Below are 143,798 nucleotides of genomic sequence, written 5' to 3'. Positions count from 1 at the left end.
CGCATTCGGATAGTTTCACTCTCTTACCACGCTCTGCTCAAGGACTTTGGGGAAAGTTATGGTCATAAATAATTTAGCAATCTAAGACGTAAAAAGAGAAATAAAAGAGGGCCTTCAAATAATGGTAAAATTCTGCTTTTATTGTGTCATATTGTCATTGGTTATGTTAAACTGAAATGTGTAATATCTTGAAGAATTATCGTCATAGGGCTGCTGGGTACAGACTCACAGCATTTATTTATATTTTTTTAACATTTATTTTACCGGATAGTGTTAATGGAGCACCAACTCTCCTTTGCAATGGTAACCTGGGGGGATTCATTTGTTGAATAAACTGGGGGGGGTTATTAGATGGTCAGGTTGGAAGAGACTGATCCAGGATTTAGCCAGGAGATCAGGGGACCCATGTCATGGGATCTTTATTGACCACAGAGTCAGGACCTTGATTTAATGTCTCATCTGAAAGACAGATTTTTAAAAAGTATGTTTGCAATATAGAAGTGGCTTATTGTGTCGGCCTGCAAGATTAATAGAAACATCGGGATTATGATTCAGATCTTGATTCATTGGCATTTGATAACACAGTTAACACTGGTCTCCTCTGAGGCATGAAGCTGATATTCAGATTAACCCACACAAGCCTCGGAGACCCACTCAAATGTCTTAATTCTTCAAAATGTCACCCTGTAAATGCAGAACATTGGCAAGCAAACACAAGTAAATCTTGGATTTCACTTGTTAACCTTTAGAGACCACTTTGATTTCGAACCAGTGGGTATTGACAGTCATTTGCTGAGGAGGCAATTGGACCTTGAATTTTGATCTAATTCAATAGGCTGTTGTGTGCTGCATTTTATCATGGTGAACACACTTTTAATGAAACATTTTTACTTCAAGGAGTTAAAGCAGAAAACTGCCAGGAGATAACAAATTCAACATTCAATTAACCCAATTAATCAATAACCCAAAAGAAAGGCCAATTCAAAGAAGTGGTTTGGAAAGTAGGTATATGTCTTTAAAAAGAAAGGAATAACTTAGTTTCCAAACTGTCGGGGGAAAATCAAAGTAGGTTTGCAATGCTGTGGAATTCCTTAAATGATATTCAAAGTGAACTTTACTCTTTTAACACCTGCGCACCCCACAGACTCCCTGGCTTTTCCCCAGACTGCGGATCCATTTTCCAAGTGTGCCACACTACATGAATCACACAGCAGACTGTTGCCTTTTCAAAATGTTTTTGCATTCTACCTGAAAGCCCTGTCAGAGTTTCTGGATAGAGCTCTGCTTTTCTTTTATGAGAGACAAAAGACCTGAACCTTTTGATATTACCTTTATATGAAATAAGATAATGTATGATTGAATATATTGGTGGAAAATTCGCTAAACAAAAGGTAAGAGCTAGAAATTCCTGCTCTTTGCAACCCTCAGTGTGGTTCCATAAAATCAATTTGGTTTAGCCAATTCAATACTGTATTAAAGGTATAATTTGGATAATTTGGTATAACTTGTTTCTTATTTTAATTACTGAACTGTCCCTTCATACAGTACCTATGACCATTTCACTGGCTTTACATTGCTTGAATACAATTAATAGAAGAATAATTTACCACAGGTGTGTGGCTGAAATGCTGCATAAATGTATTGATTAAATTATGTGCATTATGAATGTGTGAGAAAAACATTATCGTTATTTCACCCAGCACTCTGTGAACTGAATAAGATCTGATGAATATTTAAATTATGGGAAAAAATGTGCTGTGAATGAAAATATTGAGCTGCTCCTACAATATTTCCATCTGCGGGGTAGGATCAGATAAAAACCTGAAGCTAACAGGGAATGAGCAAAATGAAGGAAACCGTGAGAGAAATACTGGCACTCATTTTGGGAACGCTCGGCATCGCTTCGATAATACTGGCAAATGAAACAGACTGTTGGAGGGTAAGGATTTTTTTTTTCTATAACTGCATTTAAACTGGAGCCTTAAAAATACGCTTCTAAAACTGGCATACAGACAGTAATTCCAGGACATTGCCTGTAGATGTTAGGACTAAAAAAATTCATTTCTTAAAGCACAGGAACTTCAAAAAAGAGACCTCTACTGTAAAAAACAAATTGTACCCACAATGGTTCATGCAGTGTCTAAGCTTGAACTTAATTATGAGTTTGATCACACTGAGCTCCCAGCACTGCTTTCTGTGGGGATATTGCTGACACACAAACAAGATATATTTACACATAGCACACACATATACACATATTACAAACATTCCATTGTGATGGCATTCTGCTGAATTACTGTTTTATTTTTGGAAGGTGCAGATGACGTTCCTGCTTGCAACCACAAGAATGCACTCTATTGATACCCAAAAAAACAAGAGAGACCAATACTGGATGACCTTAGACTTACTAATGAAAGTTCTGAGCAAAACAGGATAATGGATAAGAGTTACTACAACGAAACACATGGCTAGATTAGGTTTAGATAAGTTTTTCATACTGAAAAGTATTGATAGTAATTTCATATTTACAGATTGTCTTAAGTAAGTGATGTAGTAAATTGCTGATATGATGAATTAGCTCATATGAGGTACTGCTCAGAAGTTTAGGGAACCTTTTCATTTCCATGAAGATGTGAGTACAACTACTGATGCAGTTTGCATTACATTTTTTTCACTTACTAGGTGTTCTTATCCAGAGTGATGTACAAAGTAAAGATACAAGATGCTAGAGTGCACTGCACTCAATAAAACTTTGTTGCTTGACTTGTCCAGCCATTTCTTAATGCTATATTCAGGTAAGAGTGAGCCAAGAGACCAGCCAGCAGTTAACCTCTAATATCAGTAAATTACAGTTGGCCACAAAAATCCGGGCCTGAAATTTCACTATGGATTGACACAGAGTACAGTTTACAGAAGTGTACTTTTACAGTTAAAGGTAGAGTATTCAATAGTAAGCAGCACTGTGATAAAATGTTGAGTCTTTATCGGAAATGATGTAGATATTCGCTCATTTCTCAGGATTCCACTTTTTGTTCAGTATTCGGCTTAAGCTTTTCTGTTGGACTTGGTATTCGGCTAAAACCAGAAAGTGTTAATACCAAGCATCCCCAGAAAATGTCTTGAAGTTTCACAATGATTAAAATGCCTCTGAGCTTTATAGAGTATATGCATGTACACAGGTCACTTGTGTGACATTTCTGATTTTGGTTAAGTCAAGTGGCATAAACTTCATCCATCTATCCTGGTGGTGAATCTCTGCTGGAACCCGTGCTCTGCTGGTTTCACATTCCAGAGATCTCCTTGTGCCTCACCCCTGATGGTTTCGGTTCGATCTCGCCTTCGCCATTCAGCTGTCTTCGATTGGCAGTTTGTTTGTGCCCTCGCCTTAAATTGCAGTGATTTGTTTCACAATTTCTTCAGCATCAAGGCAGGAGACAAAGGCACACAGCAAAATAAAATGTTGTTCTGCCATCAATATGTTCTCTGTTGAGGTCGGAGAACTATAATTTCGACGCAGCAGGCGGTCTTATGTGCTTCTCCTCACATATTAAGTAAAACATCAAAGCCCACTGGGAAGTGACTCTTATAAGCCCACCCCCCTCCAGCACACAGGGCTTCAGTCTCATCTCTCTGTGGACTCCGGGGCATGTTTTTTTGTCAGTTAAGATCTTCAAATGCAATCAGGATTAAATTGTTATGACAGCCGGGTAAATTGGCACAGATGGTGTGTTTTTTTGTTGTTGCTGTTGTTGTCATTGTCGTCGTTTTTGTTCTTGCCTTTTCCTCATTGGCGGTTCCTTGCTGTCCGCAGCATGACGCCAAAGACCAGTTCTCCTCTGTGGGGCTGAGCTTTAGGTGTCGAGGACTGTGGAGCGAGTGTCTCCTCGACAACATGGCCCACATCTGGACCTGTGACATTCCCGTGTCCTACCTGGGAGACATACCTGGTGAGATGAATGTCTTTCCGCTCTCCAGAGATCACCACCAATCGCACAGCTTGTTTTCAGTTGGAAAAATCAGAACACAGAAGTTTGTGTGAAGCTGTAGAGTTGAATGGGAGAAAAAAAATGACATTAAGAAGATATTAATGAATACTTGGCATTAGGACCGTATGCAGCTGATGTATAGTAACTATTCCCTTTCAGTGGAGATTCACATCAGCAGTGTGGTGTAGTGATAAGGAGCAGGGCTCTTAACCCAAAGGTTGATTATGTACTGGGGCACTGCTGTTGTACCCTTGGGGGAGGTACTTAGCTCAGAATTGCTTAAATGCACATGAGTGTTTCAAACCTGAAAAGCCTCCACAACTATTAGTGTGTTTTCTTTCTGTCTGCCTCCTTCTCCCTACAGCTGGGATGGCAGCGACCAGAATTTTGATTGTGGTCTCCTGCGGTGTCTGTGTCTTGGCCGTCCTGATGCTGATTTTTGGGATGAAGTGCACAAAGCTGGTCGGCAACACCCGGGATCAGAAAGACAAGCTGATCCGGAGCTCTGGCGCCCTCTTCCTGTTTGGAGGTGAGGTTTTAGAGTCAGATGATGAAGCTGAAAAGATTGATGTATTGTTGCCATTCTCATTGTTCTGGCCAATCAAAACGTTATTCCATTTACCATTTTAATAATCTAGCTACTTAAGCTCAAACAGATGTCATGTGCAAACAGATATGTTTACCTTCTGTTGTCTTTCATAGGCATGACTGGCATAGGGGGACTGCTTTGGTATGGGACTGAGACATTTATCAAATACAGAGAAGAGGTAAGTATTGCAGTAATTGACTGACAATAAACTCAAATTCTATTGATTCTCCCACTTTGACTTCATAACTGAAACTATGTACTAACTAACTATGAAACTAACTATATAACATAACTATGAGGTATGAATTGGAAAAACCGGCATCAGTCCTGAGGTGTTAGGTCCTTTTACAGGTGGCCCTGGGGATTCCTGGGGTGACGTACGAGCTGGGATACTCTTATTGGTTGGCAGGTGGGGGTGTGGTCTGCATTCTGGCATCTGGATTGACTTCTCTCATGATCTCATGTCATGCTCAGATGAGTGTAAACCTCAGGGTAATTCAAGGATTATCAAGTACATGGAGCAGTCAACCTCACAGAGACATCCTAGCACACAGGATATCACATGAAAGGACATATATATAACCTTATCATGTTTTATATCATGTTTTGTTCTTAATACATGATTTTTCCCATGTATGCACTCCATTAAACATGAATTCGAATATGTCATGTGTGTTATGACATACTGAACCACACATTTGTATGATTTGTATCTCCAGCAATGCAGTTGTTCTCTAATGATATTGTTGTAATATTGAAAGCAATGTTGATGTTTTTCGAATGAAATGGTTTAGAATGATGTGCAATGCCTGTTACATCTATTATACTACAGGGCATCTGTAAGATACGTGGAAATGTTGCTCTTATGTTGTGTTTATGATCATATATTGAAAACTAATTGGTTGGTAGTTTATTAGTTTAGTTGGATTACTTTGGATTACTCTAATAAAATTCACATGTTTTTAATTTCAATTTAAAAAATGTACACTTTCTATGATCCTGTATGAGAATTACAGAATATCTTCTAGAGAATAACTTTGATTCAACTGTGTGGTGGATGGCAGCCTGCTCCTCTCCTCTGGTTGTTTGGTTCCTTTAAATTCATAGTATTGTGCTCTTGTATTAGTGTATGAGTAGCTGGAAAAAGAACTGAAGAGCCCCTTTTCCCCATATTGTTATTTTAGTTGTGTTTGAATATACCCTGGGTCCAGCCTCCTGTTGCACAGAGGCCTAGCTTTCTCCTTTTTCTTTATTTTGTACCTTCTCTGTCCAACCTGCCACCTATCCTTTGTCCTCGTAACATGTCTGAGGCTGGCAGTTACAGTGCTTGCTATTTCACATTCCCCACTGTCAATAAAAGAATTGTTTTTTACTTGAGCATTACAGAAACTTTGTTTACTTCTTTGTGGCTTAGTTTTTTTCTTTCTTCTTTCTTTACTCGGCTTGCTGGGTGGTCCTACGGATTACTGGAATTTGCCGGACTTGTGGACTGTAGCTCTTTTAGAGGATCCCCTCATGAAAAAAACAGAAAAATCTGGTTCCATTTTTATAATTTTAGCCATACCATTGAAGACTGGTATTAATTTTAAGACATATTTTTTTCACAATTATCATGTTTTGATATGCATGTCATTTGAAACAGTTGCCATTTTAATGAGACTCGGAGATGTGAAACTGTGTGTTACTTCAAAAATGACTATTTTTTTGAAGACTCAATATTTTGCAAATGAAACACATGGTGAGTTCATCTCAGATGACACAGCTGCTTGTTCAAAGTCTCTCTCTTATCCACTAGATGACACAGACATGCTTCATAGACATGAAACTAATTCTGGCAAGCAGTTGTTCATGATGGCAGAATTAGATGTTTAAAAGTGCACAATATTTGAAAAAGGGACAACAATCACACTGGAACACAACTGTTTCTTTTTGTTTGATGACCCAGGCAAACTGGACACGCCTTTCCATCAAAATTCAGCTGCTGGTATGTCAACATAAAATCAAGCAATGCTTATTAAAAAGTAACAAACATATACGTATGTACAAATTACTTTAGCAAATGATTTCATTGTTCTTACATTGGACGTAGCTAGCATAGTATGAGACATTATTACATTATTACAGAAACATGGGTGTCAATAAATATTCAGATACTTTAGCTCATAACTTCTCTATTTAACAGGAACATATAGGTGAACTAGGAATATTTATTCATCTTTTTACATATCAGCAAAAAACATGAACATGTACAAGGATATTACAGAGGTGGACGATTTTATGTTTTTGTCCCTTTATGTCCTATTCATAGAAAAATAACCCTTCAGCATTGTCAGGTGAAGGGATAATCTAATATCATCTACAGTAGCTGATATAGTATATCTTGCACATTTGACACAGTTAATTATACCAACAAGAGGTCCGTATGGCTCAACAGAGGTGAGATTTGTTACTAAACCAAGATTACTCAGGTAATATTTTGGTTGACTGACACAAAGTCCTTGAACAGCTGGACTAACACAGTGGTCAACTCATTTTTGAAAGATGGATACTTTTGTCCACCAGCAGAACAAAGGGCTACATTATAAACATGATGGTTGAGATTTATGTTGTTGGGGGAAAATAAATGAAAACAAAAATCCATGGCTTCACATGGAACTGTCCTTAACCCACCTATCTTCGAAGGATGGGTTAGCTGAAAGGCACGTCCCAGAAGTAACGAAAGCTTTGATAAAGAAAAAAAAAATGGAGACCTGGAACTTCTGTGTTTTCTCTGTTTGAATGACACAAAGGTTTTGATGTTGAAAGCCTTTTTTTGAGCTGGTGAAACAGTCCCCTTCCTTGGCAGGCTGGCCGGGTTCTTTATGAAGTCACAATCCCCTTCCTTGGCTGTCACGCACACTTCTCCCACGCCTGATCCCCCCCAACCCCCCCGCTTCACTGCTGTCCCGTCTTGTTCGACAGCGGGCTTTTCTACACCCTTGAATCCATAGCGTATTTCTTCCCCGCTGCCGTCCTGCCATACTGATATATGGACCTCTTGTAATGTGAGGATCTGGCATCTGTGGAAAAGAAGGAAACAGACAAGAAAACATGTTTTTTTTTTTTATTATTATTATTATTATTTCCTGACGTGCCTTCTTACCATTACATCCAAGAAATGCAAGACCTTATGTATAATTGGAGAGGGTAATCACCAAAGGTTCCTGCTGAGTATAAACTTATGACATGTTATTGATTACTCCTCCAATAAACTATGAGTATGAATGGCTTGGGATTTGTTGAAAACCAATACCTGTGTACAAGCCTTTACTTAATGCTTATCAAAGAACACAGACACCATAAGGCAATCAATTTGTGGCATATTTGCATTACATGCAAATGAGTTTCTCATGTGATAACCTCTGATTCAATCAGTGTGAAATCTGAAATACTAATTCCTTTTAACATATCCAAACCAGTCTCCACATTTCATGGTGAGTCAATCTGAAACTTGGCTTCCATTAACAGATTGTCTTGATTACATGCCAAATTTAAAGGACATCTTCTAATGAACCACTGGTAGGAATGGCCTGGAAAGTAATTTAAAACATATTTATGGAAGGCTTTCATAAAGTTGTGTGTGACAATTTTATACGAAAATTGTTTGAGCTAGAGCCATGCCATTCAGATAAATTATACGGTTGAGGGCAATCGTTCTGAAAATGGCAACCACAGGTCATATGACACATCACCGAATACCTGGCAGTGCTTAGGCTTCTTCAAATTTGCTTGCAACTTACACTGCAAGTTTGTGTGACTCAACACAAACAGCTCTACTCACCTCTAAAAATGTACAGACAGCAGGTTAGCACAATGGAGGTAAGAAAGCATCCGGTGGAACCAGCCATTCCTAGCCAGCAGGACCAGCCAAACTCGTAGTGCATTCCCAGATAGACATTCTTCAGAACAAGGGTTGCTCTCTCCACATACACATCCACGGCATACCACACAGAGCCAATCATTCCAGGAATCCCTAGACAGCATAGGGCAGAAGGGAACTGTTTATGGCTGCCCTGCTGAGTTCAGCTTGACCAGACAGTATTAATGGCATACAGATCTACAGGATATATAGGAAGGGAACTCTGCCTGGAGCTTTGACTGTAAGGGCGATGGTTAACCCACTCTCTGTTGGTATACAATTACTGAGACATTACTGAAAATTACTGAGAAATCATTTAGAAATGCATAAATTGTGATTTGTATTCCACATTATAAGCTGTTTAATACTATTATATTTTGATGCCACTTACTTGGCACATAAAAGTCTATTTATGGAGTTATTTTGTTCTAAAATTAATATGTGAATTTGCTTTCATTTATGTAGTTTTGTGTTGGCAGAAATGATAGCTTCATAATCATTATATTAAGGTACTTAAAAAATATATTTCTAAAATGCACAAGCATTAATTAGGACTCATAGCAACATATTAACATATGATGCTCAACAGATGTGATAACTATTTTTATGAAAGATCACAAAGAATATTTTGTCCTATAACTGCTAATGAATTTTTTACATAGTGGTTCTGATGGCAATATGGGTGTCTAAATCAAAGCTCACAGACATTTGTGTTCACAAAGTCTTCCTTGCCAATCAGCTGGTATTAGACCAATATGAACCGTACAGCATCAAATGGCCGACCCGCACATCCCTGACCTCACAGGGCCGCGGCCACCTCACCTCCCAGTCCGAATATGAATCCGGCAAAGTAGCATATCCTGATCTTGATGTGCGGCTCCTCCTTGAGCAGCTTGATGACATCCAAGCCCAGCACAAGGATGATGAGGGCGAAGCTGGCCAGGATGTCGGCCGTGATCATCAGGGCCCGGGTCAGCACGATCTTCACTGCAGGACCAGAGCACCGCCGTCAGACCACGCGCTCTCCCGCACCCTTCCTCTGGCCCTCGCCCACGTGCACCAGCACCAGCGATTCATGTGTAAAGTCACATGTGGGTCATGTGCTCTTGCTGCTATGCATTAACACCACATGTGCCCTTCTGCTGCTTCTGCTCGGTTTCATATCATTTATGTTTTAATGCATTATGCACTCTGTTCATTGACAATAAACATCTTAATCTGGGGTTACCCTTAGATGGCAGTGTGTCATAGTAGTGTGTAGTCACCTGAAGTTTGCTGGCTTAGTTATAAGGTGGTGCACAGCTGTGAGGCACCTAACCTGTTTTGGTTAATATCTAGCTATATGAGAGGATGACATGAAAGTCACTCTGGATAAAGGTGTTAGTCAAGCAAATAAATAAATAAGGTAAATCTAAGAAGAAAGGGGTCTTAATTCTCCAACCCTTGCCCCTGCTCACCCCAGTCTCTTGTTGCATCAGCTCAAGGCCTTAACTCAAAGACGAAGGGGGCCCAGGGTACTTCGCAACGGCTCCCCGCTGCTCTGATCTGAGGAATTCAATTAATGAGCGCAGGTCTGTGCCAGGCCGCTGGGGCAGAAAGAGCATTCTACCTTCTGCAATTACGGAGCGCCAGGAGGTAGGCACCGGAGTGGACGCACTAATTTAACCAAGGGAGAAAACAAGCCCCCGAAGGTCAGGGGGATCCAGGGAGCGCAAAGCCGCTGCTGATCGCCCCCCCATCCGATCAGCAGTCCGTGTGGAACGCAGTATTGCCTTTGCATGTTTGTGTGCACTGGCGGGAGGTCTCAGCGGTTTCCTCTCTGGCAACCAGCAGAACCTCTGGAATTGTTCCGTTTAATTGCAGCCAAATCAGGACTGGCTGACATTCGAGTGCACTGTCCTCGATTACATTTGTTTTTTGCAGTTTCTCAAAAATGTGTTTGTTGATGTGTGCTGATGTGATTGACTAAGATGCATTTATTTACTTTCCATGGTTGAAAAGTTTTATGGGGAGGTATAGCATACTGACTTCAGATAACAGTGTTCTTGGAGGATCCACCAGCAATGTGGTTTTTATAGAAAATTAGGAAATGACTGTAACCAGGCTACTATGAGAAGAAATGTGTTTACTACTGTAAATAAAGGAGCTAATTTATCCTTAACTAAGTCCCATAACAAATAGGAAATACATGATACTGAGGGAATATTGTATATTGCACAATATTAATAATATTAATATATAATCCAACTGAATTTTATCAAGTAGCCAGTCAAGGGCTGTGTTAGGCAGTGTTCAGATATCTGTGGCATGAAGCAGCCTGATGTTCAAGTACCAGGACACCAAGTTATCACAGGGCCCACCCCCTAACCTCTGCCTGATAATGATCAGTGCAGAGTGAGACAATGGGTCCTGTTTTTGGAATGAAATACATTCCTCAGCAAAGAAAAAACAATCCTTGATTGAATGCATCTTTCCAAGGTTCAGTTCATAAGTGAAATGCAACGAAAGGCAACCCTGGGTTTTTGATTAAATCCAATTGGCCACAAGGTGTTTGCTGAATATAACACTCTGTGTGAATGCAATAGGACAGAGGTTTTTAACGGGGTGAACTTACAAGTACCTCCAAGGGTATTTCAGGTCAAAGGGGTGTGGGGGGAAATTGGGGTCAAGGTACATAATAAAAGATGATGGCAGGTGGAAAAATCCATCGAGAGGTACTTGAATTAAGGCCTCAGGCTGAAAAAAGGATGCAGGTCCAAAGTGAGGCTGAATACATCTGCATGGAGTTAACCGCATGTGTGGAAAGGGGGCTGAGGGAGGACTTACGTGGGTGTTCTGCGAGGATAGTCTCGTACTGGTCGCAGGTTCGGATGCCATCCTGCGTGTTGGTGACGCACTCCCACCACAGACCCCGGCACTTCTGGCTCACCTGGAGAGACAGACCCCCAACAGTCTGGACACACGGGCTGAGCCAGCGAGCAGAGGTCCACCGCGGACCACAGCCGTGACACACAAGGACCGCCTCTGAGATCTGCCTAAGGAGGACTTCAGTGTTCCCCTTCCGGACGGGAACAGAGACGATCTATTATCCGGACAACGCTCTATTCATGGTGTCATCTTTTAAGCCGATGGGGTTAAAACTTAACAAAACATAACGTCACCCAGTGCTGACAGACAAAAGCTTGCATTGTGTGTTCGTGTCCTTTTCACTGGCTACCGTCTTATGATCTGCCACTGCCATCGGAAACAATCCATCCAGTGGAGCAACTTACATCTATTTGGATGTGCTGGAGTTAAGCAAAATACATGCTTATAATGCATCAAAATGTCTGTTTATGTGTTATCAAATTTGGCAATATTGCGAAGCTTCCATTAGTGTCAAAGTATATTTTTGTAAATTGACATTTTTTCAGTTGTACAGATCAACCAATGTTTTGCTAATTAATTCAGTGATAAAAAAAAAATTGTGGGTGGTCAGGTGTTAACGGAAATGTTCCAGTTTCGAAATATGGCAGTTTAGAATGCCAGATAAGGTATCAGGACTGGAACCCTGACAAAAGCTCACCTCCAGGTCGTCATCGGCATTAACCATCCAGCAGTCCGTCCACGTGGCCACAACCAGGAAGAGGGTGGACACCAGTGCCAGACAGAATGCCATTAACTGGAGAACCACAATCATTCTAAACTCTGGAGGACTCCAAAAAGAAAGGACTTTTTTTACTAAACATCAAATCACAAAGTCTCTGCAGGTCCAAAAAAGCTTTTACATGCTACAGTTTGAGCCAGAGAACTGTAATTTCCAATGTGAAACCCATTCACAGAGTTCGGTGTTCCACTGATGTTAAAATAGATCAAGATGGACCAAAAGTAATGGCCAAAAAACTTGAAATTCATGTTGAAGAAAAATCAATCAAAATTTAAGATGTGTTTTCTAAGCAGAATGAAAGGCATGCAGGTAAACGCAACACATAATAATATTCATTTTGATATACTGTCTGATAATGACTTATATTTTATACAAGATCTGCGATCTTTATAAATTGGTCATATGAGCAGAAAATGAGTTTAATTCAATCTGTGCTGAACGAATGCATCACTTGAAGGTGTCATGTGTTCACCTTAAGATCTACAGTCGTACAGCTGTAAGCAATATTAACATTTTTATGACAATTTAAGACACACTTTCATTTATATTTTTTCAAACAGTATCTCAAAGATGCTTCTGCATTTTCACAAATTAAATACAAATAAAAATTCACTGGTGAGTTTTTTTTCTGCTTCTGCTGTTCCAATGCTGCATTTCAAAATGTTTAAAATATTCCTACAGTTTTTAAAAGAAGTATACCGATTACAGTGGTTATGAGTACTGTAGCCGAAATGCATGCAGAAATCGGAGGAATCTCATTCCAAAAGAACATTGAGAAATTGTCAGGTACGTAACGGTATTCCACAAGAACACTTCAAAAGAAAAAGAAAGTTCAAAAGCTCAATTTGTTTTGGTTACTCTACAACACAATAGCATTTAGAAAACTAACAGAATTGTCACCCTAAAATTATGCAATTGGTTCTCTGCAATCAAGCTGTGTCTCTGTCTAATGTCAACAAAGTAATCCATTAATTGGAACAACAAGCGAAATTTTCCTGCACTGCCCTGAAAAAATTGTGTCAAACAGCAGCAGAGAGTTGAACTTCCCATAAAACTAGACCAAAACAAACCAAATCCATGGCTAAATTCCTCAAATCTCAACATGTACATTTCTCATTTCATCGGCCCTATGTTTCGTTATGCACAAAATTACGCTGTCCACACATTTTTTTAAACAATAATACAGAAGTACGTATTAAATAAAGTCTGATTTACCTCCACTTCGAGCAGGCAGGACTCATGTTTAGGGTCTACATGAAGGTATGCCGCTAGAAAAACTAACGATCTTGACCCCACGTGTGACGAGGGAGCTGTGAAACTGAAGCGATTTTTTTGGGGTGAGAAAAAAATCGGGACGGTTGAACAGGACTGAACCGGATCGATATGGGGTGGGCCTGTTTGGAAAGGGTGGGGGGCAGTTCTGAATAATGCAAGACACATATTAAACCCTCTTTCCTGACATTAAAATGAAATAACTCTTGTGTTTTTTTCCATAGTTATTTTGGGCCTGGCAGTGCGCACGGGGTGTGCTCTGAATGTCTATGAGGGGGCTCCTTTCAACCGCGATAATGGCATTAATGGGTTCAAAGGCACGATTATGAAGGTGAGCTTCAGGGGTTGTGTCCATGCTTGCTCAACCGTTGGCGCGCGATTGTTTCCCTTTATTGGGCATTTTCAAGAGCCGTAAAAATGAGAGGCTCCGTCACAGTTTATGTCTGGCTCTTTGGCTGGGGCCTCTCAGCTCAGTGCTTATGTGTTAACATTGAGATTTTGGCACCAGCCTTTTTGCCTGTGGACTGGCATGATGCAGAGTAGTAGTAGCTCCTGTTTCATTCAGGTTTGTTGGTAAACAGAAGGGTTTCAGCCATGATATAAGACCACGGCAAATGCCCATACTTTTTAAAACCCGACAACTATAAAAATATGTGGAGGGTTTTTTTTTATTATGGAATGAAAACCGGAAACGTTTAGCGTTTTAGGAATTTGGTGAAGGATTACAAAATAAAAGAGAGCGGTAAACAGAAAAGTGATGATTACCCAGGGGTCTGCCCTCTTTCATCGTTTCACTATAGAGCAGGCTGCAGTGTGGCATAGTGGAGTAAGGAGCAGAGCTTGAAATCTAAGGGCTGGTGGTTGTTCCCATGGGCAAGGTACTTAACCTGAATTGCCTCAGTAAATGTCCAGCTGTATATATGGAAAACATGTAAAAATTGTAAGCTGTGTATGTTTCTCTGAATAAGAACATTTGTTAAGCTAATGTGATGTTATGTAGAGCACTGCTTGTTGTAGTCATTTCACCCTATAGCCTGAAAGCATCTGGGCCCAATCTGACAAATGTAAATGAATATTTACTAGTATTATATTTTATTCTGTAGCCAAACAGAATTAGATGGTGGAAGCTGAAAAGCCCTCCCAGTTCCTCTAAGCCTGTTTTCCTGTCGTTGTAAATAAATTACCTGCTGCCCTTGCTGGGCTACAGGTTCCCCTCCACGCTTCCTTCCACTGCTCGTCTGTTTTTATCCTCTGGCAGGAAATGATGCCCTTGGCCCCCCGAGTTCATGCTAACAGCTCTTTTTAAACCCGCTGACCTGATGTGTCAACAATTTTTTTTTTCACCTTTTGTCATTACTGCTTGAGTTAAACAAACTTTATCAAACTTTCTCAAAGTTACTTATCTTTTCATAACTCTCTTCTCTTGGCCGGGAAATTCAAGAATACAGCAGAATTACTGAGCTGAAAAATAACAAGGTAATGTTTCCAAATACACGTTAATAAAAAGATCTCCTTTATCTTGCAAATTTAACATAAGATCTCGTATTCATTCATCTGATGTGATGTTCTGAAAATAATGTGCTACTTATGAAGCTGGTCTATGCACACAAAACTTGAAATACTATAAAATAGTCATGACTCTGTGTGTGCAGAAAGAAACCAGTATTGTTCCAACAGCATTTACAGTTCAAAGTCTCATTGAAAACCATACGACCACACAGTTTCTTTTCAGGTCTTTATTGGCAGATTTAAAAAAACACATACAAAATACAATAGCAATTTATACTGAATATATATCATGGAAAACATACATAGTAAACTAATTTTTCATTTTACACTTACTGGCTTTCTGGCTACATACCCCTGTGTGTAAATCAACTTGTGGATACAAACAGTGTGTATGTGAGTATGCGTGCACAAGCGTGTGTGTGTGTGTGTGTGTGTGTGTAGGTATGTGTATGAATGGCTGCTAGTGATATCATAGCTACAATTAAAGAACAGCACTTAAGGAAGAGACTATTCACTACGTTGTTAGTTATATTGCTATGTGACATTTTCATTTTAGTGGGTTAAAATGCCACAGTACATTATTCCAAATCATAAGAATTAACTTCTGGGGCCAAAAAGAGGGTTTACTTAAACAAACTCACAGGCATGCTACAGAAAAAAATAAGGCATGACCACCTCTTAGATATGTCTTAGATATGTTTGAGCTGAATAATTCAGACCATGCATACTACTACCATTTAGCTTTTCATGTTTGGTGGATGGCTAGACTAATGGGAGTTATTTCAGGTATATCACAAAGGAGAAAAATAAGTAGTAATAAAGTGCTTTGCAAAAGTAACTAAGCTAAGCAGTCAAGTGTGCCTGCTCAACAAACATTTCTGAGTGTCGAAATATCAGACCAATCAGGTTAGTCTGATTTTACTCTTATCCTGCTCAGCATTTTAAATCACTTCTGCCATTCTGCCCTGGGACTGAGATTAGCAGAAGGAAAGAAAACACATGGAGAAAACTTCAAACTGTGACCAGAATACTTACAGTAGAGTACTTTGCATTCCTGTGGTGTACCTCAAGTATTATACATTTTACAACTTCAAAAAAAAAAAAAAACAAATTGTTTGTGTATTTAATTAATCTCTTTCCACTGTTAATAATCTTATGATGATAGTCCCATTTCCCTAAGGTTACAACTGAATTATGTTTGATATTAAATATATGAAATACCAATCATCATATGACAGAAAAGCATAAGGTTCTCAGGCTTTTGTACCCAAGGATCACATTCTATGGGTGGTCTATCTCCTCAACCCCCTTGTGCTCTAACTTCTAGATCTTTCCATTCTCTAGTTCTTCAGGGGTGGAGTGACCTTGCGGTTAACATTCTTCCCCCAAGTCTCCAACTCCAACCCCAACTGCCTGAAAACACACCACTTTAAACAAGTGTGCTCCCAGTTCACCTGCTCTCTGCTATTTTAGAGTCTGCTATTTTTTCTTGACCACCTAAATACCATTTGACCAATATCCCATGTTAAAAAGTCTTTTTTTGGAGGGACAATTATTTCATTTAAACTTCACAGCAAGTATGATGTCATTGTTTACAGTGTGATTTGAACAGAATTGTCACATTTATGCATTTTTAAAGTTTTTTTTTTTTCCAAAAAAGATAATAGCATTGAGAATGTTAGCAGTATGAAACTACTTTTTTCTAATTACATTCAACAAACTGCCCATATAATGCATGACCTCCTTTTGTGAAGAGTTACTGGACATACAGTACTTCCCGATGTAGACAGTACATTTTCCAGAGTAAACATGGAAATCACAAGCATTCAGAAAACACATCTGCATATTGTCTTTGTAAGGGCCATGCTTTGTCCCAAACTTTTAAATAACAAATATAATCATTACTTTTTTGCTGCGACTGGAGGGAACATGCCTGGAAACTGCAGTGTCACTGACTTTCACTCACTGACTGATTGATTGGTTTCCGCCTGGCTCCCACAGTAGCAATGTTTTACCAGTAGAGGGCGAAAAAGGACAGCCAGGTAGCAGCAGATGTTGGACAGTGCCTCATCAGTTCTTGTTTCTGCTACTTATATGAGATCTGCTTCTGTGGGAAGGAATGAAAATGCTACCAAAGTCGCAGAAAAAAATGTCCTCTTGCTATTCAAAGTTAAGGACAAATCACTTCATTGTGCAGTTTGTTGGGCCCTTATAAAATTCCATTCATTTGTTCATTCAAATCTGGCTTGTCTCACATCCGTCTACCTGCTCCTGCTACAAGCACATGATCAACCTCTCGCATTTCACGTTGTGCAGCAATAATTTCAGGAATTTTGTGGTTGAAGTTTTTACCCACTAAACTTAAATGCAAGAGCTTTAGCAAATGAGCATTTTAAATTTAATGCATCCACAAGATTCAGACAGGTCCATGATGAATAGAAAAATATTGTGATGTGCATCAATGTAATATTTCATATTGAAATGTCATGTCCTTGAAATTATGTGCCTGTGTGATTATTATACATTTGTTAATAATTTCTCATGGGTTAGAACATTAACTAAAAGACATATAATGGATAGAATGTCTACAGAAGTGATCTTGATAGCTTAAGTGAATACAGATATGATATAATCAGTATCCTGTCAAATAAAATAATATTAATAGCATTTTCATTCTACTGCATTTTATTCTGTTCTGGCATTAATTACATTTTAAATGTTAAACATACTTTTGTAGCTTATGTCACTGAAAGGGTGGTCAGAAAGTAATATTACAATGGTATCGCTGCAATGTACAGTACAGCTGTATGACAGAAGCTAACATTTATTGATAAGCATATATAAGACATGTATATTTGGTAAATATGTTTTATTGCAAGAATACAATCCATTTAGGTTGGTTCTGAAGGCATGTTTATTATATTTTTATTTTCCTTTTTTTGTCTAGAGAGAGTGTATTGTCTGTTGTGAAATCTAAACAGCACATGACCAACGGTGTTGACCACTCTCCCAAACTACAAGTACTGCTCCCCTTTGTCAGTTGGAGAACTTTTTACATTTGGTCTGCAATTTAGAAGAAAAGAAAAAAAACAGGTTTCAGTAAATACACAGTTATGTTTACGGAAAAAAATCATAAAACAACAAAACAAAACGTCTAAAAGGCATTCTCTGGAATTTCAGGTATTCCAGGACAACGAATGGGATCATAACATGAGACATAAAATCACAGATGATAAGAAGTGTAATGGCATAACAAGTACAACACAAGGTGTGGCCTGGTCAAAACCAAGCAGCCAATAAAAGTGTCTGTTCACACTGGTCTTATAAGAGTCCATATTCACACACAGGTCAGGGGAAGGGACAATCACAAGGAGGTAGGGGAGCCATGGTGTGAACTTAAACTTTAATATCAGATGCTGATAAGAAACAAATGTTTAGGGAGTGCAACATGTGCTATAGCGAAGTGATAAGGGTCCAAATTTTGGATCTAGGAAGGAACAAGGAAATGTAAATAGTGAGTGGAACTTGGACAATCTTCGATAAAAGGCAGGGGGTGGTCAGTCAGGGAAACTAGTTTCACTCAACAATTCAGCCCTGAATTAGAGAGAGAAGAGACAGTCAGAGAACAGCATTAGCAAAGAAGGGAAACACATCAATACTTTGATCTGATTGGGTCTTTTTTTTTATCAGAAGCAAACGGACAAAAGTGTTGTTGAGCAGTTCAGACAATGGAAAAAGGAAGACGGGCTAGAGGGAAGCATTAGTAGAGGATGATGTCATGCACAAAGGACTGATTGCATGTTATTGATTGATTCCAGTTATCTCCGTGATGCCAATCGGGAATCACAAACCCGGTTATATTGGTGTTATTTCTTTGCATATGTGATGCAGTGATGGAATCTAAACGATCAGTGAATCTCAGTACCACAGACTTTGAACCGCCACTCAGGAAATATTCACCCTCAGAAAAACGCTCTGTACTAATGGATGACCTTCACTGGTGGTTAAGATACACTTAATGATATTTTTAAAAAAGATTTGGGAGTGAGTTTTTTTTCATCCTTGTACTTTCAGGAGTGTTCTGCCTTTGTTTGTTTTGAATTAAGTCTTTAATATCAGATCACAAAGAATGAATGATTGTTTTACATTAGAAATTAAATAAATATGAACAGGTAATAGCTGAATTATTTTTTCCTAAGTCTATAAATAGCCATCCATAAGCTTTTTTAATTCACATGATTATTTATCAGCATTTATACCCACCTATTACTGACAGAAGAGTATAACATACATTGTTATGATGCATTCAATACTCTAATATTTGATGTCAAAGGTATGCAGTGTCTATGACTATTAATACATGATTATGAGGAGAATTTTGAGGACAAATTATGAATGTTAATGAAGGACAACTAAAATAGTGATATGCTTTTATGCAGTACCTACAGAAAAAATGCATTACATATGCATAAGCCCCATAGTGTAAAACTGAACTGGATATCTCTGGTTTGGGCAACAGGACTTGAGGAATCAGCAAAAGCTGGGTAGAGGTATCAAGCATGTCTGCTGTGCATTCTTATATTCCACATTTAAATTCAATGCCACTTTCAGAAATATGATTATTTTTTCAATAAAAGTGAAGATGTCCCAGTACAAATGTTCCATAACCACATTGTATCTCTATGCCATGTAGTTTAAACATACCGCTTAAAAATCAGACATCTTATACATTTATATGATTTATGATTACTGTACTATTCAACAACTGAAAACTCCACCGTATTCTTGAAATTGAGATGAAAGACATGAAATAGCAGCCTTAGGGATAACAGTGTTAGGTATGGCCATTAAAATGCTTTTAACTTTTGCTGTTTCCCTAAAATTAATTTTAAAAGACACTTTACAGTTGTTTCCTCTTGGTTATAGCATTTATTGACATTTATATGACTATTGCATTTTAAAAACAGGATTTACTTCCTCTATGGGTCCCACTTTCCAATAGGTAGTCTAATACCTGTGGGTTTACACTGAACACACATTGTGATTTGATTACTACAACAAAGGCAGTGCCAACACACTGTGTACACACATAGCTACATTGTACTAAAATACTTTAAACTGTTTAATGTATTTGTGACCTGTATAATTACACTTGTGGAACAACCACAATATGTATGCACACAGTACTGTCTCCTGTGGTACAGTGGTAAACACACAGGTATGAGGGCCACTTTATGTTGGTAGGACAGTTGCATGATTACAAGTATGTGTTCTGCGGAATGTTTCAAAGATTAAAATAATCGAACAGTTTGTACAGCATTTACTGAGTGCAGAATGCAGTGATTTTCTGATACTGTAAGACATGGTACTCATGTATGAAAAACTTTCTTTCATGGAAAATGTGTCACATGTATTTCCTCTTTTTTTCCCAATATTCTTATTTTCTGACCACTCAGAAGAAATGGTTTACCCTGCAACCCCAAATTAATCCACTCCAGTCTCAATCTCATCTACTATACCATACTGATGCTGTGCATTGTGCATTTGGTTTAGATTATAATATGGCAGTTATACATATTATGTATATGGAATAAGTGCGCAATAAAAAAAAACTAATGTGACAAAGACAAATTTCATGAGTACACATTACATGAGTATAGACATGCAATTTGGAATATGCCAAAATATAAATGATAAGCTTTGCTATGTACAGACATGTTTCTGTTTGTATGTTCATTTTGTGGAGGTCATTAGTATCATTGTCTTCTACATTGCATTTTTCATTTATTTCTACATTTTAATCTGTTATTGTATGTATGGCTACGCTTGTTGCGCTGTATCCATTGTTGATGGGTACCTACTCTCCACTGCCCCCCCTTATTGGCAGCTGCCTGACCCAAGCCATCACAAAGACATTACTACAAGCCTGGATGTATTTAATCAAAATCTTGTAGGCAATCCCAGACAGCCAAATAGACAGTAATGCCCTTATAAGAAACGCAGAAGTGCCTGCTTAAGAATTCAGGCCTTCAGCCTGCTGCCTCTGGGGCTATATGCTGTGCAAGCACTCAACATGAACAACAGTGGTGTTAGTGTTGAAGTGTTAAAGCAAGCAACGTTAATTTCATGTTGCATTTAAATGAAGGGAAACCTATTTAATATATATTTTACAACAGATGAATTTTGCATTGTGGAGATAAAATTGAAAAAATCTTGACTTTCCAGTCTGTCGCAATTAATTTCTGTTCTGCCATTGCAAATGTAAGTCTTTTTACTTACATTGTTTTTACTTTTTACATTACACATATTTACTCACTTCAGATGAAGAACACACTTGTTTTCCTAACAGAAATCCAAGAAGTGTGAGTCTTCCAGAAGCCTGTTTTGATATGTGCAGTAAACCACAAGAAATATACTGTGTATTTAAAAGCAAACATAAGACACTCTAAACTTTTATTAAACTATTATTTGGCATCTTCAGTGCCCTCAGATTGAACTGCTGATGTGTATGACAATCTGAACTATTGTCTGTGTAGATTGTTGCGCAATTGGACGCGGTTTAAGTATGCATATGGTGTTCGCCCAACCCAAGTTCCCACATTCTGGCTGAGTCTCCTTCGAAGAATCAAGGAGGTAATTTATGCTCTCTGGCCCTTAACGAGGATGGCTTCACAGAATTCAATTGCACTGCAGACAGTGAAAAGCTCATAATTTTCAACCTCCCCAATACAACGTCAGCCTGGCACTGTAGTTAAGCAATGCGAAACTATCAACCAGAGTTCCAACTGTGAACACAGGCCAGGCAAACAAAAACTCAGTTCCAAGAAAAGAATGGCCGTTTCTTTTGTGTCCGTATGTGTAGTTTTTGTTTTGTTTTGTTTCCCAATTGCAGTTATGTCGTCTTTTTTTTCATCCGCAGATTACACCACTGTTTACTTCCTAATTTGGGTACTTTGATTTCTAAAACCCTTTTGTGATCCTTTGTGCTGTAGTCTACTGGAGGATTGTGATTCCTTTAACCTAAATATTTTGTTAGTTATTGTGTGTAGCTCTGTTTGGGTCTGCTCTTTTCCAGCTGAACTGAAGAGCCACTGTATTTGTTTAAACTCAATATTGTTCACTCAGTCTAAAAGAGTTACAGTCATGAGTTGGCACAATTATTAAAAAAACAAACAATGAATTGAATGAAGTATTTCTTTTGAGATAAGTTGAATGTTTTTTTTTCAAGCTGAATTAACTCCAAAGTCATATTGCGTTCCCTTTTCAGTTCCAGGTTTAAAGCTACTGTTTGTGGATGTTGTTGTTTTGATACGCTAATCATGTACTTGTGTGGAAACTGCTACGTTCTGACTCCATTTTTGCCATTGTTTGTTGTTTTGTTTCCGGCAGCAATACGGTGTTTCTGATAATAGCAGGAGCCACAATAACAAATAACATGAAGTGGAGATCAGCAATTTTTCCTTAAGCAGTCCAAGTAAACCAGCCAAATTTCTTCAATCAGGCATGTTTCTGCTAAAGAATAATTTAAACATTTTAAACTTATGTTCTTAAAATACAAAACAACCACCCATTCTAGACAAACAGATTTAGCATAGTAGAACACTCTCTCGGCGTAATATATACTTTTTTTAAAGTCTATGGTAAAAAAGTTGTTTTTTTTTTATAATGGTTGACTGAACATAGCAGGACTGCTTGTTTCAACTCCATCAAAGGGGGTGAATGAGGAACCAAGTGTGACAGAAAAAAAACTCTGTCTGACCCGCCTATTACCACCTTCATACACTGCGGTGGTTTTTCTTATTTTGTGTCATGCCCATCTCCTGAACAATCTGACGTTTTATCCCTGCACGGCTTTTTTTCTGCATGCATGCGCATGTGTACATGTGTTTGTATGCATGTGCTGGTGGGTGTGTGTGCGTGTGTGTCATGGAGGGAGCGGTAAAACAGGGGTGTAATCATAGCCAAGGAAAGGAGCTCTGGCCCGCGACTGCCCTCTGGTCTCTGTTTGTCTGGAGTGGGTGCTAGAGAGATTTTTTACACGTACTCCCTGGCTGTGGAGGGCTGTGATTGCCGGTAGTACTGCTGCCCTCTCCTCTCCTCCGTGGGGCAGGAGCAGCAGAGGAAGGACCCCCCCAGCATGGTCAGGCTGGCCGCCGCCCAGCCCACAAACAGGGCCGAGCCGAACTCATACCTGGAACAAAGGAAGAGAGAAATCGCCCTCACTGAAACTCACTCCTCATTGGGCAAAATTCCTTACCCAGGCTACACGCACAAAGAAATAACATGTCTTCTGTGCCGAGAGTGAAAAGGAAAACCTTGATGTTTACCAAGTAAATTAAATAAGGACAATCATGTGTCATATCAAATAAGATGTCTTACAGTGTAAATACTTTAGCAGGCTCCATGTTATTATACATAGCCAGTATTTATCACTGTTTGTCACTGTTTAATATTTATATCTCACCACTGTCATATTTAGTATGTCAGTTTTGTACATTGTACAACATCAATTATAGTATAAATTAAAGACAATACACCCTGTTGTACATGGTTTTTATTTTCCTCCATTCACCTTTGATAGAAATGCTTGTGGGGGCTTGTCAGCACAAATAAATCAAATGGCACATTTCTTGAAGAACCTCTGGTAAGGACAGATGAAAATAAACAGTCACGATGAGATGCAGACATAAAATGAAAAATTTGACTTACCTGGCATTTACAGGTGTGTTGGGATTGAAAAACTGATGAGAGACCTGTGTGGCGTACCAGGACACAGACACCAACGTGCACAGCCCTATGGGGAAGGTAAGATCACAAGTCCCAGATATATGAGGGCCAGTTGCAGGCCATGTATTGGCCAGTCAACACTGCTTTCAGTTCATCACAATCCTGATGAACTGAAAGCTTCAGAGAATTTTTCAGACTCTACAACTGAGGGCTATTGACAAGAATAAATGTTAATGAACTCATACAAGTTAATACATTACATTACATGACATGCATGTAGCAGAAGCTCTTCTCCAGAGCGACTTTCATCGCAATAGAACATAAGTGTATCCATTCAATATAAACCATATATTATCCATTTATACAGCTGGAGTTTAAATGAGTAGGGTTTTGTTGGGTAAGTGCAGTATCCTGCCCAGGATTCATCCCACAAATTTGTGTAGAGGTCTAGGTTCCAATCCACCCATTTCATACTGCCATACCAAGCATTGCTTGCTTGGTTTTAATCACTCCACTCATGAAAAGCAAGGCTAGTTACCCCTATATATGAATGCCTGCTGAGTATCCCAGAAATGCACGTACAGAATGTGGTATAAGTGCCTCGTGTGTGATAGCAAAAGGCCTCACCTGCGAGCAGGAAGAGCACCCCTCCGGAGACGGCGATCCTGCTCTTGGTCAGGGGGTTGTTGTCACCCACCTTGGTGCACTTCATGCCCACCACGCTGACAATAATGGCGATGAAGCCCATCAGCACTGACACCACCATCAGGGCTCGGCATGTCTGGATGTGCACTGTGAGAAAGGTTATATGGAGGTCAGAGGTCAAGGGGAGGGGCCGTATCATCTCCCCAATCCATTACCCCACTTCTTCACCGCATTCTGTGTCCAACATCGTTGTTGCTGTTCAGGTTCATAATGGGCATTAGGAAATCTGAGTCAGAGAGGAACCCTGCAGGGTCAAACTTTACAGACTCTTCCAGAACATTCCGGTAAAAAGGTGTCTGAATAGGTGCTGAGTACTGTTCGAGAGTTCCCGCCTACTTCCACTTGTGCTGATACCCCTGTCTGAGGTTAAATGGTGGCAGGCATCCTTGGTGTCTTAATCATCGTTGTGTCAGGGTCTCACAGTCCTGGCTCCCTCGAATTCCGTGAATAACCCTCACGGACTTCAGAGCTCACATAAATGCGTAGGAGTGACATTTTTACATGTTTCACACAGAGGGGATTAGTGTGGCTTTTTCACAAAGAGGGATTGTTTTCACTGGCTCCGTTGCCTTTGTTACAAGGGCTCACAGCCCTCAGTCTTCCAGATTTTTCTTTAAACAAAGCAGCTCCATCAACTTTCGATAACATTAAAAATAATGATGGAACTTATTTAATTCATTGATTGAAGCATTTCATAGACTCTTGCCAGTGTACTACAAGATGTCCTTCCCTTCCACACTCTCCGCATAATCGTGCTCCCAAAATAACCATGCTAAAAAGGCAATAATATCAAAAAAACTATTGAAGCAACATTTCTTAGACATTTTTTTGTTCTCAGCCTTTGTTAAGCAGCATGTCATCTTAATGACGATTTCAAAGAGGGGTGAACAAGGAGGCCAGTTTGGGCACAATCTCTGATGTTAGATTTATGTGACGGGATTCCTTTGATGGGATATTTTATGGGTCTTAAGTGTAGGCAAAATTATTCTGTTCTTTCAGACACCCCCTTTGTGTGTGTGTGTGAAGTTCTGTTTTCTGTCTGTTATACTGGCTCTCAGATCTTCTTTCCTCTGATGCTGACGGAGGTAGTTAGAGAGCAAAGTGCCTGGCCTCCCACAGTCTTTTGTAGGGCACTATGGCAGGCAGTGCCTGGCACAAGGCAAAGACAGACCCGCAAGCATGCACTGCCGTGGGCAGGAACATGCGTCAGTAAGGTTCCCCATTGTGTTTTGTTGGGCTTGGGGAAGCACACAAGCCTTCAGCCAACCGGCCACTTCCAAAAGGAAGGCAGTCAAACTGAAACTGTCCAAATTTTCCGATTCACTTTTTCATGTGCCACACCAGTGCACATTATTAGGGCCCTTATGCTCTGCTTGTACAATTTGGACTTTATGTCCTTCTGGCTATGCTCATTTCCAAGATAGTTGGCTAAAACTCACATTTTATTGCTGTCATTGGCTCTTTCTAATCTCTTTGCTCGCATTCTGTCCCTCCTTATAAATTGCATGTGTTCAAAAGACATTTAATCATCAAAGGGAGAAAAGTCAGATATGCGAAAATAAATTATTTTTTACCATTGCCAGTAACATTTAAAATAAATAACACTTAAAAAGTGCTTTGGAAATGATGCATAAACCAGTAACTTTTAAATGCATTATTGAACAGCAATAGCTATATGCTGTATTCTGACTGTTACTGTGTTCATACTAGACCGAGAGAGACACAACAAAAGAATTTAAAGTATAGCTGTTCACATCCCACTTCTTTCTTATTTTTTTTTGTCATTCCAATTTATCAGCGCAAGAAACATACAAATCCCCCTGTTCGTGCAGCTGGACTCACTGCACAGTGGAAAGCCTGAGCCTGAGCCCTTTGACGCTTTGCATAACACTCAGCTGGCAGCGCTCATAAGAATAATTACCCAAGAAAAGACATCACAGCCCTCCCGGGGGAGGAAACAATGCGAGCTTACAGGGCTCCCCGCGAGCGGCATAAGCGAGAACATTGATGACACTGTCCTACGGGTGACCTAAGATGGGGCGACCACAGCGTGGAGGGTGGCGGCAGGGTCCCATCGCCTCTTGCGGGACGTGTGCTGGAATTCCACCCTGAGCGGCACTGGGAGTGTGTGTTGTGTTTCCGTTGCTCGGAGTGATTCGGAAGCTCAACATTTTAGTGATTCAGAGGGTTGGTGATCCGACTAATGTCCTATCTCTTAATTTTTTTCTTCCAGTGAGGTCCTAATTAAAGTGACATAGATGTTTTCTCTACTTACTTTTGGTTGTCTAATGCATACAAGTCAAATAAAAACTGCTGATGATGACAAGGTGTCCGCCCCAACACCTGCAGCTCACTCTGATACAAATCCACTCTGGGAGCTCGCATTAAAATGCAATGATGTAAGCGGAGCTCTCAGCAATTATCTTGTTTACTTCATTTGAAGTCAAGGGTGCATGTGAGGGGCACAGCCGTGTGAGAGTGAAACTTACGCACGATTCTCCGAAAATTTGCTTCAGCTTTGAAAGTTCTAACAAATCAGAACTGTTCCTTCAGCACCACAATTTCAGTTGAAGCCTGCTATTATTTCTTCTATCCAGGATTACTGTTTCACATACAGTAACACAGGATGCACCATTAGAAGCAGTTAAAGAGTATCACTTGTCATGAAAATGGGTCTGAAATATGCCTACACCTACCTGAAATATACCCTCTCTATAACAACCACAGAATAGCTGATCTGTTAAATCACAAAGTTTACTGTTTGCAAGTTACAGTAGGATATATCAAAATGGCCTTACAATGAATGATCAAATTTTCTGCTTTGCCAAATGACTATGCTAGAAGATAGAGAAAGTGTCCATGAGAGCTATAAGTTTCTTGCATTCTAGCACTAAGCCAGTATTTTATTGATACAATAACAGAGCTTAAAAGTAAGAGGGATATACTGTTAAGAACCACTTTCACTTGCAATACCCTTAAACAAAGTTTGGAGAGTGAGTTCAAACACGGTGATTCTCATTGTCTCAACGTGAACTCGTCTTGTCTGTCATTTACCAGGTTCTGTCGAGATGGAGGTGCAAACAATGCTCGCACATTGTGTGGGGAAATAGATTTCACATTCTGAAAATGTCTGTGGTGCTAGGCCCAACACTGGGCTTTTCATCTGAAAACAAACTGCTTCTTATTACAGGGGACAATAAGCTGTTTCTGTTGTGCTGATGAGTAAAGGAGAAAGCAAATCCATTTGCTTCTTAGAAGGAGACCGCAAAAATGTTTGGAAATGATGTATAAAAAAAACTACCAAATGTTTACCAGTTTTTTGGGAAGCAACTTCATGTCACATTGGCATCGCAGCCTGGCAATGCTAGCCCCAAATAAACAGATTCATTATGTTGGGAATCATTTGTCCTCAGATTTAATTTAACTGTCATCATAAGCAATACATCTCCAGAGAGCCAATATGTTTGTCTTGATGGGATTTTTGAAGAATAATTAATGAGCATATAAATATACACTGCTTGTGTGGTGTTTTAAGTTAGCAAGTCCCCACAACCCTAATGACAGAATGACAGTGGCTTTTAGCTCTTATGAGCGGTATGATTTATCTGACACTCCTGAGATTAAATGTCTGCAAACTACCATTTGTCACACTTTCAAGATGTTATTTGTGAACCCTGTTGGGAAATCAACTTATTCCCAACCCACAGCATGCAATGAAATTCAGAATAATGATTTTATCATGATTTGATCACTAAAACAATGACTTTTAACCTAAATGCACCATGTGCAACATTCTTTTAAGAATAGGACCTCTGGTCAGCTCTGAAGTAACATCAGATCTCTCAGAATATGTCCATTGTTAAACTGTCATTCCATGTAGGACATCTTGAAATGGAGTCAAGTCCAGCTCAGTATATTGATCCTAGATAAAACTGACAGGTAGGACACGGGTATTTAAAAGTCTTAAAAGTCTCATTTGGTCCTGTTATGCTCTCATTAGTTCATGCCAAAGGACATGCAATGGAAATGGTCTGAAGAACTGATCCAAGAGAAGGTCAGCTCTAGAACAGAACCAATTGATATACTCTTAAAAAAAACAGAATGTGACATTATCATCACTACGTTCTGCATGAAGCGGACATGCAACAAATCAGCACTGACAGCCAGCCCAGCTGTGCCACCTGTTTCCCTAATACTCACCGTCCAGGGACAGCATGGAGTCAAAGACCTTGCACTGCACCTGACCTGTGCTCTGGGAGGCACAGGACATCCACAACCCCTCGTAGAGGCCCACCGCTGTAATGATGGCATCGCCAGCGTAGGATGACTGCTTCCACTGTGGCAGAGCTGTGGTGGAGATGATGCCAATCCATCCTCCCAGTGCCAAGAAATACCCCAGAAGCTGGAATCCAGAGTTGGCCATTTCTTTTGTACTTTTCTTTATATATATTTATATTTATTTGGTTTGTGCTCGCTCTACTTTGTTTTCTCCTCGTTCTTGGGAATGCACTGTCTTGTGAGTCTTCAGAACTAATGTCTCAGAAGTAACTATCCCAACAGACGATCCTTCCGAGACCGGGCGCAGAACTAACGCAAGTCCACCCCCTGTGCCGAGTCAATGCTCTGACGCTCTGCGCTCTCTGCACTTTCACAGCCTCCCAAAGCAGTCCTGCTCCCTCTTAATCCCAAACTCTCGAGAATCAAGCGCAGCGGTGGCGGCGGAGCTGGAGCGGCTTCGGCTGTGTTCCTCTCTTTGTTGCCTCTTTAGTCAATTGCCAGTCCCTCTTTGTGCTGCTCGTGGCCACGGCACGCTCTGTCATTTGGAGGTCCCCTTTCTTCTCCCCCCGTGATTCAAAAGGCTGGAGGAAGGAGGTCTGCCCCTCATCTAGAGTTGGAGCTGGCTCGCGGGACTCTCTGCCTCTTTAAGGAGACCCCTACCTGCACACCGCCTGACTGCTCACAAACTCGCTCTCAGCGTCTGCGGCGGCTGTCAGGATTGGGGAACGGGCTGCTTAGAGGCTGCATAGCTTTCCTGTCACACTCCAGTGGGTCTGGATGATGCTCCGGGGGGCTGAACGGCAATAAAAACTTCACTGGAGACAAAAAAAGCCTTGACTAGCTCCCCGACTGCTGAATGCAAAGGGGGCGGAAGGTCAGCTGCTGATTGGACGACAGAGCTGCCAGGCGACGCCCACTGGACGAATAAGAAATTCTAAGCTGTGGAACAACCAGCTAACTATTCTGAGCAGTAAGATCTGGAGTCAAACCATAGCACAAAGGAGCCTGTTGCATGCTGCTGAACCACAATGTCTTCAGCAGGAGGTCAAGAGAAAATATAAGCCTATTTTGAGGCAATCTGTTTCTATCAGGAGAATCCAAGGATATTTTGGTGGTGGGGTGTCAGATTTCAGTCTCTTATCCTGCCCATCAAGTATTGACCCTGTGGTGAGCAAAGTTGTCAGATCCCATCAACAGGAAAACGTAAATCAGCCCATACCGTGCTTGTGTGAAAGGATGTGTCGTGTACAGACATCCAGTCTGCACTTACTGGAAATTTAGGGCAATCCCATCAAAGGTCTTGGGATCACCATGGAAACATGTACAATTGCCTCCCAGGGAGAGTTACCCCCACAACAGGAATTGATGGTGCCTGTTGAATAAGCTTCTGGAGGCTCACTGTCCAACTCTACAATGTGACGACCCGGTTTACAGCCTCGCAGTGACTCTGTCTGCACCAGATGTCCAATGGCAACCGCAGCTCAAGCCCCAGTTCAAAACACCCGGACATTTCTGCGGCCTTTCCCTGCACTTATGGTGTAAATAACGGTCAGTTTGCAAATCAAATGCTGACAGAAAAGCCCAGCTATTAGAAATCCTCAAACCTCAAACCTCAAGCAAGAAACTGACTTTGAACCAAATATGTCTCACCAGTCACCGGAGTTCTCAAAACACGTTTGGAAAACACATTACGTAAGCAGAGGGGGCCTCAAGACTGACGATCCCATACAAAGTGATTATGGCATTCTTCAGGGAGAGGGGCCCCACCTCAGCCAGCCGCCTAAGGATCTTGGTGGAGGACAGCGTCCTGTCAAAGGAGGATTAGACCCTCTCCGCCCTTCACGTGGGCTTGGATACTAGGGGGGAGTCATGCTTTTTAAGAGGGGGGGGCCCTGGGATTGGGGTTTTTGCTGTGGGGGTTAATCATTCGGATGACCGTGAACTTTCCAGAGGGACCCACGAGACCCCTCTCCTCCTCTCCCGCCAGTGTTCACAAGCGAGTGGAGCTCAGTGGACTGTGAGCCTCGGATGAGCCCTCTACAAACAGCCTCCGCTCCTGGGCGGATTAAAATGCCAGGCGGCCCATGCCTGTGTGCGTCCGCACAAAGCCGTCTGGGTGCAGTGAGACAGAACCGAGGCCTGCAAGGCCAGGGAGGACTGGGCCTTCCCATCACCCTCCTCCCCCCCTCCACTCCTCTGCACTGCCCCTTTAAATGCAAAACCACTTGTTACCTATGCTAATTCACACACGCAGACACACACACATACAAAAGCATATTAAAAAGTGAGGACCTCTTAAAATATGTATTTAATGACTGTAAACTCCTTCAATCCATGTTTAGGCATTTAGAAGGCAGTTAGCCAGTTGATTATTTTGTGCTTAACAGGTCCTAGAGAGCAACTGTGCATGGTCCTCTCAACTTAAAGAAAGGAATGTTTTTAAGAGTGCCTTCTCTCTTCTTGCCCAATTAGGGTTTGGTTTTGAGAAAAATGTTATTGTTTAATGATCAAGTGAGCTCATTAATGGAGACAGAGGCTTGATTAATTTGTGCCAGCATAAGCCAGAAATATGATCTGTGCGAATGAAATATGATGGTGTTGTCCGTAACACTTTCTTTGTTCAGCAGTTTATTGTCACCGCTGTTCCTGTCCTGTGGATGTCAGTGTGCCTGTAGCTGAGCAACTTCTGTATTTATTCTCACACTGAGCATAATACGGCCCATTCTGGTTCTTTTAAACTGAGATCCGCAGGCCTCACCTTTTACGAAATTTCTTTTGTGTGTATGCCTGTTTGTTGCTGAATGTATTTGAAAAATCAGTTTCTATTATGTGTATTTAACATTTTAATCCCATGTTTGAGTAATTACATCCATATGTATAGCACAGTTAGTGCCTCATTTGTCTATGCACAGATCTGCAACTAAAAAAAACATATATCTCTCCTAATTTCAAACCACAGGCACAGAACACAAATCAGCCCAACCTTGGCTTTTCCTTTGAGAACTGAAACAGTTCTGTCAGAAAGACAATAAGTTGAAAAGGCTGCTTCTAGCAACTGATTTGTCATGTGTGCTGAGAGGAAGAATCAATGTATAGCGTGTCCCTGATGTGTCTAGTCAAGGTAGTCACCATTCAGCAGTTCCTACTTTCTCTTTTCAGTTTTGACTGTATATACAGACTGTATTCATTTTTTAGTTATTGTTTTGCAGTGAAGGTAGTTTAGTCTTGCATAGCACAGTAGTGTCTAATGGTACTCCAAATTGCAATAAAACTGTATGGGACTGCAGACAGCCATAAAGCAAAGGAGGACTGCAAATTGCCATAAAGTTCTAAAGGACTGCTAAATGCTATGATACTCTAATGGACAGTCATTTGCAATAATGTTCAAACGAAGCACAAACTGCAATAATGTTTGATGGGCCTGCAAACTGCAAAATGGAGGCTTCATTAAAAGGGACTCCAAAATCCAATATTGTTCAAAGGACGTGCTTAAGTACAATAACGTGCAACAGGACCGCAATCTCTTCCACCCAGATTTTCTGGTCTGGGCATGGCAGGGTCATTGCAGCGATTAGCTGTAGTGAATATGTGTAATTAACGGGAATGGGACTGGAAGCCTTTGGAAGCATGACTGACGGGCACCGAGGCTGTGACGGATTACAGTCCGGCATTCCCCAGACAGGCAGAGGCTGAGGGGCAACTGGGAAACTATGAATACTGTAAAAGGGGTGGAGGTCTTGTGGCCAAGTTCACTACACTTTATTCTGTCCTCAGGAATGACTTTTTTCCCATGGCTCCAGGGCATGAAAACACACTGGACAAATAGCTGAGGTGGAAAAAAAAAGTGTTTGAATTTTGAAACATAACAGCGCATTGCTATTGGTCAAATTGCAAGAATGGGAAATGTATCATGGAGTGATTAGAGCTGTGGCTTGTCTTCTTAAGATCTGAATTGTGTCTGTGGTCAGTAATGAAACTGTGCAAGGCCATACAGACACAAAAGCATTGATTTACTTTACATGTATTACATTTGTGTATTATGTATTTGGATGAGTTTGATGGGTTGGATGAGTTGGATAGTTTTTTTTTTTCCTGTTCTTCATAAAAATGACTTTGTATGTGAGAATGTTTCAAATGAAAACTTGTTCACCTCATTATTTTCACCTGTTTGAATATGACTGGTCCACAGCACAAATTGGATTCAGTACTGCAGCTGAATTATATAATTTTATGGGCCATTTCCAGTGCACTTTTGAAGGCGAACTACATAGCAAATGAAATCTGCTCAACTTTTTGAAACTTTGGCAATCCTGTCAGAAAAAGGATGTTTTCACTTTATTGCACTATGATCTGTTCGTTAACCGTAGCGCAACGTATGGATAACATACACATGTGCCTGAGCATCAGATTCTTTGCGGTGAAATGCGTCTCACAGTCTGCCTGCTTCCCACACGCACTGCCGCCTCCACGGCCCTAGCTGCACCACTCTGACAGCAAACTTTGAGCCCTCCTCTCAGTGACAAGTCATGTACAGAAAAAGTGGGATGCTGACCTACATCGCCTCCTTATGCTGCGAATACATTCACATACCGCAGAGAGGGGGCTGCCAACTGGCGCCTGCAAGCTCTGTTTTGAACACAGAGAATCGCTCAAAGCAGTAAACTAGATGAATTTCCTGCTGGGAATGAGTCTAAGACCCTGAGATTGGGAGACACATCCAATATAACGTTGTTATATTTGTGTCTTGTCATAGATGAGACATTTCCAGCCCTTATTGCTGTAAAATGTTTGATGGGTAGTAGTGAGACATCACTAACTAAGTAAGAGTAACATCACTCACATCATGAGCCTTTTTAAGAACTCTTAGTTAATCTTAATCACTCCTACGTAGGAACCTTAGTTGCAGGATGCATTGTGAGTGATCATTAAACCTCAGTGCCTCAGTTGCACACTGCACATGCAGTTTTGAATACGTTACATGCCAACGTTCCCATAGCGTCAGTACATTCGTTATCAGTTGTGGCTGTGGAGAGGTCAAAGGTCATTCTAAGGAGTATTAACAAAACAAACTCTCAAAGCCTGCTGACAATAGAACTGTGTGGGAAAGGCATACTTGTTATTTTTTTCTACAGCTTTCTGAAAATGACTTGTGTTTTAATGCTTCGCTATTATTATTTTATATGTGTGCTGGCTTTGATGCAGCATGAACCCTTCGTTTAGTTTGTACCTTCCTTCAAGCTACAGTTTTTGGTTTTGTTACGGCCTGCATAATATTTGGCAGTCTACAGTTATACTCATATACCACGTATATACTTGAAAGCTAAGACAGATTTTTTGTTTGTTCTCTGGAGATACATATTTGCAGTGGATTTGTGTTTTTTGAAAACATCCCATCAAGTGCAGCAGAAACAGAACACGTTGACACAGTTAACAGTGGAGTTCTTTTCACAGGATCTAGCATTGTGAATACGGTTCAAATCAACATGTGCAAGTGATCCACAACTTGCAGTGACCCTCTCGAAAGCAACTGCCACAAAAACTCCAGCTTGTTTTGTTGTTTCCGCCTCCTTTTGAGCATGAAAATCCGTGCGTATGGGCATGCTTACATTTGGAGAGGCGGGCCAGTCCCCCCTCGTCTCATCCCCCTCTCTAGATTTTGCGGGCCCTCCCAACGCTAAGCTCGGCTTAAAAATCAGCTGACGTGATCAAAGACGCAAAGTCATATCTCCAGCTAACAAGACCGGACTGTTCCCAATGCAAGAACCTCCCAGAGAACCAACCACTCTACGTGCCCTGACATGGGAAAGGAAGGCCTTTTGTTTCCAGTGCTTGTAGTCCCCCTATTAACGTTTTGTAATTCCTTTCCATTGCTTCCCCCCAGCACCCCACCCCCACCCCCTACCCCCCAGCTACTCCATTAGGCAACGAGGGCCAAAGGCATACCATTACATTTTCAATCTGGAGGGACCTTCCCATAGCATGCGCTTCAAGTACCAGAGCAGCATCCGTTTCCAAGACATCAGAGTACACTCAACGACCCTGGCCTCTGAAAGGGCCCCCTCGTTTGTGAGAGGTGCTGTTGTCTGGGCCCCATTTTGACCACAGGCACCACCTGACCCTATCTGCCCACCCCCCTCTCCTTGCCCTAACCCCAACTACAAGAACTTGGGTTTGGAGTGGGGGGCGCGGGGCCCGCCTTCCCTAAAGTGTCCCCACCTGGCGCTGGCCAAAAGCAGCTGCCGGGCGGAGATTAGGGGAGATAACTGAACGTCAACACGCTGTGGGGAGAGGGCCGGAGGAAGTCTTCCCCCCCGGGGCCCTGGGCCCGAGCCGCTGAGCCGGGCACAGGGGCTGAAAATGGGGAGATTAGAGGGGGAATGTGCCAGGCTAATCCACCATTATGCACCCAGCCCTCAGCCCCAGGAGGCCAAAGAAAAGGAAAGCATTCTTCTGCCCGAACCAGCCCCACCTTGAAGGCAGTCTGTAAACAATGATTAATGTCCCAGTTCAAATTCATCGCGCATTTGGCTCATTTTCACCTCTTGCCAAAGCTGCAGCGCCCATCATCAGAGCTTCTGTGCGAAGGCATGGATGTACAAACCAGTTTCAAATATACCTGGGAGGAAGTATAGTGGACATGTATACTGAATAATGAATGAACATCCTCTAAACATTTTCATCTGCTGTCCTCATAAGTTAATGCCAAATGTTCAATACTTACACATCCACCTGAACTCCCTGGGTGGTGATTCAAATGTACTATAAACTCCTTTTGAATTTTTGGTAATAGGCATTATTTGTTTACATTGTCAGTGCAAACGGAATGTGAAAACAAATCACCTTTTATCAATATAAATGTGTTCTGCCATTCACTTTGACTAATAAATTGAAGCTGTATGGTGATAAACAAAACTCACCGGAAATGGAAATGAAAAAGTAGCATTTGGCTGAATAAATGACTCAAAGTTAAGGACAAAGCATATTGAGTATTGATCCTGATTGCTGGACACTGTGCGGAACTATATTGTGTAATAGAAATTGACACAACAAATCAATGTGATTTGTCTTATCATATATTTTTTTGAACAAGGCTGTATAGGAAATTAAAGTCGGGATCAATGCTGTTAATGATCCTAAAGTCCTTTTGACTTACTAAATGATGTGACTAATGTTATTCGACACACTGGGCTACACTGTGTAATAAAAAATGACTGGGTATTGTTAAATCCACTAAGGATAAAGTTTTGTCACCTCATGTTTTTTTTTTTTTTTCCTTTCGCTTACAGCCAAAGTTGACATCCCCATTACAAGCAGTGTGAATCACCTCCCGTGATACAGCTGCCTTAGAGGTCAGTCGAAGAGTCTGGATGATCAGTGCTGGAGCCAGCCGCTCCTCGCTGAGTGATGAGGCTGTCACCGGGCTGTGATGGTGCCACGCTCCTACTCCTGTGCCTTCAGCGCGTCCAAAACGAGGGATGCGTGTGCGGCGGTGTCGCCGCGGGCTCTTTCACCCCACGCTCAGGCCAACCTGCCTTTCACTGCCCATCTGCCGCAGGGGCCCGAGTGGCTCGGGGCCAGGCATTGGTGCGCCATCGCTATGACAACACAGGGGTGACATCTTCATTTGACAGGCCCACAACGAAGAGGTCTGAGGGAGGGGTGTGCCCACGGGGAGAGAGGGGGAGGGGTTTATGCTGTTCTCCCAAGGGTCTCTTTCCCTGAAAATGCAAACGAGGCAAAGTTCCAGGAAGTGCCAAGGATCACACAATTTAACGTGGCATTAAATGTTGTGCCGAGGTTCCCCCCACTGTGGGAACAGTACTCCTGTTTTCTTCCATCATCTTAACTGTTGGGAATGGGGGGCTGAGGCAAACCTATAGAATAAGCATTACAGAATGTATGTGTTTGTGTCGTCCAGCCAGCAACACGTAAATGTGTACAGCTGTCTACAATTATATATAATGTATAATTATATACTATAAAATATGAATTATGAAAAATTGTGAATATATACGTATGATCTATGATGTTATGAATATCATTATATACTGTTAATTATGTATATATAATTATGAATTATGAAAGATAGAAATGTTTTTTGTTTTTCTTTTTAGATTACTCTGAGAATGCCTGCGAGTTTAGTGATACATACTGTAAAGATCCCTCTGCACCACGTTTTTGTAATCTGCAACCTCACTAAAGCAATGTGTCCCTAACCCTTGCCCCCACCACCCCCACCCCACCAAACTGCCTGTTCTGAAAGCCTCACCCAGAACTCCGGCACCATCACGACTTGGAGTCAGGCCCAGCCAGGCACTGAAACGATCCACGTCTTGGGAATAAGGAGGTGGTTCATCGCTGCGCCCGCTGAAGTCATGGACCGGGCATCCATCAAAAGCCCTCAATAGATTTCTTTGTTTCATACCATTCTTTTATTTCATTTATTTATTTATTTATTCTGAAGGCAGAAGCAATTTCACTTTGACAGCTGGCTGATGTGCTAGTTCATATCCCATCTGAAGGATGTCATTTTTTTTCACAGTTACAGTTCTGACTTCTTACAGATTCTCACAAAGGCACAAAGGCGCAGACAGTGGCAAAGGGAAGCATTTGGTCAGCCGTATCGAGTATTTACGAATCTGCTTGGTGAGGGCCATTCACTTTGGCTGCATCCCAATAGTGTTAAATCACATCCTTTCCTGGATTCCTATACATCCTCACATCCTCTGTGATCCGGAAATCGATAACTGGTCGCCTTCACAAGGGCGATTCCAATTCTGTAACAGATATATGAAGAAAGCAAGACATGTCCTCGTTTGTCTCCTCCTCATTTGGAGTGTCTCAAAGGGTCTGTGACAGAAATGGCCACATGTGTCACATTCCATACATCTTTTTTATTTGCCAGACCATAAACAGTCACCACAGAAATACAAAAATACATGCACAACATATAAGCAGCCAGAGCAGTGTGCAAAATACCCCGTGGCAATCCGGGGGTCCCCCCACCCATACCCGCCAACATTTAGGTTTCAAAATATGGGAGGTATTTTTGGCGGGGGGGTGGGGGGGGGGGTGTTGTGGATAGTAAATAAATAAGTACATAAATAATTGTATGTAGTGTGTGCATTGTGTGTGTACATTGTGTTTCATAGTCGATCTGGCAACTTACTGGCAAACATACAACATACCATTTTCTGGATTAAACATTTTGCGAAAAATGCAAACAAGTTAATTTAATTATATTTCAAGTTTATAAATATTCCATACTTAAAAAAGATTCCTACTAAGTGTCAAATAAAATTAAGAAATTGATTTTTTTTTCCTCACATTTCCTTCTCATCTCTTCCATGGGCGTCACTGAGGGACTGAGGAAGAGACGCAAGGAAGAGGCGTGAGGACTCCGTTGGGACACACCCTTTATGTGTATTTAGTGCTGTCTGTTCAAACACTTTCCCTGGGGTTCAACATCAAATACTCAGAGGAGTGAAATGGAGGAAAAAAAATTGTTCATTAATTTCATATTAAATTCCAACACCAATTAGCTGGTGGCTGTTTTTTTCTCTTAAAGTGTCCCTATAGGTGTCCTAATGTAATTACTTACAACTGCTAGTTTGGCCACTTATGGAGGCGTACTGGTCATCTGAGACCATTTTCACAGATGTTTTTTGTTTTCAGCTGATGCTGTCAGAGGGGGTCGACAGGCCTCTTTTGAAGCCTCTGTCCAAAAGTAGCGCAGGCGATCAGTCGACTGGCCCCTGGTTGGCACCGTTTCAGAGTTCAGAAGGGCGGGATCGACACAGGTGTAAGATGCATGTACTTACTGCATGAATCCTCTCAGTCTTCCGCGGGGGAAAGTAACTAAAGTCCATGTCAGGTCTTGTTATCCTGCTGGTCTATTTTCACAGCCACCTTTTCAAGTCAAAGAGTTGGAATTAATTTAGCCAGGCCACAGCCCTGCTGCGTCGGGCCTAATCCTGCCAGAGAATGGACGTGCTGGGTCTGTCGCCAGGGCAACCAGCAATGGTTACTTTCATCTGCTACCGTGTCCGAGCGGGAAGGGGGGCAAACATAATCTATCCCAAAAGACCACATCTAAAAGGCATGTAGCTAGTTGAAAAATAAAATCGAAACAAACTCCTCTGTATGCACTTCTAAGGCGGTGTTGAAAGTTATAAGAAAATGTTATCATTTGCAAGTTCTGACAATATAGTTTATCAAGGTATCCAAGCATAGTTTATAGAGCACCCAGACCTGTTCTCTGAAACATGATTGGTGGCTTCAGTGGCTTACAAAAATGCACATATTTTAAATCTGTATGTACATTTTCAAAATGTACATCTAAATGGAGCTAAAAGTCAAGATGTCAACATGAACTCCATGAACGTATTTGGCAAGTCAACGGCCCTTACAAAGCTGATTTATATATGCTTGGCACGTCCAACTAACACTTTTCCTGGGATCATTCAGTGCTATTTAAAGCATTTGCAATAAAAACGAGATTCAACCATTCTGACTTTTAAACCATATTTCAATGCCTTACTGCTTTACCGGCGCTTACAGTCACAATGGCCTGTATCTCTGTGTACATACATAGCATGTGGTTCCCAGTTATATGCTACGCCCTCAGACTCGGTTATCAGTTTGTGTGTGGCAACCACTCCGAACACAGAATCATTGACACTCGTGAGTTCATTTATAGATGCAAAAAGACATAACGGTTTTGATCTGTACTGCTGGCCTTCAGAGCTGAGACACTGCTTCCGAGCGTATATGGTCTTCTATAGACATCAACAGACAAAGAGCCTTTGTAAAGGGCAAAGGATGGGCTGAACAGGGGCTATTGTCCATCGATTAGGACAATGTGTGGAAAAATGTATGAGTCCATGAGGTACTGTATATGTGGTCCAGTGCTATAAGTCTGCTTTTTTCATTTATCTCCGGAACAATGATCAGCACCACCGACACCACCAACGCAAGGCGCACAATGTATTCTGTGTCCCTGACCTCTGGTTTGATGCACAGAGTGGGGAGGGAGGGAGGGGGCGAGGGGGGTCGCAGGACGAGCGCGGAGCCCACACAGCATGTGCCAATCTCTGGTTCCGTTCAAACATTAACGCAGGGTTTGAAAAGGGGACAGCGGTCTCATTAAACAGTCCCATATGCAGGGCCAGCTGTTTCCAGCTCACACCCGTCTACAGGAAGTCATTTGTTCGATCACACGCACTAGTGCTGTAGGTTTCCTTTGACCGCCAGGCATTCCACATTAACACGAATAATCTTCTCACGGCCCAGGTCAACGTCTCCTCATAATGGGTTGCCCCTACACCACCAAGGGGTTGTGTGTGTGGGGGGGGGGACTTTTAAAGCGTGCTCTCTCAGAGCAATTAACATCCAAGGTTGTATCACTTTGAATTTGTTTTCCACCTCTTCAACTTGCAATTTACTGTTGAAAATGACACCACGCACCTTGTTCGCCACGTATGTTCGTAGGAATTTGCAGCTCTTAAACAGGAACAATTGGATGCTTCACAATGGCCAATTTCTGGCCAATTTCTGTCCCATTCCCCACTCAGATCAGCTACGACTTTTAGGAAAAGAGCTCCATTCACAAAGCATGTCTCGTAAATCAACATTCAATATCTCAAGGATTTTGAAAAGCTCATAAGTGATGGTGATTCACACATGCTGTTGTCTCAACCTGTGTTACATTAGGTGTATGGAAAGGGAAAATTTGGCACAGTGATCACCAGTTAGACCAGAATACCAATAAAGGACACAACTAATAAGACTGGGTCACCACTGATTCCCATGATATATAGATTTCTTCGAGAGTTCGCCCTTGTCATTTCCTCAGTATTTGAGAGCGCAGCCATACATAATGGAGACTATGTAGTCGGTAATGCCTCTGCACGTCTGCGGCAGTACCTAATTAACAGATGGTCGATGCTTTTTCTCCGGGGTGTGGAGCCAGAGAAGCCAGATGCTCTGCTCCCGCGCTGGAGGAGATTTACTGTGCATGTCGTGGGCCGGGGCCTTTGATTCTCGGCGGCTCACGAGCCCGAAATCGTCACGGATTTCATTGCCGGGCGCCTTTGTGAGATTTGGCGGCCCGGGCCCGGGGCGATAAACACTGCATTCAGTGAAAACAGTAAATAATGCAGAGTTAATGGACCTTAAGAGAATTACACTGCTGAAGGCGACTGTGGCATGGCCCATAAATTATGGACCTAGAACAAAAAGTATCGTAGCTCGGTAAAAATCCACTGCTGCTATTTTATTCAATAGATTAAAATTTTCAACAGACCTCTGCACTGTTGGTCCCTGCCATATATTCATATATTACTAACATGTTATTCACAGACTTAACAAAAAAGTCCATAATCCAATCTCTGGCATTTTGAGGTGTTTTTTTGATGTTTTGCTTATAGTTGGTGACCTCTGCCTCCATTACACCTCATGGAAGTGAAAACAAGTTTTAACGACCCGTTGAGTGAGGTTTGCTCAGAGTCAACCAGCTTTTCGACACGGTGTTCCTTGGTGCCTGAAGTATTTGTAAATAAACCTGTTACTGGGCATTCTGAGGCACGGAGGCACAGTGCCCGGCAGGCCCGGACATTCTGCTCATAGCTAGATCCGCCCACTGGCAAGGCTGTGGGAGGGCACACAGAGAGATCCTGTTCGGGTCACCCGCGCAAGGAGAGGGCCTTTTCCATACTGCAGCAGCGGAGCTGCCCGTTCAAGGCTTCATTCAAATTTCATCCCGTAGTTATAACGCAAGGGCAGCACAGTCAAAATTTTTGTTTGACTATGATTTTTGTATGAATGTGCACAACGTACGTAAATGGTTCCACGTAGTTCTTAATTTTGTGCTGTCTGAGAAGGTCAGGGGCTTGGAAGCAGCACTGGAATGTGCGACACAATGAAAACACCTGCAGGTTTTAGCTCGTTTTCAGCATCCTCAGTAAACGCTCGGATCTGAGACAAAGCAAGCCTGTGAAAAGGCGAAAAAAGTTGTTTTTGATGAATGAATTAAACGTGAACAGTTTGGAGGGCACGGAGCACTCTTTCTCTTCCTAGATTGTCATGCAAAGAGGCTATCGGCCTAACAATTGCCTCTTCTGCGTGCCAAAATAATTGAAATATTTTATCCGCATCATGTATATCTGAGAGATGCCAGCTGCGTGCGCACGCTCTTAGCGAGCATTGGCTGAACCACGTAGGCGTGACTTCATTCACATGCAAAACCCACTCAGCAACATCATCCATCCAACATTACAGCTCACCCACCTAAACACTCAAATTTACTTTTTCCCCTGAATCTTCAAACGTATTTCATGCCTTTGAGCATGTTCACTGCTTGTGTTCATAGCAATATGAAAAACTTTGTTTTTCGAACAATGTTCACAAAGTTTATTTCATATTCAGGATTGGAATTGCCCACCAACCTTCATATCTCATTTTTTAGTTCCACAATAAACATGTAAAAAAATATTTTCATGTCTAAAAGGTAAAGGCAGGCAAGAAAGAAAAAACAACAACAACAAATGCCATTTTTGGAAGGTTGTCACTCCTGCCCGCCTGCCAGAGAGGTTGGTTCACTTGTTTTTTAATTTACTGGAGTGTAATTTTTTTTAGGAGTAGGCAGGATAAAATCAGGGTGTCAGCAGAGGAAAGTTAACCATGTCTGTCAGGCTGTAAAGATTATTGCATAAAGCCACTATCCCTGAGGGCACCACACACTTAATACTGTTGAGAAACAAGACAAAAATTCAGTGCATGACTCTGCATTTTGCAGTACAGTATTTTCCTTGCATCTCTGCTGTACATCATCTGTGTAAGGACATGGGCCTTCCTTAGGCTGAACAGGATGGCGCAAGAATCGGAACGAGTGACCGCGATTCCAGGCTGCCATCTAGTGGCACATTGAATACAGCATGTAGACACTGAAATATCCTTTTCAATTCATACCTCTGTTTGTGTTGTACTATAGTAAAACCAAGTATTTCACCGAATGACAGAACCTATGGCGGAGCTAAGGGCACATATATTTCAACTGTGATATTTACTGCAATTTAAAAACACTTATTGGTCACTGTCAAAATATTAACATGGCATTAAAATTCAGCACTTGGGTTTTGAAAAACATGGTGTGCCAAATTTATTCATTCATTTTTATGGGCATGGCATCTCATAATAACATGGAGTGACTCATTGCTTCCAAATGAAAAGGAACAGTTTAGAACAATACAAAATGGTAAGGCAAAGCATTTTTTATAAAATTATAAAGTACCACGGCAGGAAAAATGTATTCAAACGAGCCCAAAGTACTTTGTTCATCATTCTGTTAGATCTTTACCATACACAGTGGGGTTGCAGTCCTGGGGATGGCTTTCTCTCCAGCATTTTGCCACAATACTCCTTTCAAGCCATTTGCAGCTAACAGAACAAGGTACCTTCTAACAAGCCCACACACACAAGCCCATGTTTTTTCTCAAAACACCCACACCACCATATTTTAAAAAAGTATAAAAAAACAACATAATAGAACAGACACTGGAGCTGTACCACAGGCTCACAACTCATCCTTGTCCTTTTGTGAGTCTGCCGCAGGGCTGGCCTCTGCTTTAGAGTTCTGGGAGTCTGCACTGTGCGACTCCAAGCTTCTTTCTATTGGCTGCTCAGCGTCCGTCTCCTTGTGGCCTGTCCCAGAGTCAGTGGTGCTCTTGCTGGCGGTGGCCTTTTTTACTGGAGGCTTATCCTTTTGTTTTTCTGTCTTCTTGGTGGACGGCTTGTCCTTTTTGTCTGCTCCTTTTGTCTTCGCTTTGTCCGCCTCTTTGACCTTCTTCTTGTCTGCCTGTTTGCTTTTCGGTTTGGTGGCTGCTTTGTCTGCCGCTTTCTGCTTGGCAGGCTGTTTGCCCACTTTCTTGTCTGTTGCCGTGTCGACTTGTTTGCCAGTTGGTTTGGCAGCATCTTTGTCTGTGGGCTGGTCAGCCGGTTTGTCTGCAGATTGGTCATCTTGTTTCATTGCTGTTTCGTCTGCCTGTTTGTCTGTTGCTTCGTTAGCCTGTTTATCTGCTGACTGGTCGGCCTGTTTGTCTGCTGATTGGTCAGCATGTTTGGCAGCCTCTTCACCCGCGGCCTTGCTGGCCTGTAGCTCCACCTGCTCTTCAGGCTGTGCATCACTTGTTTTGTTGTCCTGCTCTGTGCTGTCAGGGTCCTTCGGTGACCTCTGGAACTCTGCATCCAGAGGGCTGGAGAGCATCTTCAGCAGGTCCTCTGCTTGGATCCTCTCCTGGAACAGCACAATTGCCAAAGAGAAGATCAGAGCCCAAACACAACTCTACACAGCACAGCCTCATGTAAATGCTGTCAGAATGACTTCCTGTGTGTGTTCAATAACTTACTTTTAAAAAACATAGCAAATAGAGGAACACAGATAGCCCAAGACAGCATGTGCAAACAATCTATGTCCTGGACACTGAACAAATCATTTCAAACAGTTCACGTGAAAATAAGTGGGGACAATATACTGGACTTTTTTTGTTGCTATAGGAAAATAATTTAATTTACTTATTTATTTATGCTTAGTTGGTTCACATCTTCACAGCACCGCAAACAAAACAATGTATTACAGCAATTCTACTTGCAATTCCTTTAATAAAAAGAACAGTAAGGTGGGGCAGCAGCGCAGTATTTTGGTGTCAGTACGGCGGCTTCTTAGCCGGCTTTGTTGTTTTCGCAATCCATGTGCTCATGTTTACCGTTTTCCCCTGTGTTCCAGCCCTGCCCTGTTCCCCGTCCTGTCTCCGCCAACCTGTGCCTGATCACCCGCCTGCCTGCACACCTGCATCTCATCCCCTCATCCGACTTGCCCTATATATTCCCTGTTTGTTGCGTGCTCTTTTGCTAGTTCTCCTCAGTTCTCCTGTTTCGCTACCAGCCATTCTTTGTTCTGTTTTGCCTGCCCATTTTTGCGACCCAGCTTGTTTCTCTCGACCTCGATTTTTTGTTTTCTGGTTGTTGTTCGCCATGTTTTCCCTGGTTTTTGACTTTGCCTGTTCTGACCTCGTTTTCAGATACCGTTTTGGATACAATAAACTCGCCTTGTTCATCGTGCCTTCCTGTCTGCGCCTGAGTCCCTGCCTGAGCCCCCTTGACATTTGGTTTGTGTAGCTTGAAGGTTAGCTGTACCCTTCAGCTATTTGCTTCTGTTCAAATCTCAGTGTATACATGGACACCATGTAAAATGGAAAAAATGGGAAAAAAAAAGTTGCTAAACACATGAATAATAATTACAGACATGCTCCCTTTTCCACCTACCTTACCATCATTAATCCCTTCATTCATTTTTGTTAGAAACCACTCTTACCCTGAGTGACTTACAGAGACACTAACAGTGGTAGAAGGCAGCATTCCAGGCAATGAAATTTAATTTAAATACAAATTTCAATTCCAGTGGTTGTATATCGGTGCAGATGCTTGAAATGGTGAGTGAGTGAGGTACCTTCTCATTGTGGCGAGGGTCCAGGGTAAACCAGATAGCGACGGCACACCGCTGCCCCCTGGTGACAGCTCTCACGCCGTGCGGGTTCTCCTTACCGGCCCCGAACCCCACGACCCGGCCGCACTGCGGTTTGACCTCAGCCTACAGTTCAAACAAAAAAAATCATGAACCCATAAACGAAAGAAAACTCTAAATTCATCTAATTTGGCTCTGGGCTCTTTTTTCAGCTCCACGAGCTAAAGCTGAGGAGGCCTGCTCGTGTTCTGCCAAGCTTTAAAGGAAGGGAAACGAAAACCTTTGAAAGACTGTGCCAACGATCGGCACAAAGACACCTACCGTGACCGTCTTAGCATCGAGCTCCGTGAAGATGAAGTCTCCGCCTTCAAAGTCATCGTTCAGATAGAGGATGGCACTGAAACAGGAGGAGGAAAGAGTGAGATTTAGAATACAGGGTCTCCCCGAGGTCTAATTACTCTACGTTAGCGTCAGCGGTGTGGTCTGCGCCGCGGCCGGACGGCACCTGTAGTCCCTGTGCGTGTACGCGGGTGGCTCCTTGATGCACTCGTTGAGCTCCGACACCAGCAGGCAGTTGTCCACGTGCACGGGGTGACTCAGGTCATCTCGGCCTTCCTGCTTCTCTGTAGGGGAGAGCAAGAGAGTCTCAAAGACGACAGTCACACAGCTATCTCCGCCGATAAACACATTCAACACATGGCACGTGGGCGGCGTTCAGTCTGACTGGCGATGTGAGAGTGGGGCTTTAAAGGAGCCAGAATTAATGTAGCTACCATGTGTTGTGAAACCCTATTTAACTGAAGCAATCAAAAGACTGCTCTCCGCAGCAAAACACAATGATGGGCTCAAATTAGTGAGTGATACATACTTTTATAATATGTAATCATTTCACATTAAATTACAGACTCATGTTTTGCTGTAGTAATTTGTGGCATGAAGCACTTTAAAGCTAATTATACTGGTCTTAATGGTGTGTTTAATTTATGTTTCATTTTCTCCACTGTATGAAGGGAGCTTTTCAAGACATTAAATCTAGGAGAAGAAAACAATGAAAAAAGATCAATAGAAGGTTTTCCAGCCAGAGGCAGCAGTGTAGCATGGTGTTGAGGAGCAGGGCTTGTAACTGAAAGGCTGCTGGTTTGATTGCCCACTGGGGCACTGCTACTGTACCCTTGGGCAAGATACTTGACCCAGAATTGCCTCAGTATATATCCAGCTGTATACATGGATGGCATGTAAAAATAATAACCTATGTAAGGCTCTCTGGATAAGAGTGTCTGCTAAAATGCCGGCAATGTAACACAATAGACAAGAGAGTTTACAATTCAAAGTAGATTTTGTTACGGGTATGCCACGTGACGTCAGGTAAAGGGTGCACGAAAGTAGGGGTTATGGGTAACATGATGTCAGGGTCACAGATGCACGAAGGTGTGCACCTCAGGTATTTTGAAGGACTATGGCAGCAAGTACAGATGTCGGGGATTACTGTAAGTACCAGCGTGGTATATTGTGCAAATCTGTTTATTCTCTCATATAGAGTTTAAGTGCTACCGTGTGTATATAGTCCGTGAGACGGTGGTGCATTTTGTCATGTTTATTTTATAGTTTTGTTTTGATGTTTTGGATAGGACGGCGGAGCCGGTCCGACGGTCTATTGTACCCTGGCCGGTCCCCACCGTTTTACTTCATTCTTTTGCACACCGATCTCCAGAACCCATCTTTTCTCTGCCCCTCATTACCTTCTTCCCTCTCTCAAACCACTCTTTCTGAAATTCCTGTGCACTGCTGTCTCTTCACCTATCTTTCCTCTGACCCATATAAATACTATCTAGCCAGTTAAACTTGAAGCACTTCACCGCTGCGTCGTCTGTCCGGCTGGACCAAACACTAAAGAGTGAGTAGCCGGTTTGATTTACTTTTATGTGCGGAATATTTATCCTGCTAATTGTCCTGTGACTGCCTGTAGTCACCTTTGTCAGGAGTCTGGCCATAACAATTTACACTTTCTCAGCTATATTGATCTTACATTTCTGAACCCTGCAAAGATTTAACATAGACTTGCACCCTAAACTTCTGACTTCTAAATCCTGAGTAATTAACATAGACTCCTGAACCCTCTAAGGAACATAGAACCCTGCTTGCACAGGAACACAATTTTGCCATGTAGAGAGCTATCACTTCGAGTGTTCGGTGGAGGCTTTGTTGTCGTTCTCACTGGTTTGTTGTGAAGTGTCACTATTCACTGTGCCACCTCCAGATGTTGCATTATATTACATCACTTTGCATTCATTTACCAGATGCTCTTGTCTAGAGCGACTTCCAGCACAAAAGAACAGAAATGTATCCATTCAAGCTGAGTGAGCAACAGTGTCAGACCAGGCTGTCCGCCCTACCACAAGTTAATTTGTGCAACCTGACTAGACAATGGAAGCCAAGCATACTAGCATTCACTGGATCAAGCTTGTCACAAGCCGGGGGCCCTGTGCTCACCATCGATGGCTGAGCGGCAGACCAGGTGGGTGTAGGAGAAGTACAGCGGCGTCTCCAGGCGGAAGTAGGACTCCAGGACCCTGCGCACCTTCTCACTGAGGTCAAAAAACAGCCGCGCGCTCTTCAGTGGCACCTTGCCCTCCTGTCCCAGCTGTGACCAAAGACCACAACAAACAGGAACAGGAATGAAATGTCACCAGAATGACTCCAAACCAAGACAAGCAAAAGGACAACCTCATATACTGATTCTTTGTCAGCAGAAAATTATCACATAAAGAAATCATATTGATTTACTGTTGACAACTTCTTATAGTGAGTATGATGATCTGTGCATCTAAAGAGAGATTGTGGGTGTTTTTAGAATGTCATCCTATAATAAAGCAATTGACCTGTCTTAACAGTATGATTGGCTTCCGCACAGTGTGTGAGGCAGAAAGCCTTAGATAACAGCACATTGATCAAATAAACTTAATGTAGCTGCTTTATTTGTGTTGGGAGAATGAAATGGTCCACCTTTTCTTGGCAAAAATGGACTGAAGGTAAGTGAAACTTACCCTTAGAAGTAGCAGATGTACTGGTTGCATGTGTATCATTACACATAGAGTTATACCAGCACAAGACAGATTATTCCCTTGTGGAAACATACTTTTTCTTAACAAGAGGCCCTACTCTCTGGGTAAACCTCACAACATGGCTGTGCAGACCTAAAGCTGCATACAGATCCAAAAATACTACTCTCAGCTTTGGAGGGAAGGAGGATAAACACTAAAGTGAAAGCCTTGCCTTAAGAGCTTTGAGGACGGTGACCCCTTGGAACATTTCGCTGGGAGAATGAGGGGACGGCTTCCCCCTGTAACCGTCTCCTTTCAGTGCAGCTGCCTGTAAGACAAACTGGGTCAGCACTTCTGCTGTGTGGTCACTCCAGGCTCACACTGGTAACAAACCAAACAAATCTAGCAGTGGTGACCACTGTACTACACACAGAAAAGGCAGAAATTTCAGAGATTTGAGATTGATGTACATGATTAACTTTGGCAGTACAATCATGTACATTCAAAGACATTTTGATGTAAAGACTTCATGCTTAAATGCTTGAAATTTGTTTCTTAGACAAATGTAAACAGTGAAGTTGATGCCTACGTATGATTTTCTTTCCAAAATAAAAATGTTTTTACAAAATATTTTTGGTTACTTTTAAGAATCGGGTTGTGATTTGTTTTTTACCCTTTTTGGTCACTGCATAATTCCATTTGTGTTATTTCATAGCTCTTACGTATTTACTATTCAAAAATGTAGAATATAGTAAAAATAAAAAATAAAAAATTGTGCCCAAACTTTTGGCCCGTATTGTAGGTCTATTGTTGGTGCAATACGGTGCTTCGGGATTCCCCCACTCATGGAGATATGGAGAACACAGAGAGGGTCCCCAGTATATCCAGCTGCAGTGACTCCTATGGCATGGACCCTCTTCGGGAAATGGAACAGTGAAGCTAACTGCAGACACTCCATGTACACACAAAACATGCATAAGACATTTCAGCTCCCTAAGAGCTAGGCCAGCTGGGGAGCAGCGGGTTCCTGCCAACGGCGCGCTCACATTGGAAAGGCGGTGGAGCTCTCTGCACTCGTCCTCGGTGATCACCCTGTCCAGCACCACTCTCTGAGAGCCATTCAGGAGCTTGGACGCCATGGTTACTTTTATGTCATCGTACAGCAAATTGCCCCCTTGAAAAACAAACATTCAGGCCATTTGAGAACAGCAAAGGGAGACAGAGCAGGCCCTCTCTTAAATTTAGTGATGAACAGACACTGGCTTGCAAAATGTACATTATAAAGTGTGTTTTGCACTGCATAATATTATACAGATGTACATAGTGTATATGTACATGTGCATACTGTAAGTACATGTGGTACATTGTAACACTTTTGTTCTCAACTAGCACTGAAAAACAAATTCCCTCATCTAGGTGGTAATTATACAAAATTCCCTCCCCCAGATGATAATAAAAAGGATTTGAAATCTATTCTATATCTAGGGATACATAACTTGATTAAAGATGATAAAAAAACATGGGAAAATATGCTTGCTGAGCTAAAACCATAGTAATGTGGTCAGTGACATAATACAGTATACAGTTAAACTGTATATTGGAACCTGAACTATATTAGCTGCATACGTAGTTACAAAGGCTTTCTTTCCCACACCTTCTCGCACCATCTTAGCGATGTCTGTCGACTCCTTGTTCTTCTCCTCCACCAGGTTCTCAATCTCCTTCATGAGGTTGCCAATTTCCTCTGTGATTCGGGCTGCTGTCTCCCTCTCTGCCCTGCAGGGGGCGACAAACGTAAAGTGACAAACTTTTAGTCAATGCCTTACAAAACATTTGTTCCTGGATAAACATTAAATCTTAAAATGTGCAGAGGTTAGAGAAAAATACACCAGATGCCACTGTCTGTAAATCCCAGAATCCCCTGCTTCTGGGACATCATGTATCGAAAATATTCTTATACCACTTTGTTGTACACTGCGTAACTAAGGGTAAGCCTCAACACTTCTAAAGTTAAAATCTGTATACTAACTGGGTACAGAAATTTCGATGTTATCTAGCCACAAGCTGAAGATTGCTGGCAAGCATCAGATAAGCAGCTGGTTCAGCAATCTGATCTAGCTTACCTGATCACTTAAAATAAGGGTTTACCCTAATACACTTGGAAATTTTAAGGAGTGAGTGGAGATGATACATATTTCCATATTACATGTATGCAGTTCCAGCCTACAGGCCAAGTTTTAACATGTAGCTACATCTCTGTCCCGGTGGAGAGACTCTTGTTTGCCACCTACAAGATCTTAGCCACACCCCTTTCCCTACTCAGATCTTTCCAGAACATTGCCTTATTTTTATTAATTACTTTTTTTAACTCATTTTCCACTCATCTAAAATCCTTGTTTTTGGCTGTAGTTAGTAATGGGAAAGTGAAGCTTCATGATCCCCACAATAATTGGATCACTGATCCATCAGAACCAAAATCAAAAGATTTTCCGCAGCAAAACGCACTGACTGATTCAAAGCAGTCAGTCAATGACAGCACATGATAAATCCAACTATTTTGGGATCCCTGAAGCCACGCCTTCCCAACAATAGCGATATTTGTAGTAGGATGTTGACTATGAGTTGAGGTGCTTTACGCATGTATCACACGTGTTCCTACCATGTGGACATGTGTAAAAACACGAAACGTGTCTTACTTCTGTTTGTCTCTCAGCTTCTGAGGCATGATTTCAGCCGGGGTCCACTGATCCTGACAAAGGGGGAAACAAGATGAGCTGATCTGGATACACTGGTGCTGTCTCAACTGACAGTGACAAGACTGAGGGTGAGGATTGTGTTACAGCAGAGCTCAAGGCATTCATTCTGTCATTGGCTATGTTTACATTACAATGACTATGCATGAGGGCACGTGAATGGCAATGTATTCAGCACAACGGCTCCCTATCACCTCCCGGTGGGCTGAGCTTAGGAAGCTCAGAGCGCTCCAGCGCTCCCAGAGTTCAGTTTAAAATTCACCCATTTCAAACTACACTCATTTCCACCGAGTCTGTGATTCAGTTTGTCCACAACAACTCTCCAGAGCCTACGCTTGTACAGTACTTCCAGCTGAAACATTGCCATTGACACCTTATGCAATAATTCTGGGTCACAAATCCAAGCACCATGTTCTGGAAATATCCCGTAGGATGAACTAAGACATACAAAAAAAGCCGTCACACCTGACTGTATTTACATGGAAGTGTGTGAGGCAAATTTTAACATACATCAGAATGAATACATACTTAAAATACATTCATTTAGTGCAATGCACCTTTTCGGGAACAGGTGTTTATAAATATTGTTCGGTGAGAATACTGGTTTATAGGTACTGTCACACTGGTTTACAGGTATAGTTCAATAAGAAGACTTGTTTATAGGTGCGGTACAGAGAGAATTGTAGTTTACAGGTATGGTTCAGTGAGAACACTGATATGTCAGCATGGTTCAAAGAGAAAACAGTTGATAGGTATGCTTTCCCTGATTTATAGGTGTGGCTCAGTGAAATGAGAACCAGTCTAAACTTAGCCATACTCCCAAGAAACATGTACCCCCATGACAGAAACACCACAGGAGAACACTGTACAACTTCAGGCCCATGGGAAACAGATGTCTACGGCAATCTACATATGAACAGAACCTCTCAACCAGCAATAAAGACCATAAAGAAAAGAATGGAGGAAACTTTTCTAGGAACATCGCTTATTGAACCTACCGGATCAACAAAGGTTATGCCAAAGACTTCATAGGCAAAATACAGCAGCTCTTTTTCCAGCAGGGACTGCTTGATATAATGCTGTACAACCTGAGGGGAAGGGTTGGACATGAAGGACATGCTTTCATTATCTCTGTTCAAACTGGATGTAACACTGTTGTATGATCTGTGACTATAGGGTACCCAGGCCTGTTCTCTGAAATACAGATTTATATCAGTAATTTCTCTCAATGACATAATTTAATATTAATGTATAATCAGAGTCTGATATTAATCCTTATTGTCATGTTTAGTCATAATTTTAAGTCATTAAGTCATTTTTTCCACAAAAATTGAAAATGGTGAGAAAGATTGTTTAGATTATCAAACACAAAATTGCATTATACTTTAAAGACCCACACAAGCTAATTTTTAAATGCTTGGTACACTCAACCAAACACTTTCGCTGAGTTTTATCTTGTATAGAACAACCCTGGATGCATTCTAGCAAACATGCATATTGGTAGTCCATTATAAAAAACTGTGGATATGTCCTAATTGGATATGTCTTCTTTTAGTTACAAACCATGTGTTCATGTATTTATCAGTGAAATCATATCCACTTTTGAATGGCTGTGTTGTCTGTGTGGCTACCTCTCTGGCCTGGATGCCAGCAGCCTTGTCCTCTCCCAGGGTTGCAGCATAGAAGGCCAAATTCTGAACCATCACGTCGTCCTCCGGGTGGAACAGCAGGTACGTCTTTGCACACTCAATGGCCTTCTCCAAGTTCTCACCTGAAACAAGAGAGGGGCAAAAACACATTTTTACTCTAAACACACAACAGAAATATTTATGCACTGTTTTTTGTTCTTTATTCAATTCAAATGCCACATCGGGTGCTTCTATGACAAAATAGATAATAAAACCTAATAAGTGTTTAGCTGGACAAACCAGACTGTTATAAGTCAACCTTGTAAAGGTCATTCCCTTAGTCTGTCAAACAATCATAAATTATTTTAAAAAAAAAAAAGTATTTTAGGCCCCAGTTAGATGCTCGAGTGTTACATGACATCTGAAAGGCAACCTTCTGAGAGCTTTTCATATAACAGCTCAAGGTGTGTTTTGAGTGTGCCTTCATTTTGGCTTACTTGGCACTCATGTTATTTTGGCACAAGCACACTCTCTGGTATTATGTCATAAGGTGTCTGAATCAGTTCTCTTTCTTCCTGCTCCAGTAAAAACTGTTCCTGAGTTCAGCTGCTGTAAACTCCTTCCACAGTGGCTCCATTAGCATTCCTTTGCCTCTATTCCATTTTCCATTGACAACAAACAACCAACTCTACACTTAATAAAGACAGAGAGGGGAAATAGCGCACTGTTGTAGTATGAAAACTGCAGGTAATTGAAGTGTGCGGGCAGGAAATCTTCCACTGGTTTGTCTGTGCCGGGCAGGGTGGCAAGCTCCACAGCACAATTCTGCTTGCAGTTCAGAACCTGCATGTAGTGATCTGTGAAGGAGGGAAACAGAAAGGGAAAAATTAGGACAAGTGTGTTGGCTACCTTACTGCTACATGTCAAGCCCCTGTTCAGATATATACATACACATGGAGCTGCTAACCACAAACTGTTACAGTGCTTTACATGCCGACATTATCAGTTGAACATGTTTTCCTCTTATTTTAGAATGACTGGTTTTGGTAAGTGTAGGTCTGATATCGGGCGACAATGCTATAGAGAGCTTTTCCTTTTGAAGTGTAAAGTTTTCCCCAAAATTTCTCAATAACTCAAAAGCAATGCAAATCATTGAACTACTCCTACCTACATTTTTTTAAGTTTAGCAGGCACCCTTTCCAAGCCAACTTATATAGCATCCATTCATAAAGATGGCTATTTGCTGAGGAAATTCAGGTGAAGCATCTTGCTCTAGGCAAGACAGTGTTCCACCTGGGATTTCGGTCTGCGGCCTTCCAGCTGCAAAGCTAATTCTGTCACCCTCACAACCCACTGTCATCCCTCATGCATTGACACACCAGGCAATAATGAGGCCCAGGATGGAAGCAGAGTCCTGGTGCTGTGCTTACCGGTCATGGACTGGAAGAGGTCAGCACTGTACTCCAGGTAGTTGTAGCCATCGTAGTCGTACGCCCCCTCGCAAAGAGCCCGGCACTCCAAGTCGGCAGAGAAATACTCTGTCACGGCCACCTCAAAGTGTTCGATCGCGGGGGCAAAGTTGTCAGCGCTGTACAGCTTCTTCCCCTGCAGAAACTCCTCCTGGAAATGCACACAAAGGCAGTCAGTCTGATTCTGCATGTACACTGTGGCACCAGCATAAACTCTCGCTGCAGCCCTTGCAGTTAAAATGAGAGAGAGAATTTGACCTTTCTGTAAGCTCTCACCCTTATGTACGACAAGAGTCACAACAGACTATTTACAGTGGATTTTTATCACAGTTTTTATGTGTTGAGAATTGTGATTTCTGAGAGTCGCGAATGAACAAAAATAAATCAGCTTGTTCCCTGACAGGTGAAGAAGTTGCTTTGTCCAGTGACAGTCAGCACTGAGCGACAGCAGCATGTTAGGCCCACCCTGTAGGATGTTGTCTCTCACCATGTGAAGCCTGGCTTCCAGATCTTTGAAGTCAGTCTCCTGAACGCCAGCCATCATCCTGTAGTATTCCAGGTTCTGTCTCATCTCCATGTGCTCAGGGTTGGCAAGGTAGAAGGTGTGCGCGGCAGCCACTGCTTTGTCCAGCTTGTTGATCTACCAGGGTGAAATGCTGATTATCACAGGCCGAAAGTGTTCTACTTTTTATTTATGGATCCGGGTGGATCCATGTGTTCCTTTCACTCTAGTTTGATAGCAAAGATCTGTAAACTGTTATTTTAACCAACACTTTTGTTCAGACATATAACTTTTGTTTTAATCAGATGAAGAATATTTGGCGTACAATCAACACTGAATTGGTATGTCACTTGCGAAACAACACACCAATCCACTGCATTCGTTTGATCAGCTGACGAACAATCCGTATTCAATATACACAATACACGTGTCAGTTTAATTAAATTGGAAGGGAGGACGTTTAGCGTCTGTTGTGTTTCGGGGCTATGCTTGTTATGAGAAAGGGGAGAACTGGGATATATTTCAATGCAATATAACACAGCCAAAGGGTTTTTTTCCCTCATTAAAAGACTGCTCAAATTCGGGTTAGTTGGCATGTAGCAGGCCCATTCTGCCGTTTAAGGTCGTAACGTTGCAGTCTCTGGATGGAAGCAGAGCATTACTGTAGACTCCGCCTAACGACGTGGCACACGAGCTGTGGCTGGGGGGGGGATGGGGGGGGGGTCACACTAATGTGCCTCAAATATACAGTTTAACAACAGCATTGTATTGCACACTGCTTTAACGCTTTAATTATAATACTACGCCAGTGTGTGGAAATGTGATGTGGAGTTTAATGAGGATTAAATTTTATGATTAGCAGTCGTCGTGCACAATAGCTTTATTCAATGTTAGTATTTCATTTTGTAGGTATCAGTCACTGGAGAAAAAAAAAAAACTAAAGTATGCAAATCAGTCTCTATCAAACATTCATTCGGTATATAAGTGAGTAAACAGAAATGAACAAGGAATAAAACACGTCCTAAAAACACAGGTTACTTGCCAGATGCACTTATGAGAATTACAGATGTTACGAGCATCAGCGGAAACTGACATGCAGTAGCTATTAGGTGTCTGATCCTGTTCCTATTACTTAACAGCTCATAAATTAGTATAATATAGATTGTACGTAACATTGAATATTAGGTATTCGTTTCACCTCTTGATCATCGAGCAAACTGTCTGGAATCAAGGCACAGTTTCCAGACATAGTCTTAAAGTAAATGTCTCACTTTATGACTTGAAATATCCTTGCACTGATTTCACTTCCAAGTATTTCCACAAACGTAACAGCATGTCTATTGTGGTAGCCGCTGCCTTTCAGACGTTACAGTTTAGCGGGAAGAAAAAGCAAAACGACATTTACTTTGATCTTACAAAGAACCTAACACATACCTTGAAGTAAGCTACTTGCAGATAGTTATAAGGAGTCCTCTTCTTAAACTCAAGTTCCACCTCTTCGCTGACTTTGTGATACGACGGTGGTCCCAGTTTCTCGATTTCACACGAATTCACGCAGTTGGCCCGCTTCAAAATTTTCTGGAAGAACCCAAGATCCTCCACAGAACCAGTGCCTGGGACTGGGACACCCAAGCCCGGTATAGGCTCCCCAAAAGCGGTTTGGTTGGCGCAAGAGAGCCGGCAATGCGCCCTCACACGGCGGATTGCACCCTTATTTCGAAGCGCCCGCTCCATGTTTAGGATAACCGAGATCCAGTCCTGCTTGTAGTAAGCTTCTACTGCATTGTCGAAAAGCATATCGTAGGGTTCTAACCCGGCATTGATATTAATCGGTGTGTCCATAAAACATGAGGAAATAAGGCTTATACTTATAATTGCTACACCTATTAAGTAGTTCATCCTGAGAGTTTGGGCCTCTGCTAAGCACAGCAGTCCAGACAGATCCTACGCAGAGCAGTCTACGCTGTGAAGGGAGCTCACATTCCTAGCCGGAGGCTAGTACAGTGATTGCGGAGGGTGGAGTTAGCAGAGAACCGCTAACACTCCCAAATGCTGCAAAGTTACAGTATTTCAGCAAACGGAGCCTCGCAGCGAAAGGCCATGATTATTGTAGCCTTAAATGATATGTTGAAGTACTATTCAGGTTTTGTTTGTGCAAAAGACACATTCCACGCAGCCTACTGTGTGGATTGTATGTTGTGGGGTTTTTTATGTACTATTGTTAACTCACCGTATTTTCGAGCTACATTTTCATATTAGCCTACTCCAAAGTAATTTCAAGAAAAAAAAAATCCTAATCGTTTTTAGTGTGGCTCAAATCAAGACTGAATAGTGAGTCCCATTTTGAATTACACAAATTTCACAAATAGACATAGCTTCTTTACCAGTCAGTTTCACTGGAGCAATTGAGATCATGTATCAGAGTACATTGCTTATTTAAAAAAGAAAACTAACACTTTCCATTACTTTACAACTGTAAAACCATCGGAATAAGACATCACTGTTGTAACCACAATTACTCGTTGCTGTTCATTAAAAGTAATTGCTACCTGAGCCAGCAACTCCCTCAGCATTTCATTCAGACTGAGAGATAACAGTTTACAGGTACATTTTGCGACTGAAGTTAGTGAAAATGAATGTCAGAGTTTTCAGCAATACCCCTACCTTTACCTTTACCTTTGCTGAATATGCTAATTAGCTCCTGTCTGCCTCAAAGCTTTCTCATGTTGAAATGAACTGACAGGCTGGTGAGACAGTGTCACTTCTATTGCTGTTACCACAAATTCATGCATGTTTGTATTTCCAAACACCTATGCTGCTAGGAAAACTTGTAGTTGATCACCAATCCCAAGGATAGCATCGAACGTGTTTTTTTTTCCTTCATATTTATTACATAGGGGATGCATGTTACCAAAAACGCCGGTTTACCAGTATGTGTTTTTTTTTCATCAAGAATAAACAGTAAGTGGTTTGTCAATATAGCGCATCCTCGTGCTATTCCTCTGACACGCTGGTTACCACAATTTAGAATAGCCTACGTAACAAGCTGTCTTCAGGTGGACAGTTATATCACAACTTCCATAACGTAACCACTCCGAACCAAATGTGGTTACGCAAAGGCTCATCTTGTTGAATACGTTTGAGAATATTCGGGCAAACGCGACTGCCGGAGTTTCGTGATGAAAAATATGGACAATATTGAGCTTTATAAACCTCAGATTCAATTAATTTTACCTTTAAAAAATTCAACGTACAATTTTATCTACCGTTCATTGCTGGTTGCGATAACATCAAGGTTTTACTTTTTAAATACAGTCAGGCATAAGTGAGGTAACCTATATTCAGAGCTGCAAGGACCTTAGGGTAGTGAGGATGCAGCAGTTGTGAAATTAGCTTAGAGGCGAGGAACGAAGTCATCAAAGCAGCTGAAGCGAGCAATTTGCCTCTGAACGCGACTTGCTGTACTGCATGTTTAAAGGAATTTAATAAAATGGAAAAAGCTGTTAGTTTACCAAATGAACACAGTAAAACTACACCAGGTAAGATGTCACAAATTTAATTTACTCATGTGGATCCTTACACTCCTTGTGGATTTGCGAGGAATTTTGTTTTATGAATAACCAGCTAACTACCGAAACTTGTTTTTCAGTCTGAGATCCATGACAGCGACATTTTATAATGTTGAAAAGAAGACAGAACTGTAATTGATCGAATGTGCCGTTAAATGGCTTGCTAGCTAACCGTGTTAACATTCGTGTGTCATACTGTTCGCTTGGTTATGTGAACTAGCTGGACTACCTTGACAGGGTGCCAGCCAGTCGGTTGTTTTTGTTGTTGTGTTTTTTTTTTTTTTTTTTTTACATCGAATTTAGTCACAAACACTAAATAACACTAACTTCCGAACGGTTAGAATTGATTTCATGTTATGTCGACGTGAAGGCTAGCTTGCTAGCTTGTTGTAGGTAGCTGGCTGTATTAAGCTGGCTACAGCAGCTCCGCATGGGAGTCAGTCAAGTAGCAGACATGATCGGGAACATGCATGTGCAACATTTCTAAATTGTAACACCTGCGGAAGGTACTCCTAAACTTCTAACCAGGTGCCGATGGTGTGACGTAATCACTATAGCTGTACCTCTCAGCGCTCTCCGCACATGGTAATTGCCTAACATCTGAGTTGGCGTTCGGATTGACAGCTGCTCGTATCTGTAACTTTTGAGTCCTAATCAAACTGCAGTGTAGCCGGCAAAGATGGTTCGTGTTAACACACATTGTACTGCTTGTCAACGCAGTTACCTTGGTGGAGAGTAGTAGCAATCCCAGCGGCCTGGAATTGGTGAGCTCCTATCAGACCAACAGAGTTGGGGATCCTATGGACCTTGTTGCCCTGGCAGAGCAAGTACAGAAGGTAAGGAACAGCATGCTTCCAGTCTTATCATGTAATCATGTAACACAAAATGGAAAATTACTTAACAAAAAAAAAAAAACCCTGCTTGCTTTTTTGTTTACATATATTAATTGAAAATTTTCAGATTTTTGTGATGTCTGTGCAGATTATTGGATCAAATGAAAACTTGACTTTTAATAGTAAAATCTTAAGCCTGGCTAGGTCTGTAGTTTATTTTTATTCAAACAGTAGTACTTAATTTCCATTGTCAGTTTCACAAAATGTTATAGGATTTGTGATATTTCGAGTAAGTACAATAAACTGGTCTTAAAACCGATATGATGAACAGGTTATGAATGCAATTTTATGGTGAAATTAATGCATTTTTTTTAATTTGTCGGTTTCAAAGGGAGATGATTTTGTGAGAGCCAACGCATGCAACAGGTTGACTGTCATCGCTGATCAAATTAGGTACCTACAAGAACAAGCAAGAAAGGTAAAGTGGTATTTCAGTAATTCTTGGCTATACAAAACCAGGCTGTGAATCTACACTGAATGGAGAGTGTGGATCTGCAAATAAAATGTGCAGAGAAGTGATAATCAACAATTGTCTGTGGTGAATCTGGCTTTACCTTACGTAAACAGTCAACTCGATCGGTCAATGTCTGCGCTGAACTTGTGTTGTTCATCCAGGTTTTGGAGGATGCAAAGAAGGATGCTGAGCTGCATCATGCAGCCTGCAATGTGGTGAAGAAACCCGGGAACATGTATTACCTTTACATGCGCGAGTCTGGACAGCGCTATTTCTCCATACTGTCTCCCAAGGTAACACAGAACGCTGACATCATTTTTCGGTACAGTGCTCTAAATAACACAGAGGGAAAACACTGTTTTTTGTACTGTCTGCTGAGGTAGCATGAAACACTAGCAGTATATCTCCATATTCTGGAAAACTTTCTGGAAAAAGCAGAAGTCATGCTGTCCAAGACTATAAGAGGATGCTAGTACTGATTTTTCAAATTGTCCTGTGAGGGAGCATGGAGCGCCTGCAGTACATCTCTATGCTGTCCGCTGATGTAACACAGAACGCTAACGCTCCTCCGCCATACTGTAACCTGAGGTAACACAGAAACACTGTTTGAAAGGGGTGCTGAAGGCAGAGTACATCATCAGAGATGTTGTTTTGAGTTCTGCAATGTTTATCTGCTATCAGGGGCTCAAAGTCTGTGTGCAGTCCATTACAAACTGCATGTTCTAGAGAAACAACATCACTGTGGGTTAATTCAACTTTGTCTCTTATTCTCAAAACCTCAGGCCCAAGGTATTGTTTTTTTAACTAGTTTTTTTGCAATGAAAAAATACTTAATGATAGCTGCAGGTGGCAATAAATTGATGACAGAAGCTTTATCCAGAAAAGAAAGGTAAGTGATGATGATCAGATAAATGCATCAACTTTTATTATGGTGTTGGTCAAATCTAATATGGCTGATATGGCCAAAAAGTTGCAACAAGTTACAAGTTGCATAAGGGTACAACATTACTGGGCACTGTTGTGCTATCTACTCATTGAAGTGTTAAAATAAATTACATTTGCAAAGTGTGTCTTTATTGGCTAGTGATTCTAGTTTTTTAAGTCGTAACTTTTCACTTGCAATGTAGATACTGGTGTGTACAAACATTTCAGTGTAAATACATTTCACCTCTCTATCGATAATGGATATTGAGAGTTAACATCTGTGTTATGTCACCTTCCCCTTTGCTCAGTTCTGTAAATTAGTTCCAGTGTGGAAAACAAATGTTTCACATTTCAAGGCTCTATGTTGATCAAGAGCAAGAGCACTCAGATTGCTGTCATTCAGCATGTCTTATGGCATACCATGTCACTTGCTAATCCTGGGCTGTATCGTCATTCCTGCAAAATTGCATGGCAAATATCTGAAAAAGACAAAAAAAGAATTGAAAGAAAGAAGAATCTAGAATTGTCGATCCCTCGATAAAGACAAAACATCTGTTTTTATTTGAAGTAGCCGTTCTCACTTGGAATAACTCTAATTTTTGTTGCCTTTTTGTCTTGAAGGAATGGGGACCCAGCTGTCCACATAAGTTCCTGGGCGCATACAAGCTTCAGTACGATATGTCCTGGACGCCACTGGAAGAGGTGGAAAAAAGGGACGCTGAAATCGGCATCATGGATAAGCTCTTAAGCCAGCAGACTGCTCTGCCACCCGCCACAGAACCCAACTTTCAGGGACTCTCCTAAAATGTCCGTCACTAGTAGGCTTTATTGTTGACGACTGCCTTTGGTGGCCCTTGGGACTGGATACATATTAATTATGATGCCATACTGATTTCTAAGGTGGTGAATTTTTTTTGGTGGTTGCTTTTTACACTGTAATGTCACTTTGGCATTCACATTGAACTTTGATCAGATGCTTTGTGCGACTTGTGAAACACAAGCGGACCACGTTTGCATACATCCAACGGGATGATGGTGAATTTACACTTTTTATCCAAAATGGTAGATTCCATGCCTGTGAGGTATCCAATGCTTCATCCATAATATTACTTGGCGTAATTTTTGTTCCAAGTAGGGCGAGATGGAGCGGTCATGGAGAACTTAATGTCTTATTTTTTATGTTCAAGTTGAATGGTCAAGCTAATTAATTTATTATCTTAAATATGACTCATGAAATTCTGTTCTTAATAAAGGGTAATTCAAAAGGTACAGCCCATTGGGATCTTAATAAATGCAAAAAAGGCCATTACTTTTATTTTGAATTAATGATGATGAATGATGCCTGAGTGGTTCTTCTTTGATTGAACCAAATTTAACTATTCTTCCCATGGTATCTCATCCATATGTGGCCTTGGATTTTGTTCTTTAAAAGTCTTTTATGTAAAAATCAGTTTCCTGTCATTATCAACTACCTGGGGAGAAATCCCTATATGGTGTGACTTTTTGGGTCACCTTTTATGTGTAAATGAAACTGCAATGTAAAATAAAAAATGGAGTGTTGATGTATTTGGTGTCTGGTGTTTATTATGCAAAAATAATTTGAAATCACGTAAAATATATGGAAATTTGAAAATTCTGTGCAAGGTCATGTTTTGTTTCAAGGCAGAAGTGGAATAAACAACTCCCACTCACTGAAAAATATTTATTTAGGAATTCAAATTTTAACAGTTTTATAGCCGCAATACACATTGTCAAGAAATTACTGTTCATTCACAAATGAACTGTGTAACACACAATATTATTTCACAGTATTCCAGTTCGCAGATGAAAGACAGGTCAATATTTTTGAAACAGGTAATAGAAGTAAATCCAGGAGAAAAAAAATGTGAGTGTTTTAACAAAAAATGCTAGCAATCAAATCACATTTAAGGCCAAATCATGAAACCACTCCACAGGCTAAATTTTTAAGCTTTAAAAGTGTTAATATCACAGTAAAAACAAGTCTGATTCACCCTTTTTACCAGTTCAGATTCTGTCATTTTCATGGAACTCATCAACTGTCTGTTCTAGAATCAGGCACTTCCATTTGGTTTCCTCCTCCTTTCTGTGTCCCATTCGTGACATCATGCAAGTAAGAGTTTATGTAAGGCAAAAGCTTCCAGTTGTCTGTGACAATGCTGACTTGAATGGCATCCTCTGCACCTATGATGTGCAGCAGCACGTGACACTGGGGTGGAAGGAAAAACAAGACCTTGTATGACTCCTGATCGGGCTGTTTGGAGATCAGGCAGGGGTGAAAGTTCGACTCAACCAGGTCACAGAGACGCCTGTCCCCAACCTCGAAACAGAACAGGCTGGTGGCAGACTGACTGGATTCCTCTGAGCATGTGGATTTCCAGATGTGGTCAAACAACTGTTCCCTGCTCTCCTGGGACCAATCCATGGTGACAGGCATTGGAAGAAATATGTCTGGGAAAGACACAGAGACGTCTGCCAGCTGGGTATACCAAGACATCCCGTCCTCAGTGGTGAACACGGCACTGGCACGGAGACGCGTGGGGTACGGCTGGCGAGGCTTCAGTTTGAGATGTACAACTGGGGGCTTCCTGGCCTTGAACAGGCAGGGCACATTAATGTCTCTCACCTCTTCATAATTAGAATCAGTCAGGTCAAAATGAAGACAGATGCTGAAGAGCTTGTGATATGGGGCTTCCACATCACCCACATGTGTCAAACAGTATTTCAGGATCACCTCAGAGGCAAAACCAGGGCTGAGAAACTGTTCCTGGTAAACCCTTAGCATCTCCTCACCTTCAAGGGTCTTGGATCTCCCCTCCTGCGACATCTCCTGCTTCGCACTATCCTGGAACTTTACCAGCTGCAGCACTGGGTGTTTCATTTGGTGCACCGTCAAGTTGCTGGACAGCCCTTCACTCTCTGCCATGATAGAGGACAGAGACCTCACCTTAGCTGGGCCTATATCTGGCCCCTTTGCCAGGACCCCAGAGAGCTTTTCTAAAGACAGGTTAGTTAGAAGGGTGTAGTAGAATCTTGCGTGGTCTTGAATGTCTGTGTCCTCATAGTGGTGCATCATGTACTGCAGGAGATCTGCCAGCTCAATGAACACCTGGTCCAAGCAGGGGTGCTGGAGCAAATTCCGACAGACAGCGAGAACCGCGTTGCCCATTCGCCACCCTCCGGCAGTGCACAGGCTGGAGTTGATGAGGACACTGAGCAGAAAGCACACAGAGCTCCTCTGAGGAACCTGACTTTCTCTGGCCACCCTGCCCAAAACTTTAAAGTGCCAGTTGAGGTTCTGGAGAGTGAGCTGAGGCAATGGCAATTCTACAATCAGTTTTTGCAAAGCTTTAAGCAACTGGATTGGCCACCCCGAATCTCCCAAACATTCCTGGGCACGATCTATCATGTTGTTCACATTGGGTGCTAGATAACAGTGCCTCGAATAGAGCTCACAAAGTCTTGTTGTCAGGTCATTTGTGAACTTCTCTGAGTGGTAAAAATAGTTGAGGAAAGTGAAAACAGCTCTGAAAAAGGTAACAGTCATTTCTCTTGTGCCATGGTTGTCCACGATTCTGTGGAGTGCCATCAGGTGGTCAAACAGGTAGCTGACCCCTTTGTCGTCTTCCTCATCTGCCTCCATGTACACCAGGCTGAGGAGGCTCATTCTGCAGAGCATGGTGCTGCTGTCGTTGAACACCGTGGGTAGCAGTGAGACAGCCAGACGAGGTGTGACCAGCACTGGAAGGCTCTCGTCTCCATTACTAGAGATGGGGCGGTTCTCCGGGAAATGGAGGATGCAGTCCATGTAAAAGAGCTTCTGAGGGTTGCTCAGCTGTGGGTGCTGGGCCATGCCCACGAGCCTCTTAATGAAGAAGTTCTCATCCTCTGTGGTGAAGAGGCTGTCTGTGAAGGTGGCCTTCATCAGCAATGTGGCGTGCAGGAGGGTGGTCTCCACCGTCCCGAAGAGCCGCAGGAGCTGAGACTTGAAGATAGAGGGGGAAAGAGCCTGAACCATGGCCACGACCTCGACGAGCTCTCGGAGCAAGGTGGCCTGGGACGCAGGGGTCAGCAAGTAGGACTCCTCCAGAAGCAAAGACACAATGGACCTCAGCTCCTTGCTGTCCGCACTCATCTGCAGGAGAGGGATCTCCCCCATGGAGCTGACTGGGAATGGAGGCAGGGGATTTTCGACAACCTTCCATGCAAACCCCTCATTCCCCGCCAAAATACTCTTCAGCTCCCCGTCAGCAACCTCGTTCTGCAGAGCCAAGAGGTGAATGGCGTTCTTCAGCCCCAGTGTGTACAAGACACAATACGCCTGGTGCAGGGGTGTCGTCTCCTGCTGTTTCAAGAGGTACAGTAGCTCTAGCTTTTGAGACAGCAGGCCCGGGAAACAGGTCTCCATCTCCCGGAGGCAGTCACAGGCAACAGCCCTGAGAGGATGGAAAACCTGCCCGTCTTTGTGATCATTCGTGTCCTGGATGGTCAGAAGCAGAAGGTCTAGAAAGCTCTCGGCCACCTTTGCCTGGCTGTCCATGCACGACGTGCACACCAAGATGTTAGCGGTGGCCAACATCAGGTGGCATTTGAGATTCATGGACCGTACAGGAGCCTGGGTGAAAATGGCCATGAGGTCAAGGGTCGTCTCCTCTCCCACAGTGGCACTGGGACAGAGGACATTGGGGTACTCTTGCAGGATGGACAGCAAGAGGACCTGCAACAATAAGGTCCCAAAAAGTAATCACATTGGAAGTAATAGGATCAAAGATCCAGTTTAATTATGCTACAGCAACAGATTAACTATTTTAGCTACCGTACAAAATGTGCACTAAATATATTTCATTACAGCTCTGTAAGCAATCATTTGCAAATACATACATGTCTAGGTCATTTAATGCAAAAATGTCAGGAGGCGATTTATTTTCGTAGGCCAAAATGCCTCATTTTTCATTGATGATGGACACCAACTCAAATTTCAAACTTCAAAACTCAGACATTTTGACTGCATACAAAAATATGAAACACAAAACTAGTTACTGACCTCTCGGGGTCAAAACTGACCTTCAAAGCTAATAATAGCTCATTTATAAGTAGCATCTTAATTTACGGTTTAAGCATTTGTTCACACAGACAGTGTAACGCATGAAATCGAGCTAATTACGCACCTTGGTACTCTCATTAATCCTGTCATCTCTTAATTCGTGGAGGAGTTCCGCCAGAAAACAGTCGGATGTAGTGCTTGACAGAAACTGAGACGGACTATGTATAAACGCCGAGATTCTCTGGGACCAAGAACTTGGAGCTGTAGTTGCCATCACAGGTACTGTGCATACGTGTCCAAGTTCGGAGAAGTTTTCAATCCATGACCTAGCTATGGAATAAGAGACACATTTAGTAAATTAACGCTTCGTAGACACGTTGCTACAACCTACGTTGCATTTTTCAGGACATTTAGCTAATCCGCAGAGGATCATGCTAAGAGCTTGCAATCCAAGTAGCTAGCTAGCTAGCTAGCTAATAAGCTACACACTTGAGTACGGTAAGTACAGGCTTATAGCAAACAAAATAAGGCTGCGAATAAATTAGTCTATATGAGTGGGAATATGCTTCTCGTATGTGACAAAATCAGTCAATACTTTACTTACGTGTTTAAGAAAATACAGTTAAAAACACGAAAAATGACCTTTTGCAGCTGTACCTGCTCCTTTCTTTTCCAACTCTTGGAATCAGTTCCTTATTGAAGAATCATGTGATTAAAAAAATATATCATATGACCAAACCTTCAGCAGAATGCTTCAATACCACCACCTGCTGGTAGACTAACATAAAGCAGTTTATATTCCAAGGAAAGTAGGTCATAAAAGTAATACAGGCCATTGTCAAACGACCTGCCAATGCGTCGCTATTTTATCGGCATAAGATGAAATGAAAGAGAACTCACTGACTAAATATACTTTTTGGATAAATGTTTAAGGCTATCAGTCTTCTTGACAAAGTTTTGAATATCTCACGGGAATTTTGCTTTTTTATCATTAATAAAAAATGTACATAGCTTATTTTTCATAAGCAAATGTCTTTTTGGTAGGCGTGAAGGTGTATTTAATACAGTGTAGTCTAAGTGTAATTCTAATATACATGTTACAGTTACCTATTAGATATTTCTATTATAAATAATTAAATATCAATAATATTCAAAATAGATTCAACATATGGGTATGTGTGCATTAAACTGAATGTTTAAATTGTTTAAACAAATTATAAATTTTGGAAAGCAATGAATTATGTTCATAGTTTACTGTCAATTTTCAATTCTGCACAGTTTTAAGCGGATATCTGTCGGTACGCTCTACGTAACATGCCCCTGTAGCTTTGACTGTGAAACCCCGAGCGCGGACCTGCCAACGCCCGGCGCAGAGACACAAACAGAAAGGATACGGTAAGAGGGCAATTGATATTAATTAAATGCCGATATATACCCATTTGCAAATGTGTAAATTAATTCTCTCTGCGGGGATTACTTTTATGTAACCTCTCGATATGCTGTATACTATATTTGTCGTGATTTTCTGCGAAAATTTATAGGTAGCAAAATGGCTAAGAAGGTAGCTAACGTTTTAGCTCTAGACAGCTAAAACTCACTTGTACGTTCAGCAGTCGGCAGCAAAGAAAGAAAAGGGCGAAAATGTGGAGATACCCATCTTGCTAATAAATACGTGCACTCAGCTCGATAATGATGGGGCATTCCGTTTATTCAGTTGAGCACTTGATATTTTGCCAGCCAACTGTAGCTAGCTAACTGTTCTGTTTTATCTTGGATTTGCATAATAATAGATAAATCAAGTCCTCTTTATGACCGAGAGGTGGCTCATTACTGAATCTAAGCTTGATATCTAGGGAAGTACCTTAGCCAGTGAGCTGCTGTGCTGTAACCGTTACTGATGCGATGATGTAGCCGTCTATCTGGCTAACGTTAGCAGAGAATGGCCATAGTGCTGCTGGTGGCCGAGGTTATCAGATTGCTTTGCTTGCAGCAGCAGGGGGAAGGACGGGAGAGCCACCGATCTGTTGCTGTAAGTTAATTAATAGTGTGGCCTGTAGCCAGTTCATATTCGTTGAGAGAGTCTATGGAGTAATGTAAAGAATTTCCAACATTTCAAAGATGGGCTTGTGAACCATTTAGCACGCCAGCTAAATAATCTGACCGGAAGACGAATTGGCTAGCTCGCTAGTGTGGTTAGCAAGTAGGCAAGTTAGTTAACGTTAGATAGCTTCCTACATTTATTATACTTGTTTCACTGACCACTTTTTAAGATAACGATGATCGATAGCTAGCTTGCCAGGTTAGATACGTGTGAAATACATGAAAGCTACTGTCTGGTTGAAAGCGAGGTACCAATGGGTGGGTTGTATGTGTGTTTCGTAGTGCTCTTGTTTTATCAGTGTTGCCTTGGAATCACTGTTTTGACCATCATGTGATGAAATGGGTGTCGAAGAAGTGACAGGAATCTAACTGAGCTTCCCCGGTTAAAATTGGGAGAAACCTCGCTAATATAGCCAGCTATATAGTTTGTAAGAAAAGATACGTGCATGGTGCTCCCGTCCATGCCCACTGTCCTGCGTGGAATCAGAGCACTTGGCAAGCGGGCTTACATTACGCGTGAGACGGGTGACATCTTACTTTCACGTAACGTTATACATTCACACAGTATCACTATCACTGTGCAGCATTGGTGGTCCTGAGTATTTAGCCACCTAACAAATAGCTTTTGCAGAGATTTTAGGTAAACATAGCATTTTGAAACATGTTAACGTTTATCACCTGGCTATTAACACGAGCAACCAGCAGTTTGAAAGGGTGCGTCTTTCAGGCACAAATGTTAACTCAGAAGTTAAGTTATGTTCTCTCTGTTTTGATTTTTTGGAGGTTGGTTCTTGCAAAGGAGAAAACGGCACATACTTACACAGCTGATTGTGTATTAACAAAGTTTAAGCCGCAGGTTCACACCTGCTGTATTTTATGTTTTCAAGCTCTAGAATCTGAAGATTTAAGATTAAGATTTTAAATATGTCTGCCCAGGTTAAGTCTTTTTTTTAGAGGCAGTGTCATCGTTTGTAGGAGTTGCGTTTGTGATAACAAGAGTCGTCTGGTGTTTTTTCCAACACTGCAGAGAGTAGCAGTGCATTTAGGTAGACAGTGACGTAGTCATTTGTTTTGAAAAGGTAATTGGTGTTGCAGTCTGTCCGTGACTGGAGACCAGCTATTGCTCTGATTGTTTGTCATGAAAAAAGCAAGGTCTTTTAATTGCCATTACTGGGATGTCCTAATAACAGGTCTGTCACTGTTATAGGACACACACTCTGGATACAGGAATACAGGAAACACACTGACATATTTCCTAGCTCAGTCTCTGTTACTCGAACAAGGACAGGCTTGCCAGTTTGGTGTTGCAGTGGTTTGAGAGTGTATAATTAAGCATTACTGTCAGGGTATTGAACAGTCTTGACCTATTGTTTTTTTTAATACGGAGGTCACCATGGCAGGCAGTGTGGATGACATTGCTGTGGCTATCCAAATCGTTGTCAGAGATACTGTTTTGGATTGTAGGACATAATTAAATTCAAAATTAAAACAGGCTTTTATTAATGTGCATAGTGGGGACATGAGTGGCCGATGGCATTTGCACAGTGCATTTTCTGTAATGTGGTTACTGAAGTCTTATTTAAGGTTAGATCTACACTGAGGAGTTAACATCTAAGTAGTGTATATAGCTCTGAATAGCTTACTGAATGTGACTGTAAGATAAGGCAGTCAAGCACACAAGGTTTGGGCTTTCACCTGCAGAAGTGTCCTGCGTATGTTTTAGCGCTGAGTCTTATCTGTTGCAAGCGTTTGCTGTCTCTTCAGATGGCTTGTTGAGTCTAGTACCAGACCTGAACCCTTAACGTAAGCCTGCTGTGGCATCCCAGCAAGACAAAAGATTCAACTTTCCCAGAGTTTCAGCGGTTGCACAGTTAAGATGCATGCAGCCATCGCCGTTAAGCTCAGCTGACAGCCATCAGAACACGCCCCCGGAGCAGTGATGCCAATTCGAGCCGACTGCTTGCCACATGAGTGGAGGGCAACAATGTTTCCGCGAGATGGTCGCCGGAGGGAGGATGGTGCAATTAGCGATGTGCGTGTGAGCAGTACATTGGGACTCTCTTCACCTGGCTGTATGTCTGTACTACATGACTGGGGTGGGGGAAGTGCTCTCGGCTTCATTTTTGCTTTGTGTTTGTGCCCTCATCTCCATGTGCTGTTATGTCTGCAGTCACAGCAGTTGTAGGTCAAAGTGGTCAAGCTGTCCAAAGAGCTGGGCATTCCTTATTAGGGTGGAAAATCGAGGCTCTGGCCTATCATGGGCTTTTGTATCCATCTGTCCTCCTCTTATGGTGTGTACAAGGGTCACCGTAAAACACAAACCATGATGTGTGCATTTTCCATTGCCGAGATGTAAAATTAATTCTTCTTCTGTAGCTGTAGTGAAGCTTGGTGTGCTCCCTAGCGGAAAAATTAAATGAAAATATAAATCTCACTTTGACTTAGGTGTGACATATAATCTTGAGTGTTAGCGTGCGTGTTTTATGTTCAAAAGAGCAGTACTAGGGCTGCTCCTATGATTTTAATATTGATGCAATGCTCAGCTGTAGTGATAAATTGCCACAGCCTTGCTGAAAGTGTGTTTTCACAGACCGCGCAGTAGATTCATCAGGGCGGATTCTTAGCATGAGTTTCACGGTTGGAACCCATCTCCTGACCACATCTGGACACACCAGTCATTATCAGGTGATTTGTTGAGAGGCGATAGTGTAGCCTGCGGCGTTGTCGGAAGGCATCATTTCGTAAGTGCAAACATCTGCCGTCGCCTTGCACCGAAAGCATATGCTGCAGTAGACGTCATTACTGGATGCTCTGCAAGTGACACGCACCTGACACGCAGACATTACAAGAATATTGTGCAAGTGGGAAGTGGCACAGAAGGGAAGTTTCATGTAATTGCCCTTGCACGAGAAGGGGTTTCTCGTTGCCCTTAAATCTGTCGGGTTGGTTTTGTGTAAGTATGCTTGCACGTTTACCGGGGGTGGGGGGGGGGGGGGGGGTAGTAAAAGCTTAAAAGTGATAGTAAAAGCTTTTAAGTCCTCCAGTTCAGGACGCTGAGGTGAGGCTGTTTGTGAGGCACCACCGCACGGTGAACTTTGATTTAAAGGCGTGCTTCAAAGGAGTGCGTCCTGCGCAGTCTAAACATGGCATTCTGCAGTGAAGGAAGTGATCTCAAAGGAGGCGGATGTGTAACAGGAAGGGATGGACTCGCACTGAATGCCCAGGGTGCGCTCTCTGTATGAATAAGGCCATTACGTTGTCCTTCATGTTAAAGTAGCGCACTGCTTAAGTGTTACAGGATAAAAGCTACAAATGTCAAGAGTGTTTGTGCTACAGGGGTTCCTTTACCTTCTGTCTAGCTATTGTAAATGTCTGAAATTATGGCATTTGGGGGGGCATGGCTGCCTCAAACCGTTTGTAAAGGTAAACTTTTGTCTTTCCATATTAGTGAATGAATATTCAGTAAGACTTAAGTGTTACAAATTTGGGGATTAAAGGCACAGGACTGTTAGTGAATGCCGCTTCCTGTCAAAGCTGAGTGGATTGCCAGCACAGGAAGAGGCAGACCCCAAGAGCTGGTGCGTTCCACAGATGAAGCAGTCTCTCCTTTAATCCTTTAATATGTCACTCTTCTTTCTGAAGGTGCATCTCAAAAGAAGCCACGTTTACATGGAGGCTTGCAGTCATAGAATTTCCGTCTTGTAGAAGTACCAAGCGTAGATGAATTATGAGTCACCTGTGATTTTAAAGAATAACAACAGCTGGTTGAAGAGAACAAATGAAAAATGTTTTGACTAAAATTTCAGTCAGTGGAGCTTTGTGAGAGCGTTGATGAAGGTCCACCACCTGAGATGTCTTTTTTTCTGTTTTTCCACAAGCAAGCAGTGTTCGTGGGTCTCATCTGTGGGTGCAAAGTAGGTGCGCTAATGTCCTCTGCGCAAATTAAAGGAATGGTACCAGCACAGCAAGTGAGAATGAGCTTTATTGTGCACAACAGCAAACAAAAAAGCCCTTTGACCGTGTAGGTCTCTGTCCTGCAGCGGCCGACGGAGATGCAGCTGGTTGAGGCGTCGTTTTGTGCACAGTCCCGCACAGCAATGCAGATTCTCATCTAACAGCTACAGCAGCGCGCCGATTCTGTTCCTTTTCGTTAGCGGGTGCATTTTTGCCACGCTTTTGCGCTGGGGGCACGCGGGTTTTATCTCCCCCTCAGCTTTTTCGTTCGGGATTTTTGTGGCCCAAATTCTTTGGCCAACGATTTTCAGTCAAAAAAAAAAATAAAATGAAAAGGACATGGCTATGGTTTGCTGTGGTCGTCCGGCGTAGAATGGAGTATCATCGCTCGCCAAGCCGATCCCAGAATTCACCATCTTTCCCTTGAACCAGCAGCAACGCTGAGGTACGAATCCTCAAGTGGAGTCTGTAAATCAGTATGGCTGAGTGCTGAGTACCGGTGAGAACTTTTTAACAAGATACTGGTCTGGACTCACAGACACTTCCAAATGGATCTTGTCAGACCATATACGCTGATTTTTGGCCCCACGGAGCTGTCAAAAAATGAGGTTGTCTTGAGCTGTGCCTGGAAATACGATCTGGATTTGGTTTAAGTATCTTCTTTACAGATATTGGGGTGTTGGAAGTGTTTATTTTAAAATAAGGATGTAAATAACAGTCTAAGTGAATTGTATTCATTTATTCTCTTCAAGAAATAATGAATGGAGAGAATTAGTAATTAGTTGTTCTGTCTTGTGCAGAAAATTCATTAAAGCATATTGAGACATCTTCCCGGAGTTTGTTCACTTGGCAGATTTGAACTGAAGCATGTCGATATTAACACAAACATACCTCCGACACATTGGCAACATACATTACTACGCTATTTCTGTCAAGTTCAGTACTTGAGAGCTGGATAAAACCTAATTATAAGACCAGCGCTGATCTGATTCAAAAACCAGCACCGGCATCGGTTTAGAAATTCAACAGAACTCTGCCAGCTGGGGAGCAGGGGCTAATTGCAATTTCCCCAGGGCTCGCAGTGGTGGATCTGTCCATTCATGATGGCTTTTTCGGAAGCGCACGGGCGGGAGGCATAATTAGCGGTGACTGTACCTTCCGTAGGAGAGGGGCCGCGTGGCAGCAGGGCTGGCCCTGACTGACGGCACACAGGGAGCAGCACCGGCAGCAGGACACCTCTTCAGGTGTAGCACATTCTAATAGAGGCTCATTTATCCACAGAGAGCCTGTCAGTCTGTTTCAGACGGAGAAGGCCAAGGCAGGTTTTCAAAAGTTCTGCATGAGCAAATAGCCTTCAGAGTCACGGGAGCTGCTGATGTCAGGGCCAAGGGTGATTTTTCTCTCTAATTTTAGAAGATTTTGGGAGCACTTGTAAACTCGTGAAACAGTTGGTTTGCACAGAAGTGGTTATATTAGTTGGCTTATGTGTATGGGTTTAATGAGTCTTTGTTGAAATGAGGTGTGGGAATGTTAAAAATTACTGTGGTTCTCTTTCCACATTGTTTCACCAAACAAGGTTATCTGATATCTTGAAGAAAAAACTGGGTGCAAGGCTAGGTAAGGATGACATATGAACAGAAAAATGGCCTGATTTATCACCTTAATCCAACCAGCCCATCACTGGCTGTGTAGCTTCACACTTAATGTTACTCTTCATATCTCTGAAATCATCGAAGCAGGAAAAGGAGTAGGCTGTGTGAAGAATGTGTGTACATGGAGATCTTAGCAGTTACAGATATCTCGCTCACCATCTGTACTGATACAGTGAGTTGGGCTGGCCACTGCAGTCTTTAAATTATTTGTCTGGGTGTAGGAGCAGGGGCTGTTTCCACCCCACCCCTGACTACTTAATGAAGAGGGTGTTTGGGCGACAGCTCCCTCGCAGTCTTTAAGACCTTTTGCTAAGGGTGACTCCTGCTTTGCTCATTGATTTTTTTGAGTAGGACGGATAGTGCTGTTTGTCTGTGAAAACCAACCCCCTCCAGCACACTTGGCATTGTATCCCAACTGTGCCGGTAAAAACGGGCGATGTTGCTATTGGTTTAGATTAGCCTGTACGTTGGATCTGAAGCATGTCTTTCACACAGGCGAGGGGAACAGGGGTCACAGTTTTTGAGATCCCTGCGATACGCATGATCTAAAACATATCAGAGTGACACCCCCCCCCCTTTTTTTTTTTGTTTGTTGATCGCCCTTGTGATGTCTGTCATTGTGATGTCTATGGGTGGTGTGAGTATGTGTGTGTGTGTTGCTTGGAGGGGCGGGCCCCTGCCTCTGTAACGCAGAGATGAGGTCAGTCGGAGTCCTGCAGGCTGCCGGAGTGTGGAAGGAAGGAAGGAAGCAGGCAAGCGCTGGCTCTGTCCCCTCCGTCACCCGTTCCTCTCCCCTCCGCGACTGCAGACCACTGCAGAGGCGCAGTCAGCGCACAGCCTCGGCTCCCCCCCCACACACGCGCACGCTCTCGTCCTCCTGCTCCGCTCGGCAAGGGGAGCGCCTCGGCAGCCACCAGCGAGCCCCCGGGAGAGAGAGGGGCGTCCGCGCTTCGCCGCGCTGCGCTCCCGGAGACTGACCACAACGCCCTTCTGTGAGTCCGGCGCGCGCGGGGCAGCTGAGCGCATGACGTTATTCTTTAGCGTTAAAGCCGCAGTGACCCACAAATGGAGGCACGGGGGGGGGGGTCCTCCATGCTCTGTGTTTGCCATTATGCAGCCGCCTCGGCGCTCTTAAAGGCTTTTTTGTCTCCCGAGACTAGAGCGGAGAATGGGCTGTTTTTACCGGTATTCTGTAAGCCCTGCGATACTCGTGTGAAGAATGAAAGACGCGCTTGACCTCGCTGTGTTTGCCTGCGTTCCTCTGCAGCGGGTGTTTACAGCGTGTCGTGTTGTGGCTTCGCTTGCGTGTCGCTTGATTCTGCCGTCGTTTCACACTGCGTTTTGTCAGAGGCTTTGAAGGGTGTTTTGTTTTGGTATTCCACGCCGTGGTGCTTACCTGCCTTAACAAGTGACAGCAGCGTAATATGCAGAGAAAGGGGCTCTGTCTTTTAAAAAGCTACGGTGGTTAAATCTGCCCGTGATGGTCGCGCCAGGAACAGCTTGATGGCAGACATTTTCCCAGGGATTAGTTTATTTGACTCTAACTCAAAACGCAGCTGCACGGAACAGATTACTAGAGGTATTAGGCTTGAAAATGCATTGAAACGTTCCGGGGGGGGGGGGGGGGGGGGGGTTTGGGTGGCTGAGCTCAGCTTATTGGGTTTATTGGTCAACTGCTAAGTGCAGCGTTCCAGCCTGCCCTTTCTTTTAACCCGCCCTGCAGTGCTCGCTCACTCACTGGCTGGCTGGGGTGTGCGGTTTATCTGACCGTGCTGGGTCACCCAAACCCCCGCTGTGATTGATCGGGCTGGGAGATAAAGCTTTATCGGCTTGGGGGGGGCTGTGGGGCTGTGCAGGTTTCTCCTGGGATAGGCGTTTCGCCTCAAGGATTTGTCTGCCAGTGCCTGTAAGCATTGTTTGCAGCAAGACCGCGAGGACAAGCAGATGTGGATACGGCACCAAAAAACGCCATTCAGGGAGCATTTTGACCACAGGTCAGTATCCACACTGTACGTCGGTGTGGTAGGTGGGTGCTTTTTTGGGCTTTTGTTCTCCGCTTCTTGTGATTCCTGATTTTTTTTTTTTGTTTCTGAGACACAAAATAAAGCGTGTTTTCAGTGAAAATCTTTTAGCGCATGGTCTGGACAGCCAAAAAAAAGAGGAGTTTTGAGATCTGCTCAGTTTTTTTTCCCCCCCATGACAGAATCGCCAAAGGTGTTGTCCTAGTGCTGGCATCAAGGTCGCTGTGGCGCGAGTCTCTCCAGCCTCTTACCTTACTGCTTACACTGAGGGATAATTAATTAGCCATTTCAGGCCTCCCCTGGGGTCTGCAGCAAAGAACATTAAGTAGGAGCAGAATATAAAGCTAACCGGAGGAGGCAGGGGGAGGAGGGCCCATAAATCATAGCAGCTCTCCTCTCCATCTACCCTTCAGTTCTGACATCGGGCTTCGGCTTGGCTCCAACGGCATCAATAAGTCAAACGCGCCCGCGGCAAGGAGTGTCTCGGAAGCCCCCCGCCGACACTATCCCGCTCTGATTAAATTGGTGGGAGACGCTGGCGGGCGCCTTGGATTTTGGGGGGGGGGGTCTTATGGATTGATATAAACAGGTCCAATGCGGCGATACAGTCAGCGAAAGGTATGTGCTAATTTCCTGCGAGAACGCTGGGTCAGCATGATAGGTGTTCTCCTTTTACAGCGAAGAATGTGCACTCCCGAGAGCTCTCAGCGCCGCCCCTCTCCCTCTCTGACGGGGGCGATTCGTCCTGCGCCGCTCAGAGCCCCCTCTGTTGTGTGGTGAAGGACGTTCTCCGCAGCGTCCGCGCGAGCCTCCTCTCTGCGCCGCTGCCAGAAACTCCGTGAGGTAACTCTGGGGAAATTCCGCGTTTGTTTGTCCTCTCGTTTTGGGAATGACGGTCACAGACTAGGGCCGGCGTGCTTATTCAGATAAACATCCTTTGCCGTTTCGCGTAAGGACGGATTTTAAAGCACGTTAAGCGGATATGAATCACTTGACTGCTTTCTTGCTGTTCCGTTCGGTTGCCACCTCCGTAGCACAGTGTTCTGGTGCTGTTTTTTCAAAATAAACAGTTAAGAAAGATGGTAGATAATGGGACCTGGTTGTGTGCTCTCCGCTGTGTTAGCTGGTTTCTTAAACTGCAGTTACAAATTTGTGTTAAAGCTGAAAGGGTGTGGCGTATGAAATTTCTGAATTGTGCGGGTGTGTCGTTTTAAATATGCCCCTTTCCTATTTCGGTTGAGCAAGCTGATGCTGATAATGTGCATGTGATATCGGCACGGCCGTCAGTTTCACAGTGGCTGAAACAATTGTGGCGAAACATCATCGGTGCTGTGCTGTGCGCGGTCAGATCATAATCGGAGGTCAAGAGGAGAACGTGCTGATCAGAAACTGAAAAGGCATGACCCCCCAATTGCAAAATGCACCCTTGGCATGTTTCATGTTGTAAAAACGCATTCCTGATTTTTCCATGAGCATTTTTGGAATTCCAAAGGCTTGAAAAGACCATTTAACGGCTATTCTGGTCTTGTTCAGATTAAGCAACGTTGTCTGTGTTTTGTCTGCTGAAATTGTTAATGGAGGGATCTCTCATGTTCGCTACCAGTTGGCATAACCTTCCAGTAAACACTAGCCATATGGGGTCATGGCCCTCAGGTCTGACAGTGTGTTATTGATTGGTGACAGCGGTTCCAAAAATTTGCCATGCTCTGCATCTGATCAGCATGCAGAGTGTGTTGAAGCACATTGCCAGTGGGATACTGTATTTATATAACCCCTCATCCACCGTGTTAGGTCAGAGGACAAATGCATCAAATATATTGGTTTAATGTGCCTAGATATTTAATACTGTGATCTAGGGGTGTAATGTTTCAGCCCTGTTCTAGACGTACTGTTGTGACATTCTGGATGCTTGGAAATTAAACCATTTTAAAAAAACCATGAACCCTCTCAGATTGGCCATAAGTATACCAAATGAGGTTTGGCCACGTGTTTTGTTTTTTGTTTTATTTTCATTTCTTTCATTTCTTCTCTCCTTGTCATATTTAAAGTTCATGATATTCAATCTGCCATTCATTTGCTTAAGGTGGCCGATTACAGGAAATTTACAATAAGCAGCTCTGTCTCCTCACAAAAGTAGGCTTTGGTAAACATGCCCCTTTCACGAGGCATGGTGGTGGGAATTGGGGTGAAGTGTGGCACCGCAGTCTCATGATGCATGACACTGTGGAAAGGGAAGTGAGCCTTCAGAATTTTTATTTTCAAATCACTCTTAAAAAATTGTCTCTTAACTGTGACCTACTCTTCATAACTTTCTTTTCATCAGAATGGCTCTGAGTGGATTGCTTTGCCCTGGTACTGACCTGTGATTTAGTCTCTCCAGGTGTATTTTGTGGACAGGATTACAGCACAGTGCTTTGTGTTGTGATATTGCTGTTGCCTTACCTTTTTTAAAAGACAATGTTAGTGATAATAATAATCCAGTTGCTGATCAACTAAAAATCTCCCAGCCATGGGTTCAAACAGCAATGACCCAGTGCCGTCTTTTCTCTTAGACCTTTGTGGGCCAAAACGGTCACTATTTTACTGTCCCGATTCCCGGCCGCTGCAAAAACACGCTGACTTAGGTTTAAAAAAAAAAAAAAAAGGATAATCATTATTGTGTTTTGCTTTCTTACTGCTGGATTATCAGGGCATTTGTTTTGATCATGTGACACTTCAGCTTCAACCACATCCAAGCTTAAGTCCATAGACTATAGATGAGGAGGCAGTAGCAAGCCTGTGGTGACTGGTGCACTTGGGATAGAGGAGGTAGAAATATTACCTTTCAGCTGGTGGTAAGAAGATGGGAAAAACGCAGTGTGTGCGAAATCATTTTGGTGTGAACGCTCTTAAGGCATTCTGTTAAGTAAGACTTAACTCCTGGGAGAGACTCTGTCACATCAACGGACACAGGGTGCTGGCAGCTGAGTAGGCCTTGCACTTCAACATGTTATAATCCTGAACTTACTTATATAAGCACATCAATTTAATAAAAAAAAAGCTGTAGTTGATTAATCAGTCCAAAACACTCAACTGTTATTCCTGGAGCGCGTGGGAATAATGGCTAAGTAAGTGGTCATAAGTGGTGGTTGGTAAAAAGCTTTGAAAAGCGAACCATTCACGGCAGTCTGTATTCAGTCCTTTTGTCTGTGTTAGTTTCTCACCAAGAACCTGCGTTCTTTCGCTGTCTTCTCTACTACGTTAATGTGTTGAGCAAACCTCTTCAGCAACCTCCTTACGAAGGACTGGAAAAGTGTGGAATTTTCGAATGGGAAACGTGTAGGAACCCTGTGTGATGTTCAGCAGAGGAGTGCTTGAACAAGGGTTTATTTCTGCAGTGGCACATTGTTAACCTGCTTATCTCTCCTTTCCTTTCAGATCTTGAATGAGAATAGTGGATCCTACAAGAGCACAGCTATGCAGACAATTAAGTGCGTTGTCGTGGGCGATGGTGCCGTGGGTAAAACCTGTCTTTTAATCTCATACACAACCAACAAATTCCCCTCTGAATATGTACCAACGGTAAGTCCCATCCAGTTGTCTGCCTTTTTTGCCTGTGTGTGTGTGTGTGTGTGTGCATGTACATGCCTGTTTGTGAGTAAAGTGAGATTTTTAAATTGATCGTTAATTTATCTGCTGCTGCTTCTGATGCCACCCACTGTGCTAAATATAAGCATTTTGAACTCTCATCAGAGTTCTGGAACATCTGTTAATTTAGCTGAGCTAACATATTAGGTAAGAACAGACCTTTATCAGTCCTGTTAAAATTGATTTAATTAAACACTTGGGAAGGGTCCGTCCACATATCCAGCTCCTAACCTCAGAAGAAATCCTATGTGTCTAATCAAAGCAAATAAGCGTACACTCAAAAGGTTTGTTTTTCCATGTTATTCCAGGTCTTTGATAACTATGCAGTAACGGTTATGATTGGAGGGGAACCGTACACCCTAGGATTATTTGATACTGCAGGTACAGTATATTTCATTGTTTTAAACACTAGTTACCCCCATTTTAACACCTGTTCTGTTGGCAGATGTGACCATCAGTCAGACTGTTCTAGTCTAAATGAAAAATTAAATTGTCTGTATTTTGTATGTTTGTCAAGATGTGAAATTCAATTGAACATGAATGCTCTGATAAAATGCAGTAATGCCAAACATGGTTGCAGTTCTATACGTGAACAGTCCTGTGCAAAAATTTCCAGTATGCAGAATTACAGTAGCAACAATGTGTAACATAACTTTATGGATCTAGTAGGCAAGCTCAGCAAGGAATGCAATTGAAGCAGTTATGCTAGTCATTATGCTAGCTAACAGAAGTTAGCTAGTTAGCTTTAACAGGTGTGTTTAAAAACGTATTTTGGCACCATCAAGAGATGTCATAACATAATTAGCTGTGTAATAACAAAAGTTCATATTGGGAACTAGCATGTTTTCTCAACAGTTGGTCATTGTCACACAGCTTTACATAGCTATTGCTAGTTACACTAGAATGCAAAGCCCATTTAAAGCTACACCTCGCACCTTCAGAATTTCATTTGCTACTTTGTTGCCTAGGTGTGAGAAAGCTTGCCTTGCACATGGTGCCTTCATCTACACTTCCACAAAACAGATATTAAAGGTTTATATAAAAAATGTTTTCCAACACACTAATACGTTGCATGCACGTGTAGTCTGCACTATCAAGTACGTTGCTGTGTTTGTGTTTGATTTTTGTGTATGAAATTATAAAGGAATAGCCTGACAGATTTTTGTATGCTTGTAAGTCATATTAAGCGGTATGCCGTCTGCCAGAAAACTTTTGAGATAAAACAGAGTGTCATGAATAGCTGATTATAATCACCTATTGCAAAAAAAGGTTTTTGCAACAGAAAATAGAATCGGTGGTTGTAATTGCCTGCATTCCTGGCATTCATGCTGGGTTTCAAGTTCCCAGTGCGGTTGTTATTTGAGGGGGTGTGCTCGACTGGCCAGTTGTCAGAGGGAACTTCTGGAATGGGCGTGTTGTCCAAAGTCTCCCTTTTCCCCTAACCATCTGTTTCTGGGCAGGCTGTTTGAGGCGCTGTCTCAGCCAGACAGCGAGATAGCCCTGTTCCTTTTGTCAGCGGCTTCCGGCCTGCTGTTTCCTGGTTTGCCTGGAAATGAGGACAGCGCCGTGATGTTGACGTCTCACCGCATCCTGATGGGACTTTTTTTTCCTCTCCTCTCCAGGTCAGGAAGATTACGATAGGTTACGACCACTGAGCTACCCTCAGACAGATGTCTTCTTAGTCTGTTTCTCCGTCGTCTCTCCTTCTTCGTTTGAAAACGTTAAAGAAAAGGTAAGTGGGAAGCTTGCGGTGGATTTCACTTCTGTGTTTCCACTCAGTGAATCAGCCTGCTTCTGATGTTGGTTCCCAAGGCTGTTCAGCCGTATCTTTCAGGGGGGAAGAAAAGACAAAAATTGTATAAAGGTATCTGGCTCAGTGCCACTGTATGTGACCCGCTCCAAAGGCCTTACGAAGCGCTGACCACTTCCCCCTTTCCTCCCTTGCAGTGGGTACCTGAAATCACTCACCACTGTCCAAAGACTCCATTCCTGCTGGTTGGGACGCAGATTGACTTGAGAGACGACCCCTCGACGATCGAGAAGCTCGCCAAGAACAAACAGAAGCCCATCACCCCAGAGACAGCTGAGAAGCTGGCCCGCGACCTGAAGGCGGTCAAATATGTCGAGTGCTCCGCTCTGACACAGGTAAGGGAGGCCGAGCCCGGCATGTCATAGTGCGGATTTCTGCGATTGCCCCTGGGGACGTCAGTGTCACAATATATTACCATTTTAAATCTAATAGGTAATAAACTTGTCTAATGAAAAGAGCCGTTAAATTCCGGAACTAAGCACTGAGTCACAAATCTAGCTTGTTTTTTGTTGTTTGTTTTTCCTTTTTGAAAGGATTAGATCTTGGACTTAACTACTCTGTATGTAATTAAGCTGCCATGCTTGCTAATGTGAGCTACAGCAAAAGCCCGTGGGGGTTTTGAGGTAGGGTGGATACTGTTATGGGTTTTTTGTGTCTTGAACGTTTGAAAAAGACTTGTTGCCAGTGAATAGTCTAGATGTATTATTTATGCTGTTTCCTATGTAAAAGAACTTTCTTTTTGCTAAGAAGCTAGCCATTAACATCATGCTAGCTTGCCAAGTAACATTCCATCACTAGCAGTACATGCAGTAGCAGAATCCAGGGTGATCATATTCATCATCCCAGACATTTTATTTATTAATGATTGGATGGCACGGTAAGAGATTTTGACACCGTACAGAGCTAACAAGCAGGTAGTTTGGATTGGATTATTGGATTATTGAAGTTGAAAATGCCAGATCCTTACATGCATAATTTGGAAGAGCCGTGAAGGTGGATGCAGAATAGCAGTCAAGTGGACCCAGCAGAACCAGTTCTGGGTGGCATTTTGTTACAGACTCCATTCCACCCACTCTCTTTATCCTCAGCACGCAAGTGTCGTCAGCGGCTCTCACACTGACAAGGGAAGAAAGAAGTGTGCTGTTGTAGGTTTAAGAATCTTAAGACCGAGCTTTGGGTGTGGCATTCTCTATGAAGTCTCATTACAGTAAACGCACTCATGTCGTCATGGGAAACCGCACCCGACGTGTCATGAATGTGTTGCTTTTTCACCCCTTGGTTCCTTCAAAACCTGAGGACTAGAAGTCGTCCTACCAGAAATGGATGCTCTTAAGAAAATCGGCATTGATTTGGGTTGTCTGTTGTAAAATAGTTTTTACGGGACCAGAGTTTGCTGTGGAGACTTGTATGCGTTGTACATGCTTGTACCTCACTTATAGGCAAAACTATCGACGGTAAGTGTTGGGAGGGTTCTGTCCCATTTCCTGATGTTTGAAAGTGGAGGTTGGAATGATGGTTCACCTTGAATTTTCATGCCTTGAAGTCACACAGAAGGGCAAAATAAAAACAAGAAAGTGGAGGCTGTGCATTCACTGATTCAGAGACACAGGTTCAGATTTTCTTGGTTCAGAGGTTGGGTTCTTGCAGTACATCAGACCCCTGCCGTACTTGAACCACTACTCACTGTCACCCCCTGCTGGGTGGAATTGTTTTCGTACTGAGAGTGTCAGTCGTGTTAGGTTGGTGCGTGTGGATGTGTGCTTGGATGGAAACTGGTGTCCTTTAAGCCTGCTTGTGGAGAGAGCCGAGTGGTTTAAAATCTTGCAAAATGTATGTATTTGCAGTCATCTGCCTCATTTGTTTGATTTTATCTGTCTCATTTTCTCAAAGCAAACTGTGTAGTTATTTGATATCAACAGCTTAATGCAGTGTTTGAGATCCAGTGAGACTTCATTACATTGCATCATTTAGCAGGCACCCTTACACACAGCGTCTTCCAAAGAGTAGTTATCGAATACTTCACTGTGGATTTGCTTGTAACAGGTGAGCTGCTCAGATGGGATGGCATATTCGCTGCATTACTCAGCTTATTTGTTTGAGACAGATGGGGAAAGTCTTTACCCACTTACTCTACGATTCAAAATGCAAACACTTTCTGGGCATTGAAGGAAATGTATTGCTATCTATGATTGTATGTTTTTAGAAAAAAATAATGTATCCAGATTTTGGATATAGATTGGATAAAATTAAAGGTGTTGGGCACAGTAAAAGTTAAGGAAGAAAGGAAGCAATGCCCTGTCTGTTAGGAGAATAAGCTTTTGTGCTGGTCAGCATACAGTTTACTGCTGTCGGTTGATATTTAAAAAAAAAAAGTCTGATCGATATCCCAAATCTGTCATTTCTAAAGCCATTCATGCATAAATGTTTTTTTTTTTTCCACAAAGTGTTTTTGATGCTCAGTGTGTAACTCTTTGTAAATCAGCTGTCTGTTATGTTGAATGTGTAAATCTACTGAAAAATCTGGAGCAAATGGAGGAGTACTATGTGGTCATGCAAAACTGATGTTTGCATCTTAATATTTCAGGACAAGTTTGGTGCTGTAATAAACTTTGACATTTTCCTTGTGGCATTATTGAGATCGCTAATCAGATGCTCTCTGTAAATTCAGGACGGTTTGGGCATTGTATCGCCTGTTAAAGAAAGAGGGCCTTTCCTCTACTTAAATGAGTTTTCATGTTCTCTTGACTTCCCTGTGGTCTAGCCTAATTTCCTTCCTCTTATTTACCAGCAGAGAAGCTTCCGTTTTATCAGAACCGACACTTTTTTTTTAACTGCTGGTGTTGTCCTTTTGTCGTCAGTCTCACCCCAAGCGTCTTGAAGTTTGATATCATTTCTCCCTCTCTCTCTTATGGTCTGTCTCCACCTCTTCTCTTTCTCTCATCCTGTAATTCTTGCTGTCTCTTTCTCTCATCCTGTAGTTCTCATTCTGTCTCTTTTTTCCTGTAGTTCTCTCATAATCTGTTAATATGTTCTCTCTCTCTCTCTCTCTCTCTCTCTCACTTCCCCCTTCTCTCCTATACTGTTCTCATAGTTCTCTCTCTCCCTTATTTGTTCTCTGTAGGCTTGCTGTCTCTGCTGCCCCCTCTGTCATCCTGCAGTTCTCTCTACCTCTCTCTCTCCCTCTCTCTCCCTCTCTCCCTGTAGTTCACTCTCATCCCATGGTCTGCATTTTTCTCTCATCCTGTAGCTCTCTCTGTCACTGTCATCCTGTATCCGTTAGCTTCTGATTCGTTCTCCGTAGACGTGCAGTCTGAAGCTTGCTCTCTCTAACCTGTTTGTTCTGACGGCTAATCTTGCTGCTGTTCTCTCCCCTCCCCTCTGTCTTTGTAGAGAGGTCTGAAGAATGTATTTGATGAAGCTATCCTAGCTGCTCTTGAGCCTCCCGAAACGCAGCGAAAACGGAAGTGCTGTATATTCTAAAGTCTCCTCCTTTATTTTGTTCTTTCCATAATCCCTCACCTTCCGACGGCCTGTTGCCTCCTTTGTTGTCCCCTCCTGTAAGAACAGTCTGTCTGCCCGATAAGTGGCCCGCCACCATCTTTTAAGCCTTGTTCAGTTTACGGCCTTTCACCCTTGAGAAACTCAAACTCTTGCTTCCTGTAACTCTGTGCTATGAATTTTCTTTGCCAATTCGTTTTCTTGGCCTTGCCTTGAAGGACTGGTACCCCTGTTACTGCGCTGGATCTGGTGTAAGGATGCTAACATGTGTAACGCCGTTTGACAGCAACTTCTCTGCATAGGCTTTGTCGCGCTGTAAGGGTGTAAAAGAGGAATCTCATGGTATCTGTAACTTGCTCTGAAAACAAATGGTTTGTTACCTCAGTGCTGAGTTTTTTTTTGGTTAGCAGTTTTTTTTTCCATTTTCGCTGCATAATGCATTGTGAAGTAAAACTATTTTTATGATTTCCCTAGCCATCATGTCAATGTATTATTTTTTTGTACTACTACCGATGTATCATAGAAAGTAAACACTAAATACGGTCATTTAAGGCTATAGTGTGCCATTGGATGCGGTTGGTATCCGAATGAGATTTGAGATTAAAGAACCCAGTATAATCTTGTGAAATGATATGTGACTTGAATAAACAACAACTGAAATAGCCATCCTGTTCCTGTCCATCTTTTACCATCTGGGTAAACATGAACAGAAGTTTGAAACACTTGCTTAGCCACAGGTGAGCGTTAGGATTGTACATTTGTGGCCTGTGCACAGCAGATTAGTAATTAGAACAGCTACTTGCTTGGAGTTCACTTACCAGTTAGAAAGACCAGCATGCATTGCAAATGTTTGAAATGGGAACATTCCCTTGTTTCAGGAAGCAAACTTGGTCTGAACTGATTAAAATTTGCTGATTTGCTGCCATTTGAGTCGGAGCCTTAAAGTAACATGCTTAGTGCTCTGTGCCAGCAGCAGAAGACTTGATTAAGACAATTGGTTAACGATCGATCGTTCATGCTGATACTAAGTGATGCCTTAATGACTGTGCTACCTAGTATTTTCTTAGAGAGTGCTGCTCTCTTCTCATTGCCTGTGAAAGCAGGCTGTCTCACTGCAGGAGTAACCTGTTCAGACTGCCCATAGTGACCAGCAGAGGCAAATTCCTGCTCTCCAAATCTCAGCCCTTGCACAGAGCCAGTATTGTTTAGTTCCCTTGTTCAGTCTCATATTAGCCATCACCTGACGGGAGTTAAGCCTCCCCCTAAGCCATACGCCAACGAGGAAAGAGCCAGGAAGCTGGGGGGTTGGGAGAGGGGGCGTCCGGTTCACTGCAGAAACCCAAAGGCAGATGACCGCGGAACAATCCGGAAGGCAGAAGCCCAACCCGCCTGGCATCTGGATCCTCGGCGCCGTTCGCCTCCAGCGTGTCGTCTTCATCTTCGGAGTGTGTATTCGTGTGTGTATGCGTGTGTTGTTTATTTTTCAAGTCCAAACCCAGGTTCTGCTTGTTCCGTTACTCCACACCCCTTCTCCACCCAACCCCTCCCCCCCCTTGCCCCCTGCGTGTTAAAGCAGAGACGGTGTCTCTGGACCTGTGTCTCCCCGCACCTCCACTTTCTTGTTGGCGTCTTTAATTTGCCCAGCGGCCGCTGCCCAGTTGGATTTCATTTGGCATGCGTTTGCGTTCACGGTTATCGGTTGGTTTGGTGCCGCTGGGCGTGCCTCCTCTGTGTGACGCATGCCGCCGCGGCGACACGCGCTTCCACTCGGCCGCTGCTACGCCCCGGTGGAATGCGCAAAAGGGTGGTGCGTTCACTTTATGACTGCTCTGGAGCTGCTGATTCCAGTTTCGTAGGCACCTAGGAAAGGTGACATGCTCTGCGGAAATTTCAGAATTCATGCGGGTGTATTCTTGCAATGTATTTTTTTTTCCTTCTTGTTCTTCTTCAGAATGTCGCTAATAGTGTGGAGCATTTATTAGTAATCCCAGTTCGCAGCCAAGTCATTTGACACTGTGATGTCTCGGCAGCTTCGACCACATAAACTGAATCCACCACCCCTCACAATTTTTTTTTTCTGTCACCCCTCATGTCTTTCCATTGGTCCGGCTGTTTGTGATGCTGTTCGTAGTAACACCGCCATCACTGCCACATCTTTGCGAAGTCATCCTACCCCTGTCACATGGGAGGGTGCGGGTGGGTTTGAGGGCTTTGTGATCAGATGCCTCCTCTTACCTTTGGCTGTAATACACACTGACCCCATCCTCCTCTCTCTCGCTTTGTCTCCGCAGAAAGGACTGAAGAATGTTTTCGACGAGGCCATATTGGCGGCACTGGAGCCCCCTGAGCCCAAGAAGAAGCGCAAATGTGTCCTGCTATGAGCACGCCCCCCCACCCCCATACCCCCCCAACCCCTTCCCCCTCCCCCCTCTCTTGCTCTGCTAAGGCTGATTATCAGCTTTGTACTCTAAAGCAATGTGTGTTAAACATAGAAAAGTCTGATTTTACTCCGCAATAAAGATTCAAGGAACTGACCCTGCATTCACACCACAGTGGACAGGAAAAAAAAAAAAAAAAAAAAAGACGGCCATTTTTACCGTCATCCCATTAACGCGATATCGTCGTAGGCCTTTTTTTAGTTCGAAACGGTTAGGGTGATCAGAGTCCCCTTACTTCCTGGGTATTATAAAGAGGAAGACGTAATTCATTGGGAGGAATTTGGTGGTGAATTTAAAGTGCCACAATGTAACGCCCAACAACAGATGCTAATGGAGGGTAGGCTGTTGCAGGAGGGGGTGGGCGGGCGTGTGGGGGATTGATTGCAAGTGCTGATCCCAATAGGAAACCAAGCCCAAAAGATCACAGAGCTTTTAAAACAATGACTTCATCGAGTTGCTGCATCAGCTCCTGGCACTGACCGGGCCGAGATGCACGGTCATTGATCGGATAGCACAGGCTTTTGAACAGAACATCTTCCGGCGGGGGGAGGGGGGGAGTTTTTAATGGTTAAAGTTGCTCTGTTGTCTCTTACCTAAACCAAATGATCTGATTGGCTGAAAGCAGCCTGTGCCTCTCAGTGTGTTTGTCTCAGCAGAAAAGCACATCAGTCAAAGCAACTCCTCCAAAACCACTCCTTAACCTTCAATACAACAACCCCTCCCCCCCGTTTCCCATTCTAGACATTTGAGACATTAACCGAATTAATTTAATGATTTGTTTGCGAGGAGCAGTTGACTGGCTGCGAAAGTTGGACTGAGGAATTGGCCTACAGTAAAAGCAGGGAACTTCAACAGTGTTAGCAGAACAAGTGGCGGGTTGTCGCAATGCCAGGGACCAAGTGGGCATTTGAACCAGAACTTGTTATCATGCATGTAGGCAAGCCTCCAGGTTCCTGTGTTTAGGTTAACAAAATTAATAATAATGTAAGCTGGTAAAAGTCAATGTTGTAGATTCCAGTGTTATGCATTTTTACCAAAATCTTTTTTCTGTTTTCTGTTTTTTTTTTTCTTTTTCTTTTTTTGTTGAGCTGTTTTATAAAGGAGACTTTCCCACCTTTCACCAACTAGGGGCTGGAGTGTATCAAAACTTTGACCCATTCACCAGTAATGAGAGGTTAAAACTTAATGCCAATTTCAGCCCCGCCCCCATTTATGTTTTCACCCCATCCTTTGACTTGTGAAACACCTGTGAACTGTTCTTAAAAACAAACAAAAAAAAAGACAATTGGTGAATATTGGATGGGTCAAAGTTCAGTATAATTCCAGCCCAGATCATATAACCTTTTTTTGGTGCAAACCAAATGCTTTGTCTGATGTCTGTTCTTTGTATATGCGTTCTTTTCAAAAATATTAAACTTATACCTTAATTGCCTTTATCAATTTTGACACTTTTTTTCCTTTGAAGTGTTAGCTGGTCTTTGTTATCCTCTTTGAAAATCCATGAGTCATACAGCCCATATTCAGGAAGAAAAATACTGTAGTTTTTCCAATATCCTTAACAAAAAAACAAAATTGTTTTCAGTTTGAGAGGCTTGATCTGTGCAAATTACTGTTGCTTCCTTGGAATTGTAACACGTAAAAATTGCTCATTGGAACCCAGCAGGATGGAATTACACTGAGTTTGAGTACATCATTGGAACTTACCACACGTACCTCTTATCCTGTCCTAGGATCTGTGTAATAGCCTGGGATAGAATCCCCCAACAGTGACAGACGACAATAGCATCAATGCATTACTGATCTGGGAAGAGCCTGCCTTGTTGGTCTCTACTCAGATTGTTCCATCTAAGCTCATTTAAGAAGTGTGAATTTTAAAAATGTAGTTATGTGTTTAGCATGGGCATGCATGCATATCCTCAGTTGAAACACACTGCTCATCCCATTTCTTTATTGGCAGACTGATGACTCAAGTTATTATTGCGGTGGTGGAATTTCTGTCGTTAACTGTAGAAAAGGTAAATTGTCTAGCAATCATAACAACCTTTGAACAGGGAGATCCAAACTGCTTTCTGCTCAAGATGCTACAGTGTGGCTTCAGCCTCATGAGGAGGTATTTGTGTCAGCCAATGATCACCTGGAATTTGGAGGTACTTTTTAGCCCTGTGAGTGCACCATAGTTTCCCGAAACGCACTGTGACCTCAGTAACTCTTCATATGACTGTTCATACTCAAATGTTAATCATGCAAGATCATATGAAATGGATAAGATCAAATGAAAATCATTACATTACCTTATTTAGCAGACGCTCTTACTCAGAGCAACTTCCAGATAAGTGCATCACATTGCTACGAGTAGTTATCGAAAAGTACCGCAAGAGGTCAGTAAGATACTGAGTTAACAGCTAAACTAATGTAGAGTGGGTTTTTCTAGAAAATAGGGCTAGATAGGATAGATAGAGAGGAAGGTAGACTAGAGATAAAGATTAAAGAGATGAGTTTTCAGCTTTCTCTTGAAGGCATCCAGGGAGTCTGTTGTACGAATCTCAGCAGGAATCTCATTCCACCAGTGTGGAGCAAGTACTGAGAAGAGGAGGGTATGAGAGATGCTGCCCGTATATTTCGGGACACAGAGGCAACCTGAGGTAGCAGAGCGCAGTGCTCTTGCTGGCTTGTAGGCCTTAATCATGTCCTGTGTGTGCCTGGGGGCTGATCCATTAGGTTCAGTAACAAAACGAGAGAAGAATGAGTGCTATCTGAGACTTCCCATCAATTGCCATTCAGTTTCCTAGTTCTGGGGACCCTCTGTCTTCCACTGTTCATTCCAACTGGGTGCTTTATTTGATGATTATTGTGCTGATTAGTCAATTAAGATCAGTATCCAGTTTAAAATATGCTTACTACACCACTCCTTTGTCTAATGGTCACAAATCAACAGAAATGAGTTGAATACCTTTACTCATCATCTTTGCAGCTCATTTACTGCACATGAGCCCCAATTAATAAAGTCTCAAGTGATCATAGAACCCAGATCCAAATTCAGTCAACAGCCTAATCAAACCCAACTGAGAGCTCTGCTGACCTGAATCCCAGCATACACAGGTAGTCCCCAGGACCAGAGGTGGAGAAACACTGCTTTTAAAAGGCAACATTGTTAGCCAGTCAGAGGCCTCCTTAGCAAGCATTGGTGGAGATAAGGAGCATTGGTAAAACTTAAGCTACATTATTTCTGTTTGACAGCCATTAACTGAACTGAAAATAGATTCTTGTGGCTCATGGCTATTAGCGGTACCCATTAAAAATAAATTCTTGTAAAACAAGATTTGCCATCTGAAATAGCATGCAGTCCCATATGGTAACTGGCTTTGATTTTTGTCTCTGTTGCATGTGTTATTTAATGATAGCGGAAACATAATTTTCTTTTGAAATGTTGAACCTCAATGTTTTTCATTGACCCATGGATTCTCACCTGTACTTAGTATATATTTAGATTCTATAAGATTAGATTCTTTCTTTTTGTGACCACACTTAAAATAAGCAGATTTTCAGGCAGTGCTGTATAAAAAGTAAGAAATTAGTAAATGAACACATTATAGTGCAGGAAAAAATGCATTCCTACTCTTTTGTTGAATTGCAATCTACAGTAGTTTTATTGTACTGGTTGAGCAGGTCGGAAAAGAGCCACCATTCATTAGGCATGGTGATGCCTTTGGGTATTTAATTGTTTTCAATAAGAGATTTAACAGCAGGGGGCGCTGTATAACTACAAATTATCTGTTATGCCTGGGTGAAGTGGATCTCCCAGCTTTTATCTTGATGAATAAGGCCTATGTTCTACAAGTTTTAGAGCATATCTGAATAAATGTACTAAAATGCTAATATATATATATATATATATATAAATATAATTAGTGAGTGAATAAGTCTTGTGATTTTTGCGTTGTGTTGTTTTATTTGAGATGCCTTAGGTTCATGCAATACACCATACACAAAGATCTGGCATGTTTTGTGGGGAAAGTTATGTCAATTCAATTTCAAGGAGTGCATTCACACATGATGCACATGATAACACCTTTTTTAGATGACCCTTTCTCAACCTTGAAAAAATGTTCTACTCTGCTACAGAGTAAGCACTGACTTTAAGCAATCGGGGAAGTTAAAACTCGCTCTGTAGATAAGCAGGCACGAAGTAAATTCACTGGACAAAGAAATGCAATGTTAATGTGTTGGTATGCGCACTGCGCATCCAGCGCTGACCTGCGAGAAACGACAAAGAACATACAGGTGAAAACGTCCTGGTTTCACCTAGTCCGAGTCTGACTGAACCATTGAAAATGAATGGAGCTCGTAGAAAAGACATCGAAGCTCTTTGTGGAGGGTGCACGTTAAAAACCAGTTAGAAATCTTCTGACATCTACTGTACCAGTATATGTGAGCGAATGATACTCGGGTACTTTTCTTCTATCAACTGAGTAATTCCAAAAGGTCAAGAAAATGTGTTTACAGTCAACCCTACGGTACAATTCCCGAGATTGAAGTTCATGCCAAAACACAAAAGAAAGTAAGTTTCACAAAGCCCTGGAGCTCTGGTAAATCTCCCAAGACATAGTACCGTGTCAAGTTGCATCTGTTCTTGTTGGGGGGGGGTCAGGTGCATGAAATCTCCGAGCGAAGCGTTCACACATTCTTTGCGTTTCTGGAGCACCGTCTGTCATCAAGCACTTACACCAAATAGCCGCTGAAAGCGATTAATTATAACACATGGCGAATTGCAGACATTCCTTGATCCCGGGAGAGGAGGGTTGGGGGTTGTTGGGGGGGAGGGGGCAGCCACCTGTAGGAGCGGGTCTGCTTATCTGCGCTGCTGTCACAATACAGAGCATCACTGCTGACAGTATCGCTCCAAATCGCGTTCTGCTCTGCGCCACTTCACATTACAGCATTTCACCATGAGAAGGAATACTACTATGAATTATGAATTAGCCTAATACCGAATGTGATTTTTGTGTAGGCCAACACCTAGTCATGATAGTGTCCATGGCCCGATGCAGGGTATTCGAGGTAGGTGTGCAGCACACGTTTTATGCTCACGAATGTAGCTGTATTCATTACCCAGTTGAAAATTTCATACCTGCCCTGCGGTGCAGTAGGTGATTTTTTGTGCGATTATACACACTCAGAAGATTTTAGTGCATTGTCCTGCAGTTTCCTTCCTCAGCTATAGCTTTGACATGAAGCGGGTCGTGTTCATTTTAGTTTTAAAACACCCCTCTCAGTGCTCACTGGTGAGGTTGCTTCTTCCACCCCTCTGCTCTGGCTAAAGGAAACAGTTAATAATGGCTTAGGTGGTGCGCTGGATTGCCGCGCGGGTGTCCGCCGCCCCTGCCCCCCAGCTCCCTCGGGTTCTCCTTCCTCGCGGCTCTGCTGGTTCCGATCCAAGACAAACACTCTGACTGACACTCGCTCTAGCGCTTGGCCCCGCAGCCTTCCTACCGGGAGTTAGAAGAAGTATCCCCCATGGAAGATATCTCTCTTCCTCTTGTCCACAGCAACATTACAACTGTCACCCTGGAGACAGCCAATTAGGATCGTGGGGGGCTTGGGGTGGAACTCGGTGGAATTCGGTTCCATCTCTTTTGCTTGCATCGCAAAAGAGTTCACTGCCCGCCCCAGCCAGCTTTTAATGCAAGCACAAGCTCCAATACTTGGAATAGTTTTATTCAAATGTCAGGCACTAATGGATAAGCTCACAGGAGATGTTCGGGCGGTCATAGTATAAAATAAACTGCAGCGTTTTCATCCCGGGCCAGGCATCCACTGCATACGCTGGCCTTCATACAAACCTCACTGAAATAGTTTGGTCAAGATGTTGAATTCATGCTGATCTGGATTATGCATCTGTTAACAATTATCTCCAATCATTAGTGAAATCATTAGTGAAAGAGCAGCGTGCTCGAAGGTGTGTTTTGTGTTAACACAAAAAATAAAAAAGATTTTAAATTAGTTGCGTTAGTATCTTATCAAAATATTTTGTTAACACTTTCCTCATAAATTATTCTGTCTGCAGCTTAACTTTTTTAATTAAATGCCTTAGGCTATTAGAATTACTTGAAAAAAAAATGAACATATTAATCTTGATCAAACCCACTACTATTTTTATCACCATCTGTTGGAAGCACGAATAAGGTGAAGAAAAACATTCACTTAATACTAACATCCAGTCATAAATATCTTTCACAAAGAGCTTTTAGTGGATAAATGCGTCTACTTGTTCGTGGCAATCAGTTCAGAGGAGCACTAATTAGATCCACCGACATCTACATTATCTGGAGGAACTGGTTAGCACAGAAGATTAGCGTGATGCATCCATATAATAGAAAAATCTGTGAACCTGCTTTAACCCAATGTCCTTGAAGGATGTCACCTGACTTTAGCGGTGAAAACTATGACCAGGGTCATAAACACCTAGAACACTGAAGTGCACTCAAAGTGACCTCATGTGCTGTTTAAGCTGAGTATCCTGAGCAGTACAGGTAAGCAGCAGGTAAGGCAGTGTAGCATAGTGGTTAAGGAGCAGAACTTGTAACCGAAAGGTTGCCGGTTCGATCCCTGCTGGGACACTGCTGCTGCACCCTTGGGCAAGGTATTTAACCCACAATTGCCTCAGTAAATATCCAGCTGTATAAATAGATAACCTTGTCAATACCTGTAACCTGTGTATAAGACCTCTGGATAAGAGCGTCTGCTAAATGCCAATAATGTAATGTAAGTTAAGCATCTTGTCTACTTCTCTTTAGTACCATGTGTGATCATAGTTACGGTTGCTGAAATGGCAGAGTATTGTTTGTAATACTGCTATACCTGTGTGCTAAGTCAAGAGTTTCTAGGTGTGTGTGTATGTGTGTGTGTATGTCTGGAGAGGGTATGTAGGGATGAGATATAAAAACTCAGGCTGTGTATAGGTTGAGGTTAAGCATGCATGGGATTGAATGAAAGGGAGCCCTGTACTGTGCAAATATGCAAGATGAAATATGGCTGAGAGTGATAAATCAGCTCGCCACCCCTAGGCGTCTGTGACAGGCAAAGAGGGGCTCGCTGACACTCCGATTCGCATACCTGCCATGGCTACATTGTAGCAACATGCAGCTGGTCTCCCGGTCAGATCTCTCAGATGGAGCTACGTGCTGCTGGCTCCTCTGTTTGCCTCATTGCCCGCCCTCTAGGGTGAAAACAACCTGCCAGTTAGAGTTCTTGGCTTAGCCTCACCGCAAAAACATGTTTGTGTGCCTTAAACGCATTTCACTGGTTCGACCTGTGAGCCGATTAGACAGTTGTTGCATCTGTTGATTGTCATACAGCTTTGAAGCTAGGGGGCGCTATAATGGGCTGCAGACATTAAATTGTGTACCTTGTTGTCTGGCAGTTGACACAGGGTGAGCCCAGTTTTCATTTTTCCCATACCCAAAGCGAACAAGTGGACACCTTTCCATTTATGATACAGCTAACTGTAGTAACACAATTTGCTTGAACTGTCCTCTGGGACAAAAGTAAAACCAGTAGGCTGAAACATGTGCTTCCGACCATCAAATCACCCTTAAAAGTTTGGTTGGTACAGTTTACTATTTCATGCCACATTCATGCTATGCTCAATAGTCAAAAAATGAATACAGACCCCAGTGATGATCCTTATTTTGATGGCCTCTACTATGGCCTCCACAGTTCTCTCTAGTAAATCACACCTGATCATATGAGGGCGCTGAAGATGGAAACAAGGAAGACCTCTGTGGAGTGAAAATGATATATGCTTACCAGCATACCATTACACATCTTGGGCAGGAATCTAGGCCATTACGTCAGTCCAGCTGAGAAAGGCAAGGTGAACATTACAAGGAGACAGTGAGCACCAAGTCATTGATATGGCACAACTGATGGTAGAACTCAAAGCCTTGTAGTTCCAGGGTAGGGATTTTATCTCAAGGCCACTGAACTGACATGGTGTGCCTTTAAGTTGTACTTTCAATGCATCAGTTATTTTAGTATATTGTAAAACATAATGTACAGCAGCACTTCACAAAGTTGCAAAATGCAGTGAATAAACATGTAGAGCTTGCTGTTATAGGTATGTGTAACATATGGCGCATGACCTCCAGGGCATGCCAGAGTAAATGACACTGGGGCCTAAGCTGGCTGTTCCTCTTGCCAAAAGAAGGGATTCCAGTTTGACAGCACAGAGAGCGCTGAAGGCCCGGGAGAGAGGGAGGAGTTTGGGGGGCTCTTTGGCAGCTGTAAAACCAACCGCACATGGAGGATGCACCCCCCCCCCCTTCCCTGTCCCCCACTGTCACAGTCCCCCCCCCCACCCACCCAATCAACCACTTGTTGTGACATGGCACTTCACGCACCATACCGATACATGTATCACGCGCACGGGCTGTCTCCCTCGCTGACGGGACCCCCGAAAACAAGCGGTGCAGGTGCACCAGGCGTCCCGCACCTCCCCCGCTGGTGCGGGACGATGTGTCGACAGGCCGCCCCGGGCTGGTGAGCGCCCTGGCGCACCAGTGAGGCATTAATAAAACGCCAGCAGGGCCCCGTGTTAAAACAGGCTGAGCTGGCACCACGGCGGCACAGGTGGGCCGCAGCGAGAGGGATATATCTGCAAGAAAACCTATGTGTGATGCCAAGCTGGTAAGGATTGTTTTTGTGTCCTCAGGACTGGAGGTTCATCTGAGCTACAAGGGGTTGTCCAGTCTAATGAGTGACACCTGAAGCAGCAGCATAAGGTGTGCTGTCACAGTGAGATTCATTATTACATCATTACATCATTATTGTCGTTGTTAGCCCTTAGGTGATGCGCTGGATTGCCGCGCGGGCGTCCGCCGCCCCTGCCCCCCAGCTCCCTCGGGTTCTCCTTCCTCGCGGCTCTGCTGGTTCCGATCCAAGACAAACACTCTGACTGACACTCGCTCTAGCGCTTGGCCCTGCAGCCTTCCTACCGGGAGTTAGAAGAAGTATCCCCCCTGGAAGATATCTCTCTTCCTCTTGTCCACAGCCACATTACAACTGTCACCCTGGAGACAGCCAATTAGGATCGTGGGGGGCTTGGGGTGGAACTCGGTGGAATTCAGTTCCATCTCTTTTGCTTGCATCGCCAAAGAGTTCACTGCCCACCCCAGCCAGCTTTTAATGCAAACACAAGCTCCCATACTTGGAATAGTTTTATATGTCAGGCACTAATGGATAAGCTCAAAGGAGATGTTCGGGCGGTCATAGTATAAAATAAATTGCAGCGTTTTCATCCCGGGCCAGGCATCCACTGCATACGCTGGCCTTCATACAAACCTCACTGAAATAGTTTGGTCAAGATGTTGAATTCATGCTGATCTGGATTATGCATCTGTTAACAATTATCTCCAATCATTAGTGAAATCATTAGTGAAAGAGCAGCGTGCTCGAAGGTGTGTTTTGTGTTAACACAAAAAATACAAAAGATTTTAAATTAGTTGCGTTAGTATCTTATCAAAATATTTTGTTAACACTTTCCTCATAAATTATTCTGTCTGCAGCTTAACTTTTTTTAATTAAATGTCTTAGGCTATGAGAATTACTTGAAAAAAAAATTGAACATATTAATCTTGATCAAACCCACTACTATTCACCATCTGTTGGAAGCACGAATAAAGTGAAGAAAAACATTCACTTAATGCTAACATCCATCATTACTGTCATTGTCACAGATTCTCTTATCCAGAGCGACTTACATAGGTTACAGTTTCACACATTATCAATTTCTACAGCTGGATATTTACTGATTTGCTGGATATTTACACAGCAGCAGTGCCCCAGCAGGGAATCACACCACCAAACTTTTGGGTACAACCTGCTCCTCACCACTATGCTACACTGCCGTACCAGTTTGAGATTCGAGGTTGAAGATCAAGATTTGTCCTGCAGTTAGATCTTACCTGGTTGCAACTACTTGATAACCAACATATGCCATTATAAGTAAGAGAGGAAACTGAAAAACAGACAAATCAATAAGCTGCCGCACCCCAAAGAATGTGCATAGCTACCTCCTTTCAACCTTTGATCCTCATGAGGACTGCTGCCAGCACAAACCTCATTCCCTTATTTGATTCGACTTACATTAGGCCACAACACTTACTCTATCATCAGTTTCATCATTTCTCTCAGCCAGACAATTTGGTTGCTGCCAGATGCCATGCGGACCCCTTTTGAGGAGTACTGATCAGGTCAGTATGAAGAAAGCAGGTTATATACAGAAGCTACTGAACTTTGAGCTTTTACCGAATTTGCTAGGTTGTATTGAGGAGGCCATCCACTATTAGTGCAGTGCCAATGCCTATTTTGTTCATTTAAAGTGGATTTTGTTTGTGGATTTTGTCTGTCAGAAGCAGAAGATTTAGACAATGATCATCATTAACATAGTACACAAATTCAAGGATGTTGACCTGTTTTTGTGTATATACTTGTTATGTGAACCTTCATATTTCCTGATAAACAATTTAATGTAGGATTTTTACAGGGCACTAACAAAGCACTGCAGTTTTTTTCAGGGAAGATTATATTGTGTTGTTCAGATGGTGCTGTTGCATGTGTTATTCATTTAATGGCAATTTGGAATAATTTCTTTCTGGTTTGAATCCATAAAGTGTCTATTCATGTCCATCTCAAATCTGATTTTGTTATTTCAAAATCAGACATTCAGTTTATGTATTGCGGTCTTGTATATTAACAGCGTGGCTCGACCTTAATTCAATACTCGCATCATCTTCGCCCCAATGGCAGATGTGCATAAACAGCCCACAGTGAAACCGTGTGATCCACACACAAACCAACAACCTGCTGTCAATTAACGTCCATTTCCTCATCCAGGGTCATCACGGAGTGTGTCACAAACAACATATCACAATGTTGGTATCGACCCATCTTTTTCACGAAAGGATTGACAGGCAGGCCCGAGTTTTATGCAAGACTGCCCAAGTGAAACTTTCCAAATGTATTTTCAGTTGAGGAGCTGTGCTCTTCTACTTACAGGGTTTTCATCTACAATACATGCGTGTGTTTTCATAATTTATGCAATTACATACATAGCATTAATGTAAATACTTTGCGCATCTAATTGCTTTCCCTGGGGTTTTCTGCCAGAGGTGCCTTTCAGTTTATCTGGCAGAGTTGTCCATTCTACAAACTTTGTGCCATCGCGGGCCCACGCTTGACCTCGACCTCTCCTCCAAATGAGGAAAAAAAACAAAACTAGCACTTGTACCATAAAGACTTGCATACTGGTCAACAATATCGTATGAAAATGCATGTTGCTAAAATGTCATTATGGCGGTGGTAAAATTGAATGTATTCACCAGCTCTGTCGAGCTGAGTTCGAAAGGGTGTCATAACTCTAGCTGTAACCTGTCCACAGTCGAGGAAGAAGTTGTCACAAGGCTGTTCAGAAGGCTGGCTATAACTACAGTTCAGTTTGGTTGTTGTAGAGAAAATGTGGGGTATTTTAAAAATATCTGTGAAGTGCTTAATCATAATCAACAAAAGCGTCATCAGATTTACAAACATGTCTGGAGGTAGAGGATCTCCCAGGAGATTTGCTTATCATGTTGTTTTCAGCTTGTACTTATCTAGTAAACTCTCTTCACTAACAGACTCCCTATGAGTAAATTATACATTTAGTGAAAACACAGTGTAAGGTTGTGTAAAGCACAATAAATGAAAAAATTACTGATGTCTGTATTTACTGGATTTTTCATGGATATATAGCGTTGCATTTTACAAAATAGGTGTATGCGAATTCAGACTGAGTTCATGACTGTGGTATAAAACTACATAGACAGCAGAAAGTAGGCATGTTTTCTGAACAAGCTGGAGTTTATATATTATATATATATATATATATATATATATATATATATATATGTATATGTTGCATGTGGATTATATATATATATTATATATATATATAAAATCCACATGCAACAGTTCCTGTCTGTTGTTTTTATTTTGCTGTATTAAGTTGATTAGGTGCATTAAGTTTAGACATCATATTTGCTGTGGAGTTCACCTCCTTACATACTATACTATACTATTCCTGACATACTATAATGTGAAGGTTCACAGTTAATTGTTTAAAGATACTAGCAGTTTATTGTGACATGTGAACTGCTGAAGGTTAGGAAGCCTACCTTGTTCAGTGCATACAGAAAGCATTAAGTGGGCTGATCCACAGACAGCAGCACAGCTAGAGGCAGTCTCAGAGGGGTTGGGCATTTCTCAGCATCACTGTGGTGGAGTTAAGAGAACTGTGTTGGAGAAGCAATTTGGAGAGGGAGTGTCCACCATAGCCCTCTGTCAGGATCTGACCAGACAATGTAGGAAGCGCTTGTGTGTGTGTGTGTGTGTGTGTGTGTGTGTGTGCGTGATGCTAGCTTCCTAACTTAAAGCATATATTATGCAGCTGAGTAAACCAGTAATTAGTTATTTCCTTAGCTTTGATTGTGATCACTAATACCAATTAAGTTCTAAATTCTTTAATAAAATGATCCATTTTTATTGACAATTGATGTTCATTGGCCTGATGAAAAGCAACTACTTTGCTTAAGAAGAGTCCACAGCAATTGCCACTAATGTAGACACGAGCATTTCTATTTTTTGTGGATTGTTCAGTCTGTTTGACCAAACAAGTCCTAATCAATTGAGCAGTTAGTTTTTTGCAAAACCAGTAGTCACACCTCTTGCACTTCTACACCTTTTATGCATGTGGTTTCCTACCACAGCAAGGCACACTGTTAGTGGTTACTGTTAGTGGTTAATAACGTGTTGGTCCCGGCATGTTTTGTTTACATGAGGATCGCCAAGCTTGACAGCAGCAGGGCTTCTGACGCAGATAATGTGATTGTGCAGCAGGGTGTATAGCGCAGTAGCTGAATCAGGGTCAGTGAAACTCACGCCAAACAAAGAGCACCACATTAACACATTAAGTGTTTTTGCTGCTTGCCTCAAGGCGGAGGCCAAGTTCTGTGGTCAAGTAAAATAGTAACTCCTGTGCATGTGTAGACAGAGCTCCATTTAGCGCTGATGTGTGTAAGACAGGCGATTATAAATGATCTGGAGTGTTTTTTTTGTATTGTGTACGTGTGTGTGTGTGTGTGTGTGTGTGTGTGTGTGTGTGTCTGTGTGTGTGTGTGTCTGTGTGTGTGTGTAAAGCTCACATCACTGCAGGACCACTGGGGCTGGGTAATCCTTGAGGCTCCACTTTTATCATGGTCTAACTCACAGGGGCTGGATTGATGCAAATTTACATTTTGAATATTGTGGCTGATACATTATCCGTAAAATCAAGCTTTGTGAATCAGATTTTTCAAATGAGATAATTTAATGACTCAGAAATGATGGGTTAATCTATATATTCCTGGATTCCACCAGCAATTTATCAGACTCTAATACATTAAGCATTGAAAAAACAAATTGAAAATCATTACATTAAAAGGTGCTTTAGTTTTAGTCTGTTTAGTCAGAACTGACCGTTGTCATTCAGTAATCAGTTATGGTGAAAAGAATAAGCTTTAGTTCTCTGTATAATAAGGAATTGTCTGAATTGTCTGTCTTTGTAAAAAAGTAAGTCATCCTCAGCTAATTTTGTCTGCTGTTTCACCTGCATACATGGAAGAAGGTAATGCTCTGCTCACAGTCTGGGCTAGAAGGAAGTACCTGGTGCTGTAACACTACACAGAAGGGGGAGAGGTACGGAGAGTCAAGTCAGTGCTATGCTAGATGTCACATGTAGACTTGTTCCGTGTTGTTGTGTTTCTCTGTGTGAATGATAAGCAGTTTTCCCTTTCAGTGTCACATTCCATGTCTTCAGTTTGTATGTGAATGAAAACTGAGGCCGTTCCTCTCGTGAAGGGCTGTGGTGGGCTTGCCCACATCGCTGCCGTGGAGCCTGGATACAGATCGGGATTTATGGATAAATGAAGTGTAAATATATTGGCGAAGCCACGTGCGTCAGTCCTTGATGGATGAGCAGCTGCTGAGGAATTCCTTCAGTGTTTAGAAAAGTTCACTAAAACAATAGGCTGCATTCAGGGGCTGCCGTGACAACAAAGGGGGCTCGCCCTAACTCGAAATTCCACACAAATTACACACTGGGCTCCAGCGAGGCCCTCACAATGCCGCATCTTTGTGCGGCAGAGTTACGCTGGAGAGCGGCCACGCTGCCTGGGCCCGGGGGTCCTCACCCTCCGGCCACGGGTCCCACCTTGGGGCCGCGGCCCGCTGGACAGGGGCCACGAGCTGCGGGGGCGACGCGGAGCGGCAGAGTCGTGTGTGTCGTGCTTTTTCGGCCCCTCAGTCACGCCAACCCCCTGTCTTTGTGCCAGAGCGTCATCGCAGCCGTCATCATGGCATCTGCACCCTCTCATTTGATCTTTGAGCCGAGGTGCGGAGGGCGCATTCTTTTCTCAGTCGGATGGCTGACCCAATCACCTCAGTTTTGAGGTCCGCTTCCTCCCCTTGCGCCTAGAATATTGACCTTTAGCTTACCATTCACTGGTGTAAACTGTGGAAGCCTACTAGAGAAGAAATGAAGTCATGTGATGTTTAGATTTTGCTGTGTGCCTCTGTGCAAGTCCACATTTCTATGCTGTCTCAGATCTTCCTTGGGTCCTGTTTGTGGGAGGGGCGGTGGGCCTGGTAGGGTTAGCATTGGAATGTTAGAAGCAGAGATATAGGTCACCTACGCCAGTCTTCAATAAAAGCCCCTACCCCGTGAGGGGGATTCAACGCTTAAGTCCACCCAGACGAGCCCATCTGTGGGAACCGTGGGCCATAAGGCTGGTGCATAAGCTGGGCTTCTAAATAAACCCGCAGCGACAATTTGCAGACAAACTCGGTGGCGCGCAGAGTTCACGGCGCACATTGTTCTTCATTATTCGCCCAGACTCTTGAGGGCTTTGGTCCCGGGCAGTGTTTTGAGAAGGCGCCTCTCGCGTTACACAACTCTGTGTTCCGCAAAAAAAAAGAGGGGAGAAAAAAAAAAAAGAATTGCAACTGTCATCACAAACAAGAAACAGCTGTCTCATTTGTGTAACTTGTTTTCTTTTAATATGAGAAGTATGTTGGTGGAGATCTGCAGTTTGAAGCTGGCTCTGAGAGGGGAGCAGAGCACTTTGGACTAAAACCTCCCTCCCTGTATTTCAATCAAGGTACGAGATTAGCCCCGTCGAACCGGTGCCCCGGTTAACCCTTGCCTCGCTTCCCTCCGCTCGCCTGATCCACTCCGCGCAGGTGAATAAGCAATGGGGTCATTAGCATGACAAACGCGCGGCCCGCTACCACACGGTGCAATAATCTGCTTCTGACGAATCAAGTTCTTCTGGTTATTATTGATGTGGTGAGCGAAAGAGAAAAATAAACGGAGACAACACACAGGTAAGCACCCGGGCACATGCCTTTGCTCTCTCTCTCTCTCTCTCTCTCTCTCTCTCTCTCTCTTTCCTCCACTCAGACACAGATTCCCCTTGTTTAAACACCGTTGCGTGTCAAGTAGTGCGTATTGCCGCTGTATACCCGGGGCGCCCATTAATGTCACTAATTCTGTTTAAAACCTGCTAAGTTCGCAGGTATGAGAGAGTTCTTTCTGCTTTCTCCAACAACAGGAAAAGTGTTCCCCGCTGGATAAGGAAATATAAACTTTTCCATGGGGATGTTTTTGTATGTCCTTTCTCATTTTCGTTCCTCACACCTCTGCTGCAGTACAGTGACAGCAGGATAATCTGTCTTTGTGTACATACACATGCTCATGATGACCACAACTGTCAACAAAACTCTGGGATACAACAGTGGCCCCTAGCAACTGACTGGCACCAAGCTACCCTCGTTAAGACCTCGTCGTACAAATGTTTTACAGCAGACTGCAGTAACTAAAATTATATTAAAAGTAGCTGAAAGGCTAAACCCCTAATCTTTGAGCACCTTTATTGAATTGCGGGTTGATAATTGCATCATGTTCCAGGAAAACTCTTTCAAATATTAAATTACTGGTAGGTATTTCCATCAAAGGGGTGGTGAGAGGTGCATTCTCTAGACAGTATTATGTTTGTCCAGGTAGCTCCAGGTCCTTCCAGGTTACTGGGTTCAAAGACAGGCCCACTGACATATTCGCACTTTATTTCAAAGCTAACTCTCTGAGCACTCATTAATAGAGAATTCTGTGCTTCACATCAGTTCTCGTACAGCACATTCCTCGTTGACTGTGTACAGTAAATGAACTAAAATCAAATATTGTCTTAACTTTCTGGTGGATCGTTTGCTGCAAACACTGTTTCTTCAACGGTCAAAGTTTGATTGCCCAAAGCAGTCACTTTGTCTAACAAAGGCATTTCAAGAAAATACTGTTTCAACGTTTTTTTTAGGTGAAGTAACTGCCCACAGCCAAGAAATAAAAAAATAAAACGCACTGTGGGAAATGCCTCTAAATCCACAAGCGATGGGCTCTTTTCTCCAAATATTACCTCGACCGGCTGCATGATTCCGCCAAACGAAAACAACAGCATTTTTAGGCCCGGTATCTCCACTTCCACAAACACAGGATGCAGAGGTATTAAGCGGATTTCACGTTTGGCCCTGGACGGGAGTGCGGAGGAGCACCTCAGTCAACAGAGATGCCCCACTTTAATTTTGTGGCCAACAGCAAATGCACAATCACTTCATATTGCATCTGCCCGCATCCTTAGACTGAAGGAACGGAGGGTTTATTGGAGACAGGCCTCTGGCAAAAAAAAAAAAAAAAACTCTCTGGGTAGAATTTCAGATAAAAAGTTAAGGATGCCATGTGGTCTTCATTTGATAATAATCCCGTTAGATTCATACGCTGGGATGGATCTACTTTTTATATAGGTTTTAGTCAGAATCATATGCAATGAAATCACAGCTTCCCCATGTTCTTTCTTAACTTTCCCAAACCAAAGGAAAGGGAGCCAGAGACATCTGATGATGTATGGCATATAAATTACTTTTATAGCTATCAGCCTGGGTTGGAAAGGGCCCGGAGCTGTAATATACCTGCCTTTCTGCTGGGGAGTTGGGGTGGGGGGGGGGGGGGGGGGGGGCACAATTAAAGCAATCGTATCAGACCAAGAAAGAACCACAATAGATCATAGGCTGTTCCTTTGGCAGCGCATGTCCCGAAGCTTGGGCGAGGACGTATTAGTCACAGGGAGAAATCCAATCACTGTGGATTTCCTCTTTTGGGACCGTAGTTACATGTCATGCAGCACTTTATTTATTTAATTCGAAGGTAATCCTTCAATCCTTTGTTGTGGAAGTGTAATTCTGTGTATAAAGGGCAGCTTCTTTCCTTACATATTCCCGGTTTATTGTCCCTTTGTTTATTGTGAGGTCTGTTTAGCAACAGGACTCGCTGGCAGTGCCGTGGCGGGAGTGTGCGCCGCTCCTATGACAGCCCATCAGTTTGTTCACTCGATCCGAGCGCATTACGCCGGCCACATCGCTTTTTTATTGCTTTCGTTGGGACTTTATTAAACACGTGCCCAACCCCATCCCCCCCCCCCCCCCCCCCCGCCCAATATAAAAAAGGAGCGTGTTTGAGTTGGGCAGGAAAAGTTCCTCAGTCAGGAGGTGTTTTTGCAGGACCTGATGGCCTTGTCAAACACTTGGAAAAGTGAATTTTTTTAACGTCAAAGCTATGTAAGCACGTTCAGGACTAAGGCCTAGATTCAATAAGCACAAAACACACGCCGTATTGAAATCAGGATAAATATCAGGTTTTTTTCATTTGCATATTTACCCACATTAGTTCCGATGGCCATTTGCTATGGGGGGAAGGTTTTAAAAGGCCTCTATTGATTACAAGAAAAAAAAAATTAACACACAGTAAATGATGTTTTTGTAAGTTGAACCAGTTACTCCACGATATTGAATCTAGCCCTAAAGTCATTGAAAAGAATTTTTCAGTGTTGAAATATGCTTTTTTCTTGAGCAATTAACCATGACCTGAAGCCTACTGATTTAACAGAAGGCGAACTATCTTTGGTATTTGTAGTCACAGAGCTGCAATAAGAAACCACATGTAGATATGGTGTACGCAGGAATGCCCACCCACTCTCTCATTCCTCTCACCATTCCCAGATAAATTCTATAAATAATTATTATTCTTGGCGCGACGGCTGGGCTTGCTGGTTCAAGCCTGGACTGTGCCACTGGCCAGTTGTGGTCAGGGACTCCCATGGAGTTGGGCAGGGGCCGGCAGTACATTTCTGGGGTTCAGTGGGTAAGGGGCACCTCTCTCCCCTTCCACCACCAAACTCCAGCCCTCTGTTCAAAAAAAACTGAGCATGCTAGGTAAAGTGGCCTTTTTAAAGCAGGAGAACCTAATCTTGCCCTAGACGGACGACCTTCCAGCAGGTTCCTTTGTCTCATAGACCCTCTTGATTGTGCATTAGCAAGAACAGGAGCGGACACAAATCCTGGCATTTGCTGGCATCCACAGAACTGGGAAGCATGCAACATCATCAAGGGACATGTTACTGAGATCAGTTTCTCATGTTTATCAGTTTTCTGAATAAACCATTGAGTCATGAGCGAGCACTTTACCCATACCTACTTAATTATTCAGCGCAGCAAATATTTTTAGATAACAGAAATGACCCATTCTGTTGTTTTTTGTAAATTAAAAAATGTGAGTGACAAAGAAAAAACCTTTTGTCATTAACTAAACCTGTGAGTACCCGTGAGTTACACTTGTTCTCTGATGCTGTAAATGTTCGCCTTCACCAACACATTGAAAACAACAGGCAATCACACTCATCGCCATGATTTAGAGAAACGAACAAAAAAGAACACACCTGTGATGTAAACTGTTCGATTAACAAGTAATGGTCACCCTTTGAACAGTTTAAATAAAAAGAAATATGACAAGAATTTCTTTTGACACAGCATATATTTCACTTTAACATACATTCATACGTAATATAGTCTTCTTCAGTGTATAAGTCTTTACCGAACTATGTTTTTTTTAATAATGGATAGCATTTACTATAGAAAGCTTGGAATTACTGTATGGTAGTTGTACATATTTGTTATAAATAATTCAGTCACTCCGCCCCATGTGAATGGAACAGGGAATGCTGGGAGATTTATTTATTTGTGGTATGTGCGCCTGGAGAGGAAAAGTGCTATTGTGCACAGCATCCGTGGTCCAACCACCCCAAGCCAGCCAGCGAGTAAACACTGCATTATCATAAACATGGTAACAGCCCAACACGAACATCATCAATGACACCAGTTAGCATCAAGGTTTGCTGAGTAATCGGCAGATCTGCACGCCTGCTCATTTTTCTTTTGGTAGCGACCACCTGCAGAGCAAGCTGTTCCGAACGGTTACAGTCCTCTACGTTTTCATATGCTAGAGAAGAAAAGAGCCACTTTATGTTTTGAGAGCATTGAGTTTTGTTTCATTTTCCTAAAGAAGAGTTGAGATTGGCTCCATTATGCATGGAAGACAGGAAATGTTCTGTACATTGTCTGTAAGCCTTTTTTGTGTTTCTTTTTTTTTTTTTTTTTTTTTAAAGATGAGCAGCATGTTGCTGTACAGAAACCAATGGCCACATAAACCTGAAACACTTTTTTATATATAAAAGATAAATGTACACCTGGACTGCAACTCAAGACGATTATTTTTCTTTTCAATAGTCCCTTGGGTTTTCCCTTGTGTCCGTCCCTCCAGACGAGTCCCTAAAGCAGCATTGATAAGGGAGGGGGGAGTACCGCTCCTGCCCCCCTGCCCGCCCCCCTTCCTCCCTCCCCACTCGCCCCCGGTCCCATGTGCCCCTCTGTGCCCCCACCGTTCCATCTGTCCGGCCCCCTGAGGAGCGACGGTCCCCCAGCTCTCTCTCTCTCTCTCTCTCTCTCTCTCTCTCTCAATGTGAGTCACAATAAATAAAAAAAGAAACAACAAAACCATACAAAAATAAAATGCAACCAAAAACATAACAAAATTCAAATGACAAAGAAAATCCTTTGGGACTTTAAATTAGAAAATATATGTTTTGTTTCTTTTCATCCCATGTATATATTTTTCTCTGTATGGAATCGCTGGGACTTCTGTTTCACTGCGTTTGTCTTCCTGTTTCTGTTCGTGCAGAAGGGGGGGCTGGGTCCCCGGAGAGGGGGAGAGGGGGGGGGGGGGGGGGGGGGCGAGGAAGGGAGGGCGGGGGCGGGGGGCAGGAGGGGGGGTGGACGATCACCGGCATGTGTGCATCTCCACCATCTTGCGGCACTGTTTGCACTTGACGTAGCAGCACCAGTGGAACTTGCAGCTGCACCTGTCCACCACCTCCACCTCCTCGGTGTGGAAGCCCCGCCCACAGCACATCAGCTCGCACCCGTCGATGGCCTTGGACGTCTTGTTGCAGTGCCGTCCGGCCGTGCCCAGCACCCCGTTCTTGGGGTCATGGTCGCAGAAGTCCGGGCTGGGGTCCAGGTAGACCAGGTCCTCGTCCGTGTGTGGCTTGAACTGCGAGTTCTTGGGCACCAGGACCTTGGTGGTGCCGATCCGCCGCTGCTCCACCTCGGTGGCCCCGTCGAACTTCTCCTTGATCACGTTCCCCACCTTCCGGAAGGGCGGCATGGCCTTCCAGCATGTCTTCACCTCGCAGGATCCCGACACGCCGTGGCACTTGCACTCCACGCGCATGTTGTTCAGGATGGCCTAGAAACCAGACGCACGCACACACACACACACACACACACACACACGCTTACTTTAACCATCCACGGCAAGCTCTCCTTATTACATACAGTATATCATTACATATGGCCTTTTCTACATGCAGTACAGGCTTAGTGCTCAGTGCCCTGAAACTTCTGATTCACTGTCATTTGTAATGCTACCAGGTGCACCTTTTCCAAAGAAAGCTGGAAAACCAGGAGTCTGAATGAGACATTCCATCAATCTTAATACTGTACCATAAAGAATTCTACAGAAACACCTTACAGCAAAGTATATTAAAACATTGGCATGCTACAATCTAGCTTTCATGTTTCTGTTTTGCGAGACAAAAAGTTTTTTCCTAATGTCACTCTTCTTTTTTTCAGGTACAACTAATGGCATTAAAAAGCCCCCTGACTAGTTTAACTTGGATCAACAAGCTTTCAGTAGGATTTTAAGAGCGGCACCGGCTGCCAGGATCAACTGCTTTTTAAACATTTCCTTCGTTGAACATAGAATAATCTAATTCCATGGCTTGCATAAGAAACTGCACCCTGAAGGGTTTTCTTTGTATCATTATATTATTCTCTGGCAGTGCGGAGACCTACCTCTAAAAATGATTTCTAGACCATTTACATAACTGTTTTTTTTAAACAAGAGAAATCTAGGAAAAGTATCCAGTTCAAGTCTGAACGTGTGTCTATAGCTGGAGTATTTATGCATAGTGTAAAGCGTATGTGTCAAAACCTTGATGGCCTAACATCACAGTCATGGTTGTGGTCGCAGTCACCTACCTTCCTCCCGGCCTCATTGTTGTGGAGGTTCATCAGTGCCCTGCTGGAGGACAGCCCCTTGCTCCTCTCTCTCACGTCCACGAACGACTGGGAGAAGGCCACGCCGTAGGCGATGTTGTCCGAGCAGCCCGACCACTGGAACCCTGCGGGCGAACGGAACGGCCGCGGTCAGCGATGCAACGCGGCTGTCGACCCTCCTGCCTCAACGACCCCTACAGCCCCAGCGGGCGCGGCGGCCACCTACCCTCGGGGCTGACCCCGTGCACGTTGCGGTCGCACCCGCACTTCTCCAGCTCCCCGCTGCTGCAGGCCCGGGTCACGGCGAAGGCCACGCTCGCCGAGGAGATGGCGTACACGAACGCTGCCTCCCTGGTGCCTGGAACGCAGACAGGGAACAGCCTCAGTCACCCCCTCTATGCACAGATTACACCATCACACCAGGCTCTGAGGCGAGCTGACGCATTTCTTAAAGGTCACCTTGGCCAGCTCCCTGAGGGATTTTCAGTGTTTTACTCTGTGATCATCATTTAACATTTATATCTAATTGGAAGTTGACATTCATTTAAATATTTTTTTTTGGAAAAAGGTTAATACATATGGAAAAAGAAACAACAGATAAACTGTTTAGCTGCACATTACAAGCTCTGTCCAAGCCACTGGTCCTTACAGGACTGTTTTACCAGTGATTGGTATACCAAAACAATTTTCCCTGCCTCATCTTTTCTCATAGATCCACCGTAAGTGGCTTTTTAAACCTGATGGATGAGTACGTACTGTTGAAGTAACCGGTGCAGACAATAACAACATAGCTTTGCCTTTCTGGAACTGAAACCACATCACCTTCAAGACACATGAATCAGTTGTCTGGGGGGTATGCAATTTCCCAAGGTCTCCAGGTGGGGGTGCTGCAGCCCTATCTCCTCATCTGCTTGTGGTGGGTTGAGGCGCTGCAGACTTCCTGTCCAGACAGGATTATGACCTGTGTCTCATGTACCTGTGCCGGCCCAGACAGACCGTGAACCCGAGGCCCTGTCTGAGATGCAGATGGGCCCTGAGGGAGCACTGATAAGCCTAATTCCCCTGGACTTTCCAAAGCTGTACCTGTCTATCTCAGGGGCCTCTCCTCAGCTGTCAGCATTTGGGGTGAATGGATGAGGCATGGACATGGGATCCTATGACCTCTTTCTGCTGTCTTGAGATTTACCCATAGCAAAACACCACAGTTTCTGCATTGCTGATGGTTACTGATAGCACACAGGCTGCTGATGGATTTGACAACATGGATGTAGAGTTGGAATCGCCAGGTAATGCGATGATGGGCTAATCCTTTGCTGTTAACAACAGAGGCGACGCCGCGCTCTTACCCTGGGTGACCACCTTGCCGAAGACGGGCAGCGTCTCCAGGGTGGAGCAGTTCCAGCGGCGGTTGCGGAACTGGAACTGGCACTCGTCGATGGCGAGCTGGGCGCCGCGGCGCACGGCGTCCATCACCTCCACGTTGCGCTTGCAGATCTGCACCTGCCTCTGGATGAGGCCCTTCAGCTTCTCACACGTCTCCTCCTCCGAGATGCTGCCCACCGACGACAGCTTGGCCAGGTATCTACAGCAAACACCGAGAGGGGGATCAACATAGGGCATTACGCACACACACACACACACACACGCACACACACACACACACACACACACACACACACACACACACACACACACGCACACCTGAATATGAGTATCTCTGCATACATATGCAAAAATACACCACACACACACGCACACCTGAATACGAGTATCTATGCAAACATATGCAAAAATACATCACACACACATGCACAAACATATACATATTCAAAAATGCACCGTATATACGCACACATACACGAATACATATGCAAAAAATACACACATGTAAAAACATTATTACACATATAAACATGTATACGCAAGGTCAGAAACCACAACAGAAAATCACAAGTATTTTTTACTATTGCATATCATTATGAAAACAATATAATAAATACTGCAAAATAACAAGTCACTGTATATTACAGTCAGAGTTACTTCAGTCCTGCATGTACGCATGTTTTCCTGACCTTCTGTGAATGACAGCATTGTCTGTTCAAAGTAAATGAACTAAAAACTCTGACACAAAACAGTGAGCATGCCAGCCGGCCAAAATAGCAAGCGCTGTAATCAGGTGATTACAAAGCTAAATTTGCCAAATTGCTCTTTATCCTGTTTTATCAGGCAGTCATGATTCAGGAATAACCAAGGGACCCAATTACCGCAGTGTTTTGTTTGGATCCTAGCAACGGCTCAGGCCACCCATTGAATCGCTGTATGTTGCACCTTGTCCTCTGGACATTTCACTTGAGTATAAGCATGAGCATGCTTGCATGTATACCCGCACACATTCATTAGAAGGTATCCAGTTTCCTGCATTCTCTAGCGCATGTTAAAACACATGGTCCAATATGAAAGCAATATGTTTTTAATATATATCAACAACTTAATAGAGCTATAGTTTGTATTACAGAATATATAATCATTGGCCTTTCCTATACTTAGTGAATATAGTGGAACTCTGACTCTTGACAAATATGTTGACATTATCGAGTATACAGTACATTTAAGTTCAGACTGAGCATTCTTCCATGTATTGACACACTTACTCTCTGCACATGTGGATTGAACATACCCCTTGGAGGCAAAATCCAGGGCTGAACTCCTTTCAAGTGTCAACTGCCTAAAGAGAAGCTGATTAGCCTGTTCACTTCTGTGTCAGAGGTCAGAATCTCTCCTGATTTGTGAGTGACCCACCCCACCCCCCCTTCTCTCACCCCATATGCCCAGCACGAGCACTGCTTCGCATCACCTCATAAAAATAGGCTGTTTCATTGGGCGATGAACGACAGCCCCGCGAGTGCGTCTGCCCGCTCGCCCTCTCTCAGAGCAGCGGTCATCACTCGCATCCTCGTCACAAAGAGCGCCTTTCTGTGGCTTCCACACACTCAGTTGGGACACGCACAGCGCTGTCATCTTGGACAGACATGGAGGGCAAAGGCAAGACCCTTTTGTTGGTGGAAATTATAATCGATCGCCTATTTAATGACAGCTTCACTATTAGCTTTCTTATGTGGCAGCAGAAGGAGAGTGTTGGAATAATTTTTCCATCCTACTTAATGTCTCCAGATTTGGTTCTGCTGTATAGGGCACTGTCACTGCAATAGTTTGTGTATCTTCCGACATCTGGAATATGAGGAAATTGTGCAACAGGAGCTGTTCTTTGAAAATATTGCACCATGGTAAATGAATATGCGGTCAGCATCCACATGCTGTACACTCTGTTTACAGGAATTACAGGAAAAAAAGAGCTGACGGCTCAAAGTGATCCAAACGTACAACATACAAACCAGTAGGACAAACCAGTATGACCGAAATGCACATTCATGAAAAACAAGCACTGAAAAAAAGAAAAAAGCTACATGAAGCAACTGTGTCTATTACAAGGGGATTGTATAGGTTATAATGCCAGCCTTTTCAAGCATCTTATGTTACATTATTTGTTTGAGAAGCTGACACCCTCATCCAGGGCAGCTTAGATTGCTTACATTTGCTTCAGATATTACCCATTTATCCAGCTGGGTGTTTACAGTACTGGAGTAGCTCAGGATAGTGATTTCGCTTGTGGTGTAACAAGACTGTGCCACCCAGGATGGGAACCAGCAGCCCTACGGTCACAACCAATGGGCTGTATGCCATGTCCTGACATACAGTGAAATCACTGTGAAAAAAAGTCTCATTATTTTAGAGGGGGATCTAGATGCCACTGCTTAAATAGAATGAATGATTTGTTATTTTGCATGTCTGCTTTTTCCTGGCTATAGTGTGTCACCGCTGTGATCACTCCAGACCCCATTCCCGCAGCCCAAAGCTGGGCAGCTGAAGCCGCCGGGAAAACAGCGCCCAGAGCAGCCCCTCTCTGCCGCTGACAGCAGCACATTACTCACAGTGCTGACAGACCCTGTTCCTGAGGGTCTGTCCCTCCGCTGATAACGCACACACCTCCGTGTCCACCCCAGGTCATCTCTCCACTTCCTGACCCTGATAACCCTGACCCATCCCACTTAACCAGGTCTTCCTCACATCAAACGGCAGAGTGGGGTGGTAGTGGTGGTGGGCAGGGGGGGGTTGGAGGTGGGGGGGTTCAACAGCCCTTTCCTCTGATGGAGTCATGGTCTAGTCATGGCAAATTCCAGAGGGAAAGTTGAAGCAGAGGACTTCTATCCTTTTATTATTATTATTATTATTATTATTATTATTATTATTATTAATAGTAGAAGTAGCCATAGCAGTAGTAGTAGTATATTATTGGAACAGTCCACTGTTCCTGCTTCCAATTGGTTGGATCAAGGTTGTCACATTATCCAAAAGAGGAGGCTTTTACATTCCTTGATTTAATGATCAGCTGTCATGTCATGAAGTATTTGCTGGGTTTCTGGGTAATACTGTTTTAATAACTTTGTTGTCATCACTAGAAAAAATCTGACCCTGCTCCCATGCAGTGAATGTTTTGCATTACACAACTGCTATTTTTAGTTCCCATTAAAATCCTCTCTTACTCAGCCATAATTATTGTTTTGGAACACAGAGTAATTTCAGAATTTCCATAAATTCAGAATGCAGGTAAGAATGAGCAAAATGATATACTGTTCAAACAGTGCACTATTAAAGCCAGATAGAAATATTAATCCAACTGGAAATGGAAATACTCTGGGTTGGCTTACAGAAAGCTTGTTATGGAAATAAATTATTGCAGGACATAGATAAATGGGGTGTGGAAACTGGCATGAATAAAGCTTTAAGGTAGCATCACACAGGCTCTTTTCCCACAGCGTAATCACCTCAGGGGTCCAAGATGTACAGATTGGATCATCTAACATTACTCTAACCATATTGACTCTTTCTCTAACCTGTGAATTATCACAGATGGGCTGTTGCAGGAACCACACAGGGACAGAACCTAAGAAAAAACTAAAAGGCAGGCGTTGTTTTGGCGTGTTAATCATTTAATCTTCCTAAAGCTGCTAGTAAGATAACTTATTAAAACCTAATTGAAGGCTTTTTCAGTTAAATCTCAGTGTGACATGACAGGGAGATCTAATGACTGCAGTTTTCTGACTGACCTGATAGAAGAAGAAAGAAGCATCATCTAACAGTATCCCACAAGCTCACAGAGGAGCCCCGTAACCATGGCAGTTGCTGCAGGCTGAATATCTGAACTCACCATGTTCTGTGAGGCCCCAGGGAGCACCCAGGAGGGTTTGTGAAATCCAAGGAAAGGTATTTCAGACAAGGGCAGTTAGATGAAGACTTCTGGACATCACAAACAAACCATCATTGTACTGGTGTGAGCAACCAATGGTGGGAATACAGACAAGAGACCAACAGCTGGGATAATCGGCCAGCATGGATTTTCATGAAGATGTCCATCCAGAGAATCCATCTAGAGTAAGGCATCAGCAGAGAGTAGTGTATGCCATACCTGAAATGCTACAACAGCTAATTAAGCAGGTGAGGGAGGCAGAGTTGGACTGATAGTGTCTCAGCCTAGTCCTACAGGAAAGACTCATCACTGAAAGCAGAAACATAGCTGAGAGCTACAGCCAAGGCAGCTAGGCCTCTTAGATGCTAAAGTTGTCCCACGACAACCACTGAAGTGCTTTGCACCACTCCAGCCGTCGCTTGGCATTGCGCATAGTGATGTTAAGCTTGTGTGCAGCTGCTCAGCCATGGAAACCCATTTCATGAAGCTCCTGACACACAGCTCTTGTGCTGATGTTGCAGCCAGAGACAGTTTGGAACTCTGTAGTGAGTGATTCAACAGAGAATAGGCGGTTTTTACGTGCTACACACTTCAGCACTTGGCTGCCCCGCTCAAGTTTGTGTGGTCTACCGCTTCGTGGCTGAGTTGTTGTTGCTCCTAGACGCTTCCACTTGACAATAATAGCACATACAGTTGACGGGGCCAGATCTAGCAGGGCAGAAATTTCATGTACTGACTTGTGGCAAAGATGGCATCCTATGACAGTGCCACGGTTAAAGTCACTGAGCTCTCCAGAATGACCCATTCCACTTCTAAGGTTTGTATATGGAGATTGCATGGCTATGTGCTTGATTTTATGCACCTGTTAACAATCGGTGTGGCTGAAACACCAGAACTCGATAATTAGGAGGGATGTCCACATACTGTTGGCCATATAGTGTAGATACAGCTAGACAGATATAGGTTATATAACGGTAGATATATATTCAGCTTCAAAATAAAAGTGAGGGTGGAGGGTGTTCAGCAGAGAGCTTTAGTGTACTCAGGTGCTGGCAGTCACTGATGGATGAAGTGGCCCAGCCACTCCCACACTTTCAGATATTGCATCTCATTTGTCAGCAGTATCACACTGGATGCAGGAAGAGAGGCAGTCACCAAGGTCATGATGAAGCTGTCCTTTAAGGCTAGCACCAAAGTATGGACTGCTGGGATAATCACAATGCTAAGGCTGATTGTTGAGATTGTTCTACATTTTGACTTTGAGGGCTAAAGATGTCACTGCGGACCCAAAGAAGAATCAGAGACATTCAGAGATAGTGAGGTGGTTAAGCTTTTACTACATGAAAGACTAGAGAAAAGCCAAAGGGTGCTGATTTCTCCCGCCTGTCTGATATCAAGAACTTCAAACTTCACCAACTTCTAGATCAGTTCAAACCTGCTTTCAGGGAAGACACTGGCTGCACACAGGCTATTACTCATATCATTTACACCAGTAAATAAATAATCACAAAAAAGGGAATATATCAGTTTTACATCATGCCTCGTGGGTCTTGCCCACTTGGACAATTTAACTGTCTGCTCACAGATGTTAGGGAAGCACCTAAGGGATGTTGCCACTGTTCTGAAGAGGCTAGAAGAACACAAGCTGACCTGCATAGTCGACAGGCACCGTTTGCTCAGGAGAGGCTTCAGCACCCAGGTCACCCTGTCCTGGCTTGGGGGCATTGAACCAGATCCAGCCAAGGTAGAAAGAACTGAAGAATATCCACAACCAAAGAGTGTAGCTGATGTCTGTCAGTTCCTTGGAATGTGCACCTGGTACGGCAACTTTGTGGAAGGCTTGGCTGACCTTGCGGAGCCTCTCAACCGATTGAAGAGGAAGAATGTGAGATGAAATTGGTTGCAGGAAGCTGATCATTCTTTGAAGCTCTGAAAAGCAATGTTTCAGAAGGCAAGCAGTCTTGCTCACTCCTGCTTGGAGAGCATATTTCAGCTGCAGATTGACACATGTGAAGTCCATGTCCAGGAAAAGGACAAAAGGAAAACTGTGGTTTTCTATGCCAGTGCCACCTCGACTGAGAGTTAGCAAAGATGCCATACGCCAGGAAGATTGCTTTGCAGTAGTATGGACCACAGAATGTTTCTGTCCCTATCTTGAAGGCCAGACAGCTATTTATGCTCATAACTGACTGCAGTGCACTGTGCTGGTTGAAGCACTAGAAAGGCAGTAACAGCTAGCTTACAAGGTGATATCTTCTATTACAGCAGATCATCTTTCAAGTACAGCACTGGGCCAAAGCACTGAACCAAGACTCAGGCAGGATGTGACTCCAGCAGACAGCCTAGACTTTGTTCATATCCATAAGTTACAGTAATACTCTATTTCCATGACTGTGTAAGGACTGGACATTCGGACAGAAAAAAAGAGGAGCAATTCTGGGGAAATACTTCTGGGTTAGAATGAGCAAAATGTTTGGGCTTCCTCATCAGGCACTGCACTTTGTAAAGCTCCTGCAAGTTGATTGGGTGACATCAACAGAGTAGTAGCTGTCCTCCAATTGCTGCCCACTTCTCAGTACTGTTCTGTGCACGGATTGGAGGATTACATTTGTCTCATCTCAGCACACCTGCATGAGTACAGTGGTTGTCACAGTGAGGTGAACATAATCTACATTTGACGATTTCAAAACAGTGTTACTTGAAAAGTTACTTGAAGCATATATTGTATTTTTAAGAGATTCAGCTGCAGATTCCCATTTTTCTTCACATGACACATGCAAAACAATCTGGAAACAAATTACTGCAGTTGATGTGGCTGTCAAATATTCAAAACCAAAGCCAAAATCTCCCCCAACAATCCTTGTAGGACCCCATTCAGTTCAATAATGAAATCAGAAACAGAAACAGAGACATCCTGGAATCAAAGAGACAAAAAGGTCCATCAGAGTTTTTGGAAAATGATGGCTTTGTCTGCAAAAGACAGACTGAATCCTATGAAGAGAGAGATAACAACCTTTTCATTTCAGTTTTTAAAGGTCAAAAGTGGAAAAAAAATACTACAGCAAGGGATTCACCTGTCCTTTGATGTCAAAATATGAGATTAAAACAAGAAAAACTAGAACCAGTCAACTCCTTTTTCTAGGATGCCCCTGGAACGTACCGGTTTGCCTGACAGGAGGTCTGCAGAGCTTTCGACCTGAAGAATCGCGACTCCTCTCTCTGGCCACTGTTTATGTTAGCGTTCAGACTCCTGGCCTCAGACTGCCAGTGGCTCCACACGGCTTAGTCCAGCGGGACTTGGCACAGCGGAGAGAGCGCCAGAGTGTCCGAGGCAGAGGTGCAGACAAAGTGGTCTGAGCCGCACATAAAGATGCCAGGCTGTATATATATCTGCTCGCCTCAGGCTGCTATCAGAATGTAAACACACCTTGGGGCAAAAAAGGAGTATAAATATTCATGTACGGGACAAGTCTTTTACTGAGAGGGAGGCTCGCAGGAATGCTGAAAGGCAGCACTTTCTCTGAGTGTTTTATTGAATAATCAAACTACCGGTATTTACGTGTCCTGTCCAGGAAAAACACCATGGGTAAACAGGTAGGGATAAATGCTGGACTTTGAGGAGCGGCTCCCGGCAAATTATGGTTTGTGTAACAGAGCACGAGTTCCGAGATGTCTGTGTTTATGACAATATTTTGTATTTACATATTTCAGCAGCCTATTTGCTATCGCCTGCTCACTGTATATTGACTGCAGTGAGTGATTCAGCGGTGGCGTGCGTGATTTCGACACCACTAACTTATTTAACCATTCCCACTCCAGACTCAAACATGCTGGGCGTGTCAATGAGACAGCAGTGTCAATGCATTTCTCCACCTACAGGAATGTCTTGTGACTAAATCAAACACAAATGAGCGTGATGATGGTATGATACATGAACACAAATTAGATTATCTCCCGGGTGTGAAAAGGAACTTAAGCGGTTAAAGCAACTAAAAGCGTTTTATAACAAAAAAGAAGAAAAAATATGGCAACGGGACTACAAAGTCTATCCAAACCACAAGAGCAACCTCAAATTTGTCCCCAGTAACAAAAAGCGATTGGGAAATGAAACGCAAAGGCTTGTGGGTCTGAACTCACAGGAAAAGGATTCCCTTAGGACTCTACTTACTGGAGTTAGACTTCTCCAAACCTTTCTTCTCCATTCTTGCAAACATTCATTCCTCGGCCAGGGAAAGCAAATTGATTAGGCTGGACCGCCAGAGTTCAAATGTATTTATTTGATTATTAATTACTGTAATTCAGTTTGACCAAAAATGTGCATATGGCTTGGTTTTTTTGGACAGCTTTTAAACTGGAAGAGTGCTCAAAGATGTACTTTTTTTAAAAAACCAAAATGTCCTCACCTTGATTTGCGTTTTCTTTGTATATCAATCAAGTCTGCATCTCTAATTCAATATTTCTAGACATTTTTGTGCACACTGAACACTTAGTATGAGTCTGATTAGAATCTGTCCTCAAGTTGGCCCATGTGAACCACACTGATGCTGAGACAGGCTCTCCTGCTGCTGGCATGTCCAGCAAGACTAAAGGGAGGAGGACTGGAAGGTGGTGTGCTGCCAGTCTGTGGAAGCTGGTAGTGTGTCCTTCAACACCATCCACCAGCAACAACCTCTGAGACCTTGACGATGTCAGAATCAGAGCTGGACCACTGCTCGCAGAGTCCCTCTACTCCTCTAGAGGGCACTCTTTTCTAATTTTCCCTACTTGCAGTAACCCAAAGTTCAGTTCAAATCTACACCGAGAAAAATGGAATTAGCCCCCATTTGAAGGCTAACTGACACGTTTAAATGCAAATATAAGAAAATATTAACAATAACAACGCTTCTGAAAAAAAATCAATATCTTTATAAATGAGATGATTCTTTAGAAAAGACCATTAGTATTTTTATAAAACTATCAAACTATCAAAACTGTTGAATACGAAAAATATGGATATCTTCACAACATCTTGGGTAAGAATCCAGCTTTTCTAAAAAGCTGATCATGATTCACGCTCCAATATACAGCCACAACTGTCACCCACTCTATCTTCAGACTCATCCCCGCAGAACAGGGCTTTCTGGGACAGATTGTGAATACACCAACTGAAGCCGACAGAAGAGCAAAAGACGGGAGCAGTCGTTAGTTGTTGCATTTTAATGAAGTGTGCTGGGCCACTAAAGCGCACAGAAGTACAACTGTGACAGCAGAGAGGAACAATGTGGTCACAGTCTAGAGCACTATCTGCCAATCAGAACATTTATAAAACATCTACTATCATGTTATACATCCACTTATCTATATAACATTAAACAACTGTTTGATCTCTGATGTGTGTGTACTTTGGACACCCTTTCCACATCTTTGATGTGTGTTTACCTCTTACAGGAGCATATATGACTTTGGTGATATGATATGGTTATGTTATTATTTTAATTTTTTCTGTATGTTAACTACTGTGAAGTTGTTTATTGTGAACTTCTTCTGGGAAAATCAGAACAAGTCAAACAATACTTACAACAATACTCCCAAATGAAATATTGTCTTTGATGTACATTCACAGTGAATGAGAAGAGAAACAGCTAGAACAGTTTAACAGCCTATATGGGAACACTCAAGAAGATGCATGCATATGCATATGCACACCTAATGCAATTAAATATACTTAGGGTGAATGTGTTACAGACACAGACCCAGCACTAGTAATTATAAGTAAAGTTTACATTCTTGCACAATAACACAAAAAATCCTGCAGAATATGCTACGTTGCAGGTTATCTTTGATCATTTAGGAAATTAAGCAACTATTGTTTCTTTATTTCTTTTCATTAATTTGATCCGTTTCAATCTGTTTTATTACTATGTAACTAATCAAAATTTGCCATTCAAAATAAAACACAACACATTTAAACTATGCTTAAACCATGCTTCAAGCTGATGTCTCAGTTTGATTACTGTACAAAAAAGATATATACTGCATTTACCTTAATGTGCATGGGAACTCTTTATAGAAATTCAGGAAGGGGAGCCAGGATAGACACATGCTGAAATAGCATCATGTTAGATCCAGTTGACCAGATTTGCTCTTATTTCTCCACTGTCTACACTGATTTTTTCACAAAGGATCTTATTTTCTGTTTCAGTTTGAATAATATGTTTAAATTGAAAATATTAAAAACAACTTCAAATGTTACTTTAAGTGTCTTCTTCGAAGAACATTCTGAGGGTGGGATCTCAAGTGGCTCTTGAGTCTCTCCAAGCACAGGCTGTCCTACAGCCCAAGGCATTGCAGAACTGAGTACGGGCTGCGTCATCAGCCGGCAATAACCGAGATGTTTGCAGCGGCAGAGCATAACTGCCTCCATCCCGCCACAGTCAAACGTGTCCCCTTATCACATTAAACCGTGCACTCTAGCGACGCATCGGGCACCTGTGAGGTGCTCAGACAACGTCAGTGGAGATGCGCCTGTTCCCCGCTCGGCTTTGGTCATTTGGACTCATGCTGTAGCACTCCTGCGTGATGTGAGGCTAGGTGAGGTGTGCAAGCGACAACTCCAAAGTCATGGTGAGAAGGAAGAAAGAAAAGTATAACAAATTTTAAGGATGATTTAATGCTAATGCAGGCAGTTAATCAAGTCTCTTGTTTCAAAGGCAAACTGTAAATTGACTCCCTGTGTTACATTCCCCCACATTTCTGTAATCCAGTGAAAAAGTCTGAAGGATGCCAGGTCCTAATTCATTGATTGAAAAGAGTGAAAACAAGGATCTAATTGATTATGTTGGCAAGGAGCTGCTGCACTGAACCCAGCGTCCTTCAAGAGATGAGAACAAAGAACAAAGACATCAAACTAAGTCTGAGCTCACCCTCAAGTGTTCCACAAGGACCCACACTCATTCTTACACTGTCAGAAACCAAGTCCTTGATTTAAAATGAGACTGACATACTGAGTTCTGATCTTATTTGGGAAATCACATTACAGGACATTACCCATGGACTCCTTGACAAAATCTGAATTTTTCCCACCACCTTCTTCAGATGTGTAATACTCAGCATATGTGTAACATCCCAGTGATGTATGGGTAAATATACTCTGATAACACTGTAGTAGTACTTTCTTACAAGAGTTATGAATGACATCACAGCTGGGCCACACAAGCTGCCACTGTAGGAGTAAATCTCTCACACCACACTGCAACTTTAGGAGTTAATCACTCTACACCACATTATCACTGTTGGAGTGAATCTCTCACACTCTCAATATCATTGTAACTGTGAATCTCTTATGCCACACTATCACAGTAGGAGTGAATATCTCATATCACCACTGTAAAGGGTGAATCTTTTACACCACACTATGACAGTAACAGTGAATCTCTCACAGGACAGTGCAAATTTAGGAGCGTATCCCTCACATCACTCTGCCACTATAGTAGTGAATCTCTCATGCCACACTGTCACTCTAGGAGTGAATCTCCTTGCCACTGTAGTAGTAAATTTCTCACATCATACTACCACGCTAGCAGTGAATCTCATATAAAACCCACTAGTGAAATGATAGTAAGAACCATGAACGCTATACAACAGAAAAAAGCAGGATCTTTTCAATTTCAGGCATGAATGTGGTGTCATCGCCCTGCTTCACTGCACTACACAGAGGCTTCCTTGCCTGTCCCCACCTAGTTTAATTTCTCTTAGTGAAGCTCAGCAGTCACAATGAGGCCAAGAATAAATTGCACATATAAATATATAAAAAAAAACTCAGAAGTACTTTACAACAGTATCCCAGCTACCTCCTTGTTTTAATGGAGGCTGTGATAAAGAGCAGATCTCAGGACAGTGAGCAAGGCAGAGGAACACACAGGCAGAGAGGGGCAATTAACACAATTACTGGCGAGGCAGGGGGGCAACGGCAAGGCAGGCCACCTTATTTTTAGAGGGAAATTAACTCGAGCAAAGCCAGGCACCAGGCCGCACGTAAAAATAACGTGGAGAGTGGAAAAGCGGCAATAAAAGGCTATAAAATTAGTCTCCCGCTCATATTTTAATCCCGGATAGCCGGGACAGAATGGCGAGGGGGGGTGAGGGAAGGGGAGCGAGGGGTGACGGGGGGGCAGTGCTATTCCCATCCCTGGCACATGGTGCTCTGACAGGGCAGGACAAAGCAGGATCCGGAGCGGCACATGAGAGAGCAACACGTCCACCCCGCACCCCCCCCCCCCCCCCCCCAAAACATGGAACCCTGCCAGAGAGGGCTAAAATCTGCTACCTTTCCCTCTTCATGTTTTGGTTTCTATTCCTTTTTTTTCCCCCTGGAGTACCAGTGTGAGTGCGTTAAAATCCTCGTTAGACCGAATTAGAAAGAAACACTTTGCCGGCCCCTGCCTCCATCAGGCTCCTCAGAATAGGCCGCTGAAAGACTGGCGGCATGTGACAACACCACTTTACAGCTTCATTGGGCTGTTCTCGCCGTTATTTCTGTCACGGCGCGGCCCGTGGAGCCACGGCTCCTCTCCGCCTTTTATTCCGAGGTGCTCTTTGTGTCACTGTATCCCGTCCGCCTGCATTTCCCCCCCTCCCCCCGCCCGCCCTCCAGGTCTTCCGTCACACGCATTGTGCCATTACATCAGTGTTCATTGTTGACCGTTCTGTCACGGGCTGGAATGACCCTGGTAAATGCGGCACTAGGATTCTACCTTACCAAGCATCTTGTGTCCCTCTGCTTAGCACTCGTAATTAGCTGCTGTAATATTTTAACGGAAATCATGAGCTAATCTATTTGTAATGATGGACCCATGTGACCTTGCGTATTTAGGCCATGCCTCTTTTTCAGAGCAAACTGACGGCCGTTACGCCGGCTACTCTTTCATGATAATTAGATGTTTTCCAATGGCTTGATTACTGACTGACTAAAAGGCACGTAAGACAACTGAGTGAGGAAATAAAACCAAGGAGAGGTTTGGTTTGACACACCAAGCGTCTAAAAATCTGTGGCCTCCAACAGAGTGTGTTGTTGGTTCATCCAAGTGAACTTTCATTTTCAAAAACCTATAGAAAGAAAACATCAAATTCTTTCATTTTTAAGATAAAACAGACATTCCTTACATCTATATCTACATCACATATGCAGAAAATTTCAAGATTTTATATTCAGTTCCTTCAGGCAGCATCTGCCAAATAAGAAATTGCTTTAGTATTACATTCTCATTATATCATTAAGATGAAAAGACACATTTTATGTTAGAGGTACACCACAATTGGTACCGAGAAAGAAGCTGAGCAACATTTTTTTACAGCCCCGAAAAGTACTTTAAACCTAAGTGGGATTTAAATGTGATGTACTGCTCTTGTCCAGGGGACCTGCAGAAAGACTTACTACACACCACAGAGAATCAGACCCTTCAGACTCTCAGGGGTGTAACACGCCCTTTCCATCTTTATTAAAGGGCACCTTGGGCAGCTTGAATGGAATACAAGTATAAAACACAGGAAAAGTTTCTGGTTGGAAATACATAGATTTACAAATCTATTTAACTATTTATTTAGTTTAAAAATAGGCCTTATGCAAGTCTTAGTTTATGACTACAACGTTCAACACTTTCCAATGGGGTTAATTTTCTGATAGTCATTGACCTATTTCAGACAGTATATTTCAAATGTCAGTTAGTTAGAAATGTTAAATGGCAACTGCATGGTAAACATAAAAAAATCAGCAAACAGCCACTGGTGGCCATGGGTGTATGGGATCTCAAAACAGTGAATGTGAGAGGGTACAAGACCTATTGCTGCACTGCCCTTAACCTGAGATTCCAGCTAGGCTTTTAATTTGAACACATGAATATCAATTCTTGCCAAAGCAACAGGAGTTAAGAAACATATAAGAAGTATCTACGTACCACAAATAGCCAAACAGCTATATACTAAATATAGTCTGCTTTGGCTAAAATGATTTCCCTGCCTGCTTGACAGCTTGAACCCTTCATTCAACTGATTTCTCTCTCTAATGGACTACAAGCTACATTGCACTTTCTTCTTGATATTAAACTGTGTATTCAATCAAGTGATGACTTTTCCTTATAAAGTGAAAGCATTGAGAAATTAATATTTGCATCATTTTGTTGCTCAGAGTTAAGTACTTTGTGGTTTAGGTTGCATAAGGTTTTTGGGTACAGATATCAGAGGGAACAGACCTAAATACTTGTGTGAATGGACTACTATTTAACAGTTCTTAGTGTCAGCATCTACAGATGAAAGCACTGCGTACGGAATGCTTCTTACCAATGTCCTGAAAGACCTGGGCCAAGCAGTAAATGCTGACCACAGAGCTTTCACTTTCCTACTGAATACAGATTACAACTCAGATCAGTATGTTCCCAGCTGTTCCACCTCTGGTTTTTGTAGTGTGGTTAAACAGGGCCACCCTGCAGTTATGAAAATGACACAGTGATAGCTATTGGAGTCTAATCGTGACTCCTGTCAAAGTGTAGTCCTGCCTCAGACTGCCTTATTCACCCTGTACTGATGTCAAAGTTTGCTGCTGTGATCAATGAAGCACATCTGGAAACTGACTATTTTGTTAAGAGATTATTGCAAATGATTGCATATCAAAGAGATTACTGTTCAGTAATTCAGTGGAATCTTCAATTAATGTGATCAATAGATGAGAAAATACATGATTACTATTACAATCAGTGAGGCATCAGTTTAGGAGAAAGTATCAAACTGGAGGAAACTGTGCCTCACTGTCCTCTTAAAACAAAGTTATGATGCCACTGAATGTTGATTGCTATGGCTTAATTGCAAAATACTATACAATTAACAAAACGTTTGAAGAAGTTTATGAAGGTGGCAACAATGTGGCATAAATCAAAGGGTATCTGTGTGATATTTCATATTAATTCACACGAGCACTGTTGGTTCACGCAAACTGGTAAAAAAATGACACATAACTAGAGGTACTCAAAGCAGTTGTTGTGATTATGAAACTAGTCACATTGATCCATTTGTATCAATGATTCAGCATACCTCCCAGCATGTGGTTATGTTTCAGAGTCCTTTACTCCACATGCTGCACTTTAGTACTGAAAGATGTGATCATTAATGCCTAAACATTTATTTAATGGATTCAGCATTTTGCGCAGGTTGTGCGACTCTCCCTTTAAACAAATAAACGTGGATTTAAGGAACGCACTGCGAGTGCTTCGCCCGAGAGCAGGTTGGAATAGGCCCAGCCTGTATAAATACTGAGCTAAATAAACAATCAGGATAGTGTGACCATAATAGGTGGCTGCTGTTTCATTTTTCTTGTTTAATGGCTGCCAAAAAAAATTCGCCAAACAGCTTTTCCCTTTCATCCTCCCGGCACTTGCGTGAAAATCAGCTGTGTGCTCAGGCCGCGATCGGCGTGCAGGTGCAGCAAAACTCGCCTGGTTGGGGAGGCCTCAAAATTACGGGTGCTGACTGACAACCTGGTGAAAAACACAAATCTGAACCTCGAAGGAGGCGGAAATATTGCTTGACCTCCGGGAGCTGCTGTTTGAGACTGGCACTGTTTTACCATGACTGGACCCTGATGAAAACTGATTTACTCTCATAAAGGCAGCAGATGAGCCACTACTGCTCCCACACATTACTGTACAGGAAATTAAGAACAGGTTTCTCACTGATTCAATACAGTTCAGTTTTCACAGGAAGCAGCCAGATATCAATGGAAATCAAGCTACTAATCACTAGGTCTCTTAGAGGAGACTGATCATCTCAGTTTACTACAGGGCCATTTGCAGCAAGTCCCATCTATGTGCCAATAAATCCACATAACTGGGATGGTGGCATTGTGACGCAGTCAAGAACTTTGACACACAATCGCAAAGCTGTTCAAATGCTGGGTGGGGAACTGCTGTTGTACGACTGAAAAATGGATTTAACCTAAAATGTTTCAGTTACCTTCCAACCGCATAAGTGTATACCGTAAGCTATGCTAAGCAAATAGTCACTACAAGAGTAAGAATTCAGGTGCTGTCTTGTTTTGCTAATTTGCATGTTGTCGTTTAACAGCCACTTAAAAAGTAACAGTACAAAAGTGACCTGCATGTCTGCAAATGTATCCCTGCATAATCACCAGCTGCCTGACCTTTTGTGGGTCTTCGTCTTGTCTCGCCATTCCTTTACTTTGTGTGCGTGCAGCCAGCTGTATGTAATCAGTCCTCAAGAATAAACTTTACTGTCTGAGAAGAATCAAAAGTTGGGCTCATCAAGGCATTGTCTCAGGCCAGTGGCTAACACTGGCATCCGTACTCACTGCCACTAAATTCAACAAGACGCAGTTCCTCTCCACAGACATTCGTGTGAGATCCCTGTAATTATTTATAACTCTTAAGAAGCTCTTAAGTTTGTGGTTACGCTGCACCTGGTAAAGGTGTCTGTCTGTTATCTTTGGTGGTTGGTGTGTGTTTTTTTTTTCTCTCTGCAGAGATATCAATCCCATGTCAAGGCTGATGCAGCTATGAGTATGGTCAACCTACACACGCCTCGCATGTCAGTGGGTGGCGGCTGAGTGCTGCTAATTTCAGAATGTGCAGGCATTCAGGTCTGTTTACACAGTGCGTTTCCTCTTTGTTTTTCTGCAAACCGCTCTCGCTGGCAGTGTGAGGCTGCCATGCTCGCTGAGGTTCACGCCCATCGCCAATCCATCCAGATCAACATTTCTGCTTGATCCAGGGAAGTCAAGAACGCCTCACACAAGCAGCAGAATCTTAGTGTGCCCAGAGACGAAAGCAGGACAACTGTTACGCATTTGCTCAGATGTCTACTTCATAAACTCAAGATTCTTACTAACTGTACTTCAGAAACAGTCTGAGAAACACCCTAGCCCATGTCTTTGTAACATTCTAAAAACTAAACTTCAAAACTAAAGGTCAAAATACTCAGGTGAAACAAAAGACTGACACTAATTCCTCATAGTTGAATGAATGCCTCAAAAAATATGCTGTATGGCAACTTAAGCATTGCCTAACTTTGTGCACTTTGCCAAGATAACTTGCTGTACACGATGAGGAACAGGCAGATTGTGTGAAAACATCTTATTTGCATGTACAATGCAAGACCTCAAATATATGGCCAGACCACAAAATAGAGGAATATTTCACCTAGCTGAACATATCCTCTGGGACACAAACATTATTGTGTTAACAAAATACAGTGATCACAGTGACTTATAAACAAATTGTTGATTACTGTCAACTAAACGTAGCATGCTTTTCAAGTTTGACGAGTATGCTCTCTTGCGTTTTCAGATCTCAGAATTTCAGATTCATTCAATGAAAGTCCAATGTTCAAAAGATACTGTTACCTATGTATTACGATAGCCGTTATTTTTAGACCGTATGCGACATGGGGTAGAGTTCACGGCTCATAAAGTCGGTTAACGTTATCAAAAACTCGAAATACGCCTTGTGTATTGGATTCTACATACACATTTGAAACAAACAATCGGAACAAACATTGAGCGTTGAAGGGTCATAGCCTACATCAGAAATGATACTGATATCATTTTCATTTTATTTATTTGCTTTTGCTCAGGTGCAAGCTAAAATTTAATGTGTGTGCGTATACAACTTTACCAAACGAAGTATGTGAAACTATTTTTTTCTTTGACATTTTTATCTAACCTATCGTTGTTAACACCAAGACAGTGCATAACACTTCTGATAAAGGGAAAAGGATTTAACCACACAATTTTGTTTCGGTGCACTATAATCGCATACCTTTAAAAAAATAAAAATAAAAAAACTACAGTACAGAATAACTTCAACTGGTGCATATGATATTATTCAGTCCATAAGCAGCCCTTTAGTTAGTACTGATTAGCATTTCGCATTTCACCGCGTAACATTCAAAGCGGGAAAGTACACAATTTATCTCCAAAAGAAGTAGAAGTATTCTCTTTGACGAGTGTTGTTCTGCAATCAGAAAAATATTATACGGCACTCACTGTATTCAAAAGTCAAATCATACAAGGTAGAAGCACCTGCACCAGGGTCTTGTGACTAGAGTACGTTTCTTTCAGTAGCCGATAGTTTGGTCATGGATGCGTGAGCTGCCGATAGCAATCACGCATTTTTCTACATATCGAATATGGATGTAACCTTCTAAAAACAGGAATGTGAATATGGAAAAATGCGCAAGGTAGGATTTCCTGTATTTGTCGGGACAGAATATTCGTTCTTCTAAATTGGATAAACTTTATAGCGTGACTATGCATTTATTTAATAAGATTGTTCTTTAAAAAGAGAAAACTTGCCTGCGCTAAAATGTTTTACGTGTAACATTATACGTGCATTTTGCACAGCTCAGGGGTTTCTAAAAACCTTTTCACGGTAAATCACAGTTCTTGGTCATACTGCGATCCAGTTGTGACTCAAGACTCAGTAAGTGCTGAATATATTTCAGTTGCAGTATATTTAAGAATGAGATTAATGCAGTAGCTGGCAACTAAAATCATCCAGTCATGCCAATGTTTTGCCTTATACAGTCTCATACGGCATATGTAATAAGCTTCTGTGACTTAAAGTATGACCTACACAATTTTTTGTGCTGATTACTGTCAGAGAAAAGAAAGGGGAACCCTTGAAATAACTAGGATAATACCTGGCACATTCCTGTTGGGGGGATGGATAGTGTACATGCACCCGTTCGGATTACCCTGTCAGAATAATCATATTTTGCAGACTAGTTGAAAGGTTTTTCCTTAAGTGTGAAGCGTGTCTCCACACGTCTGTGGCTCACGCCTGTCACCACACCTAGGCAGCCATAAAAAAAATAAAAAAAACCCACTAAACCCCTTCAAAACATGCATCGCATCAATCTATCAATTTAAACAAAAATGTTTCAATGGAAGACGTTGTCTTTTTATTAAAAGAAATGCCTTTTGTTTTAAATTGCGTCTCACTGTATTCTCGGTCAGTAAACTGTGACGCGGAGATTTGGGCAGGATACACGATAGCCGATGATAATTAGATGACATAACAAAATTCGGGTACCTGTCAGGGAGGGTATTAGCTCTGTCAATAGAATCGTGTAATTGTGGAACAACCCTCTGTACTTCGCCTGACTAAATTGTTCACTCGCAAAATGAAAACAAAAAACAGCGTTACATTCCTCGTGTGGGAAAACTGAAAGAAGTTGTGCAATGCTATTTTCCCAAATGTGCAGACCCCTCCTCAGTGCAAACCGGACCGACAAAATATGTATAATTCATAGTCTCATTGAGATTGCTGATAAATGTCACTTCAGCGAAGGTACCATTTAACAAGGCAAAATGCAAAATCAAGGATTTTGCATTCGAGTGCAAACTAAAATTAACGGGCAAAATGTATTAAAATTGCTGATACAGTAATAATTCAGCATTGATTAAACGACTTCGGCCTACTGTAAGCAATTAGGTTAACACGTGAAATGTGCGTATGGTCTGGATGAGATGACTGTTTGAGTTTGAATGGTGGAAAAAAAAAACTGCAACACTGATAAAGCGTGACCAGTGATAGAGAGAAACAGCATGATGAGAATACAGAGATAAACAAAGGTTTCAAACGTCTTCGTACACTTACAGCCAGTTGCTGGCATTCGCAGAGAAGAGGGCTAGAATTAGCATCAGCAATGTCCTTAACAAATACTCCGATGTCATCTTGAGTGGGCGAATACCGAACTCCCCAAGTTAAGCGTACAATCCACAGATGGCGTGATTTTAGCCGATTTGCACACTTGGAAGTTTCAGCGGTGGTCTTGGGAAAGGGATGGTGTAGATCAGTTGATCCCCTTTAAACGCAATTAATCCATCACCGGGCATCCACTTGAAGGAGGCAGAAGTCTTGCAGATCTTTAAGGTGTCCTTACCTCTCCACAGAGACAAAGATGCAACGAATAAGTCCAGACTGAATGACACCTCAAGTGCGCGAGATCTAAATTGGACACTTAGTACTGAACGTATCTATTTGCTGTTGTTACTGTATTGAGGCTGTATTTCATACGTGTACATGTTTTAAAATGACCGACGTGACTTGTTCTCTTTAAATTCCCCTTTCTACTGTTGGTCCTGTTTAACTTTGTCTTGAAAATGCGTTAGCGTCGTTTCCCATTCTTACTTCCCTCTTATTTTACTCTTATTAAGTTTCGTTCCGGCTGATACCCCCTGAAGATGCCACTCTGCGCGGGACGTGAAACTGAATGTCGAATTTAGTGACTCCTGTTGGATTTAGGAGGGGCGGTGCGAAGTCTGGGGGGAGGTTTGGATGTGTAAGTATGGAGATAAAGGCGGGTTTAGAGCTCCCTATGAGAGCGTGTTATGTATTTTTTTTTAAGCCCAAGTGAGCCCCGAGCCGTTTAAAAGTTCTCCTGAGAGGATGCAATAGCGCAGCTATTCACCGCGGTGTAGTAAAACCGCGTACACTTTTTGGCACTACCTTTACTCCCCCTCACACACATACACACATACACACACGCCCCCTTCATAAACCAAACACTTCACTGTCAATAGTCTACTGAAACCTTCGCTGTGACAACATCAAGTTTTCGTCCTCGCTGTGTACTTACGATAGCGATAATAGTAGTAATATTTATTATAATAATAGAGAGCCCCTGTTTCTGCTTGTTAATGCGCACGGTATTTCCGACAACTCCAGGAAGATAAAGCAAACATTCATCGTCCGCTTCACTTTTAATTCAACCGAATGAGTTCCGTGTAAAATGCAAGTATTCATCTTGAAACCTTGGTCCAAAAAGAACTCCTTGAGATTTCAATTTTTCCCCCCAGAGAGTTGTTACAACCCAAATACAAATTAAAGTGAAATGATCAAATCTGATTTAACTTATTGGGTTCTCTGCGCTAAAAATATCCAGGATTTTTTTCTCGTGGGATCCTGGTTTTGAACACCGGCTCTGTGAAATTTGCCAGGACTGAAAGTCTGCCCGAAGGCGGACCGTCGGCTTGAGTTAACATTCATCAGGAGAACTCTCAGAATTAAGTTGTGCATGTAGAGACACCCCCGACCCTCAATCCGAGCCCCTGACGTGTTCATTTGTATTCTGAAATTTAATTTAATTTATATTTCCAAGTAAATATCACATAACATAAATCTATTTTGTGAGGTGGATGGAAACTGGTTCCAGCTATAGAGATTTAAAAGAGTCTGAATATTCCTCAGTGTTATATTACTTGATCATTTAGTTAGCAAATAAATTTGCGTAAACGAACAAAACTGTGTATTGTCAATAGCACCTGCCGGAGCGTCTGGGCTAAGGATGCAGAGAGGTAATGGCATTTCCCCCGGATAGAGAGGAGGACGACAGCACGCTCTGCTTGGTGTATGCTGTGTATCTGCGCACAGCACAGTGCTTGTCTGTAAAGTACTACGGTGTTAGTCATTTTCTCGATAACAATAATGCGTACAATCTGTGGGAGTGTTTAGAGGTGTGTAGTGCCATGATTACAAGGGCATTTCAATTGCAGAGGCCAGGCATACATGTACATATGATACCGTATTTCGTTTGGAGGAATATACCCTAAAGCTCATCCAATTCAGACAGAATGAGATCCATAATTCATGTTCTTCATGGAACAGGTAATGCATGACCTCTATTGTCAAAGTTATTAGTGGAACAAGAAGTGCAAAAATGGATCAGCTGTGTTACACGTAGACAGCAAGGGATACAAAGCAAGGTATACAAATTGGTTGCAGTTCACAATACACATCATGAGTCCTTGCAATATGGGTGGTGAAGAATCTCCATTATGGGTAATCGCATTCAAGTTCTTAAAGGCTCCTATTAGGTTTAAAGGAACACTGGTGCCTTGTGTATCAAATATTGTAATTTTTCCTAAATTTGCTACTTTTCATATGTTGTTTGCATTTAGTAAAATGTAAGTGTATCATTTTTTGTTCCGTAATGTGAACCTACGTCTTAAGTCAATTTTTTTTTTTTGTCAGTTCTGAAAATAAATTACAAATTTAGGGCAAAATAATTCCCCCGAAAATTAACGGTCATTTACAAAGAGGTAGAACTATCTTAGAAAAATCACAGGATTTGTATGTGTGGTTGACTCCAAAGATATATTAATAAAAATATTCTGTAGTTGTGTTTTTTGCTTCAGAGTGAAAAAAGAAACTATTTCATTAAAAAGAGCCTTTCCCTTTCATGTCTGATAGCAATTGGTGATTTTTTGATTCACATTTTATTGGCAGCACTGAGAGCTTTGTAGACAGTTTCATAAAGGAAAAGATGCCTATGTTAAACAAACTGTCTTCACAGTGCATCTTTAGAGAAGAATTGGAGTAATTTATTTGATCAGACAGCAATGACTTGGGGGAAAAAAGTGAATAATTTGAATGATTTTTAAATAATCTTTACGCAGTGGACCAAACTTTCACTGGGTTACACAAGGGGTCCTTATGCCCCCTTGAACCTTTTGGAATATATCACAGGGAGAGGTAGGGTAAACACTGTGTTAGCAGTGCTGAACCCTGTGATGACAGCGTGTGTTATAGGCTACATGCGTCAGTTTCAAACTCTCAACCACAAGCACTAGAGGGTTTATCAGTTTTGAACGGCGGCCGCAGTAGAGGGGACACAGAGTTGGATTATCAAGTACTTCAGTGACCAACAGAGGGAGGAAGTGAGTAATGTTCACAGAGATCAGGCTCTTGGCTGAGGACATGACCAAAGCTGCCCAGAACCCAGGCAGGTGCAGGCTTTGTTAATGCCTCACATCATGTGGCTGGTGGGCAATATGGAGACATGAAAGTACTGTGACTTGTTTTTGGGCTTGTTTGACGATGTGGACCTTAGCCAAAACAATCAATACGACTGTAAGGGAAAACCCGAGCAAGACACATGTAGAAGTTGTAAAAAAGCAACAGCAATAGCTTTATAATCTTCATCATCATTGTCATGATCTTCAGTGTTAGCATGATCAACAGTTAGTAATGCCATGTCTTTTACACCTACAGATGCTACCAAGCAATATTATTGAAACATATGCTAATATTTGCTCTTCAACTTTCTATGTTATTGCGATTGCAATTTCCCATAACATTTGCTACCTTCTGCTTCCTTCTTTTGCCTGTGCACCAGTCTCTCATTTCTGTCTCTCTTCTCCTGCTGCTTGAGAAAGCTTGATGTGCAGAGTTGCACGTCCATCCGGCATCTCTTTTAGAAAGAGCTGGGGCCTTCGGGCGGCTCTGCTCCCCGCGGCCTTGATTTAGTGTCCTGCAGGCCACAGGCCAGTCCCTGGGGAACAAAAAAGGTGCAATCTGTTACCCCCACAGAGGCCTCTGATTATGTGAGGAGCCCCGGGAACGACACTGTGGAGCCAGGCTGGTGAGGGCTGAGAAACAGCTGACAGGTTCCAGAGCTGGCTGCCCAGCGTGTCTGTCAAACGGAGCCGACACCCAAATGTGTTGCAATTAGGGGTGTAGCTCACTTCTCTCCTGAGCTATTTACAAGCCTAGCGTCTATGATAGATGCAAGAACGCAGTTCCACCTCACACGGAAATAACCTCCATTATTTTTAAGTGTTAGAGTGAGGTATAGCAAGATTTCATTATGCAAAATATATGACATTTTCATAAACACCCCCTTGCCCATTTCACCATTCTGAGCTATGTGGTGAGGTGTGAGAGACTCCATTAGAGCTGCGTGCCACCGAAGGGCATTGTTACTTGTTTGTGGTCAGAATATCGGTAACCTCTCAGACGTCCTCCTCATGGCACATGCTTATTCCCATGGCTGCCTCTGTTAGTGACGGGCACTCTCTTCCCTTTCCTCACGGCCCAAGGGAGCGCAACGTAACGGAGCAGCCGAGCTGTTGGACCGCTCGCCGCTCCTCTCAGGAAAATAAACAGCGCGAGCACGGCGACAGATGCCCCACGCGCACGCCAAAGCGAGTCGCTGCTCTCAAAATATTACCTCCAAGTGCGGGCTAACATTTCTTGTCGTCAAATTGACACCGTTTTTGGCAGCGGTTGAAACATGTGCTGAGTAGCTGTCAGCTTCAAATGCGGACGGCGCAGCCCCTTCGCGTCGTATCTGCAGTGACAGGAGCAGATGCAGTGGCAGGTCAGCGAGCAGCAGGCCCCGGGAACTCTGACACTCTGCAATGCACACTTGTATCCATTTGTTCCACTTTGTAAACCTTACCCCTGGCTTCATCACATCCTTCAATGTCCTGTGAGGACAGTGGTTGTGCATTTGAGGCTGTGCCAAACGGCTAGAAAACTGCCTGCATACTAACGTATCTAGGATATCATTAGACAGCAACAATAATATTAATGTGAGGAACGTAATGTTTGAATATTATTAAATGTTGAATTATTATTATTATTATTATTATTATTATTAATAAATACTTCTGCTGCTACTACCAATAGTAATAAAATTGTTGATAGACAGATGAATGAGTTTCTGTTTTTTTTTTTTTTTCAACCAGAGCAGTGAAGTCAAGTGCTCAGGGACCCAGACTTATAACCAGAGGGTTGTGGGTTTGAATCTCAGGTGAGGCACTGCTTTTGTAGAGAAGTACTTAACTTCAATTGCCTCAGTAAATACCCAGCTGTGCAAACGGATAAGCAAACACAGTAAGACTATTATTATCATTATTATTCCACAGGCTCCCGGAGGAGCCGCCGATGAGTGAGCGGAGCCGTTCCTGGAGTGGCACTGGCTCCCTGCCCCGCCCGTTGCGGTTTCCTCTGTGTTTCTGGCAGGGCCGCTCACGGCAGATGACTTCCTTCACAGCTCCTCCTGACAGCGGGGGCCCCCCGATAGGAACATGCCCGCGCATGCCCGCCCACCCGCCCGCCGAGAGCGCGGCCGGCACGAGGAGCATCGCTCTCCCCCGGGAGCGGGGCGAGTGGAGGCCGCGGAGACCCGGCTGTCTGGGTCAGGCTCTCCACCTGTCCACATTCTGGAGATCTGGAGGATCTTTTTAAACTGTATTACGCGACTCAGTATTATGACTGCTTATTCACGTTGTCGACTTGATTGTGAGGCCAGTGCGGAGGTGAATGAGTTCACTGTCCGTGTACGCGCGCGCGTGTGTGTGTGTGCGTAAACATGTTGTAAGTGTGTTGCCTGCTACCGAGTCCCCCGCAGAGCGTTAAAGTGAAATTAGGAGAAACATGCGCTGCAGTGAATGAGCCCATTATTTCATCGTTCAGACGGGAGACATCTGGGTAGGCTTAAACAGCACGCGCTCGGCCGCGCAACACAAAACAGCCGCTCCAGTCTGGACTGATTGCCGTGTACATCGCCTAGCAACTTTACCATGACCCTAACATAACGTCTGCCTTCAACCACTGTTTTCCCATAATCACAGCCTCAGAAACCACATGGTGTAGACTGCAGGAAGTGGGCTTCAGTCTTGTCGCATGTGTTAATTAATGCCAGTGTTTTCCTCTAAAATTTCCACCTAGAAAATCTGCAATTATGGTGCCTGTCTCACTTGCTGTCTTTTGCTCATTCTCTGCCCCCTCCCACACTTCTTTTGATAATTATGAATACTTAAGTCTCTAGCCAATTTTTCCTGCTGTCTCTGACACACACCCCAGCAATTCTATCAGTAATCAACTGTGCAAATGTACAGATACCCCCAGGAGAAGGCGATTGTCATGTACAGTAGCCTCGTATTACAGAGTGATGCTTGCAGCAGTCTGCAGTAGGGAGCGTTGTGGAAAAAAAAATTGTGCGCAAACCTAAGACTGGAAAGAAATGCTTGGAAAAGCCAAGGGTACGAGCACTGCAAGCCATTTGTCACGAGTGCAATATGTGGCCGCTGACGGCGTGCGGAGATTGATGCAAGTGGGAACAGGACAGGGTGCCGGGGAAGGCGGGGGTTTGCTGGTTCAGTGATAAATCGCGGCCGCAGTGAAAGGGGGCCTGAAAACCCCTGAGTCAGGAGAGGCTTCCTTAACTGCCCCTCCATGGCAACTGGGATTGGCACACATGTCCGGCCACAATGGCATTCCGGCAGGCCGGCAAGAGGGACAGATTTTATATAGCCGGGGGCTGTGCATTGGGTTGCCCGGGTAACGGCGTCTCCAGGGAACATTTATTTGGGCCCAGAGGACACCCTTAACATTTGCACGTATCGTCAGGCACCATAAACATCCCGCCCCACCCCCTCCACAGCCCCTGGCTCTCAGCCCCGTGAGTTATGATCATATTGTGTGCCTGGTTCTCAGCCCCCCTGGTTTTCAAAGCTGGAGGTCTGCACCTGCTGCACCACAAAGAAACATATGGACCTGGAGGGGGACTACTGCTCTACTCATGCCTCCTACCCTCAGAAACCAAGGGCCTGGAATCTGAAGCCTCAACACCCGATTCCCCAGCCGGCTTCTGTTGGCTGCAATTTTGCGTGAAAATGGGCATAATCAATTGGTTTGTGCATCAGTGTTAGCGGTTGGGTGAATGTGCATCCAACTCTTTGGGAGGTTGTTCCAATAAGGAACGTAAAAGGCACTAAAGACATTCCATGGCTCATTTAGTGTACATTTGAGGACAACTTAGAGCCTGGGACTAAGAGCTTATCCCAGTTTCTGTGACTGTGGTTATTTTACATCCCCTTGCCAAAATGTGTCAGCTTGACCGGTCACCCAATCCATCTCCTTAATGTTGAACTCCAAGCAGAGGAGACACAGACACCATATTAGAAGTCTTTAGGTACAGCACTGGCTCATCAACCTACATACTGTTCTAGGCAATATTTTAATTTTTGGTGTTGACATTGATTTAGCACATCTTTAATGTTGAGAATGCTTCACCATTGAGTAAATCCTCACCATTGGGTTTCAGAGCGTTGCGTCATTCTGACATCTGTTGGTAATCAGCGCTGAGCGGTTTCCCCAGCTATTTTTACCGAAAACGTGGCATAATGTGGCATTCATCAGTCAAGGCAAATGGCATTAGGACACAGTCATCACGGTCACGGATAAGACATTCTGTCTAAAAGGACGTGTCACTTTGCTTTTCGTTCTTCCAGCTCATGGAATTCCAGCCTGTGGAACAACTGATCCTGGTTGGGCCTGGTTGCTTGTCTAGCATCTTAAAGTCCACAGGAGGCTTTGATGTCCCTTGCGATCCAAACAGTATGGTATTTCATCCCTAGCTTGTCCAGAATAAACCACAGCTGGACACATGGTCTTATTTTAAGCTTAGCATTTTAGCATGACAGCACAATCTTCACAATCTGTTAAATGACCACAATGTAAGTGTTGATCATATATTTCTTTCCATCTTCTTTTCACATGGTCCTAAAGCTCAGTTTCCACTTTATATTTCCACATGAAAGAAGGGTAAGATTCAGTAAAAATTGCCCATTGGATCAATCCCACTGCCGTCCTGCTGCTTAAATATGCATAAGATATGACAGATATGCACCTGAAAAACTGCCACCATGGTACTACTGAATAATTACTTTTACTTTTTAATTATTTTATCTCACCATTTACATACATGAATATGCATACACCTTTGTATGTAGGGGCTGTAAAAGTGAGCCAGTTTTGATTGATTATATTTTTCACTGGTGTATTTCATGGTTTCCTTAAATAAGAGAGAACAAGATCCCAGTGTGATCTAATACATGGATTTTTCCAGCAAGTGAAAACTATAAAACAGGCAGTTACCAAAGTGTTGACCTTATCAAATAGATCTGGTCTCCTGCCTCCTTGTTTTTGTTACTGTGAGTTTGTCTCACTGTTTTTTCGCTGGAAAACCTGAGTGAGAGTACTTCCCAGATTTCTTATCTGCGATCACATCAGGTCAAGTTTGTTTTCTCTCTCAGTCTCCCTCTTTTCTACACCCCCACCCTCTTCAAACATGACAGCCAATGTCCAGTCAATACTGTGCAAATATTGACCAGGCTGCAGATAAACATGTCTGTGATTTCCCCTATACTACTCTCATCACTGGTCTCCAGAACAATAAAAGAATAACGATAACAAAAGACATAATCATATGAGCTGAATAAAAAGGAGGCCTCTGAGTCCATCCACATTGCCATACATTGAGATTTTTTTTCACTTCCTTAAGGCTACCTTTCTTAGAAAACCCGGTAAGTGTTATTTCCATGATGTACTGTGAGTTGCTTAAACATGAGATGCTCATTTGCTCGCCATCTATTTAGCTGAAAATGTCTTTGGGTGCATTCACTGCATGCAGGCCCTATCTGGCATAGATTGGATGAAGAGTATAATCCTCTCCCCAGTGAGTTGAGTCAACAGGTGGGTGAAAATAAGCAGAGGGGAGGGGGGTCAGATCTTAGCCAAGGTTTAGGGTGTTGTTTGTAGCCGGAGTGCATAGTTATGGTCTATACAGGATCAGGAGTCACCTTGCTGGTCTCCAGGGTAAAAACGGACTCTGCTGTTGAACTTCACTCTAATACCAAATGTCACACTGCCACGGACACCAAAGCTGGCTGCCTGCTAATAATAATACAGACCAACACCTGGGGCCTTTCTCCAGCAAATGCAGAAAAAAATGTCATCTGTGCATAAAAAAATGACAAAAAGGAAAAAAAATATAACCTTTTACAGCTCTTTTCATAAACAATCTACACTGCCAGCGTAGAGTTCCATAAGCTAGCTGACTACACTGCCAGTGTTGAATGTCTTCACTGCATCTCAAAGCCTCTCTTCAGTTCCCCCCAGAGGTCACATCTTGTGGAGTATGTGATGTGTAGACCCCAGAAATTCTCTACTGCTCGCTTTTCCTTTTCGATATTCAAAATATTTTTCCTAGTCAGATATTTGAAGGAAGGTTCAAAGTCGACGCTTCTGCGTGCCCCTTTTGCTCCCGCAAACTTTGCACGACTGAAAGCGAGATCAGTCCTGCAATGCATAGACTGCTTTGCGTTAATCTTTATCTCTCCCAATCAGTACATATTTACAGAAGGTAAAGAGCTGGCTTGGTATGAACAGGGACACTCATACATTCTTTCTACTTGTGATGAAAAGACTAGGTGAAATGATTAGTTATTAAATCACCATGCCACGGGGTGTCATTTGTGCAGCGTTTTGCACAGTCCCAATCTGCATGTCTCCCATAGCCTGTAGCATAATCCACCTCCTTTTGTAGTCCATAGGCTTCCATCATCATGTTACTGATATAGCCAGATATTATTAGATAGCCTTCATTTAATGGGCCTGGATGCAGTGTTTTCCCAAGTGACACTGTGAATTCTAACAGAAGGTGCAAAAGAAGTTCTAACAAACGGTCCCATGAATAAAGTGATGTTAATGCACACCAGACAGTACAGTGGGACCAGTCTACTGGTGGTTAGTGCTCGGTGAATCACTTTTTTTATTGAATACCATTGTTTATTGGGTGCATACATACAGATGAATGAGGAAATCATGGTTGTTGCGATTGTGTCTTTGAAGCAGAGCTGGGGTTGGGGTCCTTTCTAACTGGTGGGAGTAACTTTCACACTGTGGATAGAGCACCTCCAGCTCCGGCTAATCTTCCATTGAGGGAAGACTCCTCCACCCTGCTGGGAGAGGGCAGTTACTCAGTAACTCGACGCGCTGGTCATTACCACTGGCTCACCGGTGCCGCTGACCCCTCCGTGCCCTCAGCCCTTCTGAAAAGGCCCACATTTCTCCCCCTTTCTAATGCGTGAAAAACAAGCTGGCCATTTCCCATCCCACTGCTGTCCTCAAGATAAGCTGCTACCTTACACAATCTGTGTTGCTTTATAAATTCTCTCCATTCTCAAGGGTGAAATAAAGCTTTAGCGGTTGTCATGTAATTCATCTGTAGCTGTTTAATTTCAACTGCAATTCATGATGCAGGTCCCTGTCTGTACATTCTCTGATTTTGCCACACAGTTTGTTGTATTGTTATAGTCAGGTCATCGCCTCTCAAAATCTAATAACTTTTAGTTTCGAGATGAGTAACAGTAAGTAAATCAATAGGAGTGGTCTCTAACATTTAACTTGACCAGCCCCTTGGCTTTTATGGTTCGCAGGTTTTCTGAGTGTAGGTACATATGAGCAATATGTTACCCATGCAATATGCACTGATGGAACAGCACTGATCAAAAGTGCTAAGTCTACATTAACTTTGGTCTGATGTGCTGTGTTAGTGTACAAAAAGACTAAAGATATGTTTCAATAGATTCGGTTTAGTATAAGTTATTATCTGTAGGAAAATTGTCATTTGTCATTTGGATTTATCGTTTAAATTTACATGGGTAAACATAAGAAGATAAAAAAGATAGTGCACAACTATGTGTATGGATTGAATGTAATGTAACCAATCTGGATAGAGGAGTTGAGAAAGCTCTCCATTCCCGTAAGATTAATGAGAAACGGAACAGTTTTGAAGAGTCCCAGCAAGTACAACTTTAAGGAGTCCACAAGGGTTGGGGGGTGGTAATAAGGGGGTTTGGGGCAGGGGGTTAGACTTTCAAATGAACAGCTGAGTTATCTTATTAACTCTATATAAAAGCCGCCCAACTGTCACAACAGAGAGGTTTAACAGCAGTTCCACGGCAGACAATGGGTGGTCAATGGCACCACAGAGCGTCATGAATGGCAAAGAATCTCTGAAAGGGGCAAACCAATGAATGAAGCCAGGGACTGGCTGTGACAAAGGCTGTTTCAAGCCCGCTGCAGCACATCAATCGGCCGATTCAAACATCTTTGGCGAGGCAGTATCAGAGATAAGATCTCACTGACCAACTATTGATTGGTTCACATTAGTTCGCTTGTTTTTAGCAGAGTGGCCTGACAATAGATGCTGCATTACTGTAGTTTTACTGCAGTGTTATTTTACTGCGTGTCATTCTTGACCCCTGAAAAGATGTGCATCATATCAGACTTTAACCAGGTGAAAATAGCACCAGAGTTCCGAAATGGACGTAGCCAGATCTCAGTTCCCCGTGGAAGCAGACAAAAAGACAGATAGTTTAAGAGTAGCTGGGCAGAAAGAGGGCCGGCTGGCTAGTAAAGTTTTGATTGATTTGGAGGTGTTGGATATCACTGAGCGAAAGGCCATCCAGCAAGGAGCTGCCATCTGGAGTCTATGCAGAGGAGCACCAGGGCCTGAGCAAATAGCTGTATAACAGTATGTGGTGAGAAATGGGCAGGTTCCCTGCATGTTGGACATGAAGTCAGCAGGCAGCACCTAATGTCAGTGGTTAGTCTGAGGTTCTTGGCAATCTAGGAAAGAGTCAGCATGAAGTTTGCTAGGGAGTCGGGAAAGTCCTGGTTCAATGTGGATTTGGCCCGGAGATAAAGCTTCAGGAAGCTGAGCTTGGGCTGGCGGGCTGTCGTCCAGGAGGAGATATCAGCAAGGCATGCTGATATTTATGAAAAGACCTGCATACCAGATGGTTGTCTCTGTCTCAAAAAGTCCACCAGATACCAAAAAAAATCCATCACCAAGGTACAGAACACTTAGACTGTTAGAAAGCTGACTGTCTACTCCCTCCCTTCCTCCCTCCCTCATTCTCTCTCTCTTCCTCTTCTCTCTCTCATGGAACCTCTGAAGGCATTGTTGTCATCCCCCCTTTCTCTAATAAAAACCAAGCGGATAGTTTTGAATTGAAGATCCCACTAGTTTCAAATTAATTGCCCTTTATGTGGAGGCAGCAGGCCGGAAATGCAGGATGGGGCTTGTAATGATTAGCTGTGCAGGGCTCCAGTCTGTGGCCCCTGGCCTCATGCTGAGCTTTTGTCATAGGATTTCGTTGGCTTTAGATTATTCCAAGAAGGGGGGGGGGGGGTAGCTGTCTGTCCACATGCAGACCAAATATCGTACAATAACTTCATAATGTGAGGAGAACATTCTAGGCTCTCAATCCCCAAACAAAGAAACACAGGGATAATAGGATTTGGTGAGTGCAGTGACCCCCCCCCCCCTTCCATCCATGATTGTTTGGCAGTTTTTCAAATCGCCATGAAGTAAAGATCGAAGCTCCCTTTTTGACAGAGCTTTCAGAGAGCAGCTCTGAAGAACAGACAACTGCCAGGCAAGTGGCTGCTGGTCCTTTGATGGTCAAGCCCAGGATCAGCTTTGGAATTCCAAAGTTAGATCATGGCCATTTGCATTCCCGTGAATGCTGATGTTTACGACCACTCTCAGCGGAAATCATCAAGAACCGCTTTTGCAAACGACTGCCTCTTGGTTTTACCAGCAGATGGGATTTTACATCTGATTTATATTGGTTCCATTATCATACAATAATGCTGACCTAATTTGGAACAAACAAATATGACAGTCTGGGTACATCAAGTTAACTATAAAAGAGATGTATCCCACTCTATGAATAAATAGAGATGGTCTCATCTACAGTTGCTCTGCCAATATTCATATAAGTAAACCCTAACCAAATCTTGTATCAGACCCTGCATCTTTACTCACTAGATCCAGAACAGCAGAAAGAGGCTGTAGACTGGGATGAAAGCATTAACCTCATGGTTAATCTATGGCCATCCAAGGTCTAACACTGCTTTTGCTCTGAAAATAGCACAGCCTCTCTAGCCACTTCACAAAACCTTGATAGTACAAAGACCCACTAAATATAGACAGTGTTTCAGCTGTGATCTGAAGTTTTAGGACAAACATGTTTAAGGATTTTTACATGGGTTAGCGCCACACATTTGCATCAAAGACAGTTAACGGAATGTGTCACCTTTATTTATTGTAATCCGGACACTTCCTGCTTTTTGCTGTGCACCTCGTCGAGAATTTTCTGATTAGCTGTTCGCAATACGTGCACCTCTGACGACACCTGTCCTTTCTGAGTAATTAATAATCTGTTCCTAATTCATACTCTGATGTGGTGCCTCTTTCCAAAAGCCGTTTTAAAACCCTGTTCGGTGGTGTCATCCACACGGGCTGTGGATGGAAACATTACCGAAATGTATAACCGGAAAGCTAATGGGACAGTAATAGAAACATTGGTCACCAGCAATGCCAGCCAAATGCTGTCTCACAGGATTTCAGCACAGATGAATTAATTATTAAATAAAGGTCAGAGCCTCCGTGCCTCACTCTCTATTGAGCAGAGAGGGGCCACAGAAACCTGAGGGGGCTTGTTTACTCCCTTGGAGAGATTCCATGGCATTCTACCGAAAAAAGCAGGCCCCTCAATGCGTACCTGTGGCATACCTTGCAGTTCTGTGCATGATGCCATCATCACAGATCTACCTTTCCTACATAGTATAGCTCAGGGTTTGGAGAAACTGCACAACAATTTTCAAAATTGGATTTACAAATCCAGTGGCTGAAATGTTAAATGAATTAATGAATTAATATGAAATGTGAAAAATATAATTTTGTTTTCACTCACTGTTAGTTTTATCATATCATACTTGTGAGACCACCCAAAATACTGAAATAAGCAGTGAAAAGCATTTAGTGTATGTGGATAACTAATGGGATCAACAAAGCACTTGATCCAGAAATGTCTATACGCAGCAAGCTGAATTGTGATGTGATTACAATAATAATCATTATTATTATTATTATTATCAAGCACAATTTCACGTTATCGCATAAAGAATGCGTATGACGTCATCAAACTACAGCCTGAAATGTTGTGCCTCCTCTATGAAAAGATTTTACCATGCCCATAACCCATCTATACATGAATATATTTATATTCTTTATATTCTATTTATATATAAAGTGTTTTGCATATGTGTTAATGCCCTTGATTAAATATGAATAAAGGACATGTGTAAAAATGTATATATCTACAGATAGATAGATAGATAGATAGATAGATAAATAGGATAGAGCAATACTTGGAAAATGTGACATGATTTCAACAGTTTCTGTTTTTTCTTCAAACATGCAGTAAGTCCTCTGAAGTAGTGGGACATCCATTAATTACACGCAGGGCTTAGAGCGATTAGAGATGAACAGGTGGCACTCATCTGTGTCTGCATGTTCACCACACTTTTGCTGTCTCTTTCCCCGGGTCTCACTGCTCCATATTTGCTTTTTGACTCATTCAGGACTGGCTGCAGCTACACATCAGCAGTTTTGTCAGTTTTTTTTACTTGTTTTGATGTAGAGAGCAACATGAAATGAGGGTTTCAGGATTGAAATATATGGGCGTGCTAGCATTAATGATGTGATGGATCCCTAATCTAAACAGCCCTGGCCCCCTCTCTCTACAAACTAATAGTTAGGCACAATCATAATTAGGCATAGAGGATTTCTGTTTACATTTTAAAAGAGACCTTACCCTTACTTATGCAAACTATATATAAACAGTTTATAAACCTGTTTTTTCTGTTTTGAATTAATTCATTTCTACAAAAACTCTCTGGGGGCATATGCAAACACATGGAACTGTGCAAAAGC

The 143,798-nt window shown here is 42.8% G+C and overlaps 7 protein-coding genes across 8 annotated transcripts; 2 read left to right on the top strand and 5 right to left on the bottom strand.

The window, feature by feature from the left end:
• Positions 1-8,387: 8,387 nt before the first annotated feature.
• On the bottom strand, positions 8,388-12,152 carry LOC118778958 (claudin-16-like). Its single transcript, XM_036530759.1, has 4 exons — positions 12,039-12,152; positions 11,300-11,402; positions 9,296-9,460; positions 8,388-8,587 (listed from the first exon to the last, which is right to left on the bottom strand). Exons 1-4 carry the CDS (start codon positions 12,150-12,152, stop codon positions 8,388-8,390), a joined length of 582 nt encoding a protein of 193 aa, XP_036386652.1.
• Positions 12,153-18,152: 6,000 nt separating this feature from the next.
• Positions 18,153-29,372, bottom strand: cldn19 (claudin 19). The gene is made up of 5 exons (XM_036531172.1): positions 28,533-29,372; positions 24,255-24,419; positions 23,610-23,694; positions 22,945-23,091; positions 18,153-18,494 (listed from the first exon to the last, which is right to left on the bottom strand). Exons 1-5 carry the CDS (start codon positions 28,753-28,755, stop codon positions 18,458-18,460), a joined length of 657 nt encoding a protein of 218 aa, XP_036387065.1. The 5' UTR covers positions 28,756-29,372; the 3' UTR covers positions 18,153-18,457.
• Positions 29,373-42,641: 13,269 nt separating this feature from the next.
• Positions 42,642-56,470, bottom strand: p3h1 (prolyl 3-hydroxylase 1). Its single transcript, XM_036531930.1, has 15 exons — positions 55,957-56,470; positions 54,508-54,660; positions 53,982-54,171; positions 53,277-53,408; positions 52,555-52,694; positions 51,922-52,011; positions 50,867-50,919; positions 49,825-49,946; positions 49,217-49,344; positions 48,403-48,498; positions 47,620-47,770; positions 45,635-45,752; positions 45,451-45,526; positions 45,115-45,255; positions 42,642-43,902 (listed from the first exon to the last, which is right to left on the bottom strand). Exons 1-15 carry the CDS (start codon positions 56,419-56,421, stop codon positions 43,183-43,185), a joined length of 2,775 nt encoding a protein of 924 aa, XP_036387823.1. The 5' UTR covers positions 56,422-56,470; the 3' UTR covers positions 42,642-43,182.
• Positions 56,471-57,901: 1,431 nt separating this feature from the next.
• c6h1orf50 (chromosome 6 C1orf50 homolog) lies at positions 57,902-61,371 on the top strand. The gene is made up of 5 exons (XM_036531932.1): positions 57,902-58,061; positions 58,812-58,927; positions 59,316-59,402; positions 59,600-59,731; positions 60,984-61,371. Exons 1-5 carry the CDS (start codon positions 58,013-58,015, stop codon positions 61,164-61,166), a joined length of 567 nt encoding a protein of 188 aa, XP_036387825.1. The 5' UTR covers positions 57,902-58,012; the 3' UTR covers positions 61,167-61,371.
• A 1,044-nt stretch (positions 61,372-62,415) lies between these two features.
• ap5b1 (adaptor related protein complex 5 subunit beta 1) lies at positions 62,416-66,107 on the bottom strand. Its single transcript, XM_036530758.1, has 3 exons — positions 66,082-66,107; positions 65,549-65,754; positions 62,416-65,097 (listed from the first exon to the last, which is right to left on the bottom strand). Exons 2-3 carry the CDS (start codon positions 65,696-65,698, stop codon positions 62,416-62,418), a joined length of 2,832 nt encoding a protein of 943 aa, XP_036386651.1. The 5' UTR covers positions 65,699-65,754; positions 66,082-66,107.
• A 645-nt stretch (positions 66,108-66,752) lies between these two features.
• cdc42 (cell division cycle 42) lies at positions 66,753-86,506 on the top strand. 2 transcript variants are annotated; one of them, XM_036532037.1, is made up of 6 exons: positions 66,753-66,819; positions 78,569-78,712; positions 79,087-79,159; positions 80,401-80,510; positions 80,726-80,923; positions 86,378-86,506. In XM_036532037.1, the coding sequence occupies exons 2-6, from the start codon at positions 78,608-78,610 to the stop codon at positions 86,465-86,467; spliced, it is 576 nt and encodes a 191-aa protein (XP_036387930.1). In that variant the 5' UTR covers positions 66,753-66,819; positions 78,569-78,607; the 3' UTR covers positions 86,468-86,506. The 2 variants fall into 2 exon arrangements, with proteins under 2 accessions (XP_036387930.1, XP_036387931.1); XM_036532038.1 differs by lacking the exon at positions 86,378-86,506 and adding an exon at positions 83,979-84,768.
• A 20,282-nt stretch (positions 86,507-106,788) lies between these two features.
• Positions 106,789-129,632, bottom strand: wnt4 (wingless-type MMTV integration site family, member 4). Its single transcript, XM_036530547.1, has 5 exons — positions 129,035-129,632; positions 109,435-109,670; positions 108,315-108,446; positions 108,071-108,213; positions 106,789-107,276 (listed from the first exon to the last, which is right to left on the bottom strand). The coding sequence occupies exons 1-5, from the start codon at positions 129,109-129,111 to the stop codon at positions 106,809-106,811; spliced, it is 1,056 nt and encodes a 351-aa protein (XP_036386440.1). The 5' UTR covers positions 129,112-129,632; the 3' UTR covers positions 106,789-106,808.
• Between the last annotated feature and the right edge of the window lie 14,166 nt (positions 129,633-143,798).

The sequence above is a fragment of the Megalops cyprinoides genome, chromosome 6 (genome assembly GCF_013368585.1).
Source record: "Megalops cyprinoides isolate fMegCyp1 chromosome 6, fMegCyp1.pri, whole genome shotgun sequence".
Lineage (NCBI taxonomy): Eukaryota > Metazoa > Chordata > Actinopteri > Elopiformes > Megalopidae > Megalops > Megalops cyprinoides.
The sequence above is the reverse complement of the archived record's forward strand: the minus strand, read 5'-3'. Positions and strand labels throughout refer to the sequence as shown.

Bases quoted from the DNA above. Each gene is read 5' to 3' on its own strand.
- ap5b1 (XM_036530758.1), bottom strand. From the start codon at position 65,698: ATGGCAACTACAGCTCCAAGTTCTTGGTCCCAGAGAATCTCGGCGTTT. The intron at 65,098-65,548 runs GTGCGTAATTAG...TTATTGTTGCAG, and splicing joins GGATTAATGAGAGTACCAAG to GTCCTCTTGCTGTCCATCCT.
- cdc42 (XM_036532037.1), top strand. From the start codon at position 78,608: ATGCAGACAATTAAGTGCGTTGTCGTGGGCGATGGTGCCGTGGGTAAA. The intron at 79,160-80,400 runs GTACAGTATATT...TCTCCTCTCCAG, and splicing joins AGGATTATTTGATACTGCAG to GTCAGGAAGATTACGATAGG. The intron at 80,924-86,377 runs GTAAGGGAGGCC...TTGTCTCCGCAG, and splicing joins AGTGCTCCGCTCTGACACAG to AAAGGACTGAAGAATGTTTT.
- c6h1orf50 (XM_036531932.1), top strand. From the start codon at position 58,013: ATGGAAAAAGCTGTTAGTTTACCAAATGAACACAGTAAAACTACACCA. The intron at 59,403-59,599 runs GTAAAGTGGTAT...TTGTTCATCCAG, and splicing joins TACAAGAACAAGCAAGAAAG to GTTTTGGAGGATGCAAAGAA. The intron at 59,732-60,983 runs GTAACACAGAAC...TTTGTCTTGAAG, and splicing joins TCTCCATACTGTCTCCCAAG to GAATGGGGACCCAGCTGTCC.
- LOC118778958 (XM_036530759.1), bottom strand. From the start codon at position 12,152: ATGATTGTGGTTCTCCAGTTAATGGCATTCTGTCTGGCACTGGTGTCC. The intron at 9,461-11,299 runs GTAAGTCCTCCC...CTGGTCCTGCAG, and splicing joins TATCCTCGCAGAACACCCAC to TGAAGATCGTGCTGACCCGG. The intron at 8,588-9,295 runs GTGAGGTGGCCG...TATGCTGTCTAG, and splicing joins ATTCATATTCGGACTGGGAG to GGATTCCTGGAATGATTGGC.
- cldn19 (XM_036531172.1), bottom strand. From the start codon at position 28,755: ATGGCCAACTCTGGATTCCAGCTTCTGGGGTATTTCTTGGCACTGGGA. The intron at 23,092-23,609 runs GTAAGTCAAATT...CCTTTGTTCCAG, and splicing joins AACACACCTGTAAATGCCAG to GTATGAGTTCGGCTCGGCCC. The intron at 18,495-22,944 runs GTACGTGTAAAA...TCTCTAATTCAG, and splicing joins CAGCCCTCCACAGCCAGGGA to GGCTGAATTGTTGAGTGAAA.
- p3h1 (XM_036531930.1), bottom strand. From the start codon at position 56,421: ATGAACTACTTAATAGGTGTAGCAATTATAAGTATAAGCCTTATTTCC. The intron at 48,499-49,216 runs GTGAGCGCGCCG...TTTGTCTTACAG, and splicing joins AGCTCCACCGCCTTTCCAAT to GCAGCTGCACTGAAAGGAGA. The intron at 45,527-45,634 runs GTGCCGTCCGGC...CTCCTGTTTCAG, and splicing joins TACACGCACAGGGACTACAG to TGCCATCCTCTATCTGAACG.
- wnt4 (XM_036530547.1), bottom strand. From the start codon at position 129,111: ATGACATCGGAGTATTTGTTAAGGACATTGCTGATGCTAATTCTAGCC. The intron at 109,671-129,034 runs GTAAGTGTACGA...TGTTTGCTGTAG, and splicing joins GCGAATGCCAGCAACTGGCT to ATACCTGGCCAAGCTGTCGT. The intron at 107,277-108,070 runs GTAGGTGACTGC...TCTGGTTTCTAG, and splicing joins ACAATGAGGCCGGGAGGAAG to GCCATCCTGAACAACATGCG.